We start from the raw sequence: 121,896 nt of genomic DNA, 5'->3' as shown, positions 1-121,896 counted from the left end.
CAACTTTTACACTCCTTGGGTGAAACAGATTTGTACTAGGAGGTGGTGAGCCCTGGTGGTCAGTGCCCCATGAATCTTTATCTGGGAATGTGGTTAATTGACAAATGCCAATCACACCTCCAGCCCACTCAGAAGGGGGTTCTCAGCCACCCGCACAGCACAAGTGTAGGCAGGGAGCCAGGGTGCGTCGACTCGGGGTGCAGAGTGGGGTGGGCTGCAGATCGTGGGATGTGCAGGGGGTGTGGGGTGCAAGGGGTATAGGGGTGTAAAGGGTGTAGGGTATAGGGGTGTAAAGGGTGCAGGGTGCAGGTGGGCAACTGGTGTAGGGTTGCAGGATGCAAAGGGCACAGGGGCGCAAAGGGTGAAAGGGGTGCCGGGGGTGAGGAAGAGCAGGTGGAGGGGTTGCAAGGGTCAAGGGGTGCAGAGCCCCAGCCGGGCTGTGCCCCGGGTGGATGTCTCCAGCTGCGGGCGGGGCCGCACATCTGGGCGGGGCGGGGCGGGGCGGCCGGGCAGTGACTCCGGCGGGGCCGGAGCGGAGCATCCCAGAGCCGGTGCGAGCGGCGCCCGAGCCGAGCCAGGACCATGCCCAAGTGCCCCCGCTGCCAGAAGGAGGTCTACTTCGGTAAGGGCTTCCTGCTTCCCTCCCCCCCCGCGACGCCCCTACTCTGCGGGGACTGCAGGGCTGTCGGGCTGCACATGCTGGGGTGCCCCGATTCTGCACCCCGCTGGGGTTTGGGTCCCTGGGACACCGCAGCGTTTACAGGTCCCTGTGCACCCCAGCAATGCAAATTCTTGGGGTGCCTCAAAGTTGTGCACTCCTGTGCTGTGGGTCCCCAGGTTTGCCTGGGTGGGTGACCCTGTAAATGCACCCAAGGAGGTGTCTCGCTGCAGGGTGTGGGCTGCAGCGAGTACCCCCACCCTACAGCCAGGACCACGGCACAGCAAGGGAGCTCAGCCCTGTGCCAGTTTGGAGCCCAAGGGCCTGGCTGGTGCAGCCCGCTGCACCCACACTCATGTTCCTAAGTAAGTGTGTTGCCCACATGTCCTGTGTGGTTTAGCAAAGTGAGATGGCAGCCCTTGGGTGTTATTTTTAAGCCACTGTTGCAGGCTAGCTGCAAGCCTTGTCTGGCTCCTGTCTGCTGCTGGGCTTCGGGCAGGTGTCCTTACCCCAAACGGGGACGCTGGCGTTCCAGGTTCTTGCCCCTTCTGGTGCTGTGATCCCGCTGTCCTGCCCATAGATATTTGGGGGTGTTTGAGCCTCTTGCCCTGCTGGTAGTGGCTGTCAGACGTCCCCACCTTCCTGGTTTAGCTGAACTTGAGGGGGTTTGCTGTAGTAGCTTATATTCACTCCTTACTTTTTAATTCACTAGAGCTGAGGGATCTGGGACCTGAGTGCCAACACTGACTTCTGCTCTCTCTGCCTTATTTCTGCTCTGCTCGTGTGTGTGCCCCAACTTCTACCTGTGCTTTGCCAGAGAATTTGGAAGCTCAAACACGGGGGCTGGTCTCCCTGTGAAACAACCATGCCTGTTAGTGATGCCCACCCTGGGGAGATGTGCTGGAGCTGGCGTGGGGGCTGCCCGGAGGGGTGTTGTGGACGTGGCTCCTGCGCTTGGGGAACATGACTTTGCCTAAACTTGAACTCGACACTTGCAGCCAGGCTTTGAGGTGGCATTTTGGCACAATACAGTTTGGGGCTCCCTCCTGCGACTGAGGGTTCTGGGGCACCTCTTTCACCCATGTCTTGATAGAAGGAGCTACCAAGGTGCTGGTGTCAGTGATTGCCTTTCCCTGTGGATCTGCTTCGATCCCAGTCAGGGTGAGCTGGGTTTGCTGTGCCTGCAGGTGCAGCTGTGGAGGGAGTGGAATAGTGTTGTTTGGCTGTGAGCTTATCAGGCTGCTCTTACAAAACCGTCTCTGTTGATGCTGAGGAAGGTTCAAAAGCTGCTGGAGGACCAAGCTTGCTTTGTGATTTGTGTCCCTGGAGATAAGGAGTACTGGCTGTGGAGGCAGAGCAAGCCCAGATCCAACACACCCCAGGGTTCTCAAAGCTTAGCAGTCCTGCTCAGGTGTGCCTTGGGCTGCTATTGGCCAAATCATGTCTGTAGAGAGCAGGGATTAGGAGGAGATGATGCCAAGAGACTGGGGATGGGGTCTGCAGGGCCACCACCAGATTTCCAGGGCAATCTCAGCTGCATGGCCAAGAGCCGAAGGGCCCTGCTGCAGTGAGCCTTGGCAGAGCTCCTGCCCGAGTGTTAGTGCAAATGCTTGTGCAAGAGGTGGGAAGGCTGAGCTCCTTCCAGAGCCTGATGATGGGAGGACCACGCTGTGGGCCAGGCATGGGCTCCTAACGGGGAGGACACTGGCTCCTGCCAGACTGCAGGCACAGGAGGCTCTTTGTGCCACTGGGGGACGGCAGCAGGGCTGCCTCGTGACATTTGGGCACTGCCCACACTCCCACCTCTGCAGCAGCCGGCCTGGCTCCTTGTGTAAGCTGTTGTGAGCATATTTGGACTCCGAAGAAGAGGTGCTTTGGGCTGCTGAGGGCCCCCTGGGGCACAGGCTGCCAGCAGCAGCTCGGTCCCATTGCTGGACCTTCTTTTGCAGGCATGGGTTGAATGCTTGGGCCTCGCTCTGGAGTTCCTGTGGAAAACTCTGCTTTATATCTGCAGAAAATACCCTCCTCCCCTGCTGTGCTGCAATTAAAAGCCACCCTGTGTTCCCTCCTCTCTCCGTAAACACATCCTGGCCACGGCAAACAGCACGTTGTCCCCCCTGCCGCTGCCTGAACCCCAGCCAAGCTCCAGCCCCACTCTGGTTTGCCATGGTGCATGCGGAATCAGAGTGGTGGCCAGAGTGCTGGTGGCTGGAGGAGACTGGTTTGTGCTGGTAGGGCACAGTGATGGCTTTGCCTCCTCAGTCCTAGCCAGCATCCCCCATTTGCTCCTGCCAACTCTAGTGATTGCTTGGGCTCCAGCTGGCTGGGGAGAAATTAATCCCCTTGCAGGCTGATGTTGGAAGGAGGAAGGTCCCAAAATCTTTGGAAGACAGATAGAAGTCAGTTTGTCTGCAAGGATGCAGCGATGTTCACCCTGGGCACAACACTGCTGTTTCAGATCTCGGTGTCTGGATGTGCTCAGCCAAGTGTGTGCACAGCGAGCACTTGGTTTTGAAACAAGTTGCCCTCTGTCCTGGACAAATAGACTTGAGAGAATGCCCCAAAACATCCTCCCTAGGGTTGATGGTAAGGAGATCAACCTACCAAAACTTACTTGTTGTGCCTGTTCAGTGCCTAAACTAACCTGTCTCCTTTCCATGGCAGCCGAGAAGGTGACTTCTCTGGGGAAGGACTGGCACCGGCCCTGCTTGAGATGCGAGAAGTGTAACAAGACCCTGACGTCTGGTGGCCATGCAGAGGTGAGGTTTTCTGCCCAGGAGGTCCCTGTCCCCTGCAGCCAGGGACTGCAGGAGGGGTGGGATGGACAGGGATGGGGCTGAAGGGCAGCAAAGGCTGATGCTTTCTCTTTCCCTGCAGCACGATGGCAAACCATACTGCAACCACCCCTGCTATGCCGCCTTGTTCGGACCCAAAGGTAGTGTCACTGTGGCTGGGGCTCTGGGAGGGAGGAGAAAGCGGCTCAGGGTTTCCATTTCTTGGTGCGTTCACTGACCTGCAGCAATGCTGACCCCGCTCTGTCTCTCTTCCAGGGTTTGGCCGGGGAGGAGCTGAGAGCCACACATTCAAATAAACCTCAGGTTGGTGCCTTCCCTCGGTGTTCCCCTCCTGCCTCCATCTGGCCAGGCTGGCTGGGACTGTACCCCCCAAGCAAGCGGGGAAGGCGGACAAGCCATGGCATCTCCCCAGGCTGGCTGTGACACCCAGCCCTCACGCCAGCGCTCGGGAGCAACCTGCTGGGTGCCAGCTCCTCCTCTCCACCAGCCCTCAGTGACCGTCAGCACCCGCTTAGCTACAGCAACAGACACCAAAGCCTTTTGCTTTGTGGCCTGTCAGCAAAGACAGGGTCTCAGGGTCTGTCCCGGAGCACCGTTGTCCCTGGGATATCTCTGCTCCCAGACCAGCCTCACTTCATCCATCCCTCTCTTCCATCCCTCTCCAGGTCTGGCGGTTCCCAGCACAGCCTGATGACAGCACCAACGCACGGCAACAGACATGCATTTTTGTTTTTAATTCACTGTGTACTAGACTAGCACATTCAAAGCAATAAGTAACCAAGGCTGGGGCTGGTGCGGAGAGGAGCTCTGCTCCAGATGGAGCGCTGCCGGGGTGGGGGCGTTGAGACGCCCTGCCGGATAGGAAATTTGGCCAGTATCGCTGGAGACCGCCTGAAGAAAAGACCGCACCCTTCCAGCCAAAACCCAGCCCTGCTTTTGGCACCCGGTTCTTGTGGCTGGGCCCACAGTTGTATTCTCAGTCTTTAATAAACCCAGACTGAGAGAAGCTTCGCCCATGTCGTGGCTGTGTGCTCTGTAAGAGGGGTGCTGTGGGACTTGTTCATGAAGTGCTGTCCACTTGCTCAAGGACCCCAGATGGCCTCAGGATCGAGCCACACACTGTGTGATGGCTCCATGTGTTTCTGCTCTTGGTGTCCACAGGTCCTGCCCGTGGCTGCCCAGCCCAGAGGCTGCCTGAGCCATGTGGGGCAGGAGCAGCCCCCAGGTGCTGCAGGCACCAGAGCTGGGGGATCCCCCTGGAAAGGGGTGGTGGGTGCTGTGCTGGTGCCTACCTGGGGACGTGGTCTTCCTGGGCTCAGGGGGAGGGTCCTACCCCACCCACAGCCTCACTGGGTCTGTGTCATGGCATTTGCAGAAGCTGAGAGCATGGTGGCTCTCACCACGAGCCTCCTCTTGTTGTCTGCAGCTGTAATGTGGTTAAAGCAGAGGCATGCAGTGCTGCTGGACATGGGTCTGAGACTGCTGACCCACAGCCTCTCCAGCACCAAACAGCCTCCCCAGCAACAAACAGCCTCCTGGCCATGTCTCGGCCCCTGGCAGTGCCTGCTGGGAAGCCATGACCATGGGCAGCACTGAGGTCTTTGCTCCTGGATCTGAGATGGCATTTTGCAGCCCTCAGTTGGGACAGGGAGGACTCTTGCTGGGAGACAGCTGACTGTCACATCAGGACAACCTGGTGTTTGTTACTTTCACTCTGAGCAGCTGTATGAAAAGTCCAAATAAGGTGGAGGTTACGGGCGAGGCAGAGCCAGCCTCCCGCGGTACGGAAAGCAAATGTATTACAAAGCAAGAGCTGGCTCACAAGTGCTTTGCTCTTTCGTGTTTCAGCCTCTTTGTCCCACTGGAAGAACAGCACTGACAGATGTAGAAGATGTTGACTTGTAGGATGTTTCTAAAATGGTTTCCTAATCATATCTTTCCCTAACCTGAAGCACCCCATTTACATATTCAGATATACTTTACAACGCTCTCAGATATTTTTGTCTGTGGTTTCTGCATGCATTTCCTTAGAGACTTCTCCACATCTTACTGTCACACCAGCCTTCTTGGGGCTTGGCCAAAACCCTCAGGGGTCAGGTACATGACTAATGTAAAAATCTTTGGTGCCAAAAGCAGCTTGACCTGATAAGCATCTTAAAACTTCCCACATGCTTGATGCCAAAAGGCTCTGCACCCACTAAGCACGCTTCAGTGGGACAAACTCGACCAGGCAGTGCTGTCTCACCTCCCACCTGGTTAACACAACAAATGTGGTGTTTGTGTCAAAGGCTATTGCCATTTGGCCACCACCACGCTTCACAGCAAGCCAGGTCTTGTAGGATCTCTTGTCCTCCCACTCCCCACACTGCCCTTGCCAGCACCCTCCCAGGGGTGCCAGTACCCGTGCCTTGGTCCTGCTCTGCACTGCTACTGGCACCCAGCCGTCCCCTGGGGGCACTGGATCATGGCTTTCCTCTGCAAACCTGGCTTCAAAGCAAGCTAGTGATAAAATCTCAGCAGCCTTGAGCATGCCAGTGAGATAGCATTTACCCTCAGCATTAAAATAATGGCAAACACAAGCCTTGTCATCCTCTGGGCATCCTCTGGTCCTTTTTGTGGGTGGTGGCTGCAGCTGGGGCAGGAGGCAGTGTGTTGCTGTTAGCAGTGTGCTGCTTGTGGCTGCCGTTTGCTTCCATCCCTGTCACAGATTTGCAGTGTACACTGGTGGCTGCAGATGGCTGTGCCTGCCCTGGGTGCATGGAGGGATGTAGGAACTGTGCAAGGTCTGTGCAATTCCGTGCAAAAAGCTCCTTCAGGCTGTTCTGTTTCTCTGCCTGTCCTGCAACAGGCACTCTCACGGAGACAGCGTTGAGCCCCAGGACTTGCTGTCAGGATCCTCCCCTCTGAGCTCTATGCCTGTACAAGTCATGCTCCCTGCCTGCTCCAGCCGTGATGCTGTGAGGTTGGGCAGTTCAGGAGTGGGTCACATCCATAAGGAGCCTTGGTCAAAGAAAATACATGATAAACTGATTTTTTAGAACTTGCTTCAGCCTTTGGAGAGGAAGCAGAAACAGCTGTATTGCATTTAGATAGGGAATCTGCGCTTGAGCCCAGCACTCTTCTCCGATGTGCAGCGTGGCTCAGCAGCAGGGAGGTGGGCTGTCAGCAGACATCATCTTCTCTCCATTCAACAGTAAATCTCTGTGGCCTGGAGCATGAGCCATGCAAACAGGCAGCAGTGTGGCTTCCAGTGCCACTCATCTGCGATGCTCTTGGCTCTGAGCCCCGGTGGGACCTGGGGACAGGCAGGGACCATCCCTTCCCTCGCAGTGTGGTGATGTCCTGGCTGTGCTGCTCCTACAGCAGGGTTGACAGTGAAAGCAGGATGCTCAGGGCAAATCCCAGCTTTGTGAGGGGAGCAGCCAAGGGATGCTGGCTCGGTGTGCCCTACTGCTCCCACCACTCGAGGCAGAGCACTGACCCTGGGGAGGTGGCTAGCAGTCCCCATGTCCTGCCTGGTCACCAGTCAGCAGCCACAGGCATGTCGCTGCCATCACAGGTGGGGTGAAGGCACAGCCCAGCCCCCAGGTGCCCATCTGGGACAGCAAAACATGTTGGGTGATCTCCAGCCTGCTGATGCCCAGCCTGAAGGTGCCCTGTTTGGAGACCTGAAACCATCGTTGCTGACCCCAGAGGGAGAGGCTGTGCTTCCTCTGCCATTATTCCGGAAGCTTGGTCTGAGATCACTGAAGTTTGTGGCTTGCTGAGCCTTGGTTGCTATAAACAATCACTGTGACAAAAAAAACAAACATCACCCGTTCCTCTGAGGGCTGGGTGCGGGTGAGCCCCAACGCCCTGGGTAGCGAAACAGAAGAGGCTTTGGCAAAGGACAGGAAACAGGATAGATTCAGAAACTAAACTGTTGCTGTTCCTCACCCTGGCTCTGCGGCTTTCTGTACAGAAGAACAAAGGAGAGGGGGACACATAAAGGGGTCCTTCAGCTGATCTATAAGAGGTGGGGGTGTTACTTGAACCCCCAGTGGAGGCAAAATGCAGGCAGGAGGGGCAGGTATGGGTTGCCTGGCCCTGCATCGTCCTCCCAGCACAGATGGGATAGACATTAATCCGAAGCAGGGGACAGATGTGTCCCTGAGCTCACAGCTGGCAAGGGGAACGGCTTAGGCTGGAAGCCTCACAGCAGAGTTCTGCCCTCAGCATCGCTCCCCAGGGCCATCCTTAGTGAAAGCAGCAGCCACAACGTGGGGACAGGGCCATCTCCTGCCAGCATGGCCGTGGCTGCCAGATGCAGCTCACATCTGGAGCTGGAGGGGGGACAGGTTCAACGCTGCTTCGCTGACATGCCGGCAGGGCCACTGACACTCCCCAGCCAGCTCTGATGGGGACACTGACGTGACACCTCCAGTGTGGTGATTTTGTGTCTCAACACTGCTTTGGTATTTTTAAGGCTGATTTGTGTTAAGCTCAAAGCGCTCAGGTATCTTTTAGGTCAAGAAAATGTTTGGACATCTCCAAACACCTCAGAAACCTGTCTTTTTATCTGGACAATGGCAAGAGGGACTGTGCAGCTGTTGTTGGGCAGCAGGAGCCCTGCAAGATCATGCATCAAGCTGGGACTTCCTAGCCCAGCTCTGCAACCGCTGCGGGTTGGGAAACCCCTGTCCCACCAGCGGAAACAGCTTTGCAGAGGTGGCAAAGAGGAGGTCAAACCTCATTCCTGGTGGGGAACATTATCCCCAGCAAATACTGCAGCAGCTGAAGATACTGAAGGCAGAGGGGCTCTGGGTAAGGGAGATGACCAGGAGTGTAAGGAGAAGCAGCTGAGACCAGGAATCATGGTACTGGAGACTGAGGTCTAATCAGTGAGCAAGGAGAGGAGGGGATGGGCTGTTCCACCATCACCTTGTTCCCAGTGCTGATGATCCAGTGTTGGAGTGGAGTGGGGTGTGAAGAGAACTGGGGACATTTGCCAGGTCCTGGGTGGCTTTCCCCAGCAAGGAGACTGAGAAGAAAAGTTGGCATCCAGTGCTAGAGCTGCATTTTACTTTCACTCCTCCTGTGTTACTTTCCAGGAAACAGGGAGAGTTTCCAAGGGGGAAGGTACAAGATCTTCCCACTGAAGTGTCTGTCTTCTGTGAGTCTTGGGTTAAAGGCTCATGGAGGAAGAGGTCAGAGGGAGTTTCCCGCAGTGCAGAGGAACGTCAGCTTGGCTGTGTAACTAAAAAGGAAAAGGTGAAACTCCAGAGAACAGAGAACTGTGAGATCTCAGGTCTTTTTTTCTGATCCTTCCCAAGTCAGTTATTGTGCTGAAAGTGCAGATCGTGTATCACAGGACCTGAAACGCCAACGCCCACAGTAAGCATTCAACTGCTGGGAGCTGACCTTGAACTTCGGAGCTACAGCCCACACATGGGCCTGCTGCAGACTAATTAATTTACTGTTTTGAGGAAAACCTGCACTAGAGTATTTGTGTAACCATTACGGTCCCTCTCAGGGATCCCATGATCTGTAAGCGTTGTGTGATGCGACCTGGCATATTAAACGTGTGCTGGTCATCCCAGCAATGTCAGGCCCCCTGGCACCCACTGGTGAGGATGGTGTCAGGAGGCAGCTCATTGCTCTCTGGCAAGGCGACGCTCCTTCCTGCCATCATGATGTTCGCCCTGTTGCAAGAGTGTGACTTTTCCCGCTTCAATTAACCTGGTGTCATGGCGAGGGGAGAGAGTGCATGTGTGACCAAGCTAGGAGGGTGTTGGGAAGGAGCTGGGAACCTTTGCAATGAGAAACCATGCAGCCTGACTGATCTGCTTGGGGTGTGAAATGCTATGGCCACCCAAAGCTTCTCTTGCACGGGCAAGGAGAGCAGCTGGTCTCCGCTCCGATGGATGCTCAGCTGCTGCTGCTGTGAGGAGAGAGGAGAGGAGAGGACAGGAGCTCCGGCTGCCTGGTGGAGCGTGGGAAGCACCGATGCACAGCCTGGGGGCCTGGCTGGGAGACAGGTTGGCTCCTGCCTGCGCCTTCATGGGGATAAAAGCATTAAAAAAAAAATAAAAGACCAAAGGGGTTGTTTTCCCAGGAGGAGAGCTCACGTCTTCCCCTTGGTAGGGCTGGGCCGAGGTGACATCAGGAAGCCGTGCTGCTGCTGGGGCGAGCAGAGATGGCCGTTATCGCATACAATCTGTATGAGGCAATGGACGCGGTTGTCATTGCTGGCAACGGCTGCAAACAGTGGGGCTGTCTGTGGCTGTGGGTTGCCATGGAGCGGGTGCAAACAGGCGCCCTTGGCTCTGGCTGAGTCACCCGGGGAGGAAATCACCACGGCTGACACATCCCGCGAAAAACGGCCGGCTGCACAGTGTCACGTGAACCCGAGGAACCAAGACAGGGTGAAGCCTGGTGACCTGTCCCCAGGAGCATCACTGGCCTCTCAGAGCCCACCTGGACTTTCCCTTCCCATGGTGGTCCCCATGGCTGCTACCATTGCGGAATCAATCCACAGCTCAGTTCCTCTCAAAAACGCCTGGGTGCTGGGACAGAGCTGGGGCCTAGAGGAACAGCCGGGCAGGACAAGCTGAGCTTTTGGAGGCTTCCACTGGTCTCCTGGGACTTCACACATACACATGGTGACATCAGAATGGTGTGCTGACGTCAGACAGTCATCGCTTGTTTGCATCTGTCAGTGTCCACGGCCTGGGGTTTGGAATGAGGAGGGTGAGAGTGGCGGGGATGCAGCAGGGCAGGGGCTCTGCCATCCCTGCTGGGACAGCATGCCAGGTCTGTCACGCCATCAGCTCCTTTGTCTGTGCACAGCACAAGGCTCAGCAGCAGGAAACCATCGCCTTCCCTTCAGCTTCTCCCACCCTGGGAAAATCACCCAGACAGCCAGCAGAGGAGATAAGTGGGGTGTCGTGTGCCAGGACAGAGCCCCTGTTGCACCACGACATGCTGCCTGGTGTCTGACTCACCCGTGGCTGGGTGCCAGCCCTCCACAGCGCCAGGTGGCTTGTGTCAGCTGCACCCATGGGCTGTGTGCTGGGGGGCTGGGGACCAGGGGCTGCTGGCCAGGAGGGCCGCCAGCCAGGAGGGCCGCCAGCCCGGCTCTAGGACGCCGTAGGGCTGGTCTGGCTGGTGGGATGGAGACATGGCACAGGGGGTCTTGGTGTGCTGGAATGGTTTGCATCCCAGCTGCTGCCCCTGTGCTAGGGGATGATGCTCGCTGTCTGGGGGCTGGTGTGTTGGCCGGGGGATAGGAGCCCAGAGAGGGGGGTGATGGGCAGAACCACCTACTGTTGCATGCACTGGGTGCTGTAGGAGATCCCTTGTCTCAGCAGCTGCCCTGGGGAGAAAAGGCCTAGACAGAGGAATGTGTATGGCGACAGGGGTGTCTCTTAGCAGAGTTTATGCAGTGGTCAGGAAAACACAGGAAATTGGCTCCAGCTGAAGGTCCTCCTGCCCGGAGACTGCAGCATGGACCGGAAAATAGACAAGCGATGTGTCATGGAGGGACCAGATAGCGCCTGATAGCAGCAAGGTATGGAACGTTGAGAAGGATGCCAAAGACAGCAGAGGATTATCCAGGTCCGATAAGGCTTTGGGCAATGAAAAAGGACTTTATGGGCCATTGGGAACCAAAGGCAAGGAACCGTATGGAGGTGCCAAACCTGTTAGGAAGGAGAGCAAAGAAGTGGATAGAGATTGCTGAGTTGGAGCTGGACAAGGCATGATGAAAATGATTTCCAGGCCATTAGGAAAGAAGGAGGATGTGAGACAACAGCTGCTCGAGGAAATATTTTAAAAATCCTTAAGCCTGGATAACTCACACCCAGGGGTCCTTTCAGGGCTGGCTGGAGCAGCAGCCAGGATCCGTGGGACTGGGAGAGCATTGTGCGAGATCCATAGAACACTAACGCAGCCTTCGGCTTTGGGAAGGGCTGTGCTTCTCGGCATGAGGGTGGGAGGCAGGAGAGGCAGCAACTAGAGGGGAAGGGGGCAAATACAGTTCACGCTAGCAAGCGGACTTTGCTGAAGGTCTCATCGGACCAACACTATTTCTCTCCTCATTGCGAGCAGCCATTTGGCTGTACGAGGCCATTCCATAGCTGGAAGGAATTTCACATGTTGTTTCATGGTGCTCAGATGCTGGAAATAAAAGAGAAAAGCATCATGCTAGATCCATAGATAACACATTAAATGGGTTATGATCTGGTTAGTTGGCCAATAAGCCATCAGTGGAGGTTTTGATCACGGGCAGAGGCATCCTTGGTTCAGCAGGGTCACTGCTGTGATGACGGAAGGGCCCAGTCTCCCTGGTATCAACTGGTTGTGGTTGCCTGTGCTGCCTGCAGTGGGAATGTGTCTCAAGGCCAGGTTTCAGCCATGCAAACCCCAGCCAAGAGGTGGACTTTTTCTCTCAGTGACTCAAGCTGTCTCCCAAATGGCAGAACTGTTTCTTTCCACTTGACTCCCCAAGGATTAATCCCTGGGATTGCTTCAATTAAGAGCTTATACGCCTGGAGACCTGAGCTGCCTTCATCGCACGCTGCTGAACAGAGAGGAAGGCAGGAAGCACGATTGGAGCTGATCCCCTGCTGCCAAAACCCTGTGCTCTCCCATTGCCAGAGAAATGATTTCTTGTCCTGACAGCATCAGAGCTGTATTTGTAGAAAGGTCAAAATGAGTTTTATGATGACTCTTTCAGGCAGGGAGGGTGGGGGAAGCTTGTAAGGGCTTGCTGGGGGTTTTTGGCTGGGTGGGAGATGTGGCCATGGCTCAGGGTGAGCCTGCCTTGCCTCACGTGGGCAGCAAGAGGTAACCTGCACGCTTGTTGTCCCCTGGGCTGTGGGTCACTGCCCACGGCAGGCAATCAGTGGGTTCCCTGCCTTAAGGCATGAGCACAGGCAGGATAAATCACGGGAAGATCAGTCGGCTGTGAGAAGCCAGAGAGGAAGCCCCGGGGACACCCCCCCGGGCGGTGTCACGGCTCGGGGCGGTGTCACAGCTCCGAGAAGTGGTCACAGCTCCGGGTGGTGTCACACGCGTGTCGCCCCCACGCGGCGCAGGAGCCGCCGCTGCAGTGCTTCCTCCCAGTGGCCAGGGGGCGCTGCAGCCGCCGAGCTCAGCGGAAGCGCGGGGCCGCTCTGCGCATGCGCCCGGTGCGCGCCGGCAGAGGCGGGAAGCGGCGGAGCGCGATGCGGAGGCAGCCCCGGGAGCAGCAGCAGTCGGGCCGGGTGCTGCCGGGCGCCGTCGGAGCGCTGTGCCGGGCTTTGCCGTCCCGTGCCCGGCCCGCCCCAGACACTCTCCGCCGCGCCAGGTTCGACCGGCCGCAGGCGGTGAGCGCGGCCCCCGCTGTTCCTCCGCACCCCCGGGAGCACAGGGACGGGACAGGCGGTCGGGGGATGTCTCTGTGGGCGGCAGGGATCCCCGTGGGGGGACACTGTGACAGAGACAGCGGAGTGGGGCCGGGTGGGGCTTCTGCGTGGGCCCCGCGCTCTGGACTCAGCACACTCGCTGCTCTTGGAAGGGATTTGTCTTATCGTGGTTTTAACTGAGAGCTCCGTAAGTCACTGAACACCTTTGTAGTGTCACCTGAGGTTTGCCGCCCTGTACACCAGCCTGGGGCTTTACAGGGTGGTCCTTGTGAGGCTTCCAGCTCACGCACAGGGTGCTCCACTTGCTCACTTATTTTAAGCATGGTATGAATGCTGACTAAAATTCCAACTGTAAGAATCAGTGTTTCAGTTTGTCAGCGTGGCCCAACCCACTGTGTGCTGCCTCTTCTTGTTTATTGAGTTTTTGATACTTCAGGTGCTTGTTAGACTATGGGCAAGTTGTGCCATATGTGGTTGTATCAGAGCAGATATTTTGGAAGCCACGCTCCTGTGTGTGTGTTCCCCAAAGAATAAATGCTGGGTTTTGCTGTACAGCCAGCATTATTAGCCCTCTCTAAGTGCACCTTGCTGTAGGTGGCATTCATATGGCAGCTGATATGTGAACCTACCTGATTTGATGGTGTTGGCAGGATGCAGGTTTGCTCTTGCATGTAACAGCTGATGCTCAGGTATGGGTCTAATTGGCTAATTAGCACTAATTACATGGCAGATACTTTTCCTTGCTGAGCTCCCACTATCCCTTTCTTTCTTTTGCAGAGCCTGGATTTCTGGAGGTTGCTTTATGCTCTTCTGAAGCAAATCCATGGAGGCAAGTGGGTGGAGTCTGATGCCATAGGTAACCTAGTCAGTCTGTCTGACTGCGCAAGTTCTGTCTGTTCCAGGGAAGTATTGGGACTGGTTTTGTAGCACTTTTTATTTGACTCCCTGCTCCCTGTCAGGAATGCTCCATTTTGAGTACCTGTGCCACTGACTTACTGTTACATCACAGCTGTGCAGGCAGGTTTACTCCTCTTTGTCTTGGTTTGTCCAGGAAACTGGGATGTTTTTGTCTGCTAGGGGCTCTTGCTTCCCTTTGACATTTTACTGCAGGTAAATCTCTACAATGATCTTGTGCATTGTCAGCATCTGCAAAGATAGTTACAGAAATAGATTTGGTTTTCCCTTGATTCTTTCTCCATTCCACTTATGATGTATGATTCTGTGGTTAATTTTCTATCAAGTCCTATGTCAGGGCTGTGAATTATAGCATATAAACCATAAAGGCATTGTTTTGGATTGAAGTTCTAGACAAAATAAAAAGTAAAATGTGTGTGAATATTTTAGAGGGACCATGAATATCTCTATGGACAGAGCCACTGTTCCAGGGAGAAGCTGGATTCATGTTGACTTCTCACAGTGGCAGAGCACTAGTCACTTCTTAAATATATGTTATTTCAAGAACAGTAGTACCCCCCAGACTTTTCTCTTAAAAGATGTCTGTCTAGAGCCCGTTCAGTGTCAGAGGAAGTGGATAGAGGTCTCCTCAGACCAAAACCACTTAAAATCAATCCACTTTTGCCCTTGAAGGCAAAAAAACCTAAACACTTTTATCCTCTGAAGGGCTGGAAATCTAATGGCTATGTAAATGGAGTTAAAAAAGGCTAAGCATTGTGGACAGTATCTCTAAAGGAACATGGAACACAACTAGCATAGTTTTGCTGGGAGCTCAGCAGGAAATCAGCATGGGTCTGTGTTACTCACAGGACTGTTTTTCATTTGGCTGTTTTTGCTTATCCACAATCTGCTGTATATGGTAATTTGATTTATTGGCTGTCTCCTACAGCTTTGTGGAGGTGGTCCTGCACGAGTGCAGCCTCATTGAATTCTGGCTGCTCCCTTATTAATTGCTTGTAGCGTTTGGAGGTTTCCCTGTGCATGTGGCAGGTTGGTGGCTCTAGAGAGAGCACGCTCAGCCCCTGCTGGTAGATTGTGAGGTAGGAATGTGTGGTTCTGCCCAGAACTGCTGAGCTGATTTTCAAGAAACTTGTTTGTCCTCAGTGATTAAAGCTGAAACTTTGGTCAGATAGCTGTACAGTTTTTCAAATTACACTAATTACCTTTGCTTGGCCAAGTCAATGAGTTGTCTGCTGTGAGCACAATCAATATTTTAGTGCCTCTCTTCTCTATTCCTGCTCTGGAGCACTTATGGTCTTTCAGTTATTTAGTTCATGGAAATTAAGTGGAAACCTTGGGCATAGGGACTAAATAACTTCCTCAAGTTTGTACAGGATCCTGTAGCACCACAAGGAATTGAAATGGATTCCTTCGATCCATGTCTGGTGCTTTAGTCCATGGACCAGGCTTTCCTTTCTTTGCTTTTTTTGTACAGCCTCTTAATTATTGTAGCTAAAACAAGGAGAGCAGCAGTTGCCAGATCCCAGAGGAAGGCTGTGAAGACTCCTGAGGGTTACTGTGTGTACAGGAACAGCTTTCTGGAAAAGAGATGTCATACTCAAATGGCCATGCAACCTTTTTTTTTTTTTTTATAGGCTAAAAGCTTTTCCAAAGGAAATGCTGGGCTTTGGCCTGTAGTCTGCCTGTGTTGTGGGGGTCGCAGTGGTTCCTCTTACTACTCTGTAGAGCGAGACCTGCCAGATGTTGGACCATTTGCATTTGTGAGGTGCTTAGGAGAAACCAGTGTGTTACAAGGACAGAATACTTTTACAGATTTTGCCCATGGAAAAGGACAGATTTTTCCAGAAAACTTTTCCTTAATCTGGGAAATCCTTTTGTCAAGTGACTTTCAAAGTTTCACCTCAGTGTGTATTTCTGTTTCAAGTTACTAGTTTTCATTAGTCATTTTTTTATCTGCTTTTGTTATATAATTGAATTTTAGAGGAGATTAAACTTTAATTTGACTAGAACAGCTACTAGTCATTCCCTTGTTATGGCTGTGATGTGATTCTGTTTAGAAAAACTTTATGCATCATGTTTTTAAATGGTTGATATCTGTTATTGCCTAGCTAGCAGAAAACAAAATATTTGAAAAATCACATATAAAAAAAAATCCACAGAATTTGAAGTTTGAAAATGTAGGAACTATTGCATTATTGCAAAAAGAAAACAGAAACCTCACTGAAGCCTACCGGTCAGTGGTTATAAAATTCTGCAAATGGCTCTTTTGGTTTCTCATTTCAGAAGAATTTTTTCTTCACACAGTAAAAACCACTTACTGTAAACTTTGGTGCAAAGCTGTTAATACATATCAGCCCTTTAGATGTGTCAGAACAACGTGTCTCTCATCAGTGGAGTACGAGGCAAAACAAGCTGTGCAATGGTACTTTGGGCCTAACCTTGCTGATGAAGTCATGATCAGTGGTTTTGTGCTGCTCTTCCCTCACAGAGACTGAGAGCTGATGGACTTGATTCAACACCCTAACAGCCCCACCATATAGCAGTGCAATATGTATTTAGAGAGCTGGGGGAAATGTTTCTTTTCTGGAGCCTCAATTCATTTTTTATTGCATGGGAAAGAGGGCTGGAGCTGCAATATATTTTTGTTTGTTTGACAAATGAAGCAGAAAATGTTCTTCTGCAGCAGTAGTTTCCTATAATACCACTACCTATGCAGGTGTTTCTTGCCTGAGTGCATGAAGTAATGTATCTGTGTCTGTTCTTGTATTAGATTTAGTTCCTTTCCATCCTAGCCTGCCAGGCTAATGCATAACCCTTATTTGAACATCGTGCTGTAATTCACTGAAAATATTCTGCAGGATTCATAAAGCAGAAGAGCACAACTTGAGTATAGTTTTAAGAGAGCTGAACCTCGAGGTTCACCCGATGCTTGATCTAACCTCCTGAATGTACTTTCAGAAATAATGTGCATGCAGAAAAGGGGATTAGTTGGAAGGACTGTGTGGGTCTTTCTCTATAAATTGCCTAATCCTAATGAAATGCCATAAGAAGATGCTGTCAAAGAGAAGGTGTTTGAGTGACTGGTGTTACCTGCTATTGGAGTGATGGTTTTTCTCTGTCTTGGCTGCACATTTTGGAGGAATCCGTCTTGGTTTTGGGGACTCATATAACCTTCACTGCCATTTGTCTGAGCACTATTTCCTTGTTAGCATCTCTATAGAGAGATAAGGAAAACTAAGTGACGTCTCTAAGGTCATGGAAAGGCTCTTTGAGCCCCAGTTCAAGATCTGTATTTTGACTGTTCACTCACAATTCCTACCTGATAAACCAGTCGTACCCTCTCATGTGAGGGCAATGTGATGTAGAGGGAGAGAGGAAATAAGATAAAGGACCAGAGCAACACAGAAACTCAGGTGGTGAATTGCCTTGGTGGATCTGGTCCCCAGTGATGGAACTGAACAGAACTGATGATAAAGGAGAAAACCACTGTCTTGCTCTCTGTTCCTTCTCTTTGATATGTGATTTTTTTGGGGGAGCTCGCTGAACTGCAGATGGCAGCATGTGATGCTTGTTTGCTTTGAAAAAGGATCTTTGTTCCTTTTGGAGTGTTTCTACCTTTACCTGCTAGGGCAGTTCCTTTCTTGACAAATGCACAAAGAAAATGAAAGGGCAACATGAAAACCTAGCTCATGTGAGAATGTTCAAGAGTGATTAAAATAAAATCTCTAATATCTGAGTGTTCCCTCTGTGCATGAGTGATTGGAGTGCATCTCTGCAGCAAGATTTTCAGCAAACCATAGGCATTTCTGCCACCCTAGCATCGTGAAGGGAAGCTGCTTGTTTTTACATTCACAGGTTCTGCAAAAGGCCCAAGGTGATTTAGGTGTTTGTGTTTCCTTTTTGTGTCTATAATGCAGAAACAAGCTAGACTTAAAACCAATTGTCCAACTGTCATATGTGTCTGCAGAAGTGCTGCTACGCAGAACACTAGTCCTGCAAAAAATTAGTAGCTCTGCACCATTGTGTCATCGGCTTAATCACACTCTTGATATTCTTTTTTGCTCTTCACTCATGATTAATGTCTTTGTCAGGAATCCATTTGTAGCTTTCACTTGGCAAATCATGTATTGCCTACTGCTGAGGATGTGTACTCATGTGTATAACAGTTTGTTATACATGTATTTGGACTGAGAAGCACTCTGAAAGTAGGTGTGTCCCTCAGGATCTGCACTCATGTTTCCTGAAATCCTAAAGCTGGTTGAACAGTGCAAACAATATACCATCCTCTGGTTTGTCAAGGTGCAAAGGGTTTGATGGCTCTTTATGCCTGCCAGCTCCTTCCAGCCTCAGCAGATCTGTAGCAATGTGCTGCTCCTATGGGGTTGGTAGCATAGGCTGGTTTTGACTTAGCACAGAGCTGAGGATTACCGGTCAGAACTCTTTTCCTCAGTATTTTACAGTTCTGTAGTATCTGTCTTGTAGCTGTTAGGTAACATTTGCTGGGGTGAAGCAATAAGGATCAGGGCATTCCTGAGAATTAAATAGTCCATGCAGTCTGTGTGCAGTGTGGGCTGAATTATCTCTGCCTGCTCACTGGCGCCCAGAGATTTGCAGCAGGCTGTGAAACTCCTATCTCTACATTCCAGTTTCATTCAGGAGTAAAGTGACTCTGAGTGTTTACTAATTCATAGCATGCTTGGTGGCTCATAAAAAATGAATTGGTGAGTTGGAGTCCTGTTATAGTGGGGATGTCTATTTACCTTTTTTGCCTTTGTTAATCTCCAAGAGGCCATTACTGGCCTCTCAATTTTGGATTTCTTAATTTACCTTGGCAATAGTTCCTGTAGATCAAGATGGGGCAGCATAAGGAAGGCTTTTACCCTTTCCTCCTGTCTTTTATCGGTTATTGATGAAGACTCTAGTCTTCACTGTCTTTCACTAATCTTAGGCTTGATGAAAAATCTTGCTCTCAGAGGAGGCAGGAGTTTCTGGAACTGAATGAGTAAATGTATTGAGTAGTGCAGTGCGTTATTCCTAATTATTTTCTTCTTTTCAGATAACCAGATTAGGTTTGTGAAGTCAACACTGTGGTACCATGGCTATGGTAGGCCAGAACTCTATTGGCTACCCTCCGATGGCTCAGCGGGTAGTCGGGAGCTGCTGCTGGCGTTTTCCTGGCTGCTGCACAGACTCAGCCTCTTGGAGCAGCTTTTGGCTCGGAACAGAGTAAAGACTGGGGATGAAACCTCTGTGTGCACGGTGAGCAAACCCCCTAGCCCCTCCAATCTAGTCATGATTGGTAATACTGCTTTTCAAATCAATTCCTTGCATTTAAGATCACATGCACATGTTACTGTATAGACAATTGCTCTGGAGTGTGGAGTGACAGTCTCAGGAGAGATGATGATGTGTTTTCTGTGTTTATATCCTGTCTGTTGCAAATAAACCATCAGATAACATAGGCTGAATTTAACTGATCAGTGTAATGGGGTAGTGTGGCCAAGGCCTCTCGAGATGGTTCTAAGTTTGTTCCAAGTGATTTTAATCTGGTCAGACATTAATTACTGGTCAGTTTGGTTCAAAGTGACAGGCTCACAGAATCGTCTCATGTTTTGGCAGAGGACATTGTAGGTCAGAAACATGCCTGCTGATATCTCATGATGTCTAGGACCATGTGGTCTTTATGGCCATGCATATGTGCTCCTCTAGACTGTAGACTCTAGAATCCAGGGGACAGCAGAGCAGGAAAGCGAGAGTCTGGAAAGCTATGATAGGGCCTTTGAAAGGAAAACACTTGTACAAATGGAAAACAGTTCACAGAGAAGAGTCACCTTTGTAACATTATTAACAGTATTTTAAGGAAACAGACCACTCATGCTACACTATAGTTGTTTGCTGCACAGGAGAGGGAGCACAAGAGGCTGTGCGTGGCACTCTGGGTATGAGTGGTGGTGCCCTCCTGTGATGCGAAGGGTGCCTGGAGACTTCAGGAAAAACACACTTCCAGACAACTTTGTACTTTAAACTTCTCCTCCCTTTTTGTTGCTTTTCTTGTGTGGCAGCATTTTTTTTGTGTGTGTCCTTAATTCCTATTACAAAAGAGTGATGAGTGAATTGTAGCAGTTACATGAATTCAGGAAACAGGGCAGCACCTATGCTATTTTCTATGAAAGTCTTAAGTTTTGCATTTTCCAAAAAGACATTAAAGAGCTATGGTAATACAATGTTATCTCTGATGTCCACACAGAGGCACACTGAGAAATTTGTTGCTGTGCCTTTCACTGCAATTCTAACCTGCTCTACCTGTGTTTCTCAAAAAGTGTGGAATACATATTTAATGTTTTTATCCAATAACTGTCTGAAACAATGTTTGGAAAGGTTTACAAGTCTGGAATTTTTTTTTTCAATTGGCTAGACAAAAATTTTATAAACTGGGAGTGGAAGTTAGCATGTGTAGGAAAAGCTTGTATTAATGGCAACATTTCTTGTATGCTGTTCATCAACGTGATCTAGGAGAAGATGTCCCTGCTTATTGCAGGGGGGGTGGACTATAGATGAGCTTTGAAGGTCTCTTCCAACCCAAACTACTTTATGATTCTATGATAATAAAAATAGATGTTCATGCGTGGGAAAAATTACAGCATAACTAGTGTGGTTTGTGATTCTACATCACAAGAAAGTTAAAACAAACAGTTTTGAGAGAGAGGTCTTATCTTTATCAACTAGGCATTACAAAACAAATTAATTCAACTAGTAAGACCTAACCAAGTTAAGATCCAGAAATGTGCAGTTAAGGGCATAAGGAGATAGTGGTGGGTGAGAAGGAGAAGATAGGTGGGACACACAGCTCATTTTGGTTGGTAAGTCAGTTCCTTGTAAACCGCTCATGAAAGCCTGTTGTTTGTTGCATGAAAGCGTGATAGTTTTGTTATTGTTATTTGATAGTTATTTTATGGGATACTTTCATGTGGCAAAGTCTACTCATGAGTCAGACAGCGTTCAACAGTACAGCCCCTAAAATCAAAGCAAGCAAGCAAGAAAGAAGGTGAGGTTGTCAGTTTGATACCTGACATCTTGTGAGTTAAGATACAGCTTGAACAATTGAAGTACTAGAATTTTGACTCCAGGAATAGTAAATACCAGGTATTTGTGATACTTAAGCTGAGTGTTGGAAGATGTGTAACAAATTGTAAAGTCTTTGCTAAACATGAGAGATGCCTAGTCTCTGCAGTTGTAACTGTCTTCTATTTAAGTAAACTGAAAGAAAAAGGAAGAAGAAAAAAGCTTCACTAGAGAAAGATCTATGCGAAAAAAAGAAGAAAAGGAAATACTCTTTAAAACAACTGAAATTCTCATCTGAGAAAGAGCTTGAAAGGTCTTCCATCACATGGAGTCTTTAAAAAAAATTATAGAAACAATTGAAAATATTTTCCTGAAATGAAAATGTTGCAAAACAAAAATCCGTGAAGCAGTATTTGGTTCTGGGCGTTGCTGAGATCTCTGCCAAAATTAGCAAAGCATGAAAGCCAACGCTTTCTGGCAAAGCACATCTGTTGGTCTACTAGTGAGAATAAATGTGAAGAAAATTCTTACCCTTTGTCTTCATCTAAATAAAACGGACTCTCAAGAACTGTAGGCATAGCTGTAGTTCAAGCTGATATGCGCATGGTTTGCTTTTAAAATTTTATCTGAAATTCACAACAGTGGACAGGGTTTGGATGAAGAAGGGAGAATGCAGCTAATCCCTAAATTAAGGGTGCAATCATGTTCTGATTATTCTTTCAGCCTAAGTTTGAAACAAAGCCTACAGCCTTCTACATTGCTGATAATATGCCAAATACCAAACATATCAAGGGCCAATTAAATTAATTCCTTTCATTTCATTTCAGATTACCACTCTCTGGCCTTTGTTTCTTTGCAGTTCCTTAGCAACACAGTTTTCTTCCCCTGCAAATTGAACACTTCCATCAGCTGTAAAGGATTTCAGGCTGGTTATTTATAGAGGGACAAGGGTATTCATGACACATGATGGACATGGAGCTGAGCTGCTGCAGGGAATTCATAATCTGACGATCCTGAGCCAGGGAAGGCTTCTGCAAGCTTAGTTTTACGTGCATCTATACCTTCAGAGTCAAAAGTTAAGCGGTTCCTAAAATTATAAACTAAAGAGTGGTGAAAGCATGATGAACAAGTTAAGGTGGTAGGAGGTAGTGTCTAATGTGGCTCATGTAATTAAAAAAAACAATCTTGAGGTAGTTGTTGGTAAGGACACATATGGCCTATAGTAGCCTAGGATGATTATATGGGTCGACTGCTTTTGTGTGTTAGGTAAGAAAATCCTTCAAGGCACTTTGGCTTGTGTGGACTCCAGCTCATTTTTTATGTTTTGGGGAAGGGCAGTGCTGCAGTGTGTCTCCTGAGCCAGGCTGCTGCGTGTCTGCTGCAGGGTGTCCCAGCGAGCAGGACTGCAGGAGCTGCTGCCTTCTCCAGCCTTCCACCCATGGCTCTCTTGTAGTGTGTGAAGTTTATAAACTGAGGGGGAAGGCGATTAAAAGAAGAGACTGGAATGTGTGTTGCTGTGCAGGAGAAACCGGAGAGGCACGAGGGGATCGATGGTGCATGACAAACTTTAGTACCCGGCTGCTGTAGTGTAAGTCCCTTCTCTGAATTTACTGTGCTCATCTGTCAGCAGGTTGGTGACTCCAGAGGCAGTAAATGAAAGTTCAAACCTTGTACTGGTCAACTCTTTAAAAAAAAGTAAGCACTAATTCTATTAGATCTATAAACACTTAAGTACAGTCTGAGTTGAAGGTTCACATCGATTTATAGAAGTGTCTACTTGGGAATTCTTGCCTGTTGTTATTGCCTTAAAGCACTGGCTGATTAATTGATGGACATTGTCTTCAAAGGCTTTTTACATCCCTTGTGGATTTCTATCTCAAATATGCACAGCTGTGAATTGTTGCTTTGGTGATCATGTACAGGCAGATTATTCTCAAGTGCTGTTCATTGATTCCTATTTACACATGAAAATTCTGGAGTACAAAACACATCTGAGCACCGGCAGGTGAAACACCGTCTTTCACTGAACCTGTAAGGCAGACATGGGGAGTTCTCATCTTCTCTCCCTCTGAGAAGTGAATAATTGTTTGATATAAACCCACCTTTTTAGCACATTCAGTATTTGATAAATTTTTTTCTTTTTGTCTTGCTTTTTAAATTTTAGTGATATCATCACAGCTTTCTCCAAATCTATGATGGTTTGTGCAGATAATAGCAGTACTCTGTGAGCACGTACATGTTCCTTCTGTATCCAGAGAGGAATACTGCCCATACTGATATTATTTCTACAGCTGAAATTAATCTATGTGTTCCCCATAATTTAATTATGTGTGGAGGCTGTTAAGTTTTTTAGGTGGGGGCAGTGATGTGATATCCTTCATTATCACCAGGATGTGTTATGCAAACACTAGTTCTCGGTTCCACTAGTTCCCTTGACTGCTTCTCACCCTCTGAGGGAAATTGGATTCCCTTCCCCTTTTGTGAATTTATAGTAATCAACAAATAGAGCTATTATGACTATTACAGCTGGAATTCATGCATGTCTCTCTAGCATGCCAAAGTGAACTCAGAACCAGTTACTTCTGGTGGGGAAAAATGAAATTAAATATGCCTTCTGACTCTTAGGTTTGCAATTTGATTATCTTTTTTTTGTCACAGTCTAGTTTGGCTCACTGGCTATTTCCAATATAGTGTAAGGCTTATGCTTGGTCTAATCTTGTTGTTGAAATGCCTTTCTCTTATAGAAATCTTGACCACCACTGCTGTTCCATAAACCATGTTATTAGAGGAAAGTGTTAACGTAGCAGCAAAGCTTAATGTTCCCCTCAGCAGAAAACCAGGAAACCTTTGGCACTACTATCAGTAAATATAATTTTTTTTCCTCCCTTCTTTACCAATTCCAGTGAGGCCACAGAAGGGAATTTTATTAACCTATCGATACTGACTCAGAAGCATAATTACTTTCCAGATCTTTATGGGCTGTATTAATCTGTCAGCTTTCATTTTTTGATTTCCCTCCCTTATTCCCTTACACTCCTGCTTACACTCCTGTTCTCTTTGTCCTCCTGTCTTCCTAGTAACTCCCACCATTTATCTTTTTGCCCTTTTTTGGCTGCTGTTGTTGCTGTATCCAGTAGCTGCTAAGGAACATTTTTTAAAAGAGCTGTCCCTGAAACGTAGGGCACAGGATGCCTAAAGTTTCTCCTGCAGAATTTGCCTCACCCCATTTTTGCTGGGGCAGCCTGCTGGGTTTGGGGTGTCCTGCAACCCCCCTCCACGCCGCCTCTGCCAGGGCAGCCCCAGGGCCGGACCCTGGCGGCTCACAAGTCTATTGCAGCCCTCTGGTTGCACTGCTACCCACCCTCTAAAGGCTTGTACCAGAAACTAAGGGAGAAAAATGCTTGCCTGTTGGTTTTCTGCCTTTTGTACTTTTTAAAGCCATTTCCTGAACAGATAAGTATTGAACTCGAAGTGTTAATTTTTATCTCCTAAGTTACTGATATTGCTTGGAGGCTGAAACATGTTTTGTGGTCAGAGGTGATTAAATTAGGAATATGTTTTTGCCATACAAGAACTGGAGCATATTTCAGTTTGGACTCTTGAAATGCACTTTCTTCTTTTGTATTAAATGTTTTTTATTGTCTGACACAATTTTAAGAAGGTGGTGGTTTTTTTTAGACAGCATATCAAGGTAAAATGCTCTGAAAGAGGTGTCTGAAATGATCAGAAAGGCTTATAATTTATTGAATCTGCTCTTTCTCTGGGTAATGTCTGAATTTCAAGCAAACGCAAAATTTATTGAACCTGAGGTTGCAGCTGATGTGTTAGGGGTGGGGTGTTGCCAACAGGCACTGGAGTCACCTGAGCATTCACGTGAGGAGAGGAAGATAAGGACGGTCATGCTCATAGTAAGGCTTAGCATGGCCATGCTGTTATTTTGTGCTTTTCTGAAATATGTGGGGAGCTCATTCCTTGTCTGTTGGGGAAACCAGCTGATTTAAGATGTTTTAGTGCCTCTCCTGCCCTCCAGTGGCAGGGACCAGCCACTACCTTTGGTACCTTCTGGTTGTCTTTGCTCTGTGGCCTTTTGATTTAAATAAGCACATCCTCTGCTTTTGGTGTCCCCATTTAAGTGATCAGGGTTTAACTCTCATTGGAGGGTCTCTTGAAATAAAGCCCTTTTTCCTCAGAAGGATAAAAGGAGCCTGCAAAGGAGGGCACGGTTGGATTCGATGATCTTAAAGGTCTTTTCCAACCAAAACAATTCTGTGATTCTATGTGGCAGGGTTCTGCCGCTCCTTTCCTGAAAGGAAGGCAGTTATTGTTTCTTCTCTTGTGGCCTCTTGCTCCAGATGTGCTGCTGATGTAGCATGCTGCATTGCTGTCTCTTCAGTGGTTCCCCCCATCCAGCAGCTTGCCACAGTGGAGCAAAAGAAACGTGGGCAAGCAGGGCTGGCGGCTGCAGGCAGAGCAAATGCCATCAAGGCATTATTTATATTGCATTTCTTGAGCCCTGAAAAATGCTGTGCTCTGTGAGTTAAGATCTACTCTGCCATACATTTGTTGTAGTATATTTGGTTTCCATGTTTTGTCTGAATACATGATACAGTGAGCTTTGGGATTTGAATGTTATTTTAAAAGTGATATCCTCAGCCTCGCAGCTCCAAAGAGCAGGCAATGCTGCTGCTGCGCTCTGTTCCATGCTTTTGCTCTGTTGCAGAGCTCTTAAGTAACCTCCTGCAGGAGTGAGGAGGGATGGGATGAGGGACTGACTTGCTCTAGTGCCTCAGGCCTGTAGCTGTTGCCAGACAGGCTTGTTTGAAGAAGACAGGAATGGGTAGGAGCTATGTTTGCATTTTCTGTCTTCCCTCAGCACCTTCCCTTTTTCACTCTTTGCCAATCAGATACTAGCAGAGCTCTGGGGAGTGCTGTTGTGAGTAGTAATTTTTACAAAAGGCATTCAAATTGAAAAGCTAAAAGGCCTTGCAGAAACATAGGATTTTACTTTTTTTTGATTGCTGAATATGCTATGAGCATAACTTCTACATTGTGAGCGCTTACATTTGTGGAAAGCACATTCTCTGCAAATATCTGGACATTTAATGGGTATGTGCGTTGTGTGGGAGTGGGGTCTTGCACCATCTATCTTGCACCATGCAGATGTCTAATCTGGATCGTACCTCATCTAGGAGGAAATCCAATTAGTGTTGTTGATCGTGTTGTTAATGAAAATAGCCCTGTCCCTTTTGCATTCATCTGTTCGAAGTGTTCCTTTTCACATTTTCCCCTCCTGCATGGCTGTATTAATTAGGAAAGCATGTCTGATACTATTATTTCTGGCTATGGTGTTTAACTTTTAAAAAAATGATGCTCCATTTAAAGAGCTGTAATTACACAGGTTAACATATGTTATGTCCCATCAAAGCTGTTGTCTGAATTATGAGCAGTTCAGAACGGGTGCTCAGCAAAAGCTGCAGAAGCACTTTATTGGTTTGATTCATGTGATTGCTTTTACCTTTCCCGAGTCCTGCAGTGAGCGATCTAGGGATGCTTCTTCCCACCTTTGTAAAAACAGGCTGCATGCTTAGTGTTTTTAAGATTTGAGTAGTATCTGAGAGAAAATCGTTTATCTGGACCTAGATTAACTCAGGTGAAAGTGAGGAGTGGTCTGGGAGGGTGCACTGGAGGTTTCAATCGGCAGTGGCTTTATTTTGCTCTGCTGAAGGATTGATGTCGCGGAGTTGACTTAATGCATATATCCATGGGTTAAATGTGTTATCTATGTCCCCGTGAGGCTGCTTCTCCGTGGGCAGATCCACAGGCTGTTTGCTGCCTGTCCAGATACAGAAGCAGAGAGCTGATCCTTGCAGGGGTCTGGTAGGTGTCCAGGAAAAGCCCCAGCTTGCTGGGGATGAGCCGGTGGTGGCCGGGGCCTGTCCTTTACCAAAAGGTGGCAGCTCGTAGTCACAAAAGAGCATCTCTCAGGGAACTAGCCCTGCCATTGCCTTTCTTTTACAGCAGTGCAGGCAGCAAGGGTCTCTTCTTTATTTCCACTGTGTGTACAGGGCACAGTAGACTTATTACGTTAAGGATTTATAAGCATTGAGATACCTATATGAATTGGGAAAGTACAGAAAGCGTACAAGTGTGGTGAAGTTGCCCAACAAAGGGTTTTCTTTGCAGTACTGCTTCTGGTATATTGTAAGATCTCCACTGAAACTGCAAGGAATTTGGTTTTAAAACAATTTTTGGAGTTTGTTTAGTTGAAAGTATATGAACAGAGCAAATCGACCCCATACTAGGTCACTGAAATCCTCAAATGGAGCAAGGAGTGGAAAAACACTCCCTTCTCACATGTCTACAAACACATTGATGCTTGTGTTGTTCTTTGACAAACTATTTATATAATGAAGTTCTTGTTTAATTTCTCTCCATCCACTGTTGGCAGAACTGCTCTCCAATTTCCAATAACATGGGATTGCTTTGTATTTAAAACAAAAATAAAAGCTTTATTTCTGCTATCAAAGTTGAAATTTATTAATCTTTAATTTCTCTCTAAGCACATTGCATGCAAGTTGTTTGCTCAGATGTATGGAATGGGAATGAAAATCGATACATCACCATGTCTTTTTTTCACACCCTCTGTTTCTCCCACCCCTTATTCTTTTCCTCTAAGTAGTTTTATAGTTGATGGCTTTTTTGAATTCATTGTTTTGTGAATCTGAGTTGTTTGTTCAAAGCACTGTGTTGGCTTTTTTGCACTTGCTGCACTGTCTAACTGCAAGTCCATTCACACATTTTGAGAGTGGTCTAACATTTTTTTTTTGGTAACAATTGGACTTGAAATAGCCTGGTGTTGAATGTTTAGGGCAAAACTCTGTGATGTTTGTTAGAGACTGAATTCTAGGCAGCCTTGCAAAAATTTTAAATATATGCTTTTAGGACATAAACGGTGTTTAGCTCTGACTAAGCAGAGATATATTTATGAGCTTGGGGTAGGTTTTGTAGCTTGAGCTACCTTAGTTGGGATGGTGATGCATGATGTGTATTTATTATAGGGCTTCACTGGTTATTTGTCTGTGGTTTTTACCACAGGAGAGCTGGGTTTAAGTTTTAAGAGTGGACAGGGTGATAGTTCAGGAATTAACTTGAAGAGAGGTTATGTAAATATATAGATGTCACCTTCATCAGGCTTGTGCTTGCTTTTCTGAGTCTTGCCAATTAATGGATATCGAGATGTCCCAACAGCAGTCCCTTGAGCTTTTAGGACAAAAGAGCTTGTTTGGAGTGAGTGACAGTGGAAGTGGAATAGAGGGGCTTCATTCTGTTATAGGTTCTGCCTGAGGTACGCTAAGAACAGGTGCTCTGGCGAGTCCACATAGTCCAGTTTGACAAGACCAGCTCTGGTATTGCCTGTGTAATGGGAAAATGATCTGTCACTGCAGTGAGGGTATTGATATGTGTTGATGTGGCTTTTGATCTGCAAGCCTGTGCCACCATCCTGTAGCTGGAGTCCTTCTCTGAAATGAAATCAAAGAGAAACATTAATTTCAGCAAACAGTTTACAAGCAAAAAGCTTTTCTGGTAAGTGGCTCTGAAACGTTCTCTTCCAGAGCTGGTGGGAGCATTCCAAGTGCGGGGAGGACATTGGGAGCACCAAGTAGTTGCCTTGGCTGCTCTCTTTATGACTTTCACTAAATAATATGCACTTGGGTATCTCAGAAGTGAATGTAGGTGTGTAGCTGTATTGCTCCATAGATTAGATAAATTCACAGTGGTATTTGAAGCAAAGGCTCTCACTTGGGCTGGTATTTTAGTGTTTTTTTTTTTTCTCCCACTGGGAGAGCAGTAAATAGACTGTAAAGATGGGACTAGAAATTGAGGTCATGGTATAATATGCAAGACCTCTTTTTTTTTTTACCTTGTTTACTTTATGCCAGGCTAAGTATTTCGTAGCAAAAGTAAATTTTTTGTGCAGTCTGTGAAATAATTAATGGAGAGATCCTGTTAAAAATGCACTGGCCAGCTTCCTTATTTTAATATTAATAAGACAGGTTGCTACAATAAGATTAACTCTGCGTGGTGTTTGTCACTGTACTGCTAAAGCAGTCAAGTCTAATGCCATTCCTTCTTGAAATGAATCCCCAGGAGAGCGGTATTTGTGCCGTTCTGAAACCTCTAACCAGGGAAGTTGCACTGTAAATGATAGAAAATGCAGATTTCAGTCTGGGAATCCCAAATCTGTCTTGGGCCTTGTGACTCTCTGGCTGCTTATGTGAAGTGTTTTAATGTTGTTTATACATGTGTTTTCTCTGCTGTAGTCGCTAATATCTAATTGCTTGGCTCATCATGTTTAGGGACGACTTGGTAATCACATCTGTATGGTTTCATAGTCCAGAAACCTCTCCTGGTAGGGGCAAGACCATCTGAACCATGCAGGTTAGGACTGCAGTGCCCTAGGATGCAGTGCCTTTTGATTTGGGGTCAAGGAGCTGAAGGCATCTGAGGAAAAAGAGAAAAGAATGACAGTGAAATTGGCACAAAGGAAAGACCATCCTTTTTATTTATTTATTTTTTTTTAAAGATGAATTTGTGCCTTTAAAAGGAAAAGCCCTTTACCAGCCCTATGCCTCTGTGATTTATAGCATGCATTTATCTGAACCACAGAGCAAAGGGAAAAAACCTGTAATCTTGATACATTTTGTTATGTGACCAGAACAGCATTTTTGTGCTTATAAATAATATGAGCACTCATTGTATTAGAGGCCCTGTCAACTGAGGTGATACTTAGGTTAAAACAAGCATTAGGGGGTTGTTTGGTCACGGTTATAGATATACTTCTGCTGAAATCTGAGCTTAAGGGAAGACTAAACTCTCTTCATTTTACAGTCTGCATATTTAGTTCAGGATCCAAATTGAAATTACATTCAAGCTTTGCCTGCCAACTGAATCTTTATAAGGTTTTATTGGACATGGAAGTCTGTGAAGCAGGGATGTGCATATGTTTAAATATCATCATGGGCTATGGGTCCAAATATCTGCTTAAGTGTTTTCTTGAAAACAGTCATGTTTAAAGTGGAAATTTAAAAAGCCTACTTGAAAGATATATCTTGGGAGTCCAACAACTGGAAGATACTTTATTAGCTGGTGAATCCCCATTCTAAATAACCAGGCCTTCACAGTTCTATATTATTTCTGCTTCTTATGATATGCTGTAGTAAAAAATTTGGAACTATGGATTGTGTTTATTTTATGTACTTTCTGTAGACTGGATGAAGTCAGCAGCTCAGCATTACATTAAGTGGTGTTACTGGCATCAGAAGTAAAACAACCCATGTCTTCCTCCCCTTTTAATTTGCAATCTGCAGGAGTCTTAGCTGAAAACAGAGAGAGAAATCTGGTTGTAAATGTGAATGATCTCTTTGTGCAAGAGGCTGGGGGAAGCAGAATTCCCTTCGTGTTCCTTGGGGCAGAAATAGGACAGAAATGTTGTGCTTGCTTTTTGCCACTGGCCAAGCAGAAATTTCATCCAGAAGATGAAGGTCATTGTTGTGTGGTTTTTGGTGTGTGTGAGGTTTTTCTTTTTTTTTTGTTTGTTTGTTTTTGTGTGTGTGTGGTTTTTTGTGTGTTGTTTTTTTTTTTTCCTGCAGCAAAAGGGAATTGGGACAAGATGAACAAAAGGAAACTCTTTGCTTCTTCCTTCTTCCTTCCCAATTAACCCTGAGAAAGACAAAACAAGGCAAGACAGGAGGTGCAACTTTAGCTGGGAGTGCCTCTGTGGACTCCTGGCCAGTGTCAGAGGGATGACTCTTTCTTTTCGTCTGTCCTGCAAGAAGGGAGATGCTGGATGGAGAAAAGAAAATAGCTAGATAAGCAGAGGCCCACAGCTTTGTCCGTATATAAGGTATTAATTTACAAAATAGAGTCACCACATAGAGCCTGCAGCACTTTGGGGATGACACTGGAGGAGCTAAATCTGTTTTTTATGTTCTTTGACTTATTAGAATATAGTAAAAATGTGATTTTGCCCATCTGGGTAACATGCTTGCTGTCTCGGGAACACTGTGTCTTCCTGGGTACGGAAAATGAAATATGGGAGAGGAGACAGCTCTCCGTCTCATAGCTGAGAAGTTGATATTTATTCCAGACTTTGGTACTTGTTTAGGCTGTTCCCAGTTCTGTATCCTAAAAGATTACAATTTCTCTCTACAGCTGGAACTCACTTCCTTTTTTGGGGATTTTTTGCATCTTTGGTTTATTTGTCTTGTGTCGTCTTCACTACTGAATGATTTGGAGGGGTTGAAGCTAACATAAAACATTTTGGTCTTCTCTTCTGCTTTTAGTGTGAAGATGATCTGCCTAACAGCCAGAAAGGTCCGACTGAAATAGCACCTGAATACGGGCCAGAAGACAGAGTAGATGTTCGCTACCTTCAGTGCTTAAATGGCAGGCTGAGGTTCCAGTGGCGGAGTTTGCATGCTCAGCACCAAGAGCAATGCAAACTTTTGTACAAGGTAAATGATTCTTCTCACTCACTATGGCATTGTTTATTATTTAAAAGCCTTGTCAGCCAGTGCTAAATGTACAAATTATTCTTGTTTGCTGCTTCTGCGTTTTCTGTGGATTAGATTGGGTTACTTTAAATATAAATGTCCCCACCTTTCCCCAGTGGGGCAGAACTGTGAGTGTTTGTAAGGTTTTAATTGTTGTATAAAAGTCTCTCTTGCAGGCTGGCACATTAGTCACTTCTGCAAACATAGGCTGTCTCAATTTTTCTCAGAAAATGCCTGTTAAGGGCAAGATAGAGCATTCTGGTCTCACAGACAGGAAGTAGTGATTCAGAACTGTAAGTTCTTCAGAAATGTGGATTCAAAATATTGAGCATGGATGTTGAAAGCAATAGCAGTAAAATAAAATGCAGTTTCCCTTTCTGAAGAACCAGGGAACATCTGAGCAGAACACAAAATCTACCTACTTTTAAATCGGGAATCAATGGTGGTCTCTACATTGCTGAGATTCCAGTTCTGTTCCCATTTATGAATGATATTTATATGACTGTCTGAAAATAACAGACATCTGGAAGCATTATGTCTGCTTAGGATGGAAACAGCCTGCAGTCCTGAAGGTGACAGTGGTGGTGACTGCAGAGACAAATTTAAAAAGAATGGTTCTAAAGATAGTCCTAAAAGTTATTCAGTAATGTTTTCCTTAGGCCCCCTTTGTCCATTCATATCTCTGCAGGTAACTTATACGGAGCCAGTCGGTATTGTACCTAGAACCTTCACAGAAAACCTTTTTGAGACTAAGAACAGTTTTGAGACGTTTCTTCTCAAAGAACAACATTTGTCAGAAAATTATCAGAATCGGAACAAGGGGGTTTTGAATGAAGATGCCTTCTTGGTTTTAATCCTGTGACTGACAGAGCAATGCTGAAAACTGTAATGAGGTTACATTTTGTTCTTTACGTGAATTGATTGCTAGGAAAGATGTCTGATTGACAGCCCTAGGGAAAGATCAGCTGCTGTGTGTGCAGCATCCAAAATAACCTTTTGCTTCTCGTTGCCCACTGATCTGGAAATGAACATAGCAATTCACCTTAAGTGCAGGTACGGTCATTGGCTTTTGCACCGAAATTACAGATAGGGATGCTATTGGGAGAGGTGGCTTAGTGATGTAAAATTCAAATGAAATGATTGGCATCTTCTCCACCTTGATAAGTTACCTCTATTTAAGATATGCTGATTTTTATAGTAGGTGCGGCAAATACCTCCATAACTCATCATCAGTGCTCTGATTTATGTAGTACTTGGCAGTAACAAATCATTAGGCAGCTTCAATACCTCAATGTGCAGTTAATGAGACCAAGGAAGAATTAAGAGCAGGTTGAACCTGGAGCCCTGAGTATAAACAGATACTCTCAGTGGCCCAGATCAGGCACTGAAATGATGAAGAGATGTGCTGCTTGGACAACGTGCTAAACTTGTTGACAGAGAGATGATGACCTCCTGTGGGGATTGTACCTTGAAATAAACTTGGACTTCTTTTCCTCTGTGGCTCTCTGAGGAAAAATGTTTGCTAAAGTTAGGACTGTTACAGTCAGACAATTATAAGAAGCAAGTTAGTTATGTTACAGTTCCCTGGACCATGATTTCCAGAGTCTGGAAGAATAATCAGAAGGGAGAATGTTTCTCTGCTCCAGTTTCCCAAAGCTGCCATTACTGCCTTCTCCAGCAGTCATCACTGGACTAAATTACCAGCAATAAGCGGTGCTGGTGATGATTCTTACAATCAGACTATGTTCTGCAGCATATGTAGAGGGCTGCCATCACGGATGTATACATAGGAGGATAGAATGGAGCCCAGCTCCTCTGTGTGTGATCACACACTGATATTACGCATACTCAAATACATACATGCAACTGTGGGAGTTCTGTTCAAAGCTGTAATAAAGTGCAGTGCTCTGATTTATATTTTAGTCCAAATTAAAAGCAGGAAAACTGAAAGGTAAAGTTGACTTTGGAAGGGACTTCATTACAGTGCCACATTAATGTTAACACTTATAGTAACACAAAATATAACATACTTATACAATGTAAGAGCTGCATAAACAATAATTGATATTTTCTGACTCTTCATAGAGAAATTGTCTGTGCTACTGCATTAATTTTAAGACTCTTAAACTAGTCTGTGTTAGAAGACTGAGCTGATCCAATATGACCTCTATATGAGCTGCTCCTTTTCTCATATAAACCACAAACACAGTATGCAAAAGGCTAATGAGTGTTATGTTTTTTAATTATGCTGACAGATTTACAGAGGACTTTCTCTACAAAATGATAATTATGGCTTTTACTCGCTCTGTTTAATAACTTAACAGGTTATGTATCTCAACCGTGGAACAGTCTTATTTACTGCTGATCATGAGCTATAATTTTTGCCGAGTAGTGGCGGCACTTCCACAGATTTCATTCTGTGACTCACACAGGCTCTAAAATACCCTATTCTCTATTTGGGCCTGAGAAAAACACATCACACTTGGAAAATATGTTCTTATTCAGGAGATGACTGCTTTTTTTTAGCATGGTTATTGCTACTGGAAGTAAGAATTGTACACAGGGGATCCAGCGAGAGGCTCCCAGGATAGTCAAGGACTAGCTAAGGTGGGCATGACCTCCAGTAAGAGGTTGAGGGAGTTGGGCTTGTTTGCTCTGCTGGAGAGGAGGCTGAAGGAGAGGTCACCTGGTGGCTGCCTTCAGCTATTTAATGGGTATTTACAAGGATGGTAGTTACAAAGATGTATCCATGGTCTTCTCCACAGTGCCAGAAGACAAAGGGAAAGGGGCCACCGATTATAGCTTGGCAGGTTCAGATGTGTTAGTAAAGGTGTCTCTGGGATGATGGGCAGCATTGGAGCAGGTCACCAGAGATGCTGAATGGTCTCCATCCTTGGAGGTTTCCAAGGCTCACATAGACAAAACCACAAACTGACGCTGGCGATAGTCCTTGTTAGAGCAGGAGGTAGGAATAAAGACCTCCAAAGCTCTTTTCTGTTTCTACGATTTTTGTGAACAAATTCTGAATTGCTTGAGTGATCAGGGCCATGTACTTTCAGGTTAGAACTAATGACTCCTGTCTTAATAAAATACTACTGTATTGCCTGAAGAAAGGGTAAGGGAGCAGTGGGAAGGAAATATGAGGGAGAAACACACAAAAATAAATGGCTGTTCTCTCTCTAAAGTACACAAATTATAAAGGAAACTGATTGCTGGGGCTCCTGTCTACTCTGTCTTGCCCACAGCCACTTCAAGTCAATGGTGTGAAGTTCTGCAGTAACCAGTGCAGGTTAATGGAGAGCGAAACCTCCCTGGAGCTGTTTGTGTGTTGGGAATTGCTTGTTAGGTGGTCTGAGTGGCTGTCCCTCTTTGCTGGTTCTTCTGAAGAGCTGCTTTGCAGTGCCTCCAGCTCCCAGAAGGCATGTTGAAGCTTACAGTCACATGCGTGTCCTGCTGTAGGAGGAAAGCTTCCTCGGGGAAATCTTAACCTCTCTGTTGCAGAGGAATTTTGCAACCTGAGGCTACGAGCTGTTGAATAACATTATAATGGCTTCTCAACATAGACAGGTTGGCCTGCTTTGAAAGTGTGATACAGTAATACCGTTATAATTCCCTTGGAATTCCTGGTGGTACATATTTACCTGATATACCTTCAAATATACGGAAGTGTGAAGGATGAATTACTGTTTTAAGGCACGCCTCTTGGTTTCTTCTGTTCTGTTTCTTCCTCTTTCTGTCAAGTGCCAGAGGAATATCTGTCTGTCTGGGTTTTGATCTCTCTTGAATTCATAGGGGAGAGCAGCTGTTTTTAGTTAGGCTTTGAATTACCATTTTGCCTTAAAAAATGTGAATGAGAAGCCTTGCATAGTTTCAGAAAAAGAAGTTAGGAACCTGTATATTTTGAAACTGGCATTGCTTTTTGGGTAAGTTATGTGCACTTTGCCACAATCAGCATGGGAAAAGAAATAGAGGGACAAGGGAGTTTCTGCAAAACTGATGGATTTCATGTGGGTGTTTTCAGCTGTCCTCCATCCACTAAAAGGCTGGGACAGAAATTACACCTGAAATAGAGTAGAGTTAGATTGGATTCAGAAGTGAATTTAGTTAAGAAGGTGAACATCTGATTGTGGTCTATATGTATAGGTTAGTAGGAATAAAATTACATTAACAGGTATTCTTGATGATAGAAGAAGAGTGCAACATAATTGGCATTATCAGATCATGGTAAAATTACTATAATGGTTGTAATATGCTTGGAATCTGTAAGAGCAAGAGTTATATTCTGTCAGTAAGAATGTGAAGCAGCACTGCGAAATCTCCTATGAATGGAGCGGTTTCTTACGCCTCCTCTAAGATAAACAGTAGAAAATAATATGTATTACAGTGGATTGGTCATATCTATATATATCTGTTGTAGTAAAAAAGAAAAGGATAAGGAAAAAAAAGTCTTGATCTCTGAATAACAGAGGGCAGAGACTGGTGCTTGGTGATTACCTCATTTTCAGTAATTTATAAGTGAGTTAAACTGCAATTGTTGGATACATCTGCTTCTCGGCATGAAGAATCTACCATGTTACTCTGTAAATTACTACATTGGTTAATTATATCTTTGTCTTGAGAGATTTGGTTTGAAAACCTTTATTTTTTCCTAAAGCTAATTTGCCATTAGATCTCAACAGCTCATTCTTTAATGCAGCAGAAGTTCTTCCTGTTGTGCGAGTGTGTGTGAGCTATGAATAAGCCTCCTTCTCATCTTCTCTGTTTCAGTTACAAATACTGAATTATTCCAGTGTTGTCTGGTTTCAGAGGGACACCTTATTCCTCTGTTGTGAACACCTTTAGAGTATTTATCTTGGGCTTTAGCCAGTGATGCTGCTGCAGCAACACTCTTCAGAAGAGAGGCTGAAATCCATCCCTGGTGCTGGAGGCCCAAAGGTTTGGCAGCCAGAGTTATGCAAGAATGCAGCACGGAGAGGAGTGGCAAGTAGAAAGGAAGAACATTGTGCGGGGAGGTGCTCTTTTATTTTTAAACCCTCATAGCTCTGTACATGTGACAGATGGTTGTCACCAGAAGTGAGTTTTGGGAAAAGAACGCTAAAATATTCTGAAGTTTCACGGAAGGGTTGATAATTACCTAGTGCCTGTCAACTTTAAAAGAGCTGTCAATACCCAAGTGTATGATAAAGTTCATATTAGAATAAAGGAAGAAACGCAGGAAACATTCTGTGTCTTCTGGCAGAAATATTAATGAAATATGAGCGATTGTCTGACAAATGTGCACTGCTATCTTGTTTGGCAGCTGCAGTTATTACAGTAACAAAGGGATCAGCTCTGAATAGGAGGAATTGCTTTTTATAGTTCCCTTGACTAACTTGGGAGGCTTCTTCATTAAGTAATTGATGATACCATCACCAGTGCAGCTGGGACAAGGTCCCAGTAAGTGAAAGCCAACAATATATAGCAGTAAAAAAGAAACTTACTGTAACTACGTATTTTCCTGAAACTAAGGAAAAAACTAAAAACCACTTGTAACTGCTGGTTCTCATCACCATTCTAATCCATGCAGCAATTAGATGGGAGCTAATGATGTTGTTGTTAATGATCTTGTCCTTGTACTGACAAATACCTTTTAATTTAATCTATTTCAGATCCATTTATTCACTAGTGGCTCTCATATGGACCAGACTCTTGGACATTTTTCTGTCACAGAAACAGATCTCATTAGACAACCGGAGAACTACAAACAGGTAATACTTCTCTTGTAATTCTTGAATGCTTAGTAAGCTTTACACACACATTGTTCAGCAGAGGACTATACTCCTAACATTTTTAAAAATTTTGTTTCCAATAGAAATAAGGGCTTATATATCGAATTGTCAGTTTCTTCACTTGTATTCACCAAATGGTTTCTTCCAGTTTGATAGAACATAGACATAAAGGTGTTAGGCTAAATTTTGTACAAACTGGTAGACAGGGAGTGGAGAGAAACTTGAATGAAAGTGCCACTGAAGAAAGGGCTTGTAGAATAAAATATGCTTGATCAGTTGACTGACTGTTGTTGTATGCTACCAGTAACCACACCTGGGACAGGTAGGCAGAGCTTCTGTCTCTGGCCTTGCCTGAGCAGCTTGTCAGTGAGAACATGGAGAGACCCGATTTATCTGTCCAGGAAAACCAAAGCAAACCTGATGATAGCATTCATTAGTTCCAGAGATGATACAAGTTGGTTCCCTTTTTGGATGGTAGTAAGGGGCTTTATTTTGAGAAATATTTTAGAAGCGCAGAGTGATTGAGGTTGGAAGGGACCTCTGGAGGTCACCTAGTCCACTCCCGTGCTCCAAGACTCCACAGCTTCTCTGGGTCACCTGCTCCATGCTCAATTATCATCACAGTAAAACAGTGTTTCCTTATGTGTCATCATGAAATCGTAGAATCATTTTGGTCGGAAGAGACCCCCAAGATTGAGTCCAACCATAACCTAACTCTGGCACTAAACCATGTCCCTAAGAACCTCATCAACACGTCTTTTAAACACCTCCAAGGATGGTGACTTCCACTTCCCTAAGCAGCCCGTTCCAATGCTTGACAACCCTTTCTGTGAAGAAATTTTTTCCAATATCCAATCTGAACCTGCCCTGGTGCAACTTGAGGCCATTTCCTCTTGTCCTATCACTTGCTACTTGGAAGAAGTGTTCGGACAGAACATCCTAGGACAGCATCATTTTTCCTAGAGTGCTGTTTTACACTTAAGTGTGTATTTCTGTTGCTCTCAAATACTCAATTATCATAGATGTTTCAGTTTATTATTTGAAGTAGTACAATTCACTTGTTTTAATATAATATAATATATTTGTTTTACAAATCAGTTTGTAAAAGTTCATTCTATATGAAACTGAAACAAGATTGAAACTTCAAGCTCAGCCCTAACAAAATCAATATTTGGCAAATTTCTGCAGACTGTCCATGTCTGTTTACTCAAAATATTCTTTCTGCTGCTGCCTTAAAAACAGAAGTGGGCATTGTAAATACCGTGCACAAAGAAATTCAGATAAGTAGATTTGAGGATTAGAGATAGTCTTATGTTCAAAGACCCTAAAGTAAAGTCCACATTAGTTAGTCTTTTGTTAGTGAGCATTCCTTGGATGAATGGTTTGCATCCGGCCTCTTGATAAGGTTCAGCTGTTTTGAACGTTTTCCTAGAAAATTACTGTTTTTCTAGAGCAAAGGGCTGAGTCAGCTTGAGATTTCTTTTTCATTTTGGCTTCACAGTCCCCCTCCTATGGTTTGCTTAGCAGCTCAGAGCACACAGCAGCACAGTCCTCTGAAGCCTACGCTTTGTAGTCTTCCAGAGCTTAGCAAATGTCCAGAAAGGTCTGGTGGGCTGGTACTAGAAACTTCCAAGCTGTGTAGAAGGACTTTACAACTACCTTTTTCTAAAGCCTTACCCTGGATAGGTCACTGATCTGTTACAGTAAAGCGTAACGATACTCTAATAAAGCCTATTTGGCTTTGATTGTGCTGTTAATGAATCATTCCAGGAGCTTTCTTTCTTGCATGGAGATCCCTTTTTCTGGATGTCTGCTTCAGGTGTGCTGTGCAGTGGAGGCTCAGGATAAACTGGAAGGAATCTTTTTGTTTTAAACGCTGTGGTTAGGTCAAGTGCTGTAGTTAAGGAGGCTTAGTGGGCAGCTGTGTTCCTTACTTAAAATCTGTGGGGTCTTCATTGCACCTTTCCCCAGCTTAAACAACAAATACAAATAACAAGGGACACCCCTTCAAAACAAGGGGAGGGACAGAGGCAGGGGGCAGATCTTTTCTTCAAATAAACTGTGGGTGGCCAGAGGTTCCATCTCCAGTTTCTGGGCTTTAACAGGTGCAATCACAAATAAGCTCCAGTGCATGTGTGTTGGACATTCTTTTGTCACTTGCTGCTTGGACTGGTCCAAAATTGGAATTGTTTGTCAGCCTAATCAGCTGTGAAATTCTTAACCTCTGGAAGCTTTCAGACCTGTTCAAGAAAAGGAGTTCCTCTGAGCTGCTCTCTTATGCCTAAAATAAACAGGGAAGAATGCAGGAAATCATCACAACACTTCAGTATATGTATTTTTGAGAAACTTAAAATTCTGATTGCCATAATTTGAGCAATCTTCATAGCTTTTGTGTCCCCTTACCCTTATTTTCCAAAAGCAGCTTCCAGAAGTCATATGCTCGGTATGTATGAAGAGCCCAATGTAACAAGGTGGTATGGGCTTGAAAAGGCAAGGCTATTTCAGTGTCAGTTTTCCATATGGATATAATATTCAATCTGCAAAGTGAGGCTTCTTTGCAAAATACAATAAAAAGCCTCTAATTTTCAAATATCTTGATAAAATTTAAGTAAATTATGCATATTTGAATAGCTTGGTTTTCAAATATTGGTGCAGATGGCAGCACTCTGCCAAATGTTTTTTCCAAAAACTGTGAAATAATTTTTTCTCTTTAAGTAATGTGACATTTCTGTTAACATTACCTCAAATAACAACGTGCTGCATGGATCAATAAAAAGAGCAAGCATGTCAATATTATGTCTTACTGTAACGCACCCCTATTGGTGAATGCTGCTTTGAATTTCTCCTCATGTTAGGCACCCTTCAAAGGATGGAAATGCAAGGTGGATCGAAGTGTCAAAAAATTAGCTATCACAGAAATTACATGGGGCTGGTTTTATTGAAACTGAGAGTTCATTTTCATCAAAAATATCCCATAAGATAAGTTGCACTGACCTCTAATAAAATAAGAGATGTTTAGTCTGACAGGAAGAGTGTGATAGGATACAGAGAGCTGTGAAGTTAAACTTCAGTTTATGAAATGGAATAGTTGCATGTTAATTTGTTTAAAATGTTCTTATCTTGGATTTCTGACTATAAAACTCTTTTACAGCTTTTATGTACAGGGATTTTACTGGACATTATTATTTTTTTATCATCATAAATATCTTTGTCAGATTCATAGCGTTGGAAGTTTTCCAAGTGTAATAGTTTTAATTATGTTTTTCTCTGGTGAGCCATGATTTAAATTCCAGCTTTTCCTGCAGTTTGGCTTGGCTGTGGTTATGTGTACATGGCTGTGAGATGCAGTCACAACTGTGTTTGGTCCTGTGCCACCCAGGGGTGTCAGTGATGGGAGGGGATGTTATTTCAGCTGGTGTTCCACTTCCAGCTGAAGTACATACGCTGATATCAGCTCTTGACCTCTACGTGTATGTCCTTCCTTTCCCAAGGCTGCCTCATGTCTTTTTGAGCACTCTCTGGCCTGCAGAGTGTTGCAAAAGTGTGCAAAGATGTGGCTGAGGGTAAGCAACGCCTGCCCCAAACTTTCCAGGGCACTACGGTCTACCTCTGAGGATGCAGTCATGTGCCTCTTGCGACTGTGAGGATGGTGGTTGTGACAATTGGGTAGTTTTTCATCGTTGTGAGCATAATATAATCCTCTTCTTGTCTGTGAAGCCCATTTACCTTAATTCTATGTTGCAGTGTCAACAGTTCTGATGTTTTACCTTGAGTCTGAAAAAATCTGTGTTGCACTTCAGAGTCATTAAATTAACTTTCTCATCAAATTGTTACCATATAGAGATCAATGAACTTTGAAGCAAAGCAGTCTAATCCTTTAGCTTCTTGTGTGTCTTCATATACTGCTTTATATATGGAATTTAATCTTGCTGCTTTTGTGATTAGCAGAGATTAAAAGTTCTAGTTGGAACTCGGGTCATTGGTACAATTCTGGCAGTCCTGGAGTGATCATTGAAATTGTGATGAGTGAAGATGACACCTTTAAATGCTAGTAGATCGATTTCCTGACTGTGACAGCAAATAAATAATGCAGCTGTCTGCCAGATGGACATGCAGAGAAGTTCATAAAACTTTGTTGTGAATAGCTAATAATTTTATTTCAGAATTTTGTGAAAAGTATTTATTTGGTTTAAGGAACTAAGGTCCTTGGTAGCAAGTAAACAGGAGCAAGCAAATGGTCTGACCTTGCATAAAAAATGTATGGGCAGTTCCATGCCCATAAAAATTTAGGGGAGGTTTAGCTCTCTGAACAGCAGGGATTGAGTGGGATGGTATGGGCATAGCATGGATCTGCTCTCTGGACTGTTCATGTGTTGGGGAAAGAAGCCAATGTATAGTGTGTGTATTGCTTCCTTCAGTCAGATGGGACTCCATAATTTGTTATTGGGACATTTAAAGGGGAAATTATCAAGTTGTAAGATAAGTTGATTTTTCGACCCTAAATCTTGTGGCACTTTCCATTTAAAACATCTGTCCCAGATGGCTCTTACAGATGGGTGACACAACAGGTTTATTCTCTGTGAGTAATAGCCCAAGGTTTGAATTAATGCAAAACACTAGAGAGCTCGTGTTATTTTCAGACCAAGTACACTCATTGGGAGCATTTGGAACTGATAGGCTTTGAATTTTAAAAACGTTAAACATGCATTTACTAGTTACCTAGCATGAAATTTGAGTCTTTAGTTTGTATCGTGTGCATGCACATGTGGGCTTATGCACTTCTTGCATAAAGTCCTGATTTGCTGAAGTATTTTACCTGCACAGGCATGTTAAATGGTAAGATTGACCCGTATATCCAGTGCACAAAGATCACATGAGAGTTTTTGGTCTGTTTTGGTCCATACCACCTCCTGGAACATACGTGGAGGCAGAGCAGCAAAACCAAAGTCTGTTATCTAACATGTTACTCATCTAGTTACTGAATAATTGCCATGGTATTGCATTATCTCCAGAAATGGATCTGAAGTTGCTGACCATCTTGGATGAAAATGAAATAACTATGGCAGGATAATTCCAGCTGCTGTGTGCTGGGCTATATTTGGTGTCCTTGTGCTGGCTGTTTGGGACTTCATATACCGCTCTGGGTGGTGACAGACACTGCAGGCAGGCGCTAAATGAAAATAAACAGTTAAAACTCTACTTCTATGCTTGACACTGTGTCACCTTACTGATTTGATGCAGACCTGTGTCAGTATGTAGTATTTCCGTAATCAACCCTGTTATGGTCTTGTATGGCAGGGTGAAGGGTATGTAGCCTATTTGAATTTCAAAGAGTCTGCTAGGGGACCATCTGATATTTTATGATGCCCTTCCATCTGTTCTACAAGAAGCAGTTGAACCAGCACATTCCTCAGAGTGTAGGTACCAATGGAAAACGAAATCACATTCCTGCTATAGTCCATGATGCTGCTGTGGAGAAGATTAATTCAGGAAGCAAAGACTTGTACTGCATGCAAATTCCACAAAAAAAAGTTTGTTCTTTTCTGAAAAAATAACCTTGAGCTTCAAGGGCAAGCTGCCTTCATCGGTATAAATTGTTGTAGATTCATTATTTTCTGTGATGCTCTGGCAAATAATTCTGTTTGATCTGGCCCTCAGCTTTTTTTATGCTCATTGCTTCATTCCCTTGGTAAAAGCCATGGTACCGTCATTTCTATCTTGGAACAGGATCATTATTTCATGTGGTAACTACCATTCTGATTAAGGACTGCTTTGCCTATTTGTCATCATGATTCAGTTTATTTAAAGGAAAAAATGCTTCACATTTCTCAAGAGGACCCTGCATGAAAGCCAATACAATATAAAGTTAAAGACTAATTGCATCGGGGCTTGTGAGTATTGTGAAAACGTGGGATTTTTTGTTTTGGTGGTGCTTTTTGGTTTTCCTGTGCATGTTTTCTCTGAAATCCCTCCTTGGCCAGCCTTGACTCCACAGAACTCTTCATGGAGATTAACTTTACTAGGCGTTACACCAGGTTTGTGTGAGCTTATTGTAGGAAGCTTGTAGTGTGGACCAGTTTTCCAGGTGGGGAGGGACTGTGTTGCTGTCAGTGAGATTGGAAAGGTGGAGATCAATCTTCCCCAAAGGAATATGAAGGTCTGTCACACAGATCTTGGAGCAATAGGACAGAAGAGACAGTCCAAGCTCCAAAGGATCTAAACTCAATGAGATTTTAGACTTACTCTACATAGTGCCAGAGTAAACTTAGGTTTGAATCAGTAGTGACTCCTGATGGTTTTCTAAATGTAGTTACAGGGCTTCAGGTGACCAGAATCTTTCGATTCTGGCATTGTTGAATTTTCAGAACAACAAGTAAGCTGATAGATTCTGTGGCAAGAACAATTGTTTTATTTTCCCTTTACAGAACTTCTGTAAAGGTACAGGTTTTTCTAACTCAATGCATCAAAAATTTTACCTGTTCTGAAGCAAGCTTGTATTTCATTGATGATTGCTGCTAAGTGCATCTTAAGAAAGTTTTTTAATGATGATGTCAGAAGTTCTAGAATTGCTGACCTTTAATAAATTTCAGAGTTTGCCAATGAATTAATTGTATGTTATACTCATGGACACACATGTTTTGAAAAGGTCAATTATGACAAGTTTTTTGAATTTGCATAATTATGCTCGCAACAACACTTTGAATAAAAATACCAAATGCTTTGCCCTTTTAAAGTATTCAGATTTTTCTCTCTTCCTGTCTTTAACATGCTTTTACTGAACCATTCCAAGGTTGAAGAGCACAGGGAATGGAGCTGCAGGCCGGGAGCAGAGCAGAGGGGCAGAATGGACAGCGAGGAGCCTCTGTGCTCTGGCTCTTCAGTGAAGTCAGGAGCTGGAGCTTTATCCTGGAGAGCTGCAATGCTCCTCCGCCTTTGCGTTCTTAAGTCCCCTGCGGCAAATTACTTAAACTAGACTTTCCATGCTGGGCTGCTGATGAGTTCTGCATCCAATTTGATGCTCAGGATTCTGATCTGTGGAACTGCTGAGTGTTCCTGGCTGCTACTGCACTTGGCGGGACGTTTGCTTGGAGCCCCTCAAGGGTTTCAGCGGTGCAGGCAGCATCATCTGGGAATGTCAGACGTAACCCCGATGGTGCAGCAGGTCCTCGCAGCATGCTGCTCTGCTGAAGGGTTAGCCTGGGTCCCAGAGCTGCTAGAATGGTGTGTGTTAATGCAGCCTGCATCACCTACCTGGTTTCTTCCACTGGAGCTGACCTAAAGCATCTCTACAAGTTGTTGAGTTGTGCTGAGTAGATAGATCCATGAAGTAATTTTAAAATCCTCTGAAAATCGCATCTCAGAAGTCTCAGTTAAGGCATCAAAAATGAAAAATGGAAGTGTTTTACTTTCATCTCTTTGCTTTCATTTCCCATTTGTAAAATGACAATAATACTATCATCTCATCTCACATGGGTTATTAGGAAAGATAACTTGTTTATGTGGAAGATAAAAATTCTGTCTTCGGAATGGGATTTGAATGACGTATGGCAAATAAGTCCATGGCTTCCCTCTGAAGAACAGGCAGAATAATATCCAATTTAAAAATAAAAGGAATAGCTTGTGGAGTGAGCATCAGCCATTCTGGGCCCTTGGTGAGACAGATTATGAAGAGAAATATTTTTTGTCACGTAATTCTAGACCTTATGCACATGGGATGGTCAAATCTGGTGCTGTTTAGGCAGCTCGAATTCTGGCCCTTTAAAACTTGGAATGCTTCAGTTTCCAACCTTAGTAGTTATCTTGCTGGATTGTGCACTAAAAGTGTAAAACGTACTTACTGCCATGTGCTCTGAACAACACTGCCAGTCAAAGCCAGTGCTTTTTTTCCCCTGCTAAATTACTTAATGTTTCGTGTTTTTGTTTCAGCCACAGTTACTTTAGACATTTTACATGCATGGTAGTCAGATTGGTGAGAACTAACATGGGAGCTGACATATTAATATTGCAAAGGAGAACAGATCTGATAACATACTGAATTATATATGGACCTCCAGCACCTAAATGCAGGAGGCCTGGAGGCTCACGCAAGAAAGCTCGAGGGAGCTGAATGATCCAGAGCACTTGATTTTTTTTTGATGGTGGTTGTTCAAATAAGAAAGAGTGGAAGCTGTACAGATGGATTTGGTCTGAAGGTCACCTGTGGGCTCAAAGGAAATGCAGCCTCTGTGCTGTACAGATGCGTGATGAGCAAGGTCAGGAGCTCAGCAGCGCCTGCTCTGAGCTGAGTTTGGGACCCTGGCTGAGAGCCCTGCCCTAGACCGCACCTTTCCTCTGATATATGTAAGCTGAACGATGGAGCAAGAGCTGGCGTTAAACCGTCATGGGTTTTGTTAGTTGAAAGCTTTATTTTTTTCTCTCTAGGTATCTCTAGTTTGGTGTTTTGGTGGTTTAGTGTCAGGAGTAGAGTGTGTTCTGTGGGGCCGTGCACCGTGAAATCTGCTACCCTGGGATGGCCAGAGTTTGAGCCTGCAGGGAGGATGAGCTGTACGAGGAAAGCCGCATTTTCCTTGTGCGTGAGGGTGTTCGCACAATACATTAAAGCATTTTGGTCCTTTTAGTAGGACTGCCTAGATCACCTTTAAAATCCTGAATACTTATTGTTGTTTTTCGGGGAGAAGGCTCAGTTGGTTTGAAGCTGGGTACATTGAAGGTTACTGAAATTTGAAAAAGCTCTTGTATTTTGTTTCCTCTGTCTGTGTACATGGGAACCCCTCCTTAAAATTACTGCAGCAGCAGTGAATACTCTCTTACAAATGGGGTGATTTGGTTGTTGTTATGTGTTCTGTGTAGAGTAGGAGAGTTGCTACTGTGAAAACAATTTAAAAATGAAATCAAAAAACCTCGCAGTGGTTCAGATATCTTTTTTCCTTCTCATGTTTCATCGCAAGGAAAGAATAAGCACTAAGAAAGCAAAGGAACTGTCAGCGACAGCATGTGCTGCCCACCCTGTGCTGCGTGGCAGAAACAAAGAATTTTATTTCTGCCTCTTTTTAATGATTCACTCTACAGAAGGAGGGGGTGGCTGGCATGTCATTTTCCTTCCAAAATGCTGTAAGCAATTGGTTTTCAGTTCATTTGCTGACATTTATCACATAAAACATGGTTTACTCTAGTAGTTATTAAAACCTGTTGACAACAGTGGGTCAGGTACTCATTTGCAAAAATGAGACAGAGCAGCTGCAACCCTTGCTAGCCGTGTAAAATCAGAAAGAGTTAGAGGCCAAATTACTTCAAAGCTGCTTTTAGACAGTGTCTACTTGTAGTTGGGTTCCTGATCCTTCTTAAGAAAGTGAAAGGCTCTGGTCAGCTGGGCATGGTAGAGGCAAGAGCAATCAATTTGTGCAAGATAATGTACATTGATATTTCTAAGGCAGATTCAAGTTAATTTTAGAAGGGATGACTCTGGAAAAAAATGTTAAATATAAACAACTTGCCTCTGGATACTTTGTATGGTCTCCTGTTGTGGCAGACAGCAGACCAGTTACCTTGGGTGAGGAATTCCTCTCCTGACTTCCCTGGTTGTCCCTGTTGTGCTGCTTCTGGAGGTTTTACCCCGCTCCAGAAGCAGTGGGGCTTGATTCCAGATCCTGTCTGGAAGATGGATTATCCAGAGCCAGGAAGCAGCTGGAGGTCAGGGTGGAAATTTGGGATTGGTGACAGGAGAAGGGATCAATGGGTGCACATGGGAGAGTTAATTTAGGGAGGTTGGAGAGGCTAGAAATGTATGGAGTGACTGTTCCTCATGCTGTAGGAAGAAAGAAAGAAGCCTCTGCAAGAGCTAACCTGCTTTAAATCTCAAAGAATGAATATGATCAAAACAATCTTCTCTTGTTTCTCCTTCCCTGCAACTGTTTGCGGTATCAGATGGTTTTCTGCTCATCTGCTGCCTGCTGTTGCCAGCTGATTCGGTTCTGTCTGCTCTGGGACAGGCACTTTCCACCCCACAGCCCCCTCAGATCCTGCTGGTAGTTCCCATTCAAAGCAGTGTGGAATATCCCTTCCCAGAAGGAGACAGGGACAAGGACTTAAACAGCTTTGAGAAAGGCAGAGGGACAGAGCATGTGCCGGTGCTTGTGTATCACTCAAGGAAAATCCCTACATCCTTGTAGCTCAGTTGGTTAGAGATAGGGTGGGAGAGTGATAATGTGAGTGGAAAATGGTTTGGAACACTGAGCTCAAGTTGGTGTCTGATTGTTAGTGGCATCCCTCTGGGCTCAGCTTTTTGGCCAGTACTGTTTAATGTCTTATCCCTGGCGTGAATGCTGGGATGGAGCACAGCACCAGCCAGCGTGTGGGCAGTACCAACCTGGGCATCGCAGCGAAGTCACTGGAGGGCAGTGCTGCCATGCAGGGGGACCGAGCCAGGCTGGAGAAATGAGTTGAAAGGAGCCTCTGGAAGCTCAGTGAGAGATGGTGCAAAGACTTGTGTCTGGGATGGAGTAACCCCTTGCAATGGAACAGGCTGGGAGCTGACTGCTTAATAAGCAGCTTTGCAAAAAAACCCCACAAACCAAACCCAGTGCCTGGGGGTCTAGGTGGAGCCAGCCGTGCGCCCAGGCAGCAAAGCTGACTGCATCCTGGGCTGTGTTAGCAGGAACGCAGCTGGCGGAGCGAAGGGGGATCCTGTCCTTCTGCCCCATGCTTGCGAGGCTGAGTGGTAGGTGTCTGGTTTGGGGTCCCCAGCACAAGGACAGTGGCACACAGGAGCAAGTCCAGTAAGTCCACTGAGGTGGCTGGGGCTAGAATGTGGGCCAGGCTCTTAGAGGTACACTGGGACAACAGATGCGAGATGGAGCATGAGAAATTCTAGCCAGATATAAGGGGAAAAAATTGCCATGAGGGTGGTCAGACTCTGGAACCAGATCCTGGAGGAGTGATATCTCAAGTTGTTGATGTTCAGGACTTGCTGGACAGAGCCCTGAGCACCTTACTTTCAGCAGGAGATTGGACTAGAGACCTCCAGAGGCCCCTTCCCACTTACGTGGTTCTGCTGGGTGGCTCATGGTGTTGGCATGAGACCAGCTTCTTCAGCTGACAAGCACTAGCTCGTCGTGAATCATTTAGTTGTTGAACCCTGTACTGTACCCGATTTCGCTTTACCAGTGCCCCTTCTTGGGAAGGATGCTTTATTTTTTTATTACTCCAGACAGTTTTAGTGCTAAAATATTTCTTTAGATATTTTTTAAGCAAGGTGGCCTCTGGCTGCAATTAGTGTCCCATTGGAAGAACTGGCAGCATTATATAGCAACACTAAAGCAAATCATTCTACCTCATGGCATTATTACCTTGATCTGAAAATTTCCCCAGGCTGCAATTTGTCACTAATATTGCTTTCAGCTAAACTTATCCATACAAAAAAAAAGGAGTTAATAGAGCTGCAGTTCTGGAGTTGCCATCACCATTTTTTGGGGATGAGTTATTACTTAGTACATTTTATTGACCAAGCACGTGGAGTTCTTGGTCCTTGAAAAACGATGCAGTGGTTCATCACAGACTCCATAAATTGTTGGACTGTGTAGCGGCAATATCTTCATCTCCCACAGCACAAGCAAGGAAGGTATCTCTGAAACACAGTAGATAGGTACTGCACTGAAGTAGGAACTGCGCTATATGGCTTGACTGATTCGAACACTTAGTTGTGATTGCCAGTGACAGAAAAACTGCTAGGATGATACTGAGTTTCACTGCTGCTTTTGCTTGTTTTATGCCGCGCTTAACATAATTTGAATGCTATGACAGCGACAGTGACATACTATAATATAATTCCACCTGAGATGATGCAGCTGGAATTAATAAGTTGGAGAGAGAAAGCTGAGGTGCTTTGTCATCAGTTGGCACTGGATCATTTTTTTTAGTGGAAGTGCTGTAACAAACCCAGTGATGGGATCAGTCGGCCCCAGCTCGGGTGGTGCTTTGGGCTGGTGCAGAGAGGCCAGGCAGGCTCTGTCTCTTGCTGCAGAAAACTTTGTACCACCGTCATATCTGGTGTCTGTAAGCTGAATGATGACATTTTCATTTATCAGCTGGCTCAGCTGAGGCTGATATGCAGCGCCATGTGTGGTGCGAGATGTGTCTTGTCTCCACATCAAAATACTCTGGTCATGCTGCCTCTTCACCTTCAGAGTGAGAGTTGTTACTTGCTGCTGTTCTTTGGTGATGGAGTCTGAAAGGGTCTCACTGGTCCAGCCTAGCAGATCTTAATTGGCATGTTGGGCCCTGAAGGAACAAATTGTATCTCACGAAACAATCTGAAGGTGTGGAGCTTTAAAACTCATAACCTGTCTTTGGAATCGTGCCTTGAAGCTAACAGTAGCCACTTGAGAGTGCACAGCATCTTTGCTTGTGGAGTCATTACTGTTGTTTTCATCCAAAAGAGAAACCAGTTATCAGCTTCTAACAGAAAAGGGGCTTCAGGCTCATGCCAAAATCTGACTGTTGATGAAGGCTGATCCTGAAGTGCCCCAGACCTGTGATGTTCTTGTGATCCCTCACTGGGACCTCTTTAGTCCCGCATTTACTGCTGCATCAAAAAGACACTTAAGCCATCCAGAAAGTCAAGCAAAACAGGATCACTGCATTCTCCAGCCTCATGCTAGTTAAGGAAACAAACTCCGATTAAATTCATATGTTGTAATGGCTTTGGTCACAACTGAACTGTTTCTGGAAAGCTGAACTGAAATCTGCTTTTAAAGGGGAGAATGCAGCTCAGATTGGGAGGAGACTGGTAAAGGTTTTTTTTTTTAATAGCCTTGTAAAATTAAACTCTGTGCGCAATTGGCCCATAATGTTAACTCAGCTCCACTGGCAGGTATTTTTGTTTTGTTTTTTTTTTTTAATAGTGAAGGAAATAGATGTATAAAATCAGCTGTTACTCATGCTTTGCAAGTGGTCTCAGATTTGTGGTTGTTTTTAAATATGTTTGTCACTTAATTTAAAGGAGTGTGTTAAGAGACTAGCAGGGGAAATTAATTCATGTAAGGGAGACTGTAGCAGCCTTTAAATTAGTAGTTTCTCTAGTCAATAATGTGTATTTTTAAATGTGTGAAAATACCTGTGTGCAGTGATAGGCTATGATGGCTTGTCAAAGAAGAGCTAGGCTGGGAGAAACTGTATTCATATCAAGTTGGCACGCTTTGACTAATCTACATATTGAATAACTTCTTAAATTCATTGTTTAACGTTAACATCTGTGATAATTCTGTGTGCTGCTGGATCTCCAATGGTGGAAGCTGTTCTTTGTGTTTCTTTTTATGTCTTTAGGTGAGAGCTAGATTTTGGTTAACACTTAACATTTTTTGTAGTGCTTAGAGGCTGTGTTTCTGTTGTGGTGGATGCTGTACAAGCCAGCCTTAGTAATGGTGAACATCTGATGGTGCCCTGCAGGTGCAGGTGAAGCTCCGCAGCTCTGTCCCTGACGAGCTGTCCCTTGAAGCAGAACTGGATGTCACTGCTCATCCAGCCTGGTCCTTGCAGCCCGGTAGGTGAAGCAGGTGACAGGGAGGTGTCAGGCACCTGTGGGATGGTCTGCACAAGAAACGTGGTGAACTTGAACCTCCCAGCCTCTCTTCTCGCACAGAGCAGGTGGGGAGGGAATAGGAGGCGTGGGAGCCTTTTGTGGCCTCTGGGGCTGGCAGCCCATGGTGTGCTCGGCTAAGAAGAGATGAACCTGTACAGAAAAGCCCCCACAGGAGGGCAAGACATCGCTTGTGCACAGCTGTGCTACATAGCCCTGTATTTTGAAGAGAAAATATTAAAGCTCAAAGGAAGGAAAAAAGCCAACCTCTTGACTTCGTAGGTGTTTGCGATACAGGCTGGTTTTTATTTTTAAAAAAAAAAAAAAGCATTTCTTTGGCTTTGTACAAGGATACTGTTTTTGTCTGTTCACTGCCAAATGCAGGATAAGGATGTCAGGGAAGGACACAGTAGGTGGATATAATAAGCTGGTGGCAAGAATGGATGTGATAATTAAAGAGGGAGGGTAAAGCCTAAAGAGTTAGTTCCCCTGCTGAAGTTAGCACTCATCACACACACACAGACACAAAGGAAATGCTCCTTCTATGACTAACACTTTTTCATGGTGTAGTAACGTCCAGTGTGGAAATACAGAAACCAGGATGTTGGAACTGTTCAGAAGTGTGGCATCAGGTCTGAATTCAGATGAGTTTAAAAAGCAAATTAGAAATTGCTTGTTCCTGTTGATTTATATATGCATTTTCGTAGTCTGCTGAAAATATACAAAAATAAGTGAGTATGTAGGGAGTAAGAAAAAAACCTGACTATGGATAGTGCTTTGTTCTGTGTACAGAAACAGTCTGAATAAAACAGATGAATAATGGTCTTTTTTTGATATCAGCTACATGGGGGTTGTGGTTGGCAGTACAGTATGAACAGCTGTCAGGCAGTACTGTGTACAATTTAGTGCTTTCCTTTGAAATCATTTGGATGAGATTTCTCTAAAGTAAACTGTGATTTTTTTGGTACCTGCTAGATGTGCTTTAACTGAGCATATATTCAGGTGAAGGTACTTAGTGCTGCCTGAAAATTTGGCTCTTGAGGTGTGTCAAGTTAGGCACCTTAAATTAGTGGTGCCATTGGGCAGGAAAATGTACCTTTTCTATTCTCATTCATCTTCATCTTGGCTCTTCAAGTATAAAATTTGCACTTCAGTCTTCTTTTTCCTGTTTTAATATGTGCCATTTCCACAGAGAAGAATGCCAAGTGGTCCATTCATTGACCTGTTCCTCTGCAAGTGAATGTCATCGCTATTACATCCCAGTTCATTGCTCATCAATGGGAAAGCCGTAGTACAATTTTTATGTGCCAAATGCCTCATTTTGCTTGCTTTAAATTCCATTTTCTTTCAGTTTCATTTTAAACAGCTGTTTTCTAAATCCCTCCACAAATAGCAATTATGTTTTATAATGATGATCTTTGTCACTTAAGTTTTTAACTAGTGGTTTGATTCCCTGCTCTCAGCAATGTGAAACTGAGACAGCTCAACTGAAGTTCCAGTTGCAGTGGTATAAAACTGGTGTTGGCGAGTGGAAAAATCATATTTCTTGTTCTAAGTGTAGGAGTTAATGCATATTTCCAGGCATCTGGAGTTGCAGTTGTCCACCCAAAGCTTCTCCACCCTGTGACAGTCGAGCTGTGGTGTTTCTACTGCTCTCTCGCAACCCTCAGCGGTATTTCACAGACAGAGAAGGGTTTGAGTAGATCTTTATTTGCCTTGTGGCTCTGTTGGTTTTTGCTCTTCAGCTGCTTGTACTTCACACTACTCCAGCATGACTGTCTAGTTTTCAGGCCTATTTATTTTTGCTTTAGCCTTCAAGGGGTATATGGGAATGGCTTAAACCAGCTTTGCTTCTGAAGGAATCACAGTGTGGAACTGAATCTTGGAGCACTGAGTGTGTCCACCTACAGTGTTGATTTTTTTGTTTCAGCCTGAGATGTTTATGAAATTAAGATTTTCTCTGTGGCCAGTTTGTTTTTGTGAAGGAATCTCAAAACTTAGCCCCGCTAAAGTGCAATCTGGGCAGTATGTGCCATTTTAAACCATATTTCATCCACCTAACGGCCTGCCTGCTGAGAGGCTCTCCTTTGTCTAGGTTTGCTTGGGTTTTTTTGCTAAGAGAGTTTTGTATTGGTAGCAGAGCTGGAGCTGTATTGTCATTTGTTTATTTTGGCTGATGCTTGTTTAGGTCTGTAAAGGTTTAATCCTAGTTATGGTTTACTGCTGGTAATGTAAATTGTGTATCTTTTTCATAAGTGTTTACCCCTTTCTTTGCATTTTTTGGAAGGAGCTTCTCCACTTAACCTTTTCTCCTGCAGTTGTTAGATATTCAGAAGACCAAAATTCAAGTTGAATAAAGCCATTTCCTATTAAACAGATAAAAGTACTAAATAGTTTCTTGATACTTTCTCCATATAAGCTTTCATGCTAAGCCAACCCTGTCTCGAGCCTTGAGTCGTACTTCAGAGATGTTGGTGCTTGAAGTGAGGTTTGTAGCGATCTGGAGCCCAGTGCATTTTTCTGTCTACAGCCATACGTGAATAGGTGATAAATCAGTAGCATTTTGACTCTGAGCCAAGAAACATAATTTATTGCTGAAAGACTGAGGTTTTTTTGGTCTGTCTAACAATAGGATTATTTTCCGAATATTTAGATAGACCAATTTTTGATGAAAAATACTTGTGCCAGTGATATGGTAGTTAAATTATGATCTGTAGGCATCAGAGATTAAATACTTGTTGCAGGGAGCCCTCTGGAACTGAGCCTATGAAAAGGGTGCATTATGCTGCAAATTATTAAATATTGATTTCTGTAAGTCTACAGGCATCAATGATTTTAGCAATATGCTGGTAAATAACATGAAAAAGATTAATATCTCAACAGAAAAGGTAATTGCAAATATGTCTAAATAATGATTTTGGTGCAAGTTAGATTTGTGGATACCAGAGAAGACTCGACTTTGGCCTCTTGTTGTGTATCCAAAACCACCTAGAAGATGCGGTCACTTAGGACTTCTGTAGCTGATGTTCCTGAAGTTTCCTGAGGTCTGTGAGCTGTGCTGGATGCTGGATGCTTGGCTTCGGAGATCACAGCCACACATCAGAGGGCACGAGGCTTGTTCTTTACGGGATTTGCATTCTTGTGCATCGTTCCGAGATTTCCTGGCAGCCTGCTCCAAGGCAGCTCTGTTAAGCACAGTTTAGCATCTATAGCAAAGCTGTTGCTTGCGAGTCGTTTGTAAAGAAACCATCACTGGTGCAATGGTTTAGAGAAGCTGTTATTGCAAAGTGTTTGCTCTCAGCATTCATTATGGAATTACTTCTCCACAGAGATTAGCAATTTGAATTTGTCATTACTTTTTCTCTCAGTGTAAGTATTTTAGAGCAATAACTTCCTCCAGAAGAATGAAAGAAATGGATTTCATAGTCTTAATTTTGTGTCGAGGCAAAACCAGTTGTCATACATTATCCCTAAGCATCCCTTACATGTCCATGTGAGGCACATTTTGTACTTGCTGCTTTGCTTTGTTCATGGGACAAGATTAATGCTATTCTGCAGATACTAGTCTTAAAATTTCATTAGGAGGCATGACAACATCTGGGTCCCTGGATCAGTGAAAATGAGCGGGCAGCTTTAGTTGTAGCTTGTGAATTTGTCTTACATTTTGAGAGGTTTATGTAGCAGCAGAAGTGGAGCTGCTCATCACATGTAAAAACATCTCTTTGTTGGTGGTACTAAATGAAAAAGTAGTGTATTTGGGGAGAATGCAGAGGTACAATTTGGGGTTTGGTTTCCTCAATTGCAAATAGAGCTGAAGTAGCAGCTGTGGTGTGACTGCAGTGAGTGACCTAAGAAAAAATATGCTGTTGACCTCAAAGTCACAGAATGTGTTGTTAGTTAAATCAGAGAATCACAGAATAGTTTAGGTTGGAAAGGACCATCAAAGGTTATCTGTTCCAACCCCCTGCCATGAGGAGGGACATCTTCACCCAGCTCAGGTTGCTCAGAGCCCCGTCCAGCCTGGCCTGGGATGTCTCCAGGGATGGGACATCCACCACCTCTCTCGGAAGCTGGAGTAAAGGATGAGGTTGGGTGAAAGAAGCTGACTGGTGTAGATAGCTGTTCATTTGCCAAGTGCAGGTATGTCTGAAAGCCTGTCAGCCCTGGGTCATGTAGATACTGTCCTTGTCACCAAATTCATGGCATGCAGACATAAAATCTGTTGTCCTCATCCCTGCCTTGAACATTTATTTGTTTTTATGGTTTTTGCTAAGGTATCTCAAGGATATTTGTAGTACATTAGTTTTTATTGTGTTCTGCTTTATTCTCTGTGCTGCAATACCATCAGAGTCTTGCAAGGCCCATACAAAGCATGGCAGAGGATATGGCCATCCGGGAGCAAACAGCACCAGCACTCCCCCAGGGCAGAAACTGTAATGTTGGGTATCACAGGCTGCTCAATGCTGGCACGGTACGTTCCAGCCAGGCTGAAAACTGTCCTCCTAGGATGAGCGGTGTCGTCATCCCATTACTGACTTATGGCTGAAATGATCGTGCGTGCGGTTGCTGGCCTGATATTTCCAAGGGTGATAATACCTTAGTGAAAGGTGAGGATGCCCTAAGTAGTCAAATCAGATGAATGCTTTCAAATGAGCTGTTCAAGTTTTGCATCACTAATGGAGCAGTTTTAAAAAAAAAAAAAAAAGGCAACACAAAAAACCCCAAATCCAAGGCTTGAGCTTAAGAGACTGCTCAGAAAGTTTTGATGTTAAGGTCGGTTAACTCCAATAGATCATTTACAGGTTTGGTGATATTTCAGAACCATTTCCTTTCAGTTGTGGTGTGAAATTAAGTGACATGTGGCTTTTTTTGACATTCTGGAGCTTTTCTAGTTTTGACTGTGTTTTTACTAGGATTCTTTTTGAAGGCCTAAAATGAAAAGCTCCACATTCCAACCTTCAGCCCTCTTTAGCTGTCACAAAGCATATTCATACTGCAATCACATGCAGCTCATGACCACATTATAAAGCTACTTTAAAATACAGTAACTTAGCTCTGGCCTGAATATTTAATCAACTTTTTGCCTGGGCTTTGTTGTCAGCCTCCAATCCCATAATGTAGCCCATTTGTGCTGTAGATATACCTATAAAAAAAGGAGAAAAGAATAAAGGAGACAAACTCATTCTTCCACCTTCCATATGCTGGCTGAGCTTGGAACTAGCGGAGTCATTGAGCATAATGCCAAGTGTCAGTTGTGCGAATAAATGTGTAATAATTGTATTTTGGATCCGGCAGTGGTTTAGAGCAACCTGCTTATAATTTCCAGCAGTTACTCTCGCAAAATGCCTTCCTTTCTTTGATTTCTTTATCTTCAAATTCTATCTGTAGAATAAAATTGCAAAGTCAACTCATGCTTTGCAGTTACTTAAATTATATGTTATGTAGTAAGTAACTAAATCAAATAAAGCTAGCAGAAGATGGTTGTCTGTATTGGGTGGGTTTAACTGGTACTGATCTGGTCCTTATCCTTCTCCTCGAGACCATATACTGCTTCTGTGTCATCTTAAAAGGTTGCCTTTGGTGTCAGATTTGTGTTAAAATCGTTAATTTCAAATATATGGCCAGTACTGAAATGGTTAAAGCTGGTAAGCCCTGATTTATACCTAATTTGTTAATCTATAATTCTTTCCAAGAACTTTTGTTTTACCGTCTCTCCATATATGTGTGTGCACAAATGTGTGTTACATATATATTTATGAAAAATTTATAATTCATATAGATAGAACATAACCTCTCTCCTTCAAGTGTGCTCAGGTAAAGGGAGGATTCCTCATGCAGCAGATCAGACCATTTATAAAATACGTAACATTTTTGAAGGGATTTCTTCCATGCTATTTCAGAGAATCAGAGATCATCTCAGTGTGAGTGATCTGAATAAGGAATGAAAGCTTTGGAGGGAGGAAGCAGAGAGGAATAGAGATACTGGAGTTCTGAGCTTTTTCCAGGTGTGGGAGCAGCATGGGAAGGAGATGCATTGGATTAGTGGAGGTACCTGTATATCACAGTTGGGGTCATTGCTATTGAATATGAGGAAACCCAGTCAAAGATAGCCCTGTAAGTTTTAGCTAAGAGAATACTGTACATGGCTTGGAGGAGAAGGTGTTTAGACCTTACAGCCTTGATAAATGTGAGTGGGTGGATAGATTAAAAAAACCCAAACCAAAACAACAACTCTTAGAGAAACATGGCTTATTTTGGTGGTCAAGAAGCGTAGCAGATTTGAAGATGGTCATGCATCTAGGCCTTAATATATCAGGATAGTTGGTCTTTGATCCCTCAAAACATAATGGAAACTCACATTTATTTATGTAAAAGCTGGGAATATTTGTACATTTGGGATGAGGAATAAATCACATCATGTTTCTGCAGCTGATTTTACAGTTTTCTCAGCGCTGTCCCATGTACCACCACCACTCTCTTTGTAATTGAGAACAAACACACATCTCATTTAGTGCACAAGTGACCAATGTTACCTGATTTTCTTTTGTCTCCTTCATTCTAGCTGTTACAGCTTCTGGAGTCTGAGACCATGCAACTAGAAGCCTTTCTGGAGTGGAAGCAACGGGAACCAGTTTATTGGCAGTGGATGGTAACAAATCAAGCTAATTTCAAAGTGTGCAGTATTCTTGACTCTAACAAATAGCTGACCACTTCCAAAGGTCCCTTCCCACAGAAATAAATGCTGCAAACCAACTGTTCAACAGCACTTGAGAAGAAGTGAAAACGCCTTTGGTAAAATAAGGGCTGTTTCCTTAGTTCTCCTTCATCCCTCTGTTTTCTTGAGTAAGACTGGCCTAGCTAAGCTGAGGAATTGCAGGGCAGAGTGGCAGAATTTCATACAGTTAACACAAATTAAAATGTCTGATCTTAACTTCTTTAATGTTTTTTAAGCATAGCAATCATACATTTTGTTAAAATTAAATGGTTCTTCAGAAGAGGGCCTCTAAGCTTTATTACAGACTTGAGAACAACTACACTTGCAAGGAGCCAATATTGAAAACAACTTCATTTTTCTCAGCCAAATAATATGTTGAAACTGCCGATTTCCCCTTGAACTGTGTTGAATGATCATGAGAAAATCAATAAGCCTTTCTCTATGCATCTTACGACTTCTCAAGTGAGCATAAATGGTGCCATCCATCTCACTTCTCTCTACAACTTTTGCCCACTCACAGTTGCTGAAAATAATTCTTTAGAGCACCACATCAGCTGTATGAGCTTACAAAATTTTGAGAATCGGTGAGCTGACTGTTAATTGCCCATATACCTTGTTCTACACTAAAAGCAAGGCACAGGAGTGTAGAATTACCTCACCTGTCTTGAAGAGTACTTCCAATGCAGAGCCATTCCCATTGCCATTACTATATAATGCGGTTTGCTTTGCATGCCTACCTTCTGGTTATTTGAAAAATATCAACACTAGCAAAAGTCTGGCTTCAAACAGGTAAAATACACTGAAATGCTGTAATGCTTCCAGTTACATCCACCCAGACATATGTCTCTGACATGTTCAACAATGTGGGGAACATTGTGAGTGTTTGTGTGTGTGTTTCCTGAAGTTCTAAATAAATACTTGCAAAAAACCCTGACCAGCACATCTTTTAAAATTGTTCAACAGGCTGGATGTCAATTTTACCTTTTTCTTTTGTTTTGCTATTGATGGTGGTTGTTCCTAGATCTGTAGGATGTATGGGAATGAGATATGTTCGGGGGATACAGAAGTTTTCTCTTTCCACTTAACCTGTGTTTTGTATTGATCTGATGGACGGGGTGATTCTTGCATAGCTACTGCCAGGTCTTCATGACAGACCATGGCAAAACTACAGCATCTGGAGTGACTGCAGACGTGTTACTTTAAAATTCTGTCATTTAGTGAATTTCAAGCAAAACACCCAAACCAAAGAACCCAAACCAAAACAGTCAAAACCCCCAAACTGAAACAAACAAAAACCGAAACAAAAACAAAAGCCCAAACCAGAAGTGCAAACCAAAGCAAACAAAACCCAAAACAAATAAACCCCCAAACCAAAACAAACAGAAACCTAAATCCAAAAATCAAAAAAACCCAAGTCAAACCAAAAACCCCCCAGAAATAAGCAAACAAAAAACCCTGCCAAAACAAACCCAAACCAGCTTTGTCTCATTTCCATGCACTTAGTTAGGCTGTTGGTGCCCAGAGGATGTCTGAGGTGTCATGAGCTGGCCCTTTGGTCAGCATGAGCTGCTGGTCCCAGCGCTGCTTTGTCGCAGTGAGCAATGCTGATGCTTGATGGGAAAGGAGGTTTTGTAGGGTGCTTGTGCCATTCTTAGCTATCTTACAAAGTTTTTTTCTTGTATGAGCCTAAAAACCTCTTGATGTGAATTAAGGCAGAGTTTTAACCTGCCTGCAGAGAAGGCAGGGGGAGAGAATATTCTCATCCTCTTTATAGCAATGTTTCATACAAGCAAAGGCTGCCAGCATGTCACTGCATTCCCAGTCTCTGTTTCTAGGCTAAACAAAATTGGTTCTCTTAATGTCTCCTTGTAGGCCATTCTTTCAAACTTCTAATGGTTGTTGCTGCTCTCATATGGGATTTTCCTTCTTATTTGTCTTTGTTTAACTTCAGGTGCCTCACCCATATATCAGTGTTACACTATCACAGAGACTTGCGTTTGTACTTTCTGAAATGGTAGTTGACTTTAATAGTATGACATTGGTGACTTCTGGTTTTCTGACATCTCTTCCTGCAGTGTTGCTGCTGCGCCAGCAATTATGCATTTGGTTTTTCCTTGCCTGTGTGTAGGCTGTGCTGTTCAACTGCTGTCACTTCTCCGATTTCTAAAGATAATTTTAAATGCAAGTTATGTCCTTATGAGAGATTATGACCTTGCCTGTAATTAATCCTATTATTAACTATTGTCTTCTTGATAACAATATGGCAATAAATACTTAATGCTCTGAGTGAGGAGGCTTAGGTCCATTAGTTATGCTCTGCTGCCTTGGCTTGAAAACTTGTGTGTTTTTACACAATCTATGCACCCCAGTGCATAGGTACATGCATTTCAAGGGTTCTGAAATTGTTTGGTATTTTTTTGAGCATTTCAAATAATGGTTACTATCTCAGAAGGCAGTTGCAGATTTAGTTGTAAAACCAGCGAGGTGATTGCGGTCAAGCAGAGCTGACAGAGCCTCTGACCAGTCTGGAGCAGGGATCTCTTGGGGTTCCTGGGAGTTTTACCTGGGCACAAGTGGTCCCTTGGGTGTTACAACTTACTGTGCCATGCAGCGGATGGGGCTCTCCTGAACCATGTAAGCATCCTGGTCATCACTTGGTTACAAAAAGCTATAGAAGTGCATCCAGCCTCAGAGTTTGAGGGGAAGTGGTATATCTAGAGCTTCTGCAGTACTGGTGATCGCTGTCCCATGAGTGTTACTTTATGCTTTAGAGCAGCTGAGAGTAGTTCACAGTATATAATGCTTTCTAAAATAAGTTGGGTTAGCAATGTAAGTTTTCTGTTAACCTAGGAATATGTTATTGTGAACTGAGGAGGTTATCTCTTAAAATAACTCTGAAATTGTGGAGCAACTGTGTACTGAGGTGGCAGCAGTGAATTCCTAGTTACAAACTACCAGTTAGATGTGTGTGTGTAAAACCACTTAGGTACTGCTGAAAAGTAATTTTTATTGTTTTCCTTTAGGAAACTGTGTTAGATAATATGGCTGAAGAGGGAAATCCATGCGAGTCCCAGGATGCTCATGTGGGGAGAAGTGGGCTGCCAGAGGTGACCTCATGCTGCCCCTGGGCTGACAGTCTGACTGAACACATTGGCAGGATATCCAGAGATCTCATGACTCTCCGTGACCAACTGCAGAAGCTTGTGATGCACCGAAAGGCTGCGTGGTGTGAGAAGGTAAGGCTTTGAGTGGCATTCTTGATCATTAGCGACTTTTAAGATCCTATGTTTTTAGCTGTCTTGCTACCTTCTATCCTAGGGCGGCTTCCCCGTTGCTGCTCTGTGTCACCCTTGCTGCAATCTTGATGTCAGATCTACAGTTACTTGTCTGTTTATGCCCACAGCATGCCAGGTGCTCTTTCAAACACAAAGAAGGCATCTGTCCCAGAGAGGCAGCATGCTGAAACAAAATAACCGTTGTTTTGGAAGGGAAGGCATCAAAGGATAGGAGTTGCAGAGGACAGAAGAGAAGAGGAGAAAATCATGGCAGCCCCTGGAGGGGACAGAGGCAGCAGGTTGAAAGCATCAGTAATGGTTTGTTCTGGTTTTAGTAAGAAAAATAAAGATAGGTATTTGCAGGGAAAGGAGGATGGGAGAGACTAGAGCTTGTCATCTTTCACTGAGTTAGTAGTCTTTGAAATGTCTGATGGGAGAAGGAATATGGAAGGTTTGAAATCTGTGAAGTGAGATAAGGGACTAAGCACAAGACTGGGTGGAAGAACAGACTGGCTGTGGGAGGCTGGGTGCGGAGAAAAGCAGGTGGAATGAAGGGAAACGTACATGGTATTCCTGACATAAGGATGGGGAGACACTAGGAAGCACCCAGAGGAGGTGGTGGGACCTAAATAAAAGAGCTGTTAATGTAGGTGTAGAAGGTGAATCTGAATATTAACATGCTGGCATAAGGAGAAGATACGATGAGGATGCAGGTGTAAAAACTAGTAATTTTGTTCAGGCATCAAGAGGAAAGAAGGATACAGAGAATCTGTGGAACCTGTGGATAGAAAAAACGTGAAAGAAATAGTTGGGGCAGATAGAGCAGTAACAAAAATGCTATGTCACTATTTTGTGTCTGTTAATACAGGAGAAGGGTTTTTCTGCCTTTTTTGTTATTTTTTTTTGCTAGAAGTGTTGGTAGACAGGATTATAGATCAGCTGACAAAATGAAAAGTGTCAGGTTGTCGGATCAAGAGGTATTTGCCCAAGAGTTCAAAAGGGTCTGGCATGGAAAAAGTCTGTGGAGGGCTAATCACTCTCTGCTACTATAAGGATAAGGAACTAATTAGGATCGGTTGGATAGGGACAAGCACCAGGAGCTGCTGCTTCCCACAGAGAGCAGAACTTCTTCCCACAGGGCATTGTGGATATAAGCAGTGTATATGGATTCAAAATCTGTTGGACACATTCTTGGAAGATGTAATCCATCAAAGACTATCAAATATACAGACATGAATTACACACTTAGGAAGTTGCAGGAGTACAAATCATTGCAGGCTGGAGGAATATTCTGAGGAAGTGTCTCCATGTATTTGTCTTTTTCTTATAGCCTTCTCTAGGCACTTGCTGTCGATCACTGCCAGTGATGGGTACTGGACTAGGCAGGTCTGTACTGTCATCAGATTTCATTGCTTTTATGGCAAAACGGACATGACTCTTGCAGAACAACTCTGACCTTGAATTCTAAAAATAAAATTTCCAATGCATGCTTTCCAAAGCAAGATATGCTTTGATTCATCTATAACAATATATATGCTCTATAAATATTATATAATAATCACACTGAATTTTTTTATGCTTGAATTTGGAAATGAAGTCCACAAAGACTGAATGATGAGTTCTTCATTGTACTTTGAAATAGATGCACTAATTGGATTTGAATGATGGCCGGTCAAGTTCCAATGTTTCTGTGGTACGGTGAATGCTGTATGAGTTTATGACTGTGGGTAACAAACAGAGTGCATCTTAAGAGTGTTGTTAAAAGGATGGTTTATCGCAAGTGCCTCCTCTTCTACATGCCCTGGAACAGAATTGTTTTGTAATGCTACGCAACAGCATTTTTTTGAATGCTGGGGGTCAGGGGACTCTCCATCAATCCTCTTTATATCAACCCTTCCTTTGTTCTCTGCTTATGTGATGCTTTCTGCCTGTAGCCTGTCTCTCTCCCCCACCACCGGGCTGCTTGCTGAATTCAGACTCCGCTATCAGTTGCTTGGTTCTGCCCCCTTCAGTTTTTTCCCTGGAGAAATAAGCTTATCAAATCTTCCCTTCTATGTTGTTTTTTTAGTCTAACAAAGAAGAAGATATAGTGGTAGCTAAAGTGGTCATTATCTCTAACTTTGTATCTTGCAATACTGAGACATCTGGAAATTATCTTGGCTCTCACAAGCGTGCCCAGCTGAGGGACAGTACGGTTTATCGTAGCTCTTGTGCCCTCTACCTTGTACTTCATGAAAAACATGGTAATCCACACAGTAATTATGTCTGTTGTTAGCAGTAGGCCTGATGTCTGTGCCAGGCAACTGAGCAGAAACTGTTCTGAGGAACAGAATCGAGGGCACATGGTTAAACATGATACACTGGGAAGAGACAGCTGAGATTTCACAGAGAGGAATCGTGAATGTAAAATCTATGGGAGCTCTTTGAAGGGGACCAGCGAGCATGTGGGCAGGAGAGGTTGGATTGGCGTCTCTTAATTGCATTTAGAAGTGGCATTTGATACAGTCCCTGGGAAGATTCTCAGCACAAGTAACCTGCCCACCTGGCTGCCTTTCCCTGTTGAGCGCACAGCGGAGCAGGACATGGAGTGGAGGCGACTGGGATGAGTTTGCAGAGGAGATCACCCACGGAGCCGCGGGGCCCGTGCTGCTCCGCCAGCGTGGACCGCTCTGGGAAGGGACGGGGATAGCCCAGGTCAAGCTGAGGCAACATCACGGGAAGTGGTAAAACGTCAGCTAAAACTGGATGGAGATAGATCTAACAAAATGCATCTGAAGGGGAGGATCATAATTTTATGTGTGTTTTTTCCATCACGTGAATGAGCTCTTAGCGTTATAACAATAGTTCTGTGTCAGTGGTCAAAAATAGCAAACTGAGTCTTCAGAATTGTTAGGAAAGCAGAAGAAAGCAAAAGTTAAAATATTCCTAGAATGCTGTGTGCAGTTCTGGTCTCACTCCTAATTAAAAAAAAAAAGTTGATTGAGCTGGAAAGCATAGGGAGGAGAAGCAATGATGACTTAAGTTGTGAAAATGTTTCACTGCAAGGGAAATTTGCCTAGGTTAGGGCTCCTTGCACTAACTAGGAGCGGGGAGAATGAAGATGGGCACTGGAGGAGGAGGAAACATTTTTTTACTGTTCTTCTGATGCTCCTTCATTCTCACAGTGGGTAAACCTAGAGGGAATTACTGGACAAATTAATGAAGGAAAAAAATTGTGAAGCAAGAAATACAAAAAATATGCTCTGGTCAGGAAAGTCCTTCAGCTGCAAACTGCTGGAGTTTAGGAACTTGTATCTATTTGCTGTTGACAACTATTGGAAACAGTGCTGGGTTAGACGGAGCTTTGATATAAGGTACAGTTGCTCTTTCTTTACATCCAGTTTTAAGCATCACATTTCAGGAGGGAAACTGGGGAGAGCCAGAAGAGGAAAAGTAAAATCATCCTAAGTTTGGAATGCAAGGTCTTTATGTTAAAAACGGGAAGATTAAGGTGGGGTACGTGAGTCTTTGAACATGAAGAAGTTTTCTGTGGAGGAAAGATTTTTATTTTTTTCCCTGTGTATGCAGTGAATGGGACAAGAATGGGTGTAAGTCATTAACACAGAGTTTCTAATTAGATACCAAGGAAAAAAAAATTCCTAATGCCCAGGGCAGAGAAACAGTGGAGCAGGTTTCCTGGTGAGCTGTGAAGTGTCTCCATCCTTGGACCCTGCACAAGCCAGGTAACACCAATACCAGCCAGAGATGGCTGCAGAGGAGCTGGACCTGCTCTAAGTTTGTGGATTGGGATTGAAAACCTGTTTAAGTCTGTTTCACTTATATGTGAAAATCTGTGATTGATTATTTATCTAAAATGATGTTAAGGTATTTCTGGTGTGCTAAAGTCATTGCATGTCATGATGTCTGGTTTGTGCCACTAAACACAACGGCTTATTATTCAGGATGTGATCTCAGTTGTTGCTGTTGCAAGTTTGATCATTTGTGCACTGTGATCCTGGTAGTTAAAATTTATCAATCTTAAATCTTTCAAAATTAAATCACTTATTTTCCTTCTTTTCTTTTGTTTGTTTCTGCCTGCCCCCAGCTTTTTCTTTGGTTATGTGCTTGGAATGACCCTGAAACCATTTTCCCTTTCAGGGACATTCACTAAAAGGCATCTGAATGTCGCTATGGGATTTGGGTGATTTGTGAAACCCTGATTAATATGACATTTTAACTGATATCCATCTCTAGGCAGCACCGCATTCAGTATCTTGGAGGAGAAGATGCATATGGCAGAGGTGTGACCTGAATACAGGGCTTTCTTACTGTTAGCTTTGTTCTTTTCCATGCAGTGCTGGGCAAATAATAGTCACTTTTGGTGACATTTTGAGGATTTGTAAATGATGAAAAAGTTGACTGAAATGGTTAAGCTTTAAAAATGTTTCTCCTCTTGGAAATAGACTTAACTGTAAAACATGAAAACTGCTAATTCCAGAAGAGAACTTGGTTGTTTGCTTGCTTTTTCATTTCTGAATATTTCATGTTATCTACTCCTCTGTTTGCGGGGGGATTTTATTTCAGCCTGTTTTAAACATTTGGCTGGAATGCAGAGCATTTTGACTCCAAACGATGATCATTTCAGTTTTAACCACATAAATGCTTACACCATACTGAGCTTTTGTTGAAATTTGGGATATTGTCTCTTGGGTTCCATGTGTTCACTAGCATTTAAAAGCAAACTGGAAAGACTTTGAGCCATTGATGCGAGCTCGAACATGCTCCCTCCACATTAGAGTCCCTTTTGGAAGAGATGGATTTGGATTCATAGTGCATTGGGGAGGGGCTGTGTGGGAGAGGGATGTTTTGTTTTCTCTCGCTGGGGAGAGGTGTGTGGCTGGTCAGTGGTGGGTCAGCAGTGACCTTGGGACACTCCATCAAGTGGGGGTGGCATGGTTTGAAATGCAGAGAGGCTTTCACTCCATCCCAAGAGTCCTGTGATTTACTCAAACTTTTTGCCACTGCCAGCTCATCACAGTACACTGGGGGAGACCTTGTAGGGTCTAATAAAAGGAGTTGTTTTTTTTTCTCAAGGATCTTACATCTATAGAAGACTGAACAGTTTTTGATGCACTTGGATTTAAGACTTTGCCATTTGAAGTAGGGAAGCAACTCCAGAGACTGATGCTGAAACACAGCCCTACATCCTTCTAGTTTTGCTTGGGGTTTTTTTTGTTTTTTCTTACTGAGATTGAGTTGCATTTTATCTACTCAAACAAGTGCACTTCCAAAGCTTTTCTGTAAGCCTTGTGATGCAGTGGAGGAGGAGATGAGGAGCTGTGGGTACTCTGGTAGCCCCCACCAGCGCTGGGTGGCTGTGCTGTGTATGTGATGAACCCATGTGAAAATAAAGGCAGTGTATGTATGTGAGTGAGGGAAAACAGCGTCTCATTATTTCCTCCACTTTGCAAATGCGAGGGGCAACACAGGGGTTTGGGCTGGCTCCTGGTGTGCCGCATTCCTCCACCAGCGCAGGACCAGCTTGTGTTTCTGCTACCGTAAACCCAGGACCTGGGGCAAAGGGGCAGCTGGGCTCTGGCTGGAGAGCTCTCTGAAGGCTTGTCTAAAGCTCTTTTTTTTTTTTTTTTTCATCTTTGCTATTTCTGCTGTTTATTCTATTTCTCTGGGCTTAGCGAGCAGTTAATTATCCGGGCTGTCTGGGGCACAGGAAGGGGAGGAGCGGTAGGGAATGCTTCAGCGCCAATGGATTTCCTCAGTCAGCACATTCCCTTCCTCAGTCCCAGAGCGTTTCTGTGTTCCACTTAGTATTTGCAAACCTCCATCTGGAGTACCAAGCAGCTGTCAGTGGAGCTTTTCATGCAAAAAGAAATTGAAGAACTAGCAAGGCCACAAGAGCAGCTTTTGGTAGTGCATGGTTGGCTGGGCCCAGATGCCTGGGTAGGGGGAGGAAACCCTGGGAGATCAGCAGGAACATCCATCAAAGGGAGCAAAGGAGGACATGGACGGGAGGATGGCAAGGAGGGACAAGGCTAATGGCTTTTATGTGTAGTTCTTATTTGGTTAAATTTTGTATTAAATTTGCTGCTGATGGAATTGCCATGATATTAGCAGGTAGTTTTAGGTTATTAGAAAGCATGGATCTGCTGTTAACAATAGGAAGTAAATCCTAATGTTTGTATTCTCTTTTTGCTCATGTGTTTTACTGTACTTGTTTATTTGTCACTCATTTATCAATATTCCTCACAGGAGATCTGAGGCTGCCCGCTCCCTGTATGTGCCTGTGGAGGCTGCAGTGGAGATCCAGGTGACTGTTCCTGTGGCACAGTGTGTCTTCTCTGTTCTTGGAGGAGGAGAGAAGCCGTCTCCACGTGCATGGTTTCTCCTCTTAACAGCACGATCTAACATTTGCATTAGACCTGAAGCCCCTTGGTAGCCTGGTTTAAGGCTGGCACGCACGTGGAAAGTTACTGTGGATAAGCAGGGCTGGGAGATTTTTGAAAGAATCTTGCTGGCTTCTGAGAACTCAGGCAAGTTGGTCAGACTTGAATAGTCAATGTTAAGCTTGCAGCATACAAAGAGATGAAAAAGATAAGTATTTATTCTTGGTTTGCAGATGTAACTTGCTGTGCAGATTGCTGAATGAGTGCTGAACTGTGAGAGAGACAGAGAGACTGTATGTACCAGTTGCTAAATCAGCAAACCAATTTCAGACACACACAAAAACTGGAACTGAAAATAAATTACCCAGCCTGACATTTTTCATGGAGCTTATATATTCCAAAAGACTCCAGCTCCTTAGGGAAGAGGGAAACATTAAAAACTTAAGTGCTGTCTCCTGTTTTTTATGCAGAACTCTGGGGTTTGAAGTAAGCATGGGTCAAAGTTCTTCTTGCTTCCCGAAAGATGCTGGTTTCCCATCCTTGACAAAATGCAGAATGTTTGCTCAGGTGACAGGATCAGTTAAAGTATAATCAATAACCACTGTTAATATTTTACTTGCATTATTTGCCAAGATGTTGGATACCGACCAAGGCAATGAAACATGTAGTAAATGCAGCTCAAGAATTATATTCCAATAAATTTTAGATGAGCTTTATTTAACAATAAACTGTAAAAAAATTCATTCCAATGAACGTGTTTTGTAGCCACTGTAAATGTTTTAGTGCATTTTTAAGAAATAAGTGTGGTACTTTACGTTCTCAGAGTTGAAACACACCATAAAACATGGATGAAGACTGGGGGTGCCTGCAGGGCTCAGATGCGCAAGGTGTATCAGATCGCAGGTCCCATCACTGCCTTTGTCTTTTGAATGTGAAAAGCTTGGGGCTGACGGGGATTTGAGGTACTTGTGACCACCAAGTTGCTGCATTTCTGGAGTCAAGGCTGAGCCGCTGCACCAAACGTCATCCTCCACAAGGGTAGTGTCCTGGGGACATTGTGAATTCTGGCTGACAGGGGCTGTATTAAACACCACAGCCAGTGGCTGTATATTAGAGCAGCTCTACCCGAAACACTATTAGTGTGTTTTACTGAACCTTTCAGAGCGGGTTTTGGGGACAGTAACTTCCAGGAGGTTATCTGGCTTGCGTTTTAGCTCCAGGCAGATGTCAGGATCATTCCTCCTCTGTCAGCAGGAGTTACAAGTGTTGTGTATTTTGCGGTGCTGCTTGGTTTTTAGGTGAGTTTACAGAGGTGCTTTGGGGAAGAAACCTGTTGCATTCCTGCATTCAGAGCTTAAGTTTAAGTTTCCTTTTTTTTTCTGAAAACCTTGGCCTTGTTCTCTCACCTGTCTATCCTGAAATCAAGGGTACTTGATCATAAGAGAAAAAAGTATCTAACTCGTTTCTGTGTCTTTGTCCTTTGTGCTTGTAGAAGAGCTGTCATAAAAGTGAATCTGTCATTTAATATCGTCACATGTCTTCTTCCCAGCCAGAAATGCATCTAAATAAAGCTTTGGTACACTTCTGAGCTCAGAATGTTTAACTCTTCATCTTATCAGCTCTCTCAGAACCGTAAGAGAGCTGTTTGGTTTTTCCCTTTGCAGGTTAGCTGTAGGATCCGGCCTTTGCTGCACAAGTCAGGGTGGCTGTTCATGCAGCTTTGTGTTCACCTGCAGCTGATACCCACCACCCAAACTGCCAGCTAACATGAGAAACTCCTGCATGTAGTTTATATAAACATTCCTTTCTTTGGCTGTATATACTGGAACTACATTGCTGTATTTTGTTTCACATCCTCTTCTCCCAAAGCAGGATAATATAGAGAGGTACAAGCAGCACTCTGTTTCTGAAGTGGCTACTTTCATGTTGTGCAGTGACAAAGCTCTGCTTAAAACAAAGTGGGTCCTTCCAAGCCTCTCCAAGTCACTTAGATCTGAGATGATATCTTCTGTCATCAGTGTTTGTCTCTGCTGCCCAAGATAAAAGTTTGGAAGAACAAATTGAAAAATAACTGAGCGATTTATTATACGAAGCAATTCTTGTCTGTTGCCTTCTTTTGTAATTTGTAGTTGTCAGGGTCTTTTTCAAAGCAGCGCTGCAGCCTTTTTGCAAGTGTCTAAATTACTTACAGCGACATACTTTAGTTTTCATTTCATATATTTGCCTATTACTACATTAGTTTCTATGTCTTCTAATTGAATCAAGGATTTTGAAAAGTCTACAGAGATAAAACTGTAATTAAAAAGAAGTGCGTTATAAAAGGCCAGGCTGTTAGAATTGAGTTTTTGTTATTACTGTAAAATGCTGAAGATTTATAATTTGGAAGGAAATAGGTGTTTCTCTCTTATTCCCTGTGGTGTGCATTCAGAATTGTGTGGCGTATGGAACTTCCACACGTTGAACTTGTGGTGGATTGTAAAGAATCTTCCAGTTTTGTGCTCCTGCCTGGACCTGTCCCACCTTCCCGAGAGCAGCAGGACTGTAGCAGGTGGTGGGCTTGCGAATCTTCTCGAGAATTAGCTGAGGAGGTTTAGATGAGCTCCTGGCTCCAGAGCACAGTGATTCTGGCTGTCTTGTTGTGTGTCTCTGCTGGTGCTTCACCTCTGCTTTTCTTGTGCTGGCATCCTCTTGACCTGAACAGAGGTGATGCAGAAATTATTGATTTGTTTGAAGACCATTTATTATTCTAAGATTTCTCCCTGGCTGGTTCTGAGTTGCTGCAAGATCTCCTTTGGCGATCCAACCCGAGGCTGCCCGTGGAGCAGCTGCCTCCCTGTGCATCTCTGGCCGGGCAGGGTCCAGCGCAGCGGGTGGCAGGAGGGGACCCGGCTGAAGCCCCTGCTTGTGGCAGCTCTGCCCGCCCGTCCTCAGGCTCACCGCGCAGCACTCACGGGGTTCAGTTGCTTTTGGGCCTAAGAGGATTAATTTCTCTTTTGCTTTGCCTGTGTGATGGGTATTTGTAGGCTCAGCAAACAGGCAGTGCTCTTATCAGTTGTTGTTTTTGTGTTTCGTATTGGTTTTTGGAGGTATATTTTGCATTTTTCTGGTAAAGACCCTGAAAAATCTTAATGTTTTACTTTTCCTGTTTCCTTAATCCTGTATCCTTTATCTTAAGCTAAACTGACTTTTCAGACTCCTATCAATGTGGCACTTAGATACATGAGTCTAAATACAGATCCATTTGATTACCTTAAAAAAAACAGCAGAAAACCCTCAAACAAAGCAAACCAAACCAACAAAAATATGGTACCCATTCAGACAAGATCAGATCACTCCTGTGTATGAAGTTCTCTCATTCAAATGCTTTCATTAACTTTTAACCTCCTGTTACTGTGCTCCCTCACCATCTTAAAGCTTTCCATTGAAGAGCAGTGTGGCTGCCCTTCTCAAGGCTGATGAAGTGCTCTGCAGTATTCAATGTATAATAAAAGGAAGCACAAAGCAGCAGTGCCCTGCCAGACCCTGGTAGTTGTTCTGGGTGGATGCAGCTGCGCGTGTTCCTGATATTAATAACTGTATATTTACTTTCTCCTCAAAGAACTCCTCCCCCCGTTAAAAGATGGCCTTCTATTCCTGGATAAAATAGGTACGTGTCCTCTGTGGGGCTTCCCTGTGAATTGATTTTGGACTGACAATAGGTGGGCCTGGTAGCTAGCATTTGAACAGTGAATGTCTTGCTTAAAATGCATAAGATGGAGATGCATACATTCCTCTCTAATTGCAGGAAATTGCAAATTTGGGCAAAATTTGGAATGCAGCTGCTTGTATAATTACATCTTCTGTCAGTTGCTGTAGCTCAGCTTTACCACCCTTCTAAAATGTCTTCATAGTTTATGGCACACATAATGCCCCCATTAATATTACTTTGGGATCACCCCTTTCATTTATTTGCCACCAGTTCCAAAGTTCTAAGATTTTTTCCTTGTGCTGAACCAAAGATGAGTATTAGAAATTAGTAATTAAGGTGAAATTTTGCTTTATCAGTTAAAATTATTGTTAAGCCCAAATAAATTATTTTTTTAGTAAGAAATAGCCGTGCATGGACCTCAAATGAGTTTGATCTGCCTACAGCATCAGGTTTTGGGTATGTGCAAGCCTTTCCCTTTCATGACCTTATGAAATACAAGGTATTAGGTTATGGAAAAGTTGTTTGGTTATTGGCAACTAAGTTTTGCTATCTGCTACTGGTCATTAAATGACAGAGAAGACTAAGATACAGATCACAATTCAGAGCTTAATGAAATGTGTTGGCCCCACCTATAACCACCATCACATTTGGGAAATGGTTGAAAGGCTAGAAAGCATTACAGGAGGAGTAATAAAGAAATTATTTGATCTGTCTTTTTAAGAGGTGAGAAAAGTGTAATGTAACCAAGGCAAAGTTATAGCTAGATCATGTTTTGCCAGTCCTTAGACAGAAGTGGAGTTTTGAGGGTATAAGACTTCAGATGAAATATGGTATAAGACAACCTGGTAGCTGAGGTGGAACTCACTGAAAAAGGGGCATATATTTAACCATAAATGTATTTCACTGCTGAGATAACACAGTGATAGGGGAGTTTCTTGACATGCTGGAGACTGTGTTTCAAAAACCAAAAATATATGTTTCTAGAAGAGGCCCTGTAGCTTACCAAAATGTAGTAGAACATTGCAGAAATTACTAGATGAGGTACTGTACCCTGTGCTTTGCAGTAGGTTAGACTAATCAAACAGTTTATTATGACTTTAAATCCGTAAGTGCATAAGCATTGGTATTAAATGGGCTATTTCAGAAGAACATCAAGTCTCTTTGTGTACAGTCAAGGATCTCACAAGAAGAAAGAAACCTCATTTACAAAGGACAGTGTGGGAAATGTTCAGCTATTAAAATAGAAAATGATGGTTTCCAGCGTTTTTAACTGGTTACTCTTCAGTGTGTAGAAATTGCTACAGAAAATTAAAAACCTTGAAAGCTTACAGCAAAGAATGAGACAAGTGTTATAGAGCTTCAGTACTAACTCTGTAAGTTTCTTAGAGGTTTGAAATTATATTTGGGCAAGTTACTGTAAGACATGAATTTGAAATTAGAGTAAGGGTTTTTTTTAATAGTAAAACACCTGCTTACTCAGTGTTGTAGTGTTTCCAGAACAGGTGATTGCGGATATTGCTTTTGCTTTAACTTGGTTTTTTTTTTGTATAAGCAAAAAATGTCTTTAGATGTTTCTGTGAAGGTTGGGGGGGTCTGATTTTCTTGGAAGTCAATGTTCAGCAAATGTTTGAACTTCATTGGCTTTGCATAGTCCTGTCCCCCCTGCTCTGGATTTTTTCACCGAAGCAGGAGCTGCAGGATTTGATTTTCCATCACTTGTGCATTCTTGGCATCCCTTGAAATGATGCCTTTCTCTGCTTCTCTGAGGCTGAATGGGTCATTGTTTATAGCTGGGGAAGGAAAGCATTTGTTGTACACTTAACGGTGATTGTTCAAAAAAAAGGGACAAACATTTTTGTTAAAGGAAACTGACCCCCTAGCCAAATTATTGTTTGTTTATTGTTAAAGCAGTGTAAAGTCCCTACTCTACTTATGAATGAAAATGGCTTTATTTTTATGCCTTTGGGCAGTTCTTGCTGTCTCTAATGATGCTCGAGGCAAACTGCTTGGGCATCTTCTTTCACAGGCAGACCTTGGTGCATGTTTTTCAGCGCACCTCTGTGTGCAGCAAGGTGCAGAAAGCGGATTGTACAGCCAGGGGATTCTTGTATAGAAACACAAAGAGGTTTGGGTGGGAATTGTCAGATCCCTGTGACTATTTTTATTGCATTCCGCTTCTATTTAATACTTAAAGATCTTTCTACTATGCTTATAGTGGACTCTGCTCTTCCCTCTTCTATGTTATCAACACTTTTGCTTATTATTTCCTTTTGCTCTCTTTCCTTTTGTACTGGGTGCTGTTATTTTTTCAGTGCTGACAAGGAGAGCTTTCTGAAAAGAATTCTGAAAATCCTTCTCTATCCTGTTTTCTGTATCCCAGATAGACTGTCAGCTGGGATTGCAGTTCTGCAAGGTTTTTCTCAGGGGGTGGAAGGGGATGGTGGTAGAAGAAACACTAAATATAATCTGTAAGACAGCAAAAAGTATAAATACTGATAATTTGTAAAGTGTTATTCAGGCTTGTGCTAATTAAAGGCAGGTGTTGGCAAGGTTCAGTCCTTGGACTGATCTGGAGTCCAGTCTGGAAACTGAAATCTCCTAAAGTAGCCTTAATTTGCAATGCCTGGTTTCCAGCGCTCAGCTGTCAGGATTTCTGTGCGGCATCCTTGCCGGCAGTCTTGGAGCGATGCCAGTACCTCTCTGCTTATCCCACTTTCATATTTTACTTATAGATCTTTGTAATTGGTGTGTGTCTGTTGAATGAGGGTCTGCTCAGTGTAGATGGGAAACTGAGGGCTCTGGGCAGCTCCTCAACCTGAGGAAGCCTCTCGGTGCCCGTGTTTGGGATATTGTGACATGCTGGGACCGTTCGGGGCCAGGCAGGGCTGTGGACCAGCTGGCCTGGCACCTCTTTTCTGTTTCTGTAGTCTAACCCATCATTAATCATGTATTTCCAAGCATGTAATATTTTACTTTTCAACTCCCCAGGTACAGGGGACCATCTTAGACGTGATAGCTTCAAAACAAAGCTTGGAAATGAGCTTCCTTTAGGAATAAAAAATTCTGCAAGTCAAATGATGTTTGGTGTTTTCAGAGAAACTAGATGAGTGTATGAAAAGTGTTTGGTGATTATGCCCCGATAGCAAAGGCGGTATGACTTGGTGGCTTGGATATTGCATCCATTCATATTTCCTCATTTCCTTTCACTCCTCAATGCAAAAAGACAAGATCTGAGATTTTTCTGTTTACTCCTTTTGACTCGCAGCACAAAGGAGCAGGCTGCACTGTGTTTTCCATTGCGGTTTGTAGTACCTGAACAGAATGGCAAGAATAATTAATATTTCATGCCGTATGCATATGGGGCCTTCTCCCTATTCATAAGAGAAATACAAGAGAGAATGAGTGGACAGGTAGGACTAGAGGCAGAAAATGTACAATTTCTAGGCTTGTGCAGTTTGTTTTTCTGAACAACACTGTTATTATAGCCATTTCGGCAAAACTCCTTGAATAATTTGAAGAGATTGCGATTTAAAAATAATGACACGATTCTGGTCTTTATCATCCACTTCAAAAGGAGCACCAACAATTTGCTTTGCTGCTCCCTACTCAAAGCCAGCAACAACATGATCACAAAATGGAAATGTTCCTGTGCCTCTCCCCACTCCTGTCCTCAAAACAGGTGTTTGGAGTTTAATTGCTGCTGCATTTTAAAGCTCATCTCTATCCAGTTAGTGTCTTTCTTCAAGTGTGTAACTTAGAGGCAGAGTGTTCGTTTGCTTTCTGAGGCTCTCGAGTTGCCACGTGAAGTTTTAACAAGCTGAAGTGCTGACTTCCAGCATTTGGAAGATTGTCACTTTCATTAGGTCGTTACTGGAAGTTATTTAAATAATGGGACGTGGTTATCTAGATCCCTTAGCATCTCTTTGGGATGTCTTGCATGTTGGTAAAATTCTCTCCAAATAAGTTCACATCCAGCTTGCTGCCTAGCAGAAAAAGAACCATTTTGTTCATCATTTTTACTGCACTTCTCATTAGTGAGCTGTTAAAAATAGGAGACAGATCAGCTTCTTGGGGATGTTTCTGAGACACAAAGCTCTGGGAAGCTCATTACCAGCAAGGTGCAGGCAAATGAAAGGGAGCTGAGCAACCCACAGTGGTAATTGTGAAGGGCTGGAAGCTCTCCTGTTTGAGGAGACATCAAACAAGCTACATGTGTAGGTCATCTAAGCAGCTGGTAGAAGCAGACATCCACAGGATGTGCAGCTGAAAGACTGGGACTGTCCACATGGCAAATTAGCACAGGTCCAGAGGAGGTGAATCTGGGTATTACTGTTCTGGCCTCAAAACAGTGGAACATGCAGAGAAACTGAAGGCAGCTTATTCAAACTGTGCGGCACATTACCTCTTCTGTGATTTGCCCACTGAACTCATTGCTATAAAATCTATTCAAAGCCAGAAAATTCCTGGGACTGAAAGCAGCTGAGATAACTGTCTGGATGAAAAGGACAGCCAGTGGCATGTTAGGGCAGAAGAAATTTCAGAGAAGGTAGGGGTGAGGAAGTGCCGCGGAATTAATCACGAGTGTTTGCAGGCTTGAGGTCTCTCCAGTGCACAAGTTAATCCCCCGTGGTGGGGACGTAGCCCAGGTACCTGCTCAGCCTGGTTTTGGGACGTGCAGGCCCCTTTCCAGCTCTGCACTGGGCACACACTTCTCTGTTTTAGCTTGGCCGTTCTCAATCGGGCCTCAGCCTGAAGGTTTTTGGAAATGCAGCATCACTCATGGCACTGTCTCTGGGGAGATGGGAATTCCTTTTTATGCTTAATGGATGTCCTGCCTGACTTAATTCCTGTGCTAACTTAATGTCTGTCACTTCAGTCCCTTTTAAGTCTGTGACCTGAGATTCAATACTGCTGTCTGCAACTACACTAGCTCCTTGGCTTCTCCTTAGAACATGACAATTATTGTAGTTGTCCCTTTAGCTTTTAGTTTTTAATACCTTTTGGAAGAGCGGTGGCTCTGAGTGACTGCGCTGTTGTGAACAGCTACGGGGCCCATGCTCACCCCAGAGCGGGATCTGTGTCGGTTTGAAGATGCTTTCCTCAAAATGCGCCAGGTCCCCTTGGGATGAGATTGGTTCTGCAGAAATGGAAACAATTATTATCATGTTGTATTTATTTGGAGCGGCTGTGCAGCGGTTGTCAGCCAGCACTGCGTACCTAGCTGGGAATTCAAATTCCAGCTGGTAGATTGAGACTGAAAGGCAGAGCTGTGGGAAAGAGACAGGCAGGCACAAAATGCTGAGGCTCCTAATCTTTTACAATAGGTTTGTTTAATACAAAGTGGTCTGCTGAGATTGTTTTGCAGTGTAGAATAATCATTGTGTGCTGACTAATGGGAGACAGCAAGCTGTTAAAGAGCATCAATTAACCATACAGGAGGAGATATTGAGTATTTTCACAAGCGTTCAGGATGTGAAGAGTAAATAATATTACTTGAAGGGAACCCTCAGAGATTTTTAGCCATTGAAACCTACAAACCGCAACGAGAGTATTTGTGGACATAAACATATACATTACAAGGAAGAGCAGTGCAAAAAAGAACTGGAGGTAGCTTTCCAACTCCAGATTGAGCTGATACAAAATAAATAGTGCTTTCCTAAACTTGTTCTCTTATTTCATGTTCGTTATTTTGAAAATTTCCCCTGGTAAATGTATCTAATGCTGTCCCAGGAAATATTGGTCCTCTTTACAGAGTGTAATGTGTGCAATGCCCTTCTGATACTGGGATGTCAGCAGTTGTTATACTTTTGCTCCCCTGACTGCCTCACTGTAAGGCTGTTGAACTTGTCCTTACACCTGCTCCTGTACAGTAATTCCTGTTCCTGCTGCTGCTGTGAGTTAGAACTCAGTGCACTTAGTACTGAGGGTAATGTGCTCATCCACCACGTGCCTCGCACACTGGATAATAAAATTCTCCAGTTCTGGCCGGTGGATGTACAAAAACCTGTGTTTCATTAGGAGCCCTTTTATATAGCATTTCTAGTATTCTGCCTGAGTTTAATGCAAAAAATAAATAGCATTTTGTGGGCTCTGTTTGCTGAGTGATTTTATTCTTTGTAAGTAACAGGAAATTTTTCCCATCCTGGATTCCAGTGTTAAATCCACTTTACACAAACATCATTTTCCATTTATTCATTGGCAGTGGGGAGACTAGATAACATTGAATTTATTTTTTCAGTTTTGTTTCTTCTAAAGTGGTGTTAGAGAGTTAGACCTTAGATATTATTTTAGCCAACAGCAAGAGGTGTCCTTGGGGATTATGATAAAAAATGAACCCTTGATTCTTGCACAAGGGCAATGATAGAATTCTTGGCTTCAACTCTCTATTCAAATGCCTTAATCAACACAGGTCACCTTTAACAGATGCTTCTGCCTTTAAGATGTTAGGAAGAATTCAGAGAAATTTACTTCTTTTCTGATTTGATTTTTCTTAGAAACTTTTGAGTAGGGGAGTGGGAGAGTGACAGATCAGAAGACTATGGAGAGGATTGATTACTTGGCTGACAACTCATGAAGATATTCTGATGAAAGCCTTGGGATGAGTGAGTCAAGCGCTGGTGAAGTTGGTGTCAGTGGGGAAGTGCAACTGCGGCCACAGCCCCCGTGCCTGCAGTGTTTGGCACTGTAAGGTAACAAAGTCTGATCCCCTGTATGTCATAAGCATCCAAATTTGTTTCAGTAGGGAAACCTCCCTACAGATCTGTGGAAAAAATAATTTGCCTGCAGATCTGGCAGCTGGTTTGACCCCGAGCATTTGTAGCTTGACAGTGGCAAAGGCGGAGGGAGCTTTGCTACAGACAGTAGGACTCTTGTCCTCGCAGCTGGTGCTGCTTTGAGCTCTGACTGATGTCTGGTTCTTCAGAGAGATGCTGAAATATCCCTGACTTTACAGGGAGCTTGTCAAAGCCCTAATGTGTGAGATACCAGTATCTTAATGTAGATCCGCAGATTTAAAGCCCCAAGGAGTTGTTCAGCTTCACCCGTGGCCAGGGAAGGGAGGGGCTGCTGAGCGGTTTCAAGGCTGGAAGGGAGTATCATTAGCACTGAGCTTGACCTGAGCTGAGCTTTGGCCAAAGGATTCATCCCTGGAGCTGCAATGAAGCATTTCATGGTTCATTATCCTCACAGTAGGAAACGATGTCTTACTCTGAAGCTGAGTATCTAACTCAAATTTTCATCCATTTGATCTTCTTACGGCTTTGTCAGCAAAGTCTAGTCTCTCACCACTTCCTTTTCCACGTTCTTTTAGGATCTAAAATGAATTACATATCTGTCTCCATGAATGAAATAGCTTGAGCTCTCTAAGTTTCATACTATGAGGTTTGTTTTCTGGGCTGTGAGTCACTGGGTGACCTGTCTTTGAATCCCACTCTCTGTTTCCCTGTGTTTTTTTGGAGTGTGAACTCCAGAACTGTGCACAAGTTCGAGGAGAGCTCTGGGATTTGTGCAGGTTGCAGAGGCAGCATCGCTTTTATGAAGCTTTGCTGCTTTTTGGCTGAGCTGATTTGGCAGCTTGTTGCCGTAGCAGAAACAGAAAATGCCATTGGACCAAAACCCATTTCCCCGAAGGCCTTAGCAGGGCACCTCTTCCTATGGAAGAGTCCCTACTGGCAGCCACGTTTTGAGATGAGTCACTGAATTCATGTTTAATCCACTAGTAAAATTGCCATGGCAATTACCATCTTGCAAGTTCTTCAGATTAAATGGTTAGAGAACATTAAATCAAATGCTTTGGAGAAATCCCAGTATATACAATTGCTTTTATCATCCAGTCGGTGGTTCTGTCACAAGAAAAGCTTTTTTTTTTATTGGGCCTGACTTCAGTGGAAGTGGTCTTAGCCTCTACTTCTTCATCTTCGCTCCAGTATTTTCCTTTTTCTATTTGTTACCCCATAATGAGAACTGAGAATTAAGGAATTTGTAGCTTACAGTTGGCATCTCTACTTTTTAGCATTGCCAAGCACAGAAAGCATTTGCAAACTGAAATAATCCCGTTAGTCATGAGACAATTAATCTGTTATGACAGACTTGGTGGCTCAAAGCACAGTGGTGATGAAGGTCACTCCGCTGAGTGACACAGACTTTGTTTTGCTCTGAAGTCAAGGCAGGCGCTCCTCATGAGAGGGGAGCGCGCAGAGCCCTGAATCTGCAAACCAACCACTATGGGCAGCTTCGTGGTCACTGAGGCTGCTACCTGAGAGCAAGCACGTGTTAGCTTAATTCAGTTTTCACCGCCGCGCACTTAGCCCACGCTCACAGTGGGCTCGCTTGTTTGGTACATCCTAGACCAAACATGACGTTTTTTTCCCCTATTGTGTTCTCTCTATAGGTGAAAACAAGAAAGGAAGAACTACAGAAGGAGGGATTCCCTGCCACTGCTAGAAAGATACAGGAAAGTGTTGAACTCAAACTGCAAGATCTTACATACCTTTGTGCTCCAAGAAAAAATAGAGCGCACGGTTCGTGCAGGCTGGTGTTGAGAAGCGAACAGCCCGTCGGCAAAAGTGTCTGGGGTAGGTCTGTGTCCCAGGAGCCTGTTCCTGCTGCCAGCGCAGCCGAGGTGATCAGAGAGCTGCAGATGAGGGAGGCCAGCCTGGGGAGAGAGCTGGAGCAGCTGCGGAAGGGGTGCAGGCAGAGGCTGGATCAAATTGCAGAAGGCCTGGATGGAGTGATTTGCGTCAGCCCTTGAAGGGATAAAGCTGGACTGAGAAGAGCAAAAGGGTAGACTGACTTGATCGGAAGACACTGTGCAGCTCAATGTGGGGGACTGCAAGGTGAGGAACCAAATGTAATGTATAATTTTTAAGCCCGGGAATCATAACTTGTTACTGCTTTGCGACTTGCACTGGGGCCATAACCTTAGCGGTTCTCTCTGCAGCCCCTTTACTGCTAACCCTGCCAATTAAATTCCGCAGCAGGCCTTCATGGCAGTGCTCATACATCTCCCTTTTATCTTCTGGATTTCTAGTTGTTCTGCCAAGCACTGGGCTCTTTTACAGTGCTCAGCTGCTAGGCATGGCATACATTGAGGCCGCACATTGAAGTACTAATTGCATTCAATATTCGCCAGAAAATGGAAGAGTTCATTAGTCAGAAAAATCCAGGTATTGGAGAACATGCAAAGTACTGAGGCTTAGAGAGACTGGAAATGTTCAAGAAAGTGTGCTGTTTTAATTCAGCTGGTTTGCATATTTGTGGCAGCTATAATGCAGTCACTATAAGGAAAAACAAATGCCTAATAATAAATAAAGCAGCACACTGATTTCATTTACTGGTGTGATGCACTTGAAGTAATTGGGTTCTCAAAGAGAACAAACTAGAAACCCATTCTACCGAGTTATGAGTCACAATGAGATAACTTATGGATCTGCTATAGGACGTTTCTGTAAAATAGAAATATGACCTTTACTTCCAATCTTGAGGAGTCTCCAAGCTCTGTCTCTGGAGACTTCTTCCCCAGGAACATGCAAATATTTTTCACTTGGCATTCATTTCCTACCCTTTTCTGTTTTACTTTCACCAAGAAATATTTTTATATTCTAGTTGTACACTTTCAGGAATAAATAAATTGGAATAAAACAGTTTGCTTTTCGTTTGTGAATCGCAATGAGCAATGGGTTTTCCTCTGTCTGGATTTCTGCCTGCTACCCCAGCTCGGTGGCGGTGCCGGTTACCAGCTGCTCGTGGCTCACTGGGCACCAAATGCGGGGAACATTTCGGGACCTCTGTCCGGGCATCGGTGCCATCGCTGCTCTGCAGGGACACCCTGTGCAGGTGGGAATGGGTGGATGAGGCTCAGGTCTCCTGGTTTCCGCTGCACCAAGAAAACTTCAGAGGCTTCCAGCCCCTGCTTATCTGCACCACTCATGTTGGTTCTCCTGCAGTTTTTGCGGAAGAGAATGGCAATGCAGACATTGGTGCAGAGCCCCATGGAGAGGGCTGATTGCCCTGGTTTCACCCAGTTGAACGCAATGTTGCTCATAGGCCAGAAGTATAGAAACTCAGTTTAACGTGGACCAAGTTTCAGGCAGCCTTTCCTCTGCGTGGACCTGGTGGCTTGTCCAAGGTAGGTATAGGGTGCCAAGCACTGTGCTGCTTCAAGCTGGTACAACTTGGGGAGGGTGTTGGCTCTGTTGCTGAAATTCAACACCCAAGAGGATTTATTCAGACACAAGTATCAGAGAAAATTAATCATGAATGGGAAAGAAACAGTATATCCTAGAGCTAACAAGAGTGGCAGCACCAGCCTGTCTGTCTGAGCATTTTATATCCTCCTTCAGCTTTTATACAAGGCAGTTTTCATACTGCATTGCATTTAGGTTTAAAACATTGCCCTCAAAAGATCCTTTGTTCTGGGATTTTCAGCAGGGTGGACAAATGTTCTTGAGCATGGCAAGAGCACTCAGAGTCAAGTGTGGGTCTAGCTCATGCCTTGCTGTGCATTATAAGGGCTGGTTTAATGCTGTATACCATGATGTATTATACTGCTGTCCACTTAAACTGACAGCAGTCATTCATGAGGTGACTTATTTCCTGGAATCAAATATTTGTCACTGTGCAGTATGTAGTACCACATGCTTCAGTGTTCATCCAAGGATCCCATTCCAGCAGAGACCAAACTGGCAGCACCTTTCCCCTGCTTGGCCCTGAAGAATTATTTTTCTCTTTGGTGGAACGTAAAAATGACTGTGCTCGGTATGTCTGTATATATGTGTGTGTGTGATGTATAAAAGTGCTGTCAGTGAATGGCAGGCAGCTGTGTTTGCTGCACAAACCGTGGTGCCGAGATGGCCGTACGGGAAGCTGTCAGGAGAGCCAGTGGGCTGGAGCTGGAGCTGCTTGTCACGGAGTGTCCTTGGAAAGGGGCTGCAGCCGAAAGTGGCCCCCAAGCAGATCACCGTTCCCTGTGGTGCTGCACTGGCCTTCTGCGCTTCAGACCCCTCGTACAAGGAGCACAGGCAAGTACGGCTTTAATTGTCTGGCACCAATTCCCTACTATCTTTTGTTTCAGGTACCAATTAGCAGTTTAAACCAGAGCAGATATTCTGTGGTCCCTGATGAAGGTCAGCAGGGTGTTTTGAGCTGGTACTGGTTCTAAAACCGATACCTGCAGCCTCCTCTTTCCTTTGCCCATCAGCACCAGCATGGAGAGCACAAAGCAGGAGGTACTTTGAGGGCTTGGTGCTCTCATACACCAGGTTTTGAAGGGTGGTTTTCCTGTGAAGAAAGCTTCTAAAATAGCACAGCACCTCCGTGGGAGCTGGGCACAAAGGGACTGAGCTGTAGTCATGCCTTGGTGACCTGTCACAGCTTTTGATTGCTTTTGAGGTACAGCGATGCATCTGAAATACAGCTGCTTTCTGGTCCTCGTGACCTTGGCAAGGCATCATCTGTCTCTCCAGTATTGCTGGGAGATGCTGTGTGATAAACACCACTGAAAAGCTTAAGAAAATCAGCCCTGGATTAACACCAGCTGCAATGAGGGCTGGAAAGTGAACCAGGGGTGACTACAGTCACACTTAATGGGATATAACCTGGGAACAAATCGGTGTCTGTCACCTCATACCATTACCATGGCATTTGAAGTGTTTTCCTCTCCTTGTTCAGGTCAATTTCTCTCACCCACCATCACAGCCCACTGGTTTTAAAGGCTGCAGTGACCTCGGTCACCCAGGCTTGGCTGCGTGTCAGCAGTTGGAGGGGAATGGCTGCGCTGGGAGACGTGTGGCAACCAGCAACCAAATGAATGGTTGGTGTCTGGCAGCTGCTGCGACAGGCAGGAGATGACTCAGGCAGCACATTGCATCCATGGGCTCAAGCACGCTTGGTAAATGTTAAGTATTACTTCACAGAAATTGCAGAGTGTTGTAAACAACCCACTCCAGGCTGCGAAGCAAAGATACAGGCTGTTAAACAGTTTGTCCTTTGCCATATCACCATGATGGTTGTACATTTCCTTGTGAAAGCAGGAATCTGCTCTAAAAGTGTTGGTGGAGTTGAACAGAGAAGGGTGGGTATGGGCCAGAGAAGCTGGGAGAGAGGGAAGGAGTTGTGTGCAACTGGTTGTTTAACTCAAGTGGTGGGGGAAGGCTGGTGGTGATGCTGCCCGAACATCTGTTTGTTTTGTTTGAGGCTTGTTATGTTTGTTTTTTTAAGAAACTACACCAGAAGTTCTTCCTGTTGGTGTACCCTGAAGGGAGTTAGTTTTGTTTGGGTTTGGATCCAGCATTTCCAGGTGATCTCAGGAAGACAGGAGCATATTAGAGTTGGTGGCCCATGCTGGAAAAGGGGGGTTAACTCAACACCCTCCAGAGATGCTGCACATGGTGGTGGGTACACCTGACAAGGGTCAGGCAGGCAAGATCTGTCCCAGATGTCCACCTGGTGGTGGCTGACAGCAAAGCTTGCCTGTAGGAATCCCCATGGCCTTTGCGTCATGCTTTGGTGGCACTCCACTGAAGACAGGCTGAGTTACTGTTGCGGCATTTAAAACACACGTTCTCTGGCAATGGATTGATTCCAAGTGTAGCCTTAAGAGAAGCTTTCATAGGAGTTCCATGTGTGTGGTTTCTAGTAGGCCAGCATGGATGTGTTCATAGAAAAGCACAGTTTAACTCATTTCTCTGATGTAACCAGTGCTTGTATTCTAAATATCTTGCTAAGAAAATGGAATTGGCCATAAATACTTACTTGGCTGATAACACTAGCTCACACTGTGTAGCTAAAAATCTGCCTCCCCAAATAACTGAGCATCGATTAGCTTGCAGTCAAAACAGGAGGTTTACTTTGCAAAAGGCAAACGAGGCGTCTGCAGCCACCGCTCCTGACAACATCGCGCCTGCTGGTAAATACGGGCTGCAACCTCTGTTTAAAAATAAGAGCTGCTGGGAGTAGTGATTTCCAGCGCGGAGGGTTGTGGGTTCCCTGCGGGATTCCCCCAGCAGCTCCTGCGGGAGGTGAGCTGGCAGCAGCTGGTGTCAGCGTGGGCAGCGTGGTGCTCGCTCGCTGGGTTAGCACGTCCCCCACGATCAGCTCCTTCTCCTCTGCTCTTCAGCCACTTGCAGTGAGATCCTCGCGTTGTTCACCCTCACCCTTTGCCCCCTTATTTCCGAGCATGCATCTTAGGGACTGCATCCTGTCCTTCTGGTTTGCTTTCTTCTGCAGGGCTGGAAAGCCCTTTGCTCACTAAGAAATACTCTCCGTGCAGGTCCATCTAGACACTTGACATGAATAAAGGGAGTGCAAGCCCTTTGCAAGCCTATAAGGCAGGTTACCCCGAGTCTGACCTTTCCTTGCCTCTTGGCTCCCGTTTGTTTCACCCTATTAAAGCGGGAGGCAGAGGGCTGACCTCTCCTCAGTCCCCGCGGCTTCCGGGGCTGGAACGGGCAGCAGGGATGGGGGAGATGCATGGCCCCAGCAACCAGACTGGTCCAGGGGGGACAGCCGGGCTGGGAGGGAGCTGGGCTCTCTTGGAGGCTCATGCTTTGATTTAACACTAAGTACAGCTGAGAAATGTTTGAGTGTTAGCTTTCCAGCCTGGCTGACTGCCTCAAAGACAAGCAAACGAGGAATTCACTCGGGTAGCTGTCAAAGCAGGCTCTCAGCCCCCACTAACGCTCTCCTCCCATCTGACCTTATTAACGCAGCCTGGTTGTTTTGCAAGACGCCTCCTTTGCCTCGCAGCAGCCCACGGCCGCTCCGGAGGGAGCGGAGCTGTGAAACCTCTGGAAGGATCGAAGGGCTCAGTGAAGCACGACCGGAGCCCTGGGAGGCAGCGGGATGCAGGGGGTGAGCTGGTGCAGCAGGACCCTGCCTGCCCTTGGGAGCCACCAAATGCCCTTTATGTTACAAATGCAGATCCAAGGTTAAAAACTGGTATTTGCTGCTATTCCAACTGCTCAGCTGGCAAAATCTTCCCCAGCATTTGGAGGGCAAGGGAATTGATTTGCTTAATCACACTTGCTTTTGTTATTTCACGAGGGGTTTGCAGCTTCTCTGGGCTGTCTGCTGATGGGTGCAGGGCTGTGCCAACAGCCAGGTCCCAGCTTGGCAGCAGCATGCAGGGCATGAGGGGTCAGACTGTGGAAAGGGGACAGGCAGAGTTTTTCAAGGGATGTTTTTACATGAAGGCTCTTGGCTGGCCATGGACTGTAGCAGAGGAGGCTGACGGTGAGCTCTGAAGTGCAGTTCATCCTGTGTCTGTGACTCCTGCAACATGATTAGCCCCTGGTCCAAGCTGGGGGGAGAAGGTCCTGGGTGGGGACACATGAGGTTTGGACGAGCTGCAAGCCTGGGGAAATTCACTTTGTGTGAGTGCTTCACAGCCCTGAGGTGTAGTATTAATTCATTCTGATCTTTTAAGTAAATGAGCTTTCTAATTAGCTTTTTTTAAAGGGATTTTTCTTGCTTATACTGACTAATATTAAAAATGCTAATATGTATTTTATAACGCTAACCGCCCACAAGGAGACCATGCTATCACCCTTGATTAATGCCAGCATTCATGGCACTGATGTAGCATCTTCTCTTTATAAATCCCCTTTAAAAATGAAAATACACTGTAAAGCCCACAGCTGAGGGTCCGGGCTGCCTGCAGGGCTGCTTGCTGCCCAGGATGTGGGGTGATGTCCTGGCCAAGGCTGTGTTCCCCTCCCTGTGCCACCACAGGGGACAGGACAGTGTTACCAGGCTGTGCTCTGCCTGGTGACATCCCCTATTAATCCTCAACTCCCTACAGTTTCAGGGCATGCATTTATTTCAGGCTCTAACAGGTTTCCATTTGTATTCTCCCTTTTTTATTGCCACCCTCTCGAGGCCAAGACCAGCAACAAAAGGCATCATAACAATAAAGCTCAATTGCAAGTTATTTACTTGGCATCGTTGCATCTGCCAAACAACGTTATTAATTCTGTTTCTCAATGAAGGGAATATTCTGCTGATTAGCCGTGGGAACAGCATTTGTTCTAGAAAGCAGCCTTTAATAGGCCTTTAGATCATGCTGTAATTCATATCACTAAGGCAAGAAGAGCTCTTAATTGATGTGCATGGGGTCTGTGTGGCCGTGAGCAGGTCAGGGGACAGTGGCTCACGACATGGGACAGGCACTGACCAGCTTTACCGCAGAAGGTCAGACAGATGTGATTTGGGCTGTAAGTGCTTTGGGGAAGAAGGGCGCTGCAAGATGGGGTGGGCAGGACCGCATGGGGGAGGGATGGCGTCACCCTGAGCTGCTGTCCCTGTGAATGTCCCACGGGGACGTGCCGCTGCGGCCAGCCCAGCCGCGGGGTCACAGCTCTGCTGCTCCCCTGGGCGCTGCGATGGGGATGGGGTGGGCTCACAGGGCTCTGAAACAGCCCAGGGAGAACATGGCAGAGCCCAGGGGCTGGAGAGCGTGCTTGCTGCAAGAGTGCACCTCGGCCCACAGCCACGCTCCAGCCTCTGCGGGGCAGGAAAGGTGGTGATTTGTGGTCTCACTGCTCAGTGGGGGTTTTTAGCTTGCCTGTGTTTAATTTTGTTTGGAGATGATGATGCATTTAAAAAAAATGAAAAATCTCTCATACACTTGAAGAGAAACCCGGGGCTGAAGTTTCCCGGTGCTGCCCTGGCGATGCTCAGCCAGCCATGCAGTGAGTAGTTAACGTGGGGTGCGATGAGTCTGTGCCGAGGAGCTGGTGTGGCTGTTCCCTCCCGCTGCAGCTACAGCTCAGCATTGCTGCCTCCGCGGTGCTGCTCTCCAACGGGAGCCCTGGCCAGAGCTGCGCTTGGCCCTGGGGTGCAGCACCGGCGGGCCTGGAGCCCCGTGGCAGCCCCCCACCACCCAGCTGCAACCCAGCCAGCAGTGCTGCACATTGCTCCCGGCTGTCAGCACAACTTTCCCAACCACAGCAATGTGCTTTGAGCTCAGTTTTTCTGGCAGGGACCCTATGGAGCCTGTGGCGGGGCCACCTGCCTGGGGACCCCCCAGGAGCTCTGAAGCAGCAGCCTGGGTGTCCTGGAAGGTGCAGGCTGGAGCCTCTTTCCTCTGCTGGCTGCTCAGGGGGAGGCGAATGCCCTGGGTGATACTGAGGGAGCAGATGGGATTGAATTTCTAAGGGCAAAGATGCATTTTAAAATATTTTCTTGCATCCATTGCTCAGGAGTTGTTTGTCTCAAAAGAAATGGGTTAGAACAGAGGAAGAAAGAGGGATTTTGCTGTTTTGGCTGCAGGGACTCTGTGTGCTAATAATTAACAAAAGGGCCCAAGTCCCCCGAAGAGGCCTGGTGTGAGAGATGCTCAGCCTGCCACTCTTCCCCTCTGTTGCCACGTCTGGCTGTGGGGACAGGGTCTCTCCTCGCTTCCCTGTCTCAGAGAGTAACCCCAGTGAGAAAAGAGATGGAAGGTGTCACCAGGCTGCATCTCCTCTCCTTTCACATGTTGCTTGGGGATGGAAACCCAGGTGTGTGTGCTGTCCTGGACTGAGGGCTATGATACGTTGTCGAGCGAGGTGAAGCTGGGCAGGCCTGGTGGCTCTGCCGGTGGGGCCGCGTGTCCAGGGTAAGATGGCACAGGGTGCTCTGGGGCTGCAGCCACCTGCTTCATGTCCTACCAGCCTGACCCAGCGAGGACCGAGCTGTTCCCAGCCCAGCTGCAGCCCCTCTGCTGCCAGGGAGCAACCGTCATGACCCTCTGGGTGAGCTCAGGGAGGTTTCAGTGCCAGCACAGGACCTGGAAGGCTTGGTGGCACATGGGGCTGCTCCCAAATAACCCTCAGGCACCCAGGGAGAATGTTGCTTGCAGGTAGGAGCTTCCTCAACCTATATTTGAAACATTTCGGCTTTGCTCAGTGGGAGCATTTCAGTGACATGTAGGTATTTTCCCTTGCTATTCCTGAAGAACTGCTGTGACCTAGTCCTTGAGATGAATATTATATTCACAAAAGTGTTATTTCATGAAGTATTTCTTTAATACTCTGAAGGTTTAATGCAGTTTCAAGCATGTTTCTGTCCAGGAAGTCCACGTATTCAGGAATGCTTATGTGATGACTTAAGACATTTTGCCATGCACAAAATCCCCACGGTCATGTACTGTTCCCAGGTGGAGTCACACATCGTCATGTTCATTTGTTGTGAACAGGTGATATAGAATCTGTGCTGAAAATGAAGTGGTGTCAGCCTGTCTGCCTAGCGCATTGGTGCAAGTTTAGTTCCCTGGTTTATCATCCTCCTGAAGGATCTGTATTTTATTCCACATCGCACCTCTCTGCTGACCTTTGAGATCATCTCACATGGCTACCAAAGGAAGAAATAAATTAGAAATTATTTCAGATGAGGCTGAGATACTTAATCATATCAGTCTCAAAAATATTCACTGGAGGGTCTTCTAGTTCATGTCTCCAATATATGGTCCAGTAATATGTAATCAAATAATGGATTGGGCTAATTTTCCAGGGCTTGTTTTTTTGTTTTGTATTTTGCTGTTCTGCTGTCTGTGCATCCCTCCTGGTCTTACCCTGCATGGTGACAGACGCATGAAGGGAACATCCACAGCATCTCTGCCAGAGCTGCGTGTCCTCAGCGCCCTTTGGCTTTAGAAATAAACTAATAAAGGAGTAAAAGGAAATTATGAGTCTAATGAAAAGGATTATTTTCCCACAGGACAGGCCGCATGCGGCCGTTCCTGTATACACAGGGCATCTCTGAGCCTCACTAAGTGTCAAATGAAACGGGTTAATGGAATGGATTAAGATTTTAATAGCACATTTGATGAGTGAAGCTCTCACCTCCGGGCACTCTCTCGTGGGCGTTAATGGACGCTGTGGGTGACGGCTGCCGAAATGAGCCTGTTAACGGGGAGGAGCTGATTCAGGCTCCTGACACTCTCTCCACCAAGGCGAGCAGTTCAGCCAGGCTGCAGCCTATGGAGAAACCAGTCCAGCAAGGGAAAGTGGACTTTTGTGTAGAAAAGAAAACCAAAAAAGAAAAAAAAAAGGAGAAATAATTATTTTTTTTTTTATTTGTTAGTTAAAAAAAAAAAATGACCTGTCTGTCCTTTACTTAAAGGACTTTATTCTGAGAGGGACTAACATTCTGTGTTGCTTGGGGATTTATGAGTAGAGCTGTTGTGCTAAAGGTATTTATGGAACCCTGTGAGAATGTACCACGATAATTCCTAAATGCTGGAGCATCTCCTGTCCTCCCCAGTGGCTGGACGTCACCAGTGTCTCGAGCACAGACAGAAATGCCTCTGCATTAGTGCTGCCTTCTGCTGTAATTAATGCTTCCTGGAGCGGCACAAGGGTCAAATTGGTGTCTTTCACTAATTAACATGATTAGGCACAGTCAGTGCCTGTTCCCACCATCCTTGAGGGCCTGGAGGAGGATGGGATGGGATGGGTTGGGATGGGACAGGATGGGACAGGACAGGATGGGGGAGAAGGGGCTGCTTCTGCCCTACCTGCAGGTTTGGCAATGAAAGTTTAAATACATTACAGGGATGTGAATACCAGAGCATTGCAGGCTGCATCCAGGGCACCCAAATAATTCCTTAACAATATTTTAATAATATTTCTTATTTCAGTGTCGAGCAGCAAATAATACAGGGCTGTAAACAGCTAGGATGCTGTAGAGAGCCAGGAGTTCTAAATTACTGATGCAATAAGCTATCATGTTATCTTAAGGAAGGAATTTAAAATATATAAATGAATAAACAAACAGAGCTGTCCTGTCCTTTTTCAGGTGGCTACAGGATCCAGGAGATTACTGAGAAAAGGAGTCTGCAAGCGGCCAGTCCTGCGCATGGCTGCTGTCTGCTGAGAGCAAGGGTTTCATCATCCCATCCTGTGAGTTGCCTCTGATTGGGGCCCTTTATATGGTATTTATCATTTGAAAGGAAAATAGATTAATAGCTAACCCCCTGGCTGCCTTTTACATCAGCTGTTGTAGCAAAGTGCCTTCTTTCACGAGTTTTTCCTTGTTCTAAGGCCTGATGAAATCTCCAGAATTATGTACGGAGGGGATAACCAGCATGGGACACCCACTGTGCAGTAGCATGGCTCTGGGTACAGTGCTCCTCCCTGCTGCACCAGCAGGATGAAAGGTGCCTGGGCTGCCCTTAAAGTTTTTGGGGAAATTGATAAATTTAATGAAGTTGGGGTGGAAATAAAGAAGCCTGGCTCTGTTTTTGCAGAGGCAGATGCCACTGCTCCATGGTCACCCTCTCTGGGTGTCTGGGCTCCCATCCTGGCTGTGCAGCATCTCCTGCACACCATGTGGCAGTGGTGTCACCAGCCTCACTCCAGCTGGGTGCCAGCAAGAGCAGGCAGTTTAAATAGGTACAAAACAGCTCTCAAGGAGCCTCAGAAAATTAGGATTCAGAGTAAAAATGGGTTGGAGCCCAAACAGCCCCTCTGTGCCCCACATCTTCAGTCCAGGCAAGGGTCCACAGCTGTCCTCCAGCCCTGCCAGCATTCCCACAGGTGAAGGATGTTTGGCATCTCCCTGGGGTGTCAGCTGCACACCACTGGGGCCTGGCCATTGTTTCAGTCATTTGGCTCACCCTTTGCAACACAATTTAGTCATGGAGTAACAGTAGCAGCGCCTGATGTCACTGCTGTTTCCATGGCAATGGGCAGGTTTCCGAGGCAGGCAGGAGGCGTGTGTCTGTGCACACGTGTGTGGGTCTATGCACACGTGTGAGTGTGTGTGTGCACATGGAGAGCACAGGAGCCACCAGCCCCAGGCCAGAGCCTGCTGGTTTCCGAGCCATCGCACCAGCAGTGCCGACCCGCGTCCCTTGCTGGCTGCTAAACATTACATGGGGAAATTATGGCAGGAGAGGGAGTAAACCCAGAGCCGTGACATTGCCCACGGAAGGGGAGCCTCTCCCAGGGGTTCATGTCTGCAGGAGGGACTGCCCATGCTTTGCAGTGGCAGCCTGAGAGCAGAGGGAAGTGACAAGCTGCTTATTAATGACAAATGCCATTAGAAATGATGTGCAATACAAGGTCAGGCAAGTTATGGCCTAGCTTGTATCATATTTAAGTGTGCCAGCTCTATAAGACTATTTATTCTGCTTTTCTCCCTAAGTGCTAGGTTAGCACAGAAGTGACACCTTGCTGTCCAGAGCTCACAAGACTCCAAGTAACCCCCGGGTGCCCCAGGAGCAGAGCCAGGCTGAGCCTCAGGCTGCAGGAACAGCACCAAAAGCCCTGGTTAGGAGCCAAGAGCAAGCGAAGGAGCATGGCTGCATCCCTGCTTCACAGAGGTGGTCTGCCTGGTCTCCCCCTTTCCTAAATCAACACCCTTGGTGAAGCTGGAAGAGGCCCTCTGCCCAGCCTGGTCAGTTCCTGCTCACCTGGTGCCAGCCTGCATTAGGGGTTTGGGAAACCTGTTTGAGCCTGCTTGCATCCCAGCAAGGTAAGATGGGCAGGGCAGCCACTTTTCCACCACCTGAGCACCGAGATGTGATTCATGTTGAGGGCAAACTTAGTGAGCTGGTGGAAAGCATCTGTCAGTGAGGTACAATGAAGGGAGGGAACGTAATGCAATTGCTTCATTTGAAGCAATTAGAGCGGAGCAAAAACATGTTTTTATAAACGGACTCGATATCGGTAAGTGATGCACGGCTGCTTTTTGTTAGCACAGAGTCGAAAAGCAATTTTCCTGTGCATTAGGGGCAGCACCGAGGTCTAACTCGTTTGTGGCGTGGGAATTTTTGGTCTGCGTTGGAATGAGCTGCTCCGTTTCCCGGTGAATTTAGAAACAGGCTGTGGGTGTGGAGGGGGAGCAGCAGGCAGCTCCCAGCCATTGCCAGGCTCTTGATGGCACTTCACATGGCTCGGGTCACAGCAATTCTGCCTTGGCAGCATTTGCAGCATTGAGGGGGCGATATTTGAGCTTTGGACCATCCTGTCCTCCTGGGGCATCCTCTGGGCTGGAAACGCTTCCAGGAAAGGATACAGGGGTCACTGGTACCCACTGGGGTGCAGCACGGGATGCTCAGGGATGTCATGGCGTGTTATTTAAGTCAGCTCTTGGGAGAAAGGTTGTAAAGAGAGCTGGAAGTTAATCCCATTAATCTGGCCTCGGGATCAAGGCTAGGAAAAGATAGTGTGATGTATTCAGTCTGTGGATGAGGAGATAGCAGCAAGAACAAAACAGCATGAGAACGCTGCTGTTTCTTCTGGCACTTCAGAGGTGGGGGCCAAGGAAACTGATAGCCAGCCGGGGCCTCTTGCATGGCAAAGATTAAGTGCGGGAGTCAGAGAGGATTTAAGCTGTTGCCACAGCAGCGCCTGATAGTCCAAGGTGTTTCTATACCCCGAGAGAAGATTATAATAATAACCATAATGATAATAATGAACAAGGTAATTAATGCTCTAAAATGGCCTGAAAGGCTGATCTGATCACTTGTGTGGGATATGCAGGAGTGGTTTGTATGTGGTAAGGTCACAGACAGGTCCAGCTGCCTGCAAAGCCATCGCTGCTTCCCTCTGCCCACAGCTCCCTAAAGCATGGCTGGTGTGGTGCCAGGCACGGCTGTGCGAGCTGCACCCCTAAATCCATGCTGGGAGGCAGATATGTGATGGAGACCTGCCTTGGAGAGCTTGATGAACTTGTTCGGTGGGGCTGAGCTGCACAGTGGTGGCTGCTCTTTCACAAGCACACACAGAGTTATTTTGCAAGGGCTGTTGGTGTTTGCAGCAGACGGAGGGCTGGGTGAGGAGCTAGCTGTGCACTAATGGCATGGCCACAGGCATCTCCACGGTGAAAACAAGAGGTGAATTTCTTGGTATCATCAGTAGCAAAGGAGGGAGACAATTACACAGCGAGATCGTTAGCTAGAAAAGAAAATGGTAAGCAAAGTGCTTTTTTTGGGAGGCCTTTTCTGTGCCAAATGTGGGCTGTGGGCACTCTGTGGGACAGCAGCTTTGACCAACAGCACTGGTGCCTTTGCAGAGCAGGGCACAGCTGGGCTCAGCTTGCACCCAGCTGGGTGCCCGCACTGTGTCAGGCACATTCAGAGCTGGTTTGGGTCAGGGACACTTGTCCCCATCCCATCAGGTGTGTCCATGGCAGCTGCACAAAGGGACGGGACACAGAGCCAGGGCTGAGCTTGGGGCAGCCCCAGGGCTGGTGGGCAGCGGGGAGTGCAAGGCACCCTGAAGAGGCTCTGGGACAGAGTCTCTGCTCCGGGACAGCAGCAGCTTGTGGCTTCTATCCAGTCTCCCTTGCTTGCATCCCAGAGAGCCTAAACTGACAGCGCTGGTTTAAAAGTCACAGGCTGTGAGATTAATTGGGCTGTCAATTCTTTTTCAAGGCAAATGAACTATCCAGAGAGTCTTTTCCAAGGTCATATTTTCAGCTGGTGGAAATGTCATTTCAGTATTTGGGGAGAAATATAGGTGGGAGCTTTGTGAAAGAGAATTTATATCTTACTTGCTCTGTTTCAAAGCTGAAGCTAATTGGAGCAAGCCTTAATGGCCAAGGAGCCAATGTGTTTCATTGGTTTGTTATTCTATGGCCGCAGGGTGATCTGAGCCTTAATTGATGCAAGAATCTTCCTGTGGGATGGGAGAAAGAGTGAGACCTCCCATCTAGAAGGAAAAGTGGGTTCTTTGGTTTCTAATATACTTTAAATTCAGGTCAAAACATTTCTCGACTCTGGGTTGTAAGTGCACCAGCCAGCCCTTTCTTAACACTGGCTTTTATGAACTTGTTGTTGTTCACCCTTGTCCCTTCTGCTCACCCAGGACCTCAGCAATGTTTGGGTGTGAGTGGCCTAGTGGGGACACATGGTTGGTGGGGGTTTGTGCTGAAAAGGGGAGTCCTTGCTCCCTTCCCTCCCCATCACTGCTGCAGCATCTTCCTGCGCTCATCAATACCTGAGCCCAGCAGTCAGTGTAGCTCTTCACATCCAATCTGTTAATATCTAACTAGAAATTAAGCTTTATTAGCCCAAACGCAGTTGCATTTTCAACAGCCCACTAACCTTTTCCTCTTGAATCTTTGCTTATGTCTTAAAAATCCACTTTTGGTATAAGACTGTCAGATTTAATCCTTTTTAAATACCCTTTTCCCTGGTGAGGCAGCAAGATTTCCCAGGCAGACTTGAAACTTGCAGATAAGACTTTACTGGAATAAGACATTCAGATGAAATGAAGTCTCTATTTAAAGCAGCCTTTTGGGGGGTATCCCACTTTGTTCATGTTTGTTTATAACTTTTAAGGATCTGTTTTTCTCACCAGACAGCTCATTTAAACTTGGCTGGACAAAAAAAAAAAAATAAAATAAAAACTCTTTCTGCTTTACAGGTGAGTCCTGAACGCAAGATGTGAGTTGAGAAGCTGGTAGCAATCCGTCCATCCTTCCCTCCCTCCCCCGCCATGGGGAGGCTTTGTGCTTGTCACACAGCTCCAGAGGCCTCTGCTGGGATCTCCCAGGCTTTTTCTTGCTGATGAAGAGCTGGAGGAAGGGACTTGCAGATCAGTTGTACCAGCAGCCTCTGTTGGTAAATGAGCCCATGAGGGTCACCATTGTATCTTCCCCAGCCTCACCAGGTGAGCAGCACTAGCTCTTGGCATGATATGGGACCGTGAGAGCAGAAGCCCAGGCAGAGGCAGCCAGCTGCAAACAGCTCTCACAGTCAGTGGAACTGTGAGCTGGAGGGTTATTTTTCAAGCATTGATAGGCTTGCTTCTGTATCATAATTTTTATTTATTTATTAAAAAAAAAATATATATATATGGCCAAAGAACTGTTTAACTACCTGCTTGTGCTTCACTAAATAATAGCCGTAAACACAATGCTAAACAAGTAGTGAGCAGGTACGTGGATGCATGCCTGTATTTCAGGGACGACATCACCATTTGGAGACACAAACCATGGTTTGATTAAAGGCTTAATGGGTGCAATTAAACTTCCTGCAGGAAAGATTTCTTTGCTGAGCTTTACTTGGCAGCAAAACTCTGCGGTGCCAGCATTTACACGGCAGAAAGGAGGTGCAAAGGCAAAGCCCAGCATGAACCCAGCCAGAGGTGCAACCTCTTGCCCAGCTGACAGAACTAAACAAAGACCCTTTGCAGCTATTTACTATTTATCAAGCATTTCTGGTGCACCTTAGGGCTTGCCCAGATTCTATTTTTTTTTTTTTTTTCCTTTTCAGAACGGGTGTAAGGCAGGTAAACAACTGGATTAAAATGAGCATACGGCTCAGCTCAGAAATGGGGAGAAAGTGCACAATAGGCACGGGGCAGGCAGCAGCCAGCCAGACACTTGCTGTCAGTGCTTTGTAGGCACCACAGACCCTATGCAGCTGCCAAGCGAAGGTATGGGATGAGGAGGGTTCTCGCTGTCCTCCATGGGACCCTGCGCCTACAGGCAGGGGTAAGAGCTGGTGGGCAGCATCACAGGGCTGTGCCCTGCCTGTGTTCCCTCAGATATCGGACCTCCAAAGGCACCTGCATTTTGCAGGCTGCAGTTTTGGGGTAAAAAACAGCCACTCCTCGGGGAATGGAGAACGCCCAGCAGTGGCTCCTTGAACTCAGCTTGCACAGCAAGTACTTTATCCCAATTAGTCCTCATCATCAGGGACACAAAGACAAGAAATTATCTCTCCAGAACTACTAATGTGAAACACCAATGTTTATTTAATAAATCACAGTCACCTACAGAGACAAAACACCCTGTGGTGTTGCACAGAGAACTGCAGCAAGGCCCCACAGTACTCCATGCCCCTGCAAAGCCAAGTCCTAGTGAGGAGCTTGCCATTTCACCCCTTATTTCAGGGTAAGTGTTTTGCTTTCAGACATGACAGCAGCTGAGGGATGCCCAGCCTAGGGGTTAAGTCTCAGGTGTCTGTGCCAGTCCTGGTACTTGCTCTTGCAGGATCTTCATGCATATAGAGCAGCTCTGATGAGACTGAGGACATTCAGGATGCATTTGTGCTGTCACCTGGATTTGCCGGGTCCCAGGCTAAGTTTTGGCTCAGCCCAGGCCCACCAGATTTAGGCACACAACATGGGACCAAGGGATACAGGACATGCTTTTGTAGTGAGATCTCAGTTCCAGCCATCTCCACAGCATGAGGGCAAGACAACATGGCACAAAAGCCAAGCAATCACACTATACTCCCCCAGATTAAAGTCAACTCACTATATTCAATGGGAAGACAAAAAAAAAGAGGATTGGATTCAGCTAATCAGGCAAGAGCAGACCTCTTCTTGGCCTTGGCGCTGGGCTCTGTGGGTCCCATGGGGCAGTTGTTGTGGATATCTTTGCTCAGCCAGACGGGTTCAGACATATCCTGGGGGAACAGGAGAGCCAGCGAGTCTCAGATTAACAAACTGGTTTAAGATAGAGGAACACAGCAAAGAAAGCAAAAGCCGTATTTCTGCTCACCTTTGAAAACAGGGCTGCTGCCAGTGAACTCTACTGTAAAGCAGTTTGCTGTCCAAGGATGAAATTGCTAGATGAAAGCATTGTGTGTTATTTTTGCTTCAAGTACAACTGTTATCATTTAAAGTGATCTTTAGTACCTACTTTTGACATCCTCTTCTCAGCCTTGCAGACTTATTTTCATTGGCCTGAAGAGTAAATCTGGCTATTTTCAAGCCGAAACAATTGTCTGGTAGAAATTGCAGCAAGGTCAAAATTAAGGCTAATACAGTATTGTTTGCAACTGTTGTAGAGAAATTGTGCTCAGATGAAAACAAACGTAATGAGGGCTCAAGAAAACAGCCAGAAAGTTACAGCTCGAACTGCTATACTTTTTCATTACACCAGCAGTGCTCCCTTTGAGCTGCCCATAAATTTAGAAGTAAAAAAAAAAAGGGGGGGGAGGGCATGGGGGAGGTCAGTAAAAACAAGGAAATGAAAAGCAGTGAGACTGAGCTCATATTTAGATTGGTGTCCAGCTTGAGATAATTACACCTTCATCACTGCGGCACCAGCAGGGTTCAGGAAAAGAAACACCACTCTTCCAGCTGCTCTCCTTGGGGTCACAATGGAAATATGTAAATCAAAAGTAAAATGAGATTGAGTCATTTTGGTCTGACGGCAGAACAGACAACCGAAGAGGTGACCCTGTTGCAATTAGGAGGTGATATCCTCAGCTCTAAAAACTATACCCTAGCTGGGCGGCAGATCTACTTTTTGATGCTCAGCTGAACCTGAAAATGAGGGCAGAGGGTTTCTTCGGTGTTTGCTTTTAGAAAGTTTCCATAAGAGGAAGGGCAGTGAAACACTGAGCAGTCACTTACCAGAACGGTGGCTTCCCTTGGGTGTGCAGAGCTGCCCGGAGGAGGGTGGATTGGCCCAACGATGCTGCAGGCTCTGGAGGGGCACTGAGGCAGCTCAGCCAATTTTAAAATATGCCTCTTTAGTGCAAATAGAAGAGAGCATCCATCATCTTCAGCTGGTACAAAAACATGCCCTCTTTCTTTCAATCACACCTGCCTGACCCTTCCAAATTGTGAGCCTTTCCTGCCCACAGGAGGATCTGCTTTCTCTTTTCTCACTCTGTTTAAATTCTCCTCCTTGGAACAGTGATATTATTATTTTGCTTCTCACCCCAATTTCCTGTGCTCCTCATAGCATTTTCTTCACAGACGCCTTTCCCAAACTATTGTTTTCTTATTTTTAACAGCTGTTGGCTAAACTTCTGGCAAAATTGTTTCCTTCATTGTTTCTTAAACACTTCTTAAAAAGCTCTTTAACTTTCCATTCACAATTGTGTAATTATTGTTTTTTCCATCCAGTCAGTTTTGCTGGTAATTTCCCCTGATTTATGCTGGCCCTTTGCAACACCCAGTAGCTGTTACCAACTGTGGCTGCCCTCGGTTTGCTCACACAGAATATAATCAGGTCATGGTCATTACTCCTTGAGCTATTACCACTTCTTCAGCAATTAAATCATTGCAGCAATGCAGCATCCTCTTGCATCCAGCTTAATGGTTCCTATATCAGGAAAAGTCTGTCTGAACCCTTGGGAAACTCCCCTGACACTCGCCCTGGTCACCCATATCCCCGGTGGAGGTTTTGCCACAGCATCACCATCCAGACCCCACAGGACAGAGGTTGCTGGGAGCAGGTGCTGATCTCTGCTTTAACTCAGCAGGCATTATTTTTAATATCACCCCCCCAACAACCAACTGACAACAAAAAAACCCAAATCCCAAAAAACCGAAACCACACCACAAAAAAAAACTAAACCACAAACCAACAACAAAAGCCCAACCAAACCAAACAAAAAAAACCCCCAACCAACAAAAAAGAAACCTCAACAAACTAAATTGCCCAATGATGCCACGTGAATGAAAGGTCAAAAGGTTTTTATTACAACATCCTTCTCCCAGTGTAACCCCAGCAGACAGACCTTGAGGCTTTCAGGTACATCTAACAGGAATTGCACCATCCTTGTGGCATAAGCCACTAACACAGCAGGGCAGGAAATATTTCCCAGCTGCTGTATAATTCTCTTACAACTATAAAACAAGTGGCCAGGCCCCATTTTCTCATTTACCCTAGATCAGCTGCAATCCCTGACACAGGCTCCTGCATTGATGTTGCACAGATTGGCTGTTAAGTATTTTTGTTGCAAGGTTGCAAGAAGAGTGATTTATAGCTAAGGGATTTAGTGACATCTTTTTCTTGTTAAATCGTTTCTTTCTCACCCAAGGTGGAGGACTTGGAGTCTTTCTGACAAGAAAAAAAAAAATATTGCTTTTTATCTTTCTTTTTTTCTATAGCATTGTACGAATTGCTTTTTTTTCTGTTGCATTTTCAGCACAGAACTTCTGCTGTGCTGAGCAGCCCAGGAGAACCTGCTCCTCAGAGCTGAGGGGGAAAGAATGCCTGATCCCTGCAGGCTGCTTTTCCATGCCAACATGCTCAGCCCCCTTCAAGGCTGGGGATGGAGAGGAAGGACACAAATTACCTTGCTTTTTTCAAAGCATTTCTTTTCCTTTCACTATGATTGCGCTGGTTGGATCCACCAGCTCTAGTGGAAGCTCACGGCGGTGTCAGGCCACGGCTGCTGGGGTTCACCTGCGTCCCATCCACGGCACCACAAGAGGTGAAGCAAACCTGGCTGTCCCAGCTCTGCTTTAGGCAAACCCCCAGGCAGAGGGAGCCCCAGCCCCAGCCCTGCTCCTTTTATAGCTGGAGGTCTCAGCTGTCCCAGGGATGCTCTCCTGATGAGTAACGAGCTGAACCTGCTCCAGCCTCCACAGCATTTCCCTGGGACAGGAAAAGAAAAAAAAGAAGACTTTGCAACCTTTAGTGCCAAATACAATAATAAATCTGTATTTTTCTTACCAAGGAAAGGCAGTTCCCCACCGGATGGTTTTAGCCCCAACTCTTTACTGTAGTTGCCCTTGTCCTGCAGCCCGTACGTGCCCTACGGGGCTGTCACAGATCTTGGCACACAGGACAGGCTTTGCAGCCCCGCGAGGGCGCGTGTGGGGTTACTGCTGCTTCCCTCCGCGCTGTGACGGCCGGGAGCATTGCTGTAATATTTTACACACGGCTCCGTCTGTATTTGCCGGGTTTTGTGCTATATATTTTCATTACCAGAAAGAGCTGAGAGCTAAGGATACTTAAACTGTAATAAATACATAAATTGCAGCTGAAGACTCCCAAACACAGTGATGGAGGCCTGGGGAAGACACAATTACCTTACAGGGTAATTGAAGCCCTCAGAGAGGTCACTTTAGTTCCATAGCCCTTAATTTTTTTATGAAAAATGGTTCCTAATATTTGCCTGACAAAGATGCTCACATAGTGTTGCTAAGTGAGAATATGAGAAAAAGGAGGGAATGTGATTACAGTGCTGCAGTGAGTGACATACCATCTTTCATGGCACCGGCACTGGTGCCCCCCCGTACCAAACGCACACGGGGGCTGAAATGGGACCCCTGTCCCCATGCAAAAGGATGCTGGCAGCATCACCGCAACACATACACCCAACTTTGGGGATCCCAAATCTGCCCTCCTGGGGCTGTAAGGAGGGGGCAGGACCTGCTGCATTGGGCAAGTGCCACCAGGGACACCAGTGGGTGCCCTGTGGGTCTGTGGAGGGGCTGTGAGAGTCAGCCTGCCGAAGCCGGCACCCTGCAGTGACATATGCTTGCCCAAATGGTCCCTTGAAATCTTCCAAACAGCTAATTACTACAACCTGGAATGCATTTGTTGCCAATTTGTGAACAGAGAGATGGAGGGGGAGAAAAAAATTGAGCAAGTGACAGCCTGGCGGGGGTGGGACACAAACACATACCCCGGGTGTAGGGACAAACAGAATGTTGTTGCATGAGGCCAAGTGATGGGACCTTTCATTTTGGTGGGGGAAAACTGTGGGCAGAGGTTTACACCTCTGGTGGGTGGGCAGGGAGCCCCTTTCTGCCCATGCCCTGTGGGGGAGAAGGGGTGATGCTCCAGACTCTCCTCTACCCCCAGGTGCCTGCCCAGAACACCCTGGCAGGCACAGGGCGGGGGAAACTCATCCCCTGCAAATGCACATGCTACTTTTGTGAGGGTGTTTTATCTGCTGCATTAACTCTTTGTGACTACAAGTAATTAAGTTTTGAAATAGAGCCGGGCATCTGGATGGAAGGGACTGACAGCTCAATTTTTCAGGAATTTATTGTCCCCAATTAATTATATGACCCCCTTTTGTTTCAGGCTTTTATCTTTGCCTGCTATTAATTTTGCTGTAAATCTCTGTCCAGGAGTTTTGACTCATGGGGTACTATATAGTTTGGTTCTGTATATTCATTAGCACTTTCTGATATCACAGTAAAACCTTTTTTTTGCATAAAAGTGGCTATTCATTTTCCTGTAGTAAGTGTAAAAGACAACCAATGTTACCCATAAAAATAGCAGTTAATTTCAGTAGCAAGTGTCTCCATAGGAAGGAAAAGCATCATTGCCAGGCCAGCTGCCTGGTGTGGTTAGAAAGTGCTTTCTTATAAGGGGACCCACCAGCCTAGTCCCTGGGGACCCTGGTAGCCCAAGGCCAAGCACTGCAGAAGCAGCAGCGTGTCAGGATACAGATGCACAGGAGCCAAGCTCTCCTCAAACCATCACAAAAGAACATATTTTGTTTGTTATTCCTCTCAGCCTGAATAAACACAATACAGTGTGTCTTCAGGCTTTTCTTCACACTGTTTTTTGTCATCTCCCCACTGTAACAAGTGCTTTGCATTTTATTCCCAGCTAATAAATGACAGAATCTATTACTGGGCTCATTACCGAGGTGACTGGCTGATATTCTCCGGCATGGACTATCACCACACTATCACCAGGGATGCTGCCAGCACAGGGTCCCAGCAGCTGGTGGGATACAGTAGCCTCTCTGCTCCCCAGCCACAATTAAGCACTCAGAGGGGGTTCATACCAGAGGGTGTAATTCCATTCCCACACTTTCCCCAGAGAAATGAGAGTTAAACAATGAAAAGATTGATTTTCCAATGAATGTCAATTTGTTTTCTAACTGGAATATCAAATTACAGAGGGGCTGGGAGGAGGAGAGGATGACACAGTGTAAGAGGGGACTTGTTTTAAATGGACAAACAATTAATTCCCAGATTCATTACAACGATTGTAAGTGAGGGTACATGAAACAGTAAATGCAATTAATTTGGAGTCTAGCATTTCTCCTGATGAAATTGAGCACTTCAATATGCACTTGCCATCCGTGAAGCTTCCTTTTCCCCACAAAATTTAATTACATCTTCATTACTCCAGGAAGTTGATGGGAGACTGATGTGAGGCTGTAAACTTCACAGGAGGCTCCCCAAATCACCTTTCTCACCCTACTCCAAGGGCTGTTGAAAAGGGACTGGATGAGACCTCGCAGCCCTCTGATAGGTTTGGACTTGGCTGATGGGACAAGCTTAGAGGGTGATGCTGAGTGGGACACTGGCATCATTGTGGCACCAGGCACCCCCAGACACATCACCCTGGCACTGCCTCCAGCACTTTTGAGGTGTTTTCCCTGAAAAGTCAGCTCCAGACAGAGCTGTCAGCAGTGCCGATGCGATAACAGATTTCGTTGGCAGTGCTGGTAAACAAGTGCCTTGGAAACCTCAGCTGAAAATAGAGTTGTGGCTGTCTCCTGCTCTCCTAAGGAGAATGGAGCATCGCTCCCGCCAGGCACTTTTTCCAAAAAGCCCCCAGATAGCTCATTCTGCTGGTGAATATGCTCTGGATGGTGCTGATGGCTTGCAGCCTCCCCCGGGTCCTCCCGTGCTCCCCAGCAGACACCGGTATGCAAGGCAGACCTCAGCCGAGCCAGCGATTACCTGCTCACGTCTTTTAAGACAGATGATCTGTTTTACGGGCTGCCATAAAAGCACAAGGAAACTCACACAAATCAGGTAAAACTACCGTTTCCTCGCAATGATCCTTTATTCTCTCAGCACAGAGACCCGCGCGGAGCCCATTAGCGACTCTCCTTGGAGACTCCGGCGATGCTGAGAATGCTGCCAAAGCACACAGCCCACCGTGGGAGCTGCCTGGAGAGGTCCCAGCACAGCTACCGTCCCAGGAAACGCAGCTCCAGGGGACTCATGAAGCATCACAAGCACTGGCAAGACCCTTTGGATGAGGTTTGGTTTGCTACAAACAGATCCTCGTCCTGTAGACTGACCCCCAGGCTTCCAGACTGCCCCTCCTGTTAAAATATGTTTCATACAATAAGAGGAAAGAAGCACAGAGATTTGAGTGGCTGGAAATTGCTCAGATTTGGGGAAAGAGGATTTTCAAAATTATTTATTTTGCTGCAAAGCAAATGGTGAAATCACACCTGAAGTGCTTGCCCTGCCTCCCCCCACCTTTGCTTTTATCTTACAACTGCACAGGCATGTTGAAACCCTCAAATCTGAGACCAGCAAGACACAATTCAACAAGAGTATTGCAGCACCTTTTAGGTATGAAATTAACAGTGTGTAATTAGGATGGCAGTAATGAGAAGTTATTTAATAATTCATTTCTTCTTATGAATTATTCAGTATGTGCTTAACTTCGGGGCTGATGTGTTATTTAGCAGATAACACCCCCGGAGCCCTCTTGGGGTGTTCTTTAGGTGCTGCTTGAGCTGGACCCTGCTCCCTGTGGGCTCCCTGAGGGCCAGAGGGGCAGCACTGGGGAGCTCTGATCTTGCTTGAGGGTTCCCCAAGTGCATCCCCAAATGCAAATCCTTTAAGGCACAGAAAATCTTGTTTCAGACAACATTGCAGACACAAGAGACTTCTGCTTCTGCAGAGGGAGGAGAGACCTGTCATCTGCACACCCATGTTTGTGGTTTGAGCTCCTATTTGCTCTTGTTAACTCCAAGTTACTAAATTTATAAGTAAACTGGTAAATCAGCCTTGGCCCTTCACAGCTGCATGAAATGTTATCCACAGGCTGGGTTATCCTCACTCAGCACTCAGAATAAATCAATAAATCAATTTATTAAATAACCAGAATAAAGTTCTGGTTGCAGCCACAGAGCCATCTGTCCTGCCAGGCCCCTGGTCCTAGAGCCCCATGGGCACTGCCTGCTGGTGCCAGCCACAGCCCCGCCTGTCTGCCCTGCCCTGTGCCCCAGGCTCTGCTGCGCACCAGAATCACCTGGGCTTTCTAAGCCTCTCAACCCTGCTCCTTTTGACATCAGCTTCCCAGTGAGATGCTGATGCAGAGATGCAGGACCATCTCTGATTGCATTTCTTGCCTGGCCTGGTTAGAAACCTGTGTCAAGGCTCATCATCTCTGAAGCAGAGCAGCTTCTCTTGCAGGGCTTGAGCACACTGTTAAAATCATCACCAATTACCAACTCAGCAACACCAGACCTATTTCTGTGGCAGAGTCAGGCTCACCACACCGATTAGATAGTCTGTTCAAAAGATTTTGCCTCCATCAGAAACCCCAAGCCCCACAGTGCCACAGGCAATTACTGCTTTGCACACCCAGCTCCAGCGTCCCTTGCCAGAGGCCACTGTGCGGGGCAGCTCAGGCAGGTGTCCATCACCCCACCTGCATTGTCAGCGTGCATGCAGTTTTTTCATGCAGGTTGAACCTCAAATTCAGGCTCCTGGCACCTTGGCGTGGTTTGAGCCACTGACACATTGAAGGTAAATCAGTAACACACATCAACAGGTGCCCAAGCATGGGTCTTACTCCATCAGCATCACCATCCTCATCGCATTTCCTGCTTTGCTTCTGACCACTGCTCATCTAGTTGGAGAGTCACACCTTCCTGCTGAGCTTTTGGAGGATATTTAAAATGCTTCCTGGCTTCTTCCCTCTCCCTCCTCCCTAGCCCTGCCTCCACAGTCATTTCTCCCTGCTGGTCTCCATGGGGAGAGAAGGACAACATGCCAGGACTGCATGCCACTTGCCCATGCCTTAAGCTTCTTGGTTGCCAAGGCTTTAGTTACAAATAACTTTAAATTCATAGCGTCCCCCCGGTATGCATGCTATTGAGCAAAACCCCCATGGTTTTTCACTGCACAAGTCTGTTGACACAAAAGAATCAACATACTTGAGCCCTTGCCCTGCCTGGACCCCATTTAGAAGCTGCATTTAGAGCATGGAGATGCTCATCTGTCCCCCAGTGGGACAGACAGCACAGCGTCTGTGCTGGAAAAGCACAGCTACCATGTCCCAAACAGCTTTTGTGCCTCACACAGACATAAGTCACCAACAAAGCATACAAAAATCAGCTCAATCTGTTCTCAGGGTTCCCTTATTCAGGCATCTCTCCATTTCCAGGGCTTTTACAGGGATTACAAGGGGACCAGTCACCTCAAGGCCTTGCAAAGTGAGATGTGTTGGACACTTACACTATCATTTCTGACCAATATATTTCCTTTTTCAGACATTTTAATTAAATGAATTTTCCTTTAATTTTGTTGTCTTTGGCTGATCAAGAACAACACTGAGAATCAAAATAAACCCAAGAGAAAAAGGTCATTTATGAAGAAATAATTTTATTTTTTTCCCTCCTTTCCCACTGGCAAGATTTCAAGCAACCACCCACAAGCTGGTTTCAGATTGAATTTAACCAATTCCCCTTGAAGCATCTCCTCCTCCTCCTGAAGAACTGCTCTTGCTGCTCTAGCAGGCGTCCGTGCAATGACAAGCACCCTGCTGCCAGGTGGGATGCTGCTCTGGGTGAGGCACACAGTCCCAGGTGAGCAAACCTCACCTCTTGCCATATTTTTCTCCATTATCTGATGCAATACTGGCATGCAGTACCTGGGAGTCATTCTCTAAATACCAGCAGAAGCATTGATTTTCAATATTCAGACCTACTTCTCCTCTCCATCTCTCTCCAAGGGAGCGCAAAGGGCAATGCATCCTGCAAGAGCAAAGGCAGTGGCTAAATCCACTCCAAGTGCAATTAGCTCTCCTCCTCCCGTTAGCCCTTTCTCACACTCCCTGCTGTGCCCTGCCTGTCCTGCTCCCCTACTTTCTGCTCTGCCATCCAATTTATTTTCTTCAGTGTTAGCCCCCAGCAGTGTCTTTGCTGACTACTCTCCACACAGGTGTGGCTCCCCAGTGCTAAGTTACAACAAGCTTTTTTTTAAGCTAATAAATGAAGTGGATTTTTTTTTTTGTCCTCCCCCTCCTTCTGAAAGCCTTTTTCTGCATCATCCTGTTGTTCCCTTCCTCCTGAATTTACATTTCAGTGACTGATAATAAATTGCAATGGAAATATTGCTCTGTATTTCCAGGAACTAATCAAGCGGGATTGTTTGGCAGCAAAAAGCCAGGGCAGCTGCTCAGAGGAATAAATCCTGCAGGAGGAGTGAGCTGCACTGCCCAGAGCTGCCTGGTGGAGGGGGAACACCAGATCCCCTGGTCTCTGTCCTTTCCCCACCAGCAGGGACTAAACCCAGCACTTTTAAGCATTTAAGTATTGAGAAAAAGGCTTCATCTCATTTTGCCCAGTTTTTAGCCTTTATTTGCTAGAGCTGGTTGCAGTCCAGGCTTGGCATACATAGAAGTCAACCCACAGAGAGACTCTAAGCAGAGTTGTTGAGCAGGGAGCTGCTATCACCACCAAGATGAAGTGATTTGGTGAGTTATGTACATTGATGTCAATCATGTTTCCCTTTGGTGCTTCTCTCCCCACAGGGAAATGCAATAAATCACATTTTTCCAAGTACAATCCCGTGCTGCCTGGCCTTGGAGGCAGAAGATGAAGCACAAGCATCACATGGTGGGAAAATGCATGTACCCCTACAAACATCAAGGAAAATGCTTATCCGCAGCTGGTGTAAGCCAGCAAATTCAGCCATGCCTGATCCAACCCAAGGTCCTGTACAGCCAAAAAGAAGCTTTAAAATGTCCTGGGGAGGAAGCAGTGTTTCAGCTTGCTATGTCTAAATCCAGCATCATGTATTATGTATTTCTCACCAGAGTTTGCATGAGATCAATGAGACTGCATCCTTCAACAGCCTGCACTTTGATGGATGCTGCTGTGAAGCCTGTGTTCAATGGCAATGGCTGGCACTGCAGGTCAGGGCAGGACACAGCTCAAAGGCAGAAGGAGCAGAGGGAGAGGAGGAGGATCTACCCCAAAGCTCCAGGCAGTCACCACTGTGAATTCATCACAGCCTGCACATGACATCTCTTCACCAGGTTAAGACGCAGAACTGCTTCCCTGTGACTTCTGAATTTCTCACTCTTATTTATACACTCTACCTTACATGCTCTTATTTACACACACAAATAAAAGCTAGGCAGTGACCCCCTGCTTTATGAAAAATCCCATCATGCCCATTTTAGCTGATTTAGTGCATGCTAAGCAATTTTTAGAAGATAGGCTTAGGACTGTTTCACATCTCTCTTTTTGAGAAATACAGCACTTTCCTGGACCACAGCAAATTGTCTTCCCTCCAGCTTCCCCTTTGCCACAGGGAATGAATTTCAGAGCTTTTTTCAGCTCATTATTCTAAGCATTACCCCTTAGGTGTCTGATTAGCGTTTCACAGGCTGTGTTGTGCTATAATATCTGCTTCTGACATGGGCTGCAGCAGCCAGAAGAGAAATCCATTGCATTTTAAATTGAGATAACAGTTTAACCTGATCTACACATGGGAAAGAAAAGTCTTCCAGGGAAAATCCAGGTCCCCAAAGGCAGCGTACAAGGCAGAGGTGCTGCTGGGTCCCATACACATCCCTGCACAGAGGTAACCCATTCTCAAAAGAAAGCACTGGGAGGTATTTGGACTGCCTTAGCTTGAAAAATGGCCATGAAGTATCCTTAAGCCTGTGATAAGCGCCATGAACAGGCTCTGTGCTGTGGAAGAAGAGAGAAATCGAAGCTTTCCCTGGCTTTGTCGAGGGCCTGCTGCTTAACACAGAGAAACCTCCAGGCATTTGCAAATGGTGCAGGAGGAGCAGACAAGTGAGTTGTTGAGAGGAAAAGCAGCCCAAGGTCTGGAAGACCATGCATTGAACCAGGGCAAGGCCACTGCCTGGCTGGGGGAAAGACTCTCTCCCCACACGCCCCACCAACAGCTCACTCTCTGCTTGCCTTAAGCACTAACATACCTATGACAGCCTTGAAGCCTCAAAATCGGATTTGATTTTAAGGCAATTTTAGCCAAGAGCAGCAAAGCGATCTGTTTATGTTTGTCATCAAAAGTTTTTAAACCTATCCTATTTTTTATTCCCTTTTCTCCTACCAGCTGTAGCTATATAGAAAAGCTAAACAAGAGAAAGCAAGCGAAGTTTCTGATTATCATTTCTTATGTTTGAAGAAGAAATGCTTCGGTTTTGAGTTCTCCTGAAAGCAGAGTCCTTCTATGCTGGGCAAACAGAGTTACCCAGCAACAAGGCAAGGAAAAATGCAGGGAACAGGAGCTGGGGGAGAGCCTGTTTTCTCCTTGATGTCCTTGGCAGGCTCTGCCTGCAGACACAAGGGTGGGTGGCCTGAACTGCTGCATCTCCTGGGCCATCAGTCCCTGCACACCAATACCTAGAAGCTGGTGTGCAATGAGCCCCCTCCTTGGCAAGGCTTGGGGACAGCCCCCAGATGCTCATTGCTCCATGGGAGGGCACCTGCTCTGAGAGACCCAGTGCTGGGTATTGCTCAGACCCCACATCCTGAGCACCATTTACTTGTTTCAACCAGCTTAGCAAAAAGTTTTACTTCTAGCTACACCCCAGCTCTTAAATGTGTCACCAAAATCTGGCTTTGAAATGCTGCATGATGGAACAGCTTGCCTGGAGTTGTGGTGGAGCATCTGAGGGTCACTTATGCTCCCTACGTAAAAACAATAAGCCATTCTGTCCTTAATCTTTTTTATGGCTTTGCCTGCTAGATTTAAGAGCCATGTATATAAACAAGCCTTTAAATAAATAGACCTGAAAGTATAATCTCCTCACATAGGTTCTTACAAAATTGCGCTCAAACCATCTCAATCTTCAGACAAACTAAATGGATTGAGACCATTAGCTTTCTCCCTGTAAAGTGGCTTTTAGAAATGACCCTTTTCTGAGCTCTTCCAGTTTTCTTACATGTGCTTTTAGATGTGTAGGCAAGTCAGTAAGTGCCAATACCATCCCATATCTCTACTTAGTTTTTTCCTTTTTATTTGTCCAAGGATTTCATCAGTCCATTTGTGCACAGCATTAAACTCCTCACGAGCACTCATAATTCCTCTGTGTTCTGACAGTGTCTTCATCCACAACTGCACAGCACTTTGGAAAAATTACACTGTATTTGCTATCTGGCTGATCATCACAGTCTTTGATCATTAATAAAAGCCTGCATGATCAATGCCCCATTGAATCATGACTCTGATATTTTTAGAGAGATGATCCTCTAAGGGAGGTTTTTGGAGCTAACCTACACTTACCCCAGTGCCAGCTGTAAGCTTCTTATTCCTGACCAGGACAAAGTCCTGCTTCCACACTGAGTGTTTTTTGCATTATAAGAAGTTGTAGTTGAGCCACAGTTGGAAGAAGGGTCAGGCACACAGTTTATGATAGAAGTACAGTTCACTGTAATGCCAGCTGGCAAATTCATCCTTCCATCTTGTGGCTGCTGGTAGCACTATTTAAAGAGGAAAGGACTGCACCAGGAAGGAAAAAAAATGAGGTGGACAAGCAAAAACCCATGTGAGGCACTCTGCCAGTCCAGGAGGGGCAGGAAGAAGTGGCCATGGAAATTTGGGGATGGTGGGAAGCTTTACATTTCCTTCAAGTCTCTTTCTTGAGAAGCTTTACTCCAAAATTAATTCTGTGTTACATTCATCTGTCCTCTCAATAATTCCCCTGTCTGGTAGTTGCAGACAGCAGTGTCACCTCCCAGGCATTCTTTTCTCAGCAGACCTGGTGCTCTTCTCCAGTTCAACATCCTGGTGGCCTTCACTGAACTCACTCCAGTATATCAATATATGTCAGTATATCAATATATGTCAGTATATCAATATATGTCAGTATATCCTTCTTGTGCTGCTCATTCTTCTTGTGCACCCAGGGAAGAAATGACTGTTTTGCTTCTCTCTGAGTCTTGCAGCCATGAGGCCAGGCCTGGTTTAAAGATGAAAGGCTTTTCTGAGAGCCTGCCTGCGACTTCTGCTCCTCAGATATTGCTGTGTCTCCTTGTGTTTGAGCCAATATCAATATTCAGCCAAGACTAAGGAGAGGAAAATCACTATAGTGCACCAGTTCCTCTTTTACTTAGCAAAGGAAAAAAAAAAATCACACTGGCAGCAGATCTGGAAGTAGCATATCATGTACCTTTAGGCAGAGATGTCAGGTAAGTCCTTCTCACAATAATAACAGCCATGAGCGCCCCAGGACAGAGGTCCAAACCCAGGACTCCAGGCTCTGCATGGCCAGCATTTGCGGAGTCCCCATAGTAGGACTGTGGTAGGGACAGGGTGGCAGTACTGGGACACCAGCTGCTCTCATCTTCAACTCCTTTCAGCATCTGCACATCTCCTCCCCTTCCCAGCCTGCCTAATGGCCAGAAAGGAAAGGGAAATTATATTTTCATGGAGCAGGATAAGCTTTTGTATATAGGCTATATGCAGCTCAAAAGTCATCATTAGTCTAATTCATTAAGCCATTAGTGATGCAAAAGCATGTAAAGTACATTAAAAACCTCTTATGCAGCAAATTAATCCCATGGCTTTTAGGGTCAGTTAAAACTGATATGCATGGCATTTGTGCCGCTGCAGGATCGAAGAGCTCTCGCACAGTGCTGGCCAGCGGTGCCCTCTCCTCCCCATAGCAAGGCACAGCAACCTTCAACCTCCAAAGCTGCCAAAATTGCTCTGAACTTCCACACCAATCTCTCCCCACCTGGCCTAAGAGATTAATTTCTCCCTTTCTCCAGGTGACAGCAGTTAGATGTGATTTACAGTGCCAGGGCACAGCAATGTGAGCAGCATCACCTGCAGCGCAGATCCAGCTGGAGCCCAGCAAGTAGAAAGAAGTTTTCCAGAGAGCTACTGTTTGTGGGTAGGGCATGGGCTGCACATCTCTCCATTCATATTTGGTGATGTTTCTCCTGGAAAAAACACATTTGTCTTTTCCTGAGACGTTGCTGCTGTTTCACTGGGCTTGAGGTGGCATTTACCACTGGGTCTGTGAGCTTTTCTGGAGAAAGCAGATTGCCAGCTGTGAGGAACTTGAAGGGCTACCTCTGGCTTTTGAATTACTGCCCAAGTGGGCAAAACCCCACCTCTGTCAGCCAAGAAAATCCAGCTGCATCCTGCAGCTTTACTCTTGGTGTAGCACAGGGTGAGAGAACACAGAAGGAGGAGGCAGCAGGTTTCTATGTCTGAACTTTGAGGTTCTAAATAACTCAGCGTTCTCCAACACTTATGCTTTTTCCCAGTGTTTGAAGATACACAGATCTTGCCACCTCAGTAAAATAAACAGGTCTGTATCAAGGGAGTCATCTGACAAAACAATTGAAGTATTCACTTTAATGGAAATAATATCATGCTAAGCTTCCTTTGGTGTCCTCTGTCCCAGGGAGCTGTGACAGGCTCACTGGTGAGATGCTGAGATATTGAGGCATCTCATCCTATTTTCTCATCTCCAGGATTTGAAAGGAACATCAAATGACAACTTCTATTCCACTTGAGAGCTGCAAATTAGGATGCCTTCAGCACACAGGGATGCATTGCAGGGCTGGCAGGGCTGCCACCGCCGAAGGATTCAGTGTTCACCATTGCTGCCTTCCCTTTGCCCCAGGGCACTCCTTCAGAGTGAGCAATGTCAGGTAAGAGGAGAGTTTGGCTTCTGCTTGTTCCACTCTCAGGTGACACTGAGATAATTTCTGTAATGGGGCACAGCACCCCTGAGAGTTGGGACCCTCCACTTCAATCACACCATCACCTCCTTCCTGGAGGCTCAGCCTTCGTGCATGATGCCAGCCAGCATCAGCTGGCTCCAAACCTGGCCCCAGCTCACCCTGCAAGTGGTATCTCAGTGAGGCCTCTGTGGCTTCTCCCAGCGTGAGATAAAAGTGGTTTATTGCACAGCACTGACAATGTGATTTGCTAACACATTACCCAGGGGTGGCACAATCTGTACTAGTTAAAAGGAAATATTAAAACTGTCACTTCAGCAGGAGACATTCAAATGTGCTAAATGGGTCACACCATTAAAACAAATATTCCCAACCTAAATTTATAAAGTACTGTAAAGGGACAGATACCTGAATGCTGCAGCATCCAAAGCCTCTGTCTAGTCAGCAGATGCAGCATCACTCAGGTACTGGTGTGTGGCTGAGGCTTCTTTTGTGCAAACTTAGAAATTCCCATGCAAGACAACAAGTGCACTGGCAGGGGACATCAGAAACAGGAATGGGCTTTTTCAGGGCTGTGCTTGGCCAGGGTAGGTGAAGGCAAACAGGAGGGCAGGGGGTGAGCTGCCTGTGGGCAGGATGGAGAGCAAGGCTGCAGAGCCTTCCCCCGGGGCTGGATATTCATGATGATAACGTACACAAAGTGCCTGCCCTCAGTGCCTTAGGATTAGGGAGCAGAAAGCTGTGCTTAGCCCTCAGAGTGTACTTTACCCTGCTACATGCAGAGGAGCAAGCATCTGATTTTCTCAGGCTCACACAGGTTGCAGGCGGCTGCCCACTGCTGACCAGAGAACAACTCGGCTGCAGAGCACATTTACTGCTGATGCACCATCATCTGCCCTTAGCTTTGTTCCCAGACACTTAATCTGTGACCCTTGTGGTGGGAACCTGTTCCCATTGCAGTGCTTCATGGCTAAGCCAGCTGTAGAGGATGCACCACAGTGACACCAGAGTGGAGGCTCAGCAGGGCTGTGAGCCCCCCTGCCAGGGAAGGCAGCTGAAAGAGCAGAGCAACAGCAACAGCCTGTCCTCAGAGCTGCCCTAAGCAGGGTATCACTACCCAGCATGGGAAGGTGGTGTCCCAGAGGTGCTCAGTGGTAGCCAAACCAGTCCATTTAGTTGCCAGTCAGTTGAGCTCTGACATGGCAGATCCAGGAATGCAGGTGCCACCTGCCCAACACTGGGTTGCTAAGCACAGCCAGGGGACCAGGGAAGCAAGGACATTGTGGGTTTGGTGCTCATATTGCAAGGACACCACAGCGGAGGTTTGTGGTGGCAGGGGACGAGTTGTTTTGATGCACTGCACGTTCCCACTGTAGCTGAGAGATGCTCCGAGAGACAGAGGATGTCTTTGTCTGCATCTTGAAAAAGGCCCAAAGGAGTCTGCTAGCAAAAGGGAGAGCTTCTTATCAACTCTGCTCAAAATATTTTGCAGGGAACCAGACTTGCAGAAATGACCTTGTTTTCACCAAACACAGAGGTAGGAAGGGGCTTTCCGAGTTCCCAAAACTTCCTTTTCTCCCTCATCTATTCCACAGCATTATTTGCAGCTGGCGACTTCCATGGGAAATTACACTTTTGTCCTCCTCTGCAACCAAGGGGTTTGCCAAACTGCCTGCCCCAGGGATCGCTCAGATTCCCCAATTTGCTACCTCTTCACTCCCTGGACTCCAGCAAGGTTTGTGCTTTCTGACTTGGGGGAAGGAGAAGCTTTGAGCCCTGAATGCCCCTGCAACATCAAGGGACCTAGGGACATTCCCTGCAGCCTTCACAAGCTGCTACCAGATGGCACAGCTGAATTTGCACATTTCCATCTTCTTCCCCCCTTCATTTTCCTGCATTACAGCTCTATGTGATCTTTTCACATAATGAAAAGCCCTCCTGTGCTATGAGTAGGAGCACAGTGAAATGCACACAGCAGTTTGTATCTTGCAGTAACTATTTCAGGCTCTTTGCAAATCCTAGCAGCTGTCTCCAACTCAATGACACACATTTTCCATTCTGAAGCCATTAGCTGCAAAGCAAGAAGCATTATTTTTTGCTAACAGAGAAGGTCAGGGGATGGAGAAGAATTTGCATCTTTAATGGAAGTGCAAAAAAAATAATCAACATTGACATGAACTCCTAAGCTCTAAAATAATGCAGAAGTGAGCCAAGTAAATATACGGCTTCTTAATATCTTATAAAGCAATCAACAGCAATAGAAAACTATCTTAAAACTAGATATTGATTTCCTGTCCAATAAGATATATCTCAGCTGTTTCCCAGCCTTGGCAAAGTCACAGCCGTGGGGCTGGAGCCCCATGCTCAGGCTGGCATGGGCAAGGAGAGCCCTGACCATCAGCAGGACCCAGAGCCACCCATCGCCTTCCAGAAAGCTCAGATCAGAGTGAAACAGGAAAAAAAGAGATCAAGCCTGTTTCAAAAGCAGAGGCAGAAGTCCCATACCAACAGCAACAGCCTGGAGACATTATTTTAAATTAAGAGCCTATTGTCTAGCACAGTCCCCAGCTGCTTTCTCATCTACAGTCCACTCATCTCTCAGTCTGTCACAGGAGCATCGCCACACACCTGCCTGTCACAGCACTGAAAATGCTGCAGATATATTTACTTTGGGCAAAACTCCTTTGCACATACCCATGCAAACCCAAGGCAGGCATCTTGCAGCAGGGTGGTAACTGAACTTGTGCAGAGATGCTTGTGCAGCCAGTGAACATTATCGGCTGCGTAGCAGTGCAACACACAGGGCCTGACAGAGCAGCCCTGCTGCTATTTATAATTGTCCATGACAGGTTTATTTTCAATGAATTGTCTAGAAACTTTTCAAAGCCACGCAGATGCTTGTTATTCACTGTACCCTGTGATGCTGAGGTCCACCACTTAAGTACCCACCACATGGAAATGAATAAGGAGTTACAATGTGCAGGAATTGTCCTTGTCTTCCAGACCTCACCAGCAGAGACTCCTGGGCCAGCACTTGAAGTCATGCTGGAACATGCAGTGGGATGTTTTATTCAGAGGAGCTCAGGACTGCATCCCTGCCCAAGCAGGGCACAGAGCTGCTCCCAAACCATTTATTATTGTCATATCAGTACAAAAGAACTATTTATTTTGGTTGGTATTTTGGGAAATCAGGAGAGGACTAATGGACCAGCTGAAAATGCGAAGGGACTCTGTCTGCTACCCATCATATTCTTATTCCCAACCAAACCATCCACTCCTGGCTGCTCAGGGTTCCTTTGGACACAAGTGGGTCTGTTAGCAAACCCTAGAAACACCCAGCACTGAAGAGCAAATGGAGCAGCTGGGCTGCTTTGATCATCCTGGGATTTGCAACCAAGGCATTAACCAAGGGGAAAAACTGAGATCGACTCTGCTGCCTGCCTGTCACTCCCACCCCATTGGAATGCCTGCTGTTGTGGCCCATTTGCAGGGAAATCAGCAGGGATCTTTCTCCAGGCAGAGTGAGACATAATTAATTGGCACAATTAAAATCAAACACCCCCCTCATGTCATATCAGTCCATTGATCAGAAAAGAAGTTGTAGCAGATAATCTGTAGGTTGCCAGCATGCTAAAAACAGGAGTGAACAGAATTTTCCTGCTTTGCCCTTTCTAGCCTTTCAAATATTATACTGAGTCACTAAATATGAATAAAGATCAGCACTAGTTGGACAGTAGGAGTGGGGTACATAAAACCTGGATTCAGTAAAGCAGAAGAACATCAAGGCATCTCAGAAAGGATTAGAGGGAAGAGTGAGATTTTGCTTTTTTTAATCCTACCTAGGGGCATTAAACTTTGGGTTGGTGGTGATGCAGTACACTCAAAACACATTCCCATGGGCAGCTGTACTGTATTTTACCTGGTGCAGCTCTCAGTTTGGTAACAAACACTTGTGCATACTCATGTAAGTCAACATGTAACAGCTAAATAAAGTAATCTCTGCTATTATCTTGTTAGCAAACAACCTGCACTATTCTTGCTCCATGTTACATTGTTCTCTAAAACCCCCATGGAGTTTACACTGTCTTCTGTAGGTCACTGGTAAGATAATACAACAAAGAAAGCACCAAAAGAAACCAACACACTAGTGGAGGTTTTTGACAAGCTGATGCTGCAGTTAAGAGAAAGGCAGAGCTCAGGCCAGGCTCCCTTGTATGGCAGAAACCCTTGTCTTGCACCATTTCTGGTCACTGAGCTGCACCAGCAGCAAATGCCCTGATGGGACCCCAGCCAGACCCCAGAACCTCTGCTCAGGAGTAGCCCCAAGGGAGAATGGAGCTCTGCAGCTCTCCCCTGATCCTGCAGGCAAATTACTTGGGCTTCAGAGGCTGCCTGGGGAACTTTATTTTTAGATGATCCTCTGAATTATGCATGAAACATAGGGAAATAAGGTGGCATTTTATAGGTAACAGTAGCATAGGGCTGCATCAGCCCCTACTTAACATGGGCACTGGGAAATCAATCAGGCACCTGCAGCAAGCCCAGGACAACTTCAGCAGGAGCTGGAAGGAAAGGTTTGGTGCAGGTATACCCTCTGATGTCAGCCTCAAAGCCAGCTGCAAGCTCAGCTTAAAGTACAGTCTGAGCTGCAACAGCCAGCTCTGGGCAGAGGGAGCAAGAGGAGGTAGCAGGAGAGGGGTCAGAAACAATGCACACACCCCAGAGACCAGACAGGTATGGTAATGGAATTAGTGATCAGGTTGCTAGGAAACACCAAACTTGGGATCAATCATTCATGAGATCTCTGTAATGAAGTGAATGATTTAGGGGTGTGGGAGGCAGGGGGAAAAGCAGGAAAGAGGCTTTAAAGTTCCCCACCCAGTCCACGACCCTCCAACAAAAAACAGCCAGCCCTTCCCAGCAGGAAACCCATTGTCCCCTGCCTGCATGGCATGCCAAAACAGCACCCAGCCCTGGATGGATGGAGGGAAAGACCTGGGGCTTATCTGTGCCTGGAAAGAACACCAGAGACACCAGCTCAGCCTGACCCCAAACAAGGCTCAGGAAACAGTCATCTGTTTAGAGGCTGTTGGTCATTTCAGACTCACCTAAATGACTCCTCCATTTGTCAAAGTGTTTTCCCTTCCCCAAAATATTATGGTTTCCAAGTCAGTGTTAAATAGAAACAATCCTGAAAGGTTCCAGTGATCCATTAGAAATGTTTCATTTAGAAATCAAGCTAAATTTAAATGAGAACAGTAGCTACCACAGAACAAAACCTAAGTGTATTCTTTTGACTTGAATTGAGTGCTTCAGTCAATGTGAAATAAGGATTTTTTTGAAAACACTTTGGTTACTGAACCAGTAAGATTTTTTTTTTTTCCAGATTGCTGCTTGAAATGCTTTTCAGCAAATGAATTTAGGGAGGTAACTTCACTGAAAGCAAGCACTCATGCATGTTGGGCTGCTTCCCTGAATACAGGTTCAAGACTTTACCCCGTCTGACATCCAGGTTTCCCCCATCTGTGCAAGTAACTTCAACTACACAGGTTCATGTCAGCATCCTGGTGCATCCCTCCCCAGTCTGGAAGTCACACAGCCCACCAGAGGATGGACCAGCTTCTTTCCCCTGGGAAAGGAAAGATGTCCTTGGGAGGACTCAAAACTGCATGCAGAAGCATGGAAGGAGCTGGAAGCCATCATAACCACTGCTGGTTTGGAAAGGATGTCAAAGCTAGGATGGGAAATAAAAAAAAAAATAAGAAATATGCCAGCACACCAAGTCTGCTCAGAAGATCTCCAATAGCTCTGTAAAACCCAGTATTCATTAGCATTCAAGAGAAAGAGCATTGTTTGGAACTGCCTCAGCTCCTCACAAGCCAGAAACACAATTGGAAGAAAACAACCAGAGTTTTATTTGCTCTGAAATGAAATGGACTTTAGATAGGGACTGGTTCCAAAATTGCCTGGTACTACCCAAGCAGTAAAAGCTGAATGAGTGAGCTATTCACTGAGCAATGAAGAGGATTTTTTTCCCCGCACAGAAATACCACTTTGCCACTAGCAAAAACTTTGTGAGCAAGAAGGGTCAGATGTGATTTCCAAACCCAGTTATATCCTACCATCAGGCTCAGGAGCACTCCCAACAACAAGGCTTTCTGCAGCCCACAGCTCGGGGCAGTGGGGGTGCCGAGCATCCCCCAGGAAGTGCCCTGGGAAATGGCTGAGATGGAGAGAAATGAATTACTCAGCCTGGCAAACAAGCCAGCGACCCAAGGGAGTTTCAGTAACAGAGAAACCAATTCTACTCTAGCTGCAATATTATATCCCCTCGCTGTGGGCTTTATAAAGTGCTGGGCCCTGAAGAGCTGACCTTTTCCTCTGCACATATTTTTGGGGATAGAACTGTAAGAAGGTCCTCGCAGGAGACAGAGCATAAATTAAACAAAATAAGTACTGATGTGCTTTTGGATCCAAGAAGACTGAGAAATGCTGTGGCAATAACTCAAATTTGTGCAGCTAAGGGAAGGGAGAGGGCTCAGCATGGGAAGCAGACCACACACCCATCTCCTCCAGCCTCCTCCTCCATTGCTGATGGCACAGGGGTTGGTGAGCATCACCAAGCTGTCAGAGGTCTTCAGACAGGGAAATAGATCAGTTCACAATTTCTAAAAAAACAAAGCTCAGCCGATCTCAGCCTCTCTTTCTTGCACACACTGTGCTGTTTTAAGACATAATCACATTACAATGATCCACAGGATCTTTCGCTGGAGCCTTGCCACCTCCTGGCGGGGATCCCAGAGGAGCTTGCACACCCTGCAGAGGCAAAGGCTTCACCACTCTGTGGCCATGTTTCCCCCTCCCCATTAGAGCCCATATTCCTCCTCTCAAGATGCATTCATTGCCACACTACAAGCAGACATCCCTTTTTGGTGCTGCATCTTGTGCTGCCAAAGCAGTGCTTTGCAGCACATTCAGTGGCAAGCAGTGGTGGTTTTACTTTCACAACAATAATTACTCCACAAGGCACTTGTCAGTTATTGTGCTCCATGGTAATCAAAACCTCCACTTTGAAAATACAGGGCGTATTCCCGTCTGTTTCTGCTCTGCTTTGTGTGGGAAGATCACTCATTCATGGCTCTGTCTTGCAGCCAAGTCATGACAGATGGGTGGGTTGGAGTGAAATTCAGGACTTGGTGACTCATGAAATTGCTCCGGTGGCTCAGGGGAGTTTCACTCTCTTTCCCATCATCCAAAATGATGGTCTGGCTGCTGTTCCATGTGCAGTGTCCCATCTCCCCAGGAGAAGTGGTTTTCCTTCTTCCACCTTCTGGGCAAGGTACCCCACTGCATCGTGCCCCTACGATACTGCCTGCGCAGGGCTGTGGGGCTGCAGAGGAGCCCATCCATCTCACCCTGACAGCACAGAATGGGAAAGCATCGCTGGTGATTCATCCCCATTAAGGGATCACGAGCAACCCTCACCTGTCTCACTCCCTGGCTGGCTTCATTAACTCCAAACTCCCTCCCTCACTGGATCAATCACACCATAAAGCTGCATGTCAGCACTAGGCACTCTCCTGGTCCCAACCCCAGTAAGCTCCCATGCAAATGGCCTGACAGAGCTGGCTGAACTCAGCCGTGCAAGCCGTGCCCTAGAGACCCTTCTCCAAGCAGTCTCAGCTTGGGGCAGGCCTGGAGGGTCTGGTGCTGGGTGCCTTGATGGTCTGTGGGCCATGCCAGCATCACAGCACAGGCAGCCACCACTGCAGCTTGCAAGTGGCAGGTCCCAGGATCTGCTGTCAGAGCTGAAAGGAGACTGCACCATACTGGCAGTCAGTGACACCAAACCAAGGGTCTGCATGCAGCCACATGCTGCGGCCATTCCAGTCTAGATATAAGGAAGAAATATTTTACAAGGGTGGTAAAATACTGGCCCAGGTTGCCCAGAGAAGTAGGAGATGCTCCATCTCTGGAAGCAATCAAGGCCAGGCTGGACAGGGCTCTGAGCAACCTGATCTGGTTGAAAAATCTCTCTGCTCATGACCAGGGTGTGGGACTAAATGAGTTTGGAGGTCTGTTCCAACCCAAACTGTTCTACGATTCAAGCTGAGACCACCCTTCATCCCCAGGACCATGCACGCTACTGCCTGCTTCAGCTCCTTACAGCCCTGGAAATCTTCAGCATGTGAGCTAAGCATTCCGAACAAGGCATGTATCCCATAGATCCATCTTTTTCAGCCTCTGGTCTTGGGAGCTTTAAAACCCCAACTTTTCTGAAATCCATGGCTGCTGCTATGGCCTGTCTCAGTGCACAGGATGGGGACAGATGATGTTTCCTGATCAGCTAAACCTTCAGGCACTTTGGCAGAAAGGGAGGTGCACACAAAAGGTCAAGCTCATTTTTTCTTTCATGCTAGAAAACTGCTCCCAGAAGCGGTGCAGGGCACATCAGCTGGACCTGCTGCCCCAAGGGCTGCAGCAAGCACATGCCCTGGGAAGTGACAAAACACACGACATGGGTGACAAGTTTTAGCCTGAGAAGTGGTTTGCCCAAAGGGCAGGGACAGCTGGGGCCCGGGGGAGCACTGAGAGCAGAGCAGAGTGCTATGGAGCAGGCAGAGGTGACACATCTCAGCTGTGGGAGCATCAAGCAGCTGCCTGCAGCAACACTCTTGCTCCTGTCACTCCAGGATGGGCAGGAGGCTGTCCCCAAGAGAGGGACACAGCACAAGTAAGCCTAATGAACCAGGGCAGGCATCTGACACAGTGCTAGGTGAGAGCCATTGAGTGGGAGCCAATGACCTGTCTGCCACATTAGCTAATGCATAACACTGCAGTTGTCTGGCTACAGGTGCCTGAAGCTAATTAGGTATTTTGGCACAATGATAATTTTAATTAAGTAAAGCCAATGCCTCTGCTGGATGCACTAGTATCAAAATTCCCAGACAAGTCTCCATTACATCTCCCCCACCCTGCAGTTCATTTCCTCTGCTTTGTAAACAGCTGGTCTGAACAAAAAGCAACTTTTTCCCAGGTACAACGCAACAAATCCAGGCCTCAACAGCAGGCAGGTGGCTCCCAAGGCAGCAGGAATGGAACAAAATGCACATCACAGGTTGTGCATGCTGCAGGGTGCACACAGGGCTTTGGTTCAGGATGTACCACCCCATCCCACTGACCAGATGATGGTAACACAAGACGAATCTTTAACCAACAGCTTCATCCATGGTGGATTTCCAGCTATAAAGAGGCTGTCAGGAGCCTAAACCAGAGCTCATCTTTATGTGACAGTGAGAAACAACAGGAGCTAGAAGCACGAATCACAGACCAAGAGCACAGTTCCCTCCTTTACAATTGATGAAGAAAAATCAAATAAATTGCCAAAGCAACAGCATCAAGCACTCAGGGTAGTCCAATTTCACTAGGGGCCAAGCCCTTCCAACACATGTCATACACCTTACTTAATGTATGTACTTCAACAGCATAAAAAGGCCCTCTCCATCACGCGGAAGCAGACTGCAAAGCACCCCAGGAGCTGTGCTGTGTTTTGGGGAGGAGTAGCAGAATTTGCTGACTGTCCCACACAGCCCTTCTCCAGAAGCCTCCCCACCTCCAGGCTCACCCCAACAGAACTCCAAGCAACTACACCCCTTGGTTCATCCCTCCCAGGGAGTGGGGCTGCCCCAGCAGGTTGCTTAACCCACAGGTACTCACCATTTCTAGATGTCACAGGAAGACACAGAACACTTCTCTCAGCCATAAATTCACCATCTTCTCTCCCTACAACACCTCAGAACTGTTGTGAGGACCTTAGAGCAGCTTCCAAATTTTCTTGAGAGTCTCTGTCACATCCCCAGCCCTACTCCCACTCCATAAACCCTCCTATGAGCCTGGAGCTGCCTTTTGTCCCCCAGCAGCCATGTTCCAGGCTGACTCCTGTCACCTGGGAAGCTTTCCACCCATCGCCTGCTGATACTGCCCAGGTGTGCTCAGCTTGTCCAACCTCAGGAGCAGGACAGACCCACAGCAGGAAGGACAATCTGCATGGGCGGGATTTGCCTTGAGCTCCATCATTCCCAACTGTTGGGAGCCCCTGGAGGGGGCTGGGAGATGTTTGTATCTGAACACCCCAAGCTAGCTGGCCAAGCAGGCGCTGGGCTCCTGCCCTTGCTGCTCTGTAGGCAATTTCTCTGGCAGGAGCCACTTTTCCCCCTAACCAGTTGTACCGAATGGCTTCTCCTGCAAATCCCCATCTCCCTCTGCAAGAGCTCTGGGAACTCAAATCTGTCAGCTTCTGGAGGAATAAATGGTGCACAACTAACAGTTTCTTCAAAAAATCAAATAAAGCAACAATGTATGTGAAGACCACATGCTTAAAAGGAAATCATTTGAGCTGCTTAATTTGTGAATCCAACCCTACTTAACTTTTTTTAATTACTCCCATAAAGCCAGCAGTTTTGAGCACACACGCAATATTGTGAGCAGATTCAAATCTAATTAGCTGTGTTCACGTTAATTAGATTCATTGTGTATTTGATGCTCAGCTCTTCCTTCAAGTTTTATCTTGGAGCATGTGTTCATAATTAACCCAAATTTAATGTGTAGTTAAGGCCACTTCTGTATGAAAGGCTCTACTCCTGCTTTCCCTATGGACAGTCCCTTGCATTTGTTGCCTGGGGTCCATAAGGGACATGAGGAGCTGGTCCTGCAGGAATGTGACAGCGTGGTGGTTCTTTTAATCCTCAGAGAGGTGCAATTTGGGGCTTCAGAGAGACCCAAAAAGCATGGAGAACACATCAAGCTTAATGAGCCAAGCTGGCACAGC

At 45.5% G+C, this 121,896-nt stretch overlaps 2 protein-coding genes across 2 annotated transcripts; both read left to right on the top strand.

The window, feature by feature from the left end:
* The first annotated feature begins 542 nt into the window (after nt 1-542).
* Nucleotides 543-4,429, top strand: CRIP1 (cysteine rich protein 1). Its single transcript, XM_080348941.1, has 5 exons — nt 543-622; nt 3,323-3,417; nt 3,536-3,593; nt 3,709-3,756; nt 4,119-4,429. Exons 1-4 carry the CDS (start codon nt 583-585, stop codon nt 3,747-3,749), a joined length of 234 nt encoding a protein of 77 aa, XP_080205067.1. The 5' UTR covers nt 543-582; the 3' UTR covers nt 3,750-3,756; nt 4,119-4,429.
* Nucleotides 4,430-12,656: 8,227 nt separating this feature from the next.
* On the top strand, nt 12,657-79,517 carry TEDC1 (tubulin epsilon and delta complex 1; the record flags this gene model as incomplete). The annotated part of the gene is made up of 8 exons (XM_080348790.1): nt 12,657-12,800; nt 13,617-13,695; nt 18,811-19,013; nt 31,160-31,330; nt 37,018-37,116; nt 57,273-57,359; nt 60,449-60,661; nt 79,158-79,517. Exons 1-8 carry the CDS (start codon nt 12,660-12,662, stop codon nt 79,515-79,517), a joined length of 1,353 nt encoding a protein of 450 aa, XP_080204916.1. The 5' UTR covers nt 12,657-12,659.
* Nucleotides 79,518-121,896: the final 42,379 nt, after the last annotated feature.

This window comes from Nesoenas mayeri, assembly GCF_963082525.1.
Source record: "Nesoenas mayeri genome assembly, chromosome: 8".
Lineage (NCBI taxonomy): Eukaryota > Metazoa > Chordata > Aves > Columbiformes > Columbidae > Nesoenas > Nesoenas mayeri.
The sequence above is the reverse complement of the archived record's forward strand: the minus strand, read 5'-3'. Positions and strand labels throughout refer to the sequence as shown.

Excerpts from the sequence above, each read along its gene's own strand:
- CRIP1 (XM_080348941.1), top strand. The coding sequence starts at position 583 with ATGCCCAAGTGCCCCCGCTGCCAGAAGGAGGTCTACTTCG. Across the intron at positions 623-3,322 it reads CCAGAAGGAGGTCTACTTCG|CCGAGAAGGTGACTTCTCTG; the intron begins GTAAGGGCTTCC and ends TTTCCATGGCAG. Across the intron at positions 3,418-3,535 it reads CGTCTGGTGGCCATGCAGAG|CACGATGGCAAACCATACTG; the intron begins GTGAGGTTTTCT and ends CTTTCCCTGCAG.